The following is a 101,662-nucleotide window of genomic DNA, read 5'->3' as shown; positions in this document are numbered from 1 at the left end:
TAATAATAATAATAATAATAATGGCATTTATTAAGCGCTCAAGAGAAGTGAAGTGACTTGCCCAAAGTCACACAGCTGACAAGTGGCAGAGCTGGGATTCGAACCCATGACCCCTGACTCCAAAGCCCGTGCTCTTTCCACTGAGCCACGCTGCTTCTCTGTTATTAATCATTATAATATTATTATAATAAATTATCATATTATATAATATATTATTAACATTATATTATAATAACGATTAACAACAATGATGATGGCATTAGTTAAGCGCTTACCATGTGCGAAGCACTGTTCTAAGCGCTGGGGGGGATGCGAGGTGATCAGGTTGTCCCATGGGGGGCTCACAGTCTTCATCCTCATTTTATAGTTGAGGGAACTGAGGCTCAGAGAAGTGACGTGACTTGCCCAAGGTCACACAGCAAACGTGTGGCAGAGTCGGGATTAGAACCCAGGACCTCTGACTCCTAAACCCGGGCTCTTGCCACTGAGCCACGCTACTTCTATTATAATACTGTATTGTTCATTCAATCGTATTTATTGAGCGCTTACTGTGTGCAGAGCACTGTACTAAGCGCTTGGGAAGTACAAATTGGCAACATATAGAGACGGTTCCTACCCAAAAGCGGGCTCGCAGTCTCTATTATAATATATATACTATATTATATACTACAATTATATATTATATTTTGTTGTATATTAACATTAATTATATTGTAATGTTATACTATGTGCAAAGCACTGATCTAAGCTCTGGGGGTTACAAGGTGATCAGGTTGTCTCGCGCGGGGCTCACAGTCATCATCCCCATTTTACAGATGAGGGAACTGAGGCTCAGAGAAGTGAAGTGACTTGCCCAAGGTCACACACCAGACGTGTGGCGGAGCCGGGATTAGAACCCATGACCTCTGACTCCTAAACCCGGACTCTTGCCACTGAGTCACGCTGCTTCTATTATAATACTATATTATTCATTCATTCAATCGTATTGAGCACTTACTGTGTGTAGAGCACTGTACTAAGCGCTTGGGAAGTACAAATTGGCAACATATAGAGACGATTCCTACCCAACAGCGGGCTCACAGTCTATATCATATATACTATAATATATACTATATATCACAATATTATATAATAATATATTATATTGTTATATATTAATATTAATTATATAATAATGCTATATGCAATATTATCATACTCTACCTCATTATACAACTATTATACAATTATCATGTATTACTATAATGCATATTATATTGTCAATATAATAATGATGATGATGATGATATTCGTTAAACATTTACTTTGTGCCAAGCACTGTTCTAAGCGTTGGGGTAGACACAACGTTCTCAGGTTGGCCCCCGTGGGGCTCACAGTCTTCATCCCCATTTTACAGATGAGGGAACTGAGGCACGGAGAAGTGAAGCGACTTGCCCCAGGTCACACAGTAGACAAGTAGCGGAGTCGGGATTAAAACCCACGACCTCCGACTCCCAAGCCCGCGCTCTTTCCACTAAGCCACGCTGCTTCTATAAGCTCTCACTGTGTGCAGACCACTGTACTAAGCGCTCGGGAGAGTACAACACAACAGAGTTAGCGGACACTTTCTCTGCAATCAAGCATTCATATTTATTGAGGGCTTACTGTGCACAGAGCACTGTACTAAGCGCTCGGGAGAGTATAATAGAATAGAATTAGCAGACATTTCCTGCAACCAAGCATTTGTACTTAGAGTGCTTAGTGTGTGCAGAGCACTGTACTAAGCGCTTGAGAGAGAAGCAGCGTGGCTCCGTGGAAAGAGCACAGGCTTTGGAGTTAGAGGTCATGGGTTCGAATCCCAGCTCCACCACATGTCTGCTGTGTGACCTTGGGCAAGTCACTTAACTTCTCTGAGCCTCGGTTACCTCATCTGTAAAATGGGGATTAAGACTGTGAGCCTCACGGGGGACAACCTGATCACTTTGTATCCCCCCAGCCCTTAGAACAGTGCTTTGCACATAGTAAGCGCTTAACAAAAAAAAAAAAAAGAAGAAGAAAAAGAAGACGAGAGTACAATAAAACAGAATTAACAGACACTTTCCCTGCACAAGCATTTGGACTTACTGAGGGCTTATTGTGCATAGAGCACTGTACTAAACGCTTAGGCGACTACAACACGAGTCGGTAGACCTGTTACCTGCCCACAACAAATCCACCCAAAAACCCCAAGTGACCCCAGGATCCCCCTCCCAGATGCAGAAACCCATGCAGCCCCCTCCCCAAGCTGTCCTGGTGATGATGATGATGATATTTGTTAAGCGCTTACTATGTGCTAAGCACTCCAGTGGATATAGGGTAATCAGATTGTCCCATGTGAACTCAAACTTTCAATCCCCATTTTACAGATGAGGTAACTGAGGCACAGAGAAGTTAAGTGCCTTGGATCTATCTTTCTGCTGACTGTCAGCTCGTGGTGGGCAGGGAACGTGCCTACCAAATAATAATAATAATAATGGCATTTATTAAGCGCTTATTATGTACAAAGCACTGTTCTGAGCGCTGAAAGCACTGTCCTAAGCACTGGGGGGATACAAGGTGATCAGATTGTGAGCCCCACGTGGAACAGTCAATCCCCATTTTACAGATGAGGTAACTGAGGCACAGAGAAGTTAAGTGTCTTGGATCTATCTTGCTGCTGACTGTCAGCTCATGGTGGGCAGGGAACATGCCTACCAAATAATAATAATAATGGCATTTATTAAGCACTTACTATGTGCAAAGCACTGTTCTGAGCGCTGAGCACTGTTCTAAGCACTGGGGGGATACAAGGTGATCAGATTGTGAGCCCCACGTGGAACAGTCTTAATCCCCATTTTACAGATGAGGGAACTGGCCCAGAGGAGTTAAGCGACTTGCCCAAAGTCACACAGCTGACAGTTGGTGGAGCGGGATTTGAACCCATGACCTCTGACTCCAAAGCCTGGGACTCTTATATGCGCTCAGTACAGTCCTCAGTGAAAACCTTTGGGGTCCCAGGTTACCCTTATGTCCCTCCTCCTCCTCCCTGGGTCCTTCCAATCTGCCCAAACCCAACCCGGTGATTTGGGGAAGAAAAGAAGCACCGCTTCCCCTCCCTTCCTCCCTCCTAACCCCCTTCCCCACATCCTGGTCCAGTAATCATGATTGGGGTATTTGTTAAGCGCTTACTATATGCCAGACACTGTACTAAGCACTGGAAAATACAAGCAAATCAGGTTGGGCACAGCCCCTGCCCCACATGAGCCTCCCAGTCTTAATCCCCATTTTACAGATGAGGTAACTGAGGCACAGAGAAGTGGAACGACTTGTCCAGGGTCACACATTTCCCCCCATCCTCAAAAACCTCCAGTGGGAAGGTAACTGCAGATAGGAGCAGATGCTACTTGATTTGCCTCCTGCGAGAATAACAACAATAATAATTACAATTCTTGTTAAGTGCTTACTATGTGCTAGACAATGTACTAAGCACTGGAGTTAAGCACTTACTATGTGCTAGACGCTGTACTAAGCACTGGAGTGCTTGATTTATCTCCTGTGAGAATAACAACAATAATAATTACAATTCTTGTTAAGTGCTTACTATGTGCTAGACACTGTACTAAGCACTGGAGTTAAGCACTTACTATGTGCTAGACACTGTACTAAGCACTGGAGTGCTTGATTTATCTCCTGTGAGAATAACAACAATAATAATTACAATTCTTGTTAAGCGCTTACTATGTGCCAGGCACTGTACTAAGCACTGGGGTGGATACAAGCAAATTGGGTCGGACACAGTCCCTGTCTCACAGTCTCAACCCCCATTTTAGAGATGAGGGAACTGAGGCACAGAGAAGGGACTTACCTAAGGTCACCCAACCTGCAAGGAAGAGCCGAGTCACGATTAGAACCCATGACCTTCTGACTCCCAAGCCTGTGCTCTATCCACAAGCCATGCAACAGTGAGTCTCTACTCACTCTTCTCCTCTTGAGGAGGAGAAGCAGGGTGGGCTTGTGAGTCAGAGGACCTGGGTTCTAATCATTCATTCGATCGTATTTATTGAGCGCTTACTGTGTGCAGAGCACTGTACTAAGCGCTTGGGAAGTACAAGTTGGCAACATATATTGGCATCAACAAATTGATGCCAATTTGTACTTCCCAAGCGCTTAGTACAGTGCTCTGCACATAGTAAGCGCTCAATAAATACGATTGATTGATTGATATAGAGACGGTCCCTACCCAACAGTGGGCTCACAGTCTGAAAGGGGGAGACAGAGAACAAAACCAAACATACTAACAAAATAAAATAGAATAAATATGTACAGGTAAAATAAATAAAGTAATAAATATGTACAAACCTATATACATATATACAGGTGCTGTGGGGAAGGGAAGGAGATAAGATGGGGGGATGGAGAGGGGGACGAGGGGGAGAGGTGCTCATTTATTGAGCACTTACTGTGTGCAGAACACTGTACTAAGCACTTAATCCCAGCCCCGCCCTTTGTCTGCTGTGTGGCAAGCCCCTTCACTTCTCTGTGCCTCAGTTCCCTCATCTGTAAAATGGGGATGAAGACTGTGAGCCCCAGCGGGATAACCTGATGACCTTGTATCTACCCCAGCGCTTAGAACAGTGCTCGGCACATAGTAAGCACTTCTTAACAAATATCGCAATAATAATTATTATTATTCTCTATGCTTTAAAGGCTCCCAACGGCCATTCATTCATATTTATTGAGCACTTACCGTGTACAGAGCACTGTACCAAGGCTCCCCAGGATATAGGCGGCTTCCAAATAGCTGGCAGCTGACGGGAATGACTCAAATAGCCAGCACACCTGAGCCCTGGAAGCAGGCAATTCCCACAAGGGAGGGTTCACCCAGAAGAGGAGGTGGGTCAGAAAAAGATTTCACAACCCTATTCCATCTGACAATCAATCAATCAATCAATCAATCACATTTATTGAGCACTTACTATGTGCAGAGCACTGTGCTAAGCACTTGGGAAGTACAAGTTGGCAACATATTGCCACCTGGCCACCCCTTAATAATAATCATTATTATTAGAGAAGCAGCGTGACTCAGTGGAAAGAGCCCAGGCTTTGGAGTCAGAGGTCATGGGTTCGAATCCCGACTCTGCCACATGTCTGCTGTGTGACCTTGGGCAAGTCACTTCACTTCTCTGAGCCTCAGTTACCTCATCTGTAAAATGGGGATCAAGACTGTGAGCCCCACGTGGGACAACTTGATCACCTTGTATCCCCCCCCAGCGCTTAGAACAGTGCTCTGCACATAGTAAGCGCTTAACAAATGCCATTATTATTATTATTATTATTTGGAGTCAGAGGTCATGCGTTCAAATTCCCGCTCTGCCAGCTGTGTGACTTTGGGCAAGTCACTTAACTTCTCTGGGCCTCAGTTCCCTCATCTGAAATGGGGATGAAGACTGTGAGCCCCCCGTGGGGCAACCTGATCGCCCTATAACCTCCCCAGCGCTTAGAACAGTGCCTTTGCACATAGTAAGCGCTTAATAAATGCTATCATTATTATTATTAATAATTACGGTATTTGTTAAGCGCTTACTGTGTGCCAGGCACTGGATTACCTCCTTCCCTTCCCCACAGCACCTGTATATATGTTATATATGTTTGTACATATTTATTACTCTATTTATTTTACTTGTACATATCTATTCTATTTATTTTATTTAGTTAGTATGTTTGGTTTTGTTCTCTGTCTCCCCCTTCTAGACTGTGAGCCCACTGTTGGGTAGGGACTGTCTCAATATGTTGCCAATTTGTACTTCCCAAGCGCTTAGTACAGTGCTCTGCACATAGTAAGCGCTCAATAAATACGATTGATGATGATGATGATGATTAACAGGACCAGGCCAAGGGTGGGGCAGGTTGGAAGGAGGGAGAGGGAGCTGGGGTCACTTTCTGGATTTGCTGAGAATGTGCCCCCCACATGGAAAAAAAAGATTCTGTCTAAATAGGAGTCACTTGGAGAAGCAGTGTGGCTCAGTGGAAAGAGCCTGGGCTTGGGAGTCAATCAATTAATCGATCAATCGTATTTATTGAGCGCTTACTGTGTTCAGAGCACTGTACTAAGCTCTTGGGAAGAACAAGTTGGCAACAGATAGAGACAGTCCCTACTCAACAGCGGGCTCACAGTCTAAAAGGGGGAGACAGAGAACAAAACCAAACATACTAACAAAATAAAATAAATAGAATTGATATGTACAAGTTAAATAAATAAATAAATAGAGTAATAAATATGTACAAACACATATACATATATACAGGAGTCAGAGATTGGGAATCCTGGCTCTGCCACTTAATAGTAATAATAATGGCATTTGTAAAGCGCTTACTATGTGCAAAGCACTGTTCTAAGCGCTGGGGAGATACAAGATGATCAGGTTGTCCCATGCGGGGCTCATAGTCTTAATCTCCATTTTACAGATGAGGTCACTGAGGTGCAGAGAAGTGAAATGACTTGCCCAAGGTCACACAGCAGGCATGTGGCGGAGCCGGGATTTGAACCTACGACCTCCGACTCCAAAGCCCGGGCTCTTTCCACTGAGCCACGCTGCTTCTCGTCAGCTGTGTGACTTTGGGCAAGTCCCTTAGCTTCTCTGTGCCTGAGTTACCTCATCTGGAAAATGGGAATTAAGACCGGGAGCCCCCCGTGGGACAACCTGATCACCTTGGATCTCCTCCAGCGCCTAGAACAGTGCTTGGCACAGAGTAAGCACTTAATAAATACTATTATTATAGAGAAGCAGCTTGGCTCAGTAGAAAGAGCATGGGTTTTAGAGTCAGAGGTCATGGGTTCAAATTCCGGCTCTGCCAAATGTCTGCTGTGTGACCTTGGGCAAGTCACTTAACTTCTCTGAGCCTCAGTTCCCTCATCTGTAAAATGGGGATTAAGACTGTGAGCCCCACGTGGGACAACCTGATCACCTAGTAACCTCCCCAGCGCTTAGAACAGTGCTTTGCACATAGTAAGCGCTTAACAAATGCCATCATCATCATTATTTTTATTACTATTTTTATATTATATTAAATATATTATATATCATATTATATTACATATCATATTATATATTATATTATATACTATATTATATTATACATTATATTATATAATATATTATACATTATATATCATATCATATTATTATTAAAATTATTATTTTATTTTATTTTATTATTTTATTATTTTTATTTACCAAAGTACGTAAAACTCCACCGCCAGGCCTTCCTACTGAGGAAGACTTTCTCAGCAACACTGTTGTGGGGAAATCTATTTTCCTCAATGGTTGAAATTCAGTTCCATCAATTCCAAAATGGGGATGTACTACCTGTCCTCCCTCCTTTTTAGATTGTAAGCCTGGCGTGGGGCAGGGACTGCATCCGACCCGTTGCTCGACCCAACAGAAATGCTTAATCCGTATCGCTACTATTATTGTTAATTCAGCAACGTGGAGGAACTCTCCACGATCCCAGGTAGGGCTTCTATCTCCGACTTTGCCTAATCAGACATTTAGTCCAGATTGCTGTATTTTCTAGTGGAAAATTCCTATTTTGGACTGAATCCGCAGATCACCCGAGGGCTCCAAATGCCAATCTAGCGGACCGCTACTCTCGTCTTGGCGGTCCCTGGGGACGCCGACATGCTTCTTTGATGGGCTGAACTCTCCAACAACCCAGCCTGTTCCTTACCGGAAAACAAATCTCTTCAACAGGATTAGAAATGCCATGAGGAGAAGAACCGGGGCGGGAATATTCAGCACCCAACTCTTTTTTTTCATGCTACTTAAGTTAAGCACATACTATGTGCCAGACACCGTACTGAGCGCTGGAGTAGAAACAAGATAATCAGGTTGGCCACCGTCCCTGTCCCACTGTTGGGTAGGGACCGTCTCTGTATGTTGCCAGCTTGTACTTCCCAAGCGCTTAGTACAGTGCTCTGCACACAGTAAGTGCTCAATAAATTGATTGATTGATTGATTTCCCCCAGGTGAATGTAAGATCCCTGCGGGCAAGGATAGCGTCCACCAACTCTGTTGTATCGTACTTTCCCAAGCGCTTAGTACAGTGCTGTGCGCACAGTGAGCGCTCAGTAAAGATCACTGATTGATTGCTTCCAGGGTGGTCTCACCCCAGCCCCTCTCCAGTGTTTGTAAAGTCGCACGAACCAGGAGGGGACACCCTTCTTAAAAGAATCACCGATACTTAATAAAAATGATGATGACGGTATTTTTTAAGCGCTTACTATGTGCCAAGCACCGTTCTAAGCGCTCATACCTCTGCTCCACAGACAGAGCACTGAGGAGATTTTCACAGGACGCCAATCTCACCACCACCTTCACAAAAAAAGGTGAAAGATCAGACCGCACCGGTCATTGAGAAGCAACGTGGCTTAGGGGATAGGGCCTGGGCGTCTGAAGGTCCTGGGTTCTAATCCCGTACCTGCCACTTGTCTGCTGTGTGACCTTGGACAAGTCGCTTCTCTTCTCTGAGCCTCAGTTACCTCACGCGGATTAAGATTATGAGCCCTATGTGGACAGGGACTGTGTCCAACCCAATTTGCTTGTATCCAACCCAGGACACTGAATTAAGCCCTTAATACCAAAGCCTAAGTACTTAACAAATACCATAATTATAATTATTATTATTATGCCCTTGAGGAACTTAATCTTGAACTCTGAAATCACATATTTCCAGTCCTTCCAGTCCTCGAGACTCGTAAGCCTTCGAGACTGTAGGCTCACTGTGGGCAGGGAATGTGTCTTTTATATTGTTGTACTCTCCCATGTGCTTAGTACAGTGCTCTGCATGCAGTAAGAGCTCAATAAATACAATTGATTAATTGATTCCAGAGACAAACAATGCCCTCCCTCTGCCCATCCGCCAAGCTAGCTCTCTTCCTCCCTTCAAAGCCCTACTGAGAGCTCACCTCCTCCAGGAGGCCTTCCCAGACTGAATCCCTCCTTCCTCTCCCCCTCGTCCCCCTCCCCATCCCCCCGCCCTACCTCCTTCTCCCCCCCACAGCTCCTGTATATATGTATATATGTTTGTACATATTTATTACTCTATTTATTTCACTTGTACATATTTATTCTATTTATTTTATTCGGTTTATATGTTTTGTTTTGTTCTCTGTCTTCCCCTTCTAGACTGTGAGCCCACTGTTGGGTAGGGACCGTCTCTATATGTTGCCAACTTGTACTTCCCAAGCGCTTAGTACAGTGCTCCGCACACAGTAAGCGCTCAATAAATACGATTGAATGAATGAATGAATTGACAAGTTGACAATCTAGTTAGGAAGCCAGGCCAGAAAGAATTAATCCACAATGGCGAGCGATGAGATAATAAATAATAACTGCGGTATTCGTTAAGCACTTACTGCGCGCCAGACACTGTACTAAGCGCTGGGGTGGATACAAGCAAATCATGCTGGACACAGGGCCTGTCCCACATGGAGCTCAAGGTCTCAATCCACATTATACAGATGAGGAAAAACTTCTCTGTGCCTCAGTGAAGTGACTTACCCAAGGTCACACACTGTTGACAAGCGGTAGAGCCGGGATTAGAACCCCTGAACTTCCGACTCTACACCGCGGCACGGATTCTGTCTACCAACTCTGTACTTCCCAAGCGCTTAGTACAATGTTCTGTCCATAGTGAGTGCTCAATAAATACGATTTTACTTGTACATCTCTATTCTATTTATTTTATTTTGTTAGTATGTTTGGTTTTGTTCTCTGTCTCCCCCTTCTAGACTGGGAGCCCACTGTTGGGTAGGGACTGTCTCTAGATGTTGCCAACTTGGACTTCCCAAGCGCTTAGTACAGTGCTCTGCACGCAGTAAGCGCTCAATAAATACGATTGATTGATTGATTGATTGAATGAATGTTGCACTGTATTCTCCCAAGCTCTTAGCAATAATAATAAGTATGGTATTTGTTAAGCGCTTATTTATTCACTCATTCAATCGTATTTATTGAGCGCTTACCGTGTGCAGAGCACAGTACTAAGCGCTTGGGAAGTCCAAGTTGGCAACATAGAGAGACGGTCCCTACCCAACAGTGGGCTCACAGTCTAGAAGGGGGAAACAGAGAACAAAACAAAACATCATCATCAATCGCATTTATTGAGCGCTTACTATGTGCAGAGCACTGTACTAAGCGCTTGGGAAGTACAAATTGGCAACATATAGAGACAGTCCCTACCCAACAGTGGGCTCACAGTCTAAAACATATTAACAAAATAAAATAAATAGAACATGTACAAGTAATCAGGTCAGACACAGTCCCTGTCCCACCTGGGGCCCATAGTATAAATTCCCATTTTTGTGCCAAGCACTGTTCTAAATGCTAGTACGGTGCACTGCCCACAGCAAGCGCTCAATAAATACCACTGATGGATCGATGGATGAAATGGAGGAGAATACAGAAATAGGCATTTCCACTTTTCAGAGACTTCAGTTGGGTCCTTGATTCTCTCTCTCTCTAAAACATGCCACCTTGACCTCTGACCTCGTCTTCCATCCGCAGCCCAAACATTCCCAGGCCCCAGAACCAGGTGCGAGTGACTTAATCCTTATCTTAATTTGAATCCCGAGGTTTTCGCTCCCACCGTCTCCGGAGTCTCAGATTAAATGCAGGGACGAGGCCGAAGGGGACCGTGACAGGGGTCTGGGAGAGGATGAAAAGGAAGAAAAACGGAATTATAATAATACTAATGATGGTATTTGTTAAGCGCTTACTATGTGCAAAGCACTGTTCTAAGCGCTGGGGAGGTTACAAGGTGATCAGGTTGTCACGGTTTTAATCCCCGTTTTCCAGATGAGGTAACTGAGGCCCAGAGAAGTGAAGTGACTTGCCCAAAGTCACACAGCTGACTGTTGGCGGAGTGGGATTTGAACCCGTGACCTTTACTGTTCCTGCAAGTAGGGCAGGGAGCGGGCTACAAAAGGCTGGCATTTGCAGAACCTGGTCAATGCAGAATAATAATAATAATAACAATAATAATAACAACAACAATAATAATAATAATATTTTCAAGCACATACTATGTACCATTCATTCATTCATTCATTCAGTCGTATTTATTGAGCTCTTACTGTGTGCAGAGCACTGTACTAAGCGCTTGGGAAGTACAAGTTCGTACCAAGCTCTGTTCTAAGCGCTGTGGTAGATACAAGGTAAGCAGGTTGTCCTAAGTGGGGCTCACAGTCTTAATCCCCATTTTACAGATGAGGTGACTGAAGAACAGAGAAGTTAGTGACTTGCCTAACGTCACACAGCAAATATGTGGTGGAACCAGGATTAGAACCCACAACCTCCAACTCCCAAACCTGGGCTCTTCCCACTAAGCCACGCTGGGTCTCCCCGCCCTTTCTCCCACCCCAAAATGGGAGATTCCCTGTGGATTCCTCCTTCCCGATCCTTCGGCAGGTGAGCCCGGGGGAGCGTATTTATTCACGGCTGTTGATTTTAGGCGAGGAGGACATTCCGAAGTGCAAGTTAAACAATTTTTCATTTTGAAGTGACCCCGAAACCCACGGCTGACCGGGGATCCCAGAGCAACAGGAAAGGAAAGAGGAAGGCGAGGTTGTGCGGTGGAAGAGGTTTGGGGGCAGGGAGGGGGGAAGAAGAGGGAGAAGGAGAGTTTGGCGAAGGGAAGGGGGAAGAGAAAGAGGGCCGGAATAAGCAGGAGAGGGAGAAATGGGGAGGAGAAAAGGGAAGATAAACAGAAGGGAGGAGAAGGAATCCCAAAGACCAAAGAAGGAAATCATCTGGGAGGCCAAAACTCCGAAAACATTTTTTTCCTCCGTCTCATTAGAGGATTTTTTCGAGCAACACCCTCGGCGAAGGACAACTCCGCGACTGATGTTGCGTTGTGTTTGTTGCTTCCGGGCAGGGCCACCCACACTTCGGTGCTATTCCAGATAATAATAATAGTAAGAAGGATAATTGGGACGCTTGTTAAGGGCTCATGGATGTGCCAAGCACTGTACTAAGTGTTGGGAGGGGCGGGCAGGAAATACAAGACAACCAAGTGTCACAAGGGGCTCACATTCTAAGTAGAATTAATTATTAGTATTATGGTATTTGTTAGAATTAATTATTATTATTATTATGGTATTTGTTAAGTGCTGACTGTGTGCCAAGCACTGTTCCAAGCACTGGGGTAGATATAGGGTAATAATAATAATGATGGTATTTGTTAAGCGCTTACTATGCGCCGAGTACTGTTCTAAACGCTGGGAGAGATACAAGGTAATCAGGTTGTCCCACGTGGGGCTCACAGTCTTCATCCCCATTTTACAGATGAGGTCACTGAGGCACAGAGAAGTTAAGTGACTTGCCCAAAGTCACACAGCTGATAAGTGCAGTGCTCTGCACACAGTAAGCGCTCAGTAAATATGATTGAATGAATCTTTTAGACTGTGAGCCCACTGTTGGGTAGGGACTGTCCCTATATGTTGCCAACTTGTACTTCCCAAGCGCTTAGTACAGTGCTCTGCACACAGTAAGCGCTCAATAAATACGATTGATTGATTGAATGAATGAATAAGTGGCAAATCCGGGATTAGAACCCACAACGTCTGACTCCGGGCTCTTTCCACTAAGCCACGCTGCTTCTCTAATCAAGTTGTCCCGCTTGCGTCTCACACTTTTGAACCCCATTTACAGATGAGGTAACCAAGGCACAGAGAAGTGAAGTGACTTGCCCAAGGTCACACAGCAGACAAGTGGCGGAGGAGGGATTAGAACCCACGTCCCCTGACTCCCGAGCCCAGGCTCTTTCCACTGAGCCACGCTGGGACCACAAGTATTGAGTCCCCATTTTAGAGATGAGGGAACTGAGGCGCAGAGAAGTGAAAGTGACTTGCCCAAGATCACACAGCAGGCAAGTGGTTTCTAATCCCAGCTCTGCCCCATGTCTGCTGTGTGAGCTGGGGCAAGTCACTTCACTTCTCTAGGCCTCCGTTACCTCAACTGTAAAATGGGGATTAATAATAATAATAATAATAATAATAATAATAATAATGATGGCATTTGTTAAGTGCTTACTATGTGCAGAGCACTGTTCTAAGCGCTGGGGGGGGATACAAGGTAATGAGGTTGTCCCATGTGGGGTTCACAGTCTTCATCCCCATTTTCCAGATGAGGGAATTGAGGCCCAGAGAAGTGACTTGCCCAAGGTCACACAGCAGACAAGTGGTGGAGCCGGGATTTGAACCCATGACCTCTGGCTCCAAAGCCTGGGCTCTTTCCACTGAGCCACGCTGCTTCTCAAGACTGTAAGCCCCATGGTGGACAAGGACCGCATCCAATCCAATCCAATCAAGTGCTTAGAACAGCGCTTGGCACATAGTAAGTGCCTAACAAATACCACAATCATTATTATTATTATTATTATTATTATGTGGCAGAGCCAGGATTAGAACCCAGGTCCTCTGATTCCAAGACATGCACTTTCCCCTTGACCACACTACTTCCCTACACTTACCCTCTTCTGAGCTCCTGGCCCCCCATTAAATCAATTAATAGATGGTATTTATTGAGCTCTTACTGTGCGCCGAGCACTGTATTAAGTGCTTGGGAGAGTACAATATCTCGGGAGAGAAGCAGCATGGCTCAGTGGGAAAGAGCCCGGGCTTTGGAGTCGGAGGTCATGGGTTCAAATCCCGGCTCCGCCAGTTAGCTGGGTGACTTTGGGCAAGTCACTTCACTTCTCTGGGCCTCAGTTCCCTCATCTGTAAAATGGGGATGAAGACTGTGAGCCCCCGGGGAACAACCTCATCATCTTGTAACCTCTCCAGGGCTTAGAACAGTGCTCCGCACATAGTAAGCGCTTAATAAATGCCGTCATTATTATTACAATATAAGAGTTGGTAGACATTTCCTCGACACAACAAATTTACAGTCTAGAGGTGGAGGTGGACATGACTATAAATAAATGATGGAGACTGTGAGCCCACTGTTGGGTAGGGACTGTCTCCATATGTTGCCAATTTGTACTTCCCAAGCGCTTAGTACAGTGCTCTGCACATAGTAAGCACTCAATAAATACGATATTGATTTGATCTTTTAGACTGTGAGCCCACTGTTGGGTAGGGACTGTCTCTAGATGTCGCCAATTTGTACTTCCCAAGCGCTTAGTACAGTGCTCTGCACATAGTAAGCACTCAATAAATACGATTGATGATGATATGGAGAGAAGGGCTGTGGGGATGAGGGAAGGGTGAACAAAAGGAGCAAATCCAAGTGTTTTTTTAAATTGGTTCCTTTCCTCTTCCCATGCTGGCACTGCTTACTGGATTTTGGAGATGAAGAAAGGGTGGAATGGGCTTATATAACCCTGGATTCCCTCCTCTCTGGCTGACTGGGATGAGACAGTGTCAAGCCCCCAGGATGATGATGATAATAATAATAATAATAATAGTAATAATAATAATGGCATTTATCATCATCATCATCATCAATCGTATTTATTGAGCGCTTACTATGTGCAGAGCACCGTACTAAGCGCTTGGGAAGTACAGATTGGCAACATATAGAGACAGTCCCTACCCAACAATTTACTAAGCGCTTACTATGTGCAAAGCACTGTTCTAAGTGCTGGGGAGGTTACAAGGTGATCAGGTTGTCCCACGTGGGGCTCACAGTCTTAATCCCCATTTGACAGATGAGATAACTGAGGCCCAGAGAAGTTAAATGACTTGCCCAAAGTCACACAGCTAAGTGGCAGAGCCGGGATTTGAACCCATGACCTCTGACTCCAAAGCCCGGGCTCTTTCCCCTGAGCCATGCTGCTTCCCCTGATACTACTACTACTAATAATTGTTTTTTTTTAAGGGCCTACTATGTGCCAGGCACTATCATCATCATCATCATCAATCGTATTTATTGAGCGCTTACTGTGTGCAGAGCACTGTACTAAGCGCTTGGGAAGTACGGGGTAGACACAAACAAATCAGTCTGGACACGGTCCCTGTCCAACATGGGGCTCACCGTCTTCATCCCCATTTTACAGGTGAGGGAAACAGAGGCCCGGAGAAACGAAGTGCCTTGCCCAAGGTCACTCAGAAGACCAGTGGTGGAGCCGGGATTCGAACCCAGGATTCGGACCTAGGATTAGAACTCTATCAACCAGGCCACCTTTTTAGAACAGTGCTTGGCGCATAGCAAGCGCTTAACAAATACCAATATTATTATTATTTTTCGGGCAGGGGACGTGTCCGTTTACTGTTGTCTTGTACTCTCCCAAGTGTTTATTACTCTCCATCCCCCCCATCTTACCTCCTTCCCTTCCCCACAGCACCTGTATATATGTATATATGTTTGTACATATTTATTACTATAATTATTTATTTTATTTGTACATATCTATTCTATTTTATTTTGTTAGTATGTTTGGTTTTGTTCTCCGTCTCCCCCTTTTAGACTGTGAGCCCACCGTTGGGTAGGGACCGTCTCTATATGTTGCCAACTTGGACTTCCCAAGCGCTTAGCACGGTGCTCTGCACATAGTAAGCGCTCAATAAATATGATTGATTGATTGATTGATTGATGCAGAGGTGGATGGGCAATTACTGGAGTGATGATGATGATGATGATTACAGTGCTCCGCACACGGTAAGCGCTCAATAAAAGCGAACGAACGGAGGGGCCGGGATCAAAATCCCACCATGGTCCTGATTTATTTGCTCTTTCCCCCTTCTCCCGGGCCTCGGGATGAGCCTGCCCATCCTGAAGGGACGACGACAACAGGTTGGCGACTGTTCCCTCTCCGCTCTCCGCTCTCTCCCGAGTCCCAGCTGGGTGGAAGGCACATGATCTCACGCCACCCGTGACATAATTAAAGCTGTTCTTGGCTGCAGGCCTGTGACGGTTTGAGAGAGGAGATTTCCAGGGGGCAGGAGGAGGGTGGCGGAGAGGGAGAGCACGGGAAGGGAAGCCGATCCCTCTGGTCGCGGGCCCTTGGGGTGACTCTGCTCCTCTGGTCTCTCCAGAAAGGCCGAGCTCGCCTTCGGAGGAAGCCCCCGATTAATAATGATGGTATTTATCAAGCGCTTGTAATAATAATAATGATGATGATGGCATTTGTTAAGCGCTTACTATGTGCCAAGCGGTGGGATAATAATAATAATGCTGATGGCATTCATATCAATAATATAAATGTAGTATAAAATAAATAAAATAAAAAAAAAATAATGAGGCATTTAGAGCGCTGCGCTACGCACTTGGAAGCCCACAGTACAACAGATGGCGGAGCCGGGATCCTTCTGAATCCCAAGCCCGGGCTCTATCCACCGGGCCACGCTGCTTCTATCGATCGATCAATCAATCGACAGTATCGACGGAAAAGTCAGTGGGCGCAGAGCGCTGCGCTACGCACTGCTTACTATGCGCCGGGCACTGTAATAATAATGATGATGATGATGATGGCATTTGTTAAGCGCTTACTATGTGCCAAGCGCTGGGATAATAATAATAATACTGATGGCATTTATATCAATAATATAAATGTAGTATAAAATAAATAATATAAAAATAGTAATAATGATGGCATTTAGAGCGCTGCGCTACGCACTTGGAAGCCCACCATACAACTGATGGCGGAGCTGGGATCCTTCTGAATCCCAAGCCCGGGCTCTATCCACTGGGCCGCACTGCTTCTATCGATCAATCAATCAATCGACAGTATCAACGGAAAACTCAGTGGGTGCAGAGCGCTGCGCTACGCACTGCTTACTATGCGCCGGGCACTGTAATAATAATAATGGTGATGATGATGGCATTTGTTAAGCGCTTACTATGTGCCAAGCGCTGGGATAATAATAATAATACTGATGGCATTTGTATCAATAATATAAATGTAGTATAAAATAAATAATATAAAAATAATAATAATGATGGCATTTAGAGCGCTGCGCTACACACTTGGAAGCCCACGATACAACAGATGGCGGAGCCGGGATCCTTCTGAATCCCAAGCCCGGGCTCTATCCACCGGGCAACGCTGCTTCTATCGATCGATCAATCAATCGACAGTATCGACGGAAAAGTCAGTGGGTGCAGAGCGCTGCGCTACGCACTGCTTACTATGCGCCGGGCACTGTAATAATAATGATGATGATGATGATGACATTTGTTAAGCTCTTACTATGTGCCAAGCACTGGGATAATAATAATAATACTGATGGCATTCATATCAATAATATAAATGTAGTATAAAATAAATAATATAAAAATAATAATAATGATGGCATTTAGAGCGCTGCGCTACGCACTTGGAAGCCCACCATACAACTGATGGCGGAGCTGGGATCCTTCTGAATCCCAAGCCCGGGCTCTATCCACCGGGCCACGCTGCTTCTATCGATCGATCAATCAATCGACAGTATTGACGGAAAAGTCAGTGGGTGCAGAGCGCTGCGCTACGCACTGCTTACTATGCGCCGGGCACCGTAATAATAATAATGATGATGATGATGGCATTTGTTAAGCGCTTACTATGTGCCAAGCGCTGTGATAATAATAATAATGCTGATGGCATTTATATCAATAATATAAATGTAGTATAAAATAAATAATATAAAAATAATAATAATGATGGCATTTAGAGCGCTGCGCTACGCACTTGGAAGCCCACGATACAACAGATGGCGGAGCCGGGATCCTTCTGATTCCCAAGCCCTGGCTGTATCCACCGGGCCACGCTGCTTCTATCGATCAATCAATCAATCGACAGTATCGACGGAAAAGTCAGTGGGTGCAGAGCGCTGCGCTACGCACTGCTTACTATGCGCCGGGCACTGTAATAATAATGATGATGATGATGATGGCATTTGTTAAGCGCTTACTATGTGCCAAGCGCTGGGATAATAATAATAATACTGATGGCATTCATATCAATAATATAAATGTAGTATAAAATAAATAATATAAAAATAATAATAATGATGGCATTTAGAGCGCTGTGCTACGCACTTGGAAGCCCACGATACAACAGATGGCGGAGCCGGGATCCTTCTGAATCCCAAGCCCGGGCTCTATCCACCGGGCCACGCTGCTTCTATCGATCAATCAATCAATCGACAGTATCGACGGAAAACTCAGTGGGTGCAGAGCGCTGCGCTACGCACTGCTTACTATGCGCCGGGCACTGTAATAATAATAATGATGATGATGATGATGGCATTTGTTAAGCGCTTACTATGTGCCAAGCGGTGGGATAATAATAATAATACTGATGGCATTCATATCAATAATATAAATGTAGTATAAAATAAATAATATAAAAATAATGATAATGATGGCATTTAGAGCGCTGCGCTACGCACTTGGAAGCCCACAGTACAACAGATGGCGGAGCCGGGATCCTTCTGAATCCCAAGCCCGGGCTCTATCCACTGGGCCACGCTGCTTCTATCGATCAATCAATCAATCGACAGTATCGACGGAAAAGTCAGTGGGTGCAGAGCGCTGCGCTACGCACAGCTTACTATGCGCCGGGCACTGTAATAATAATAATGATGATGATGATGATGGCATTTGTTAAACGCTTACTATGTGCCAAGCGCTGGGATAATAATAATAATGCTGATGGCATTTATATCAATAATATAAATGTAGTATAAAATAAATAATATAAAAATAATAATAATGATGGCATTTAGAGCGCTGCACTACGCACTTGGAAGCCCACAATACAACTGATGGCGGAGCCGGGATCCTTCTGAATCCCAAGCCCGGGCTCTATCCACCGGGCCACGCTGTTTCTATCGATCAATCAATCGATCGACAGTATCGACGGAAAACTCAGTGGGTGCAGAGCGCTGCGCTACGCACTGCTTACTATGCGCCGGGCACTGTAATAATAATGATGATGATGATGATGGCATTTGTTAAGCGCTTACTATGTGCCAAGCGGTGGGATAATAATAATAATACTGATGGCATTTATATCAATAATATAAATCTAGTATAAAATAAATAATAAAAATAATAATAATGATGGCATTTAGAGCGCTGTGCTACGCACTTGGAAGCCCACGATACAACAGATGGCGGAGCCGGGATCCTTCTGAATCCCAAGCCCGGGCTCTATCCACCGGGCCACGCTGCTTCTATCGATCAATCAATCAATCGACAGTATCGACGGAAAACTCAGTGGGTGCAGAGCGCTGCGCTACGCACAGCTTACTATGCGCCGGGCACTGTAATAATAATAATGATGATGATGATGATGGCATTTGTTAAACGCTTACTATGTGCCAAGCGCTGGGATAATAATAATAATGCTGATGGCATTTATATCAATAATATAAATGTAGTATAAAATAAATAATATAAAAATAATAATAATGATGGCATTTAGAGCGCTGCGCTACACACTTGGAAGCCCACGATACAACTGATGGCGGAGCCGGGATCCTTCTGAATCCCAAGCCCGGGCTGTATCCACTGGGCCACGCTGCTTCTATCGATCAATCAATCGACAGTATCGACGGAAAACTCAGTGGGTGCAGAGCGCTGCGCTACGCACTGCTTACTATGCGCCGGGCACTGTAATAATAATGATGATGATGATGATGGCATTTGTTAAGCGCTTACTATGTGCCAAGCGGTGGGATAATAATAATAATACTGATGGCATTTATATCAATAATATAAATCTAGTATAAAATAAATAATAAAAATAATAATAATGATGGCATTTAGAGCGCTGTGCTACGCACTTGGAAGCCCACGATACAACAGATGGCGGAGCCGGGATCCTTCTGAATCCCAAGCCCGGGCTCTATCCACCGGGCCGCACTGCTTCTATCGATCAATCAATCAATCGACAGTATCGACGGAAAACTCAGTGGGTGCAGAGCGCTGCGCTACGCACTGCTTACTATGCGCCGGGCACTGTAATAATAATAATGATGATGATGATGGCATTTGTTAAGCGCTTACTATGTGCCAAGCGCTGGGATAATAATAATAATGCTGATGGCATTTATATCAATAATATAAATGTAGTATAAAATAAATAATATAAAAATAATAATAATGATGGCATTTAGAGCGCTGCGCTACGCACTTGGAAGCCCACGATACAACAGATGGCGGAGCCGGGATCCTTCTGAATCCCAAGCCCGGGCTCTATCCACCGGGCCACGCTGCTTCTATCGATCAATCAATCAATCGACAGTATCGACGGAAAACTCAGTGGGTGCAGAGCGCTGCGCTACGCACTGCTTACTATGCGCCGGGCACTGTAATAATAATAATGATGATGATGATGGCATTTGTTAAGCGCTTACTATGTGCCAAGCACTGTGATAATAATAATAATGCTGATGGCATTCATATCAATAATATAAATGTAGTATAAAATAAATAATATAAAAATAATAATAATGATGGCATTTAGAGCGCTGCGCTACGCACTTGGAAGCCCACAGTACAACAGATGGCGGAGCCGGGATCCTTCTGAATCCCAAGCCCGGGCTCTATCCACTGGGCCACGCTGTTTCTATCGATCAATCAATCAATCGACAGTATCGACGGAAAACTCAGTGGGTGCAGAGCGCTGCGCTACGCACTTGGAAGCCCACAATACAACAGAGCTGGTCGACATTCCCTGCCCGCCAGGAGATTACAGTCTTCAATCAAGTGGACCGTCTCTATACGTTGCCAACTTGGACTTCCCAAGTCCAGCGCTCCGCACACAGTAGGCGCTCAATAAATACGACTGAATGAATGAATGAATCAATCAATCAATCAATCAATCATTCAATCATATTTATTGAGCGCTTACTATGTGCAGAGCACTGTACTAAGCGCTTGGGAAGTACAAATTGGCAACACGTAGAGACAGTCCCTACCCAACAGTGGGCTCACAGTCTAAAAGGGGGAGACAGAGAACAGAACCAACCATACCAACAAAATAAAATAAATAGGATAGAAATGTTAGTATCAACTAGGCCACCTTTTTAGAGTACAGTACAGTACTGTACCATAAGTGCTTAATACTCCTCCTCCTACTTAGAATTAGAGCCCCATGGGGGACTTTATTATCTTGAATCTTGCCCAGCGCTTAGTACAGTGCTCTGCACACAGTAAGTAAGATAAATAAATAAATAAATAAATAGAGTAATATGAATGAATGAATTTCTTCGACCAGTTTCCCGAACCCCGGGCTCATCCCAGAATAAAAGAGCCCAACACACCCTCCCACTGGCCTGCTGAATAAACAAGCCTCATTAGAAAACTCCTTTCAGCAGACTTTTCAGATTTCCAAAGGGAGTTTGACCCTGGAGGCTTGGCCCCTGCAGATGTCGCAGAATACACGGGCCTTCTCTCCCTCTCCACAGTGGATAAAGAATGAGGTCAGTTGTGCGAACAAAGAGGTCAGTGCTGGCCAGACAACATTACCTCAACAACTGAATCCCGCAACTGTGGAGCGGCCGGGGTGTGAGGAGAGAGTGTGGCGGAGACGCTGAATTACTGAGGAGAAGGTTAACCGTTCCGTGAAATGCTTTTCTTTCTGTTCTCTGTCTCCCCCTTTTAGACTGTGAGCCCACTGTTGGGTAGGGACTGTCTCTATGTGTTGCCAATTTGTACTTCCCAAGCACTTAGTACAGTGCTCTGCACATAGTAAGCACTCAATAAATACGATCGATTGATTTTCTTCTTGGAAGACGCCATCGATTCTGAACACCCCAGGGACCACGTTTATTCTCTCCCACCACTTAATAATAATAATGGTGGCATTTATTAAGCGCTTACTATGTGCTGGGGGGGTTACAAGGTGATCAGATTGTCCCACGGGGGGCTCACAGTCTTAATCCCCATTTTCCAGATGAGGTAACTGAGGCCCAGAGAAGTGAAGTGACTTGCCCAAAGTCACACAGCTGACAATTGGTGGAGCCAGGATTTGAACCCATGACCTCTGACTCCAAAGCCCGGGCTCTTTCCACTTACTTCAGTGCTCTGCACACACTCTGCACACAGTAAGCGCTTAATACTCCTCCTCCTACTTAGAATGAGAGCCTCATGTGGGGCTTGATTATCTTGGATCGAGCCCAGTGCTTAGTACAGTGCTCTGCACACAGTAAGTGCTTAATACTCCTCCTCCTACTTAGAAATAGAGCCCCACGTGGGACTTATCTTGAATCTTGCCCAGCACTTAGTACAGTGCTCTGCACACAGTAAGCGCTTAATACTCCTCCTCCAACTCAGAATGAGAGCCCCATGGGGGACTTGATTATCTTGAATCTAGCCCAGCGCTTAGTACAGTGCTCTGCACACAGTAAGCGCTTAATACTCCTCCTCCTACTTAGAATGAGAGCCCCACGGGGGACTTGATTATCTTGAATCTTGCCCAGCGCTTAGTACAGTGCTCTGCACACAGTACGTGCTTAATACTCCTCCTCCTACTTAGAATGAGAGCCCCACGGGGGACTTGATTATCTTGAATCTAGCCCAGCGCTTAGTACAGTGCTCTGCACACAGTACGTGCTTAATACTCCTCCTCCTACTTAGAATGAGAGCCCCATGTGGGGCTTGACTATCTTGGATCTAGCCCAGCGCTTAGTACAGTGCTGGGCACACAGTAAGCACTTAATACTCCTCCTCCTACTTAGAATGAGAGCCCCACGGGGGACTTGATTCTCTTGAATCTAGCCCAGCGCTTAGTACAGTGCTCTGCACACAGTAAGCGCTTAATACTCCTCCTCCAACTCAGAATGAGAGCCCCATGGGGGACTTGATTATCTTGAACCTTGCCCAGCGCTTAGTACAGTGCTCTGCACACAGTAAGTGCTTAATACTCCTCCTCCTACTTAGAATGAGAGCCCCAAGGGGGACTTGATTATCTTGAATCTAGCCCAGAGCTTAGTACAGTGCTCTGCACAAAGTAAGTGCTTAATACTCCTCCTCCTACTTAGAATGAGAGCCCCACGGGGGACTTGATTATCTTGAATCTAGCCCAGCGCTTAGTACAGTGCTCTGCACAAAGTAAGTGCTTAATACTCCTCCTCCAACTCAGAATGAGAGCCCCATGGGGGACTTGATTATCTTGAATCTTGCCCAGCGCTTAGTACAGTGCTCTGCACACAGTAAGCGCTTAATACTCCTCCTCCAATTCAGAATGAGAGCCCCATGGGGGACTTGATTATCTTGAATCTTGCCTAGCGCTTAGTACAGTGCTCTGCACATAGTAAGCGCTTAATACTCCTCCTCCAACTCAGAATGAGAGCCCCATGGGGGACTTGATTATCTTGAATCGAGCCCAGAGCTTAGTACAGTGCTCTGCACACAGTAAGTGCTTAATACTCCTCCTCCTACTTAGAATGAGAGCCCCATGGGGGACTTGATTATCTTGAATCTAGCCCAGAGCTTAGTACAGTGCTCTGCACACAGTAAGCGCTTAATACTCCTCCTCCTACTTAGAATGAGAGCCCCACGGGGGACTTGATTATCTTGAATCTAGCCCAGCGCTTAGTACAGTGCTCTGCACACAGTAAGCACTTAATACTCCTCCTCCTATTTAGAATTAGAGCCCCATGGGGGACTTGATTATCTTGAATCTAGCCCAGCGCTTAGTACAGTGCTCTGCACACAGTAAGCGCTTAATACTCCTCCTCCTACTTAGAATGAGAGCCCAACGGGGGACTTGATTATCTTGAATCTAGCCCAGCGCTTAGTACAGTGCTCTGCACACCGTACATGCTTAATACTCCTCCTCCTACTTAGAATAAGAGCCCCACGGGGGACTTGATTATCTTGAATCTAGCCCAGCGCTTAGTACAGTGCTCTGCACACAGTAAGTGCTTAATACTCCTCCTCCTACTTAGAATGAGAGCCCCACGGGGGACTTGATTATCTTGAATCGAGCCCAGCGCTTAGTACAGTGCTCTGCACACAGTAAGCGCTTAATACTCCTCCTCCAACTCGGAATGAGAGCCCCATGGGGGACTTGATTATCTTGAATCTTGCCCAGCGCTTAGTACAGTGCTCTGCACACAGTAAGCGCTTAATACTCCTCCTCCTACTTAGAATGAGAGCCCCAAGGGGGACTTGATTATCTTGAATCTAGCCCAGCGCTTAGTACAGTGCTCTGCACACAGTAAGCGCTTAGTACTACCCCTCGTACTTAGAATAAAAGCCCCACGGGGGACTTATCTTGGATCTAGCCCAGAGCTTAGTACAGTGCTCTGCACACAGTAAGCGCTTAATACTCCTCCTCCTACTTAGAATGAGAGCCCCATGGGGGACTTGATTATCTTGAATCTAGCCCAGCGCTTAGTACAGTGCTCTGCACACAGTAAGTGCTTAATACTCCTCCTTCTACTTAGAATGAGAGCCCCACGGGGAACTTGATTATCTTGGATCTAGCCCAGCGCTTAGTACAGTGCTCTGCACACAGTTAGTGCTTAATACTCCTCCTCCTACTTAGAATAAGAACCCCATGGGGGACTTGATTATCTTGGATCGAGCCCAGCGCTTAGTACAGTGCTCTGCACACAGTAAGTGCTTAATACTCCTCCTACTACTTAGAATGAGAGCCCCACGGGGGACTTGATTATCTTAAATCTAGCCCAGCGCTTAGTACAGTGCTCTGCACAAAGTAAGCCCTTAGTACTACCCCTCCTACTTAGAAAATGAGCCCCATGCCGGATGGTGTCAGGATTCAGAGTGAGGGGCCTCGGGGGTCGGTGGAGCTGCAGGGAGAGAAGTATTCCAGTATTTCTGGAAGGCCAGGGGGAATTTGTCTTCAGGGATCTGCCAAATCCTGGTCTTGATCCAAGCTTGGATTTCTCCAGGATCCAGTCAGTAACTTGCCTGCAGCCCTGGAGCAGTTTAACTTGGCCTGATCTAAATAATAATTATGGCATTTGTCAAGCGCTTACTATGTGCCAGGCATGGTACTAAGCACTGGGATGGATACGAGCGAATCGGGCTGGACGCAATCCCTGTCCCACTTGGGGCTCACGGTCTCAATCCCCATTTTGCAGATGAGGTCAACTGAGGCACAGAGAAATGAAGTGACTTGCTCAAGGGCACACAGCGGACATGGAGAAGCAGTGTGGCTCAGTGGAAAGAGCCCGGGCTTTGGAGTCAGAGGTCATGGGTTCCAATCCCCCTCCTCCCCATCCCCAACCCCCCCCCCGCCCTACCTCCTTCCCCTCCCCACAGCATCTGTATATATGGTTGTACAGATTTATTACTCTATTTATTTTACTTGTATATATTTACTATTCTATTTATTTTATTTTGTTAATATGTTTTGTTTTGTTGTCTGTCTCCCCTTTGTAGACTGTGAGCCCACTGTTGGGTAGGGACCACCTCTATACATTGCCAACTTGAACTTCCCAAGCGCTTAGTACAGTGCTCTGCACACAGTAAGCGCTTAATAAACACAATTGAATGAATGAATGAATGAATCCCGGCTCCGCCAATTGTCAGCCGTGTGATTTTGGGCAAGTCACTTCACTTCTCCGGGCCCCAGTTCCCTCATCTGTAAAATGGGGATGAAGCCTGTGAGCCCCCCGTGGGACAACTTGATTACCTTGTACCTCCCCAGCGCTTAGAACAGTGCTTGGCACATAGTAAGCGCTTAATAAATGCCATCATTATTAATTATGTGGTGGAGCTGGGATTAGAACCCAGGTCCTTCTGACTCCCAGAACCACTCTCCACTGGACCAGGCTGCTTCTCTGCTTCCTAAGAACTTGCTATGTGCCAAGCACTGGTTTAGATCCAGGATCAGATCCAATCCCTTTCCTACTGTCTAGGTAATAATAATAATAGTAATAATAATAATAACAATAATAATAATAATAATGTTGGTATTTGTTAAGCGCTTACTATGTGCAAAGCACTGTTCTAAGCGCTGGGGTAGTTACAAGGCAATTAGATTGTCCCACGTGGGGCTCACAGTCCTCATAGGTAGGAGGGAGAAAAGGCAGTTCCTATTTTGCAGCTGACAAAACCGAGGCCCAGAGAAGTTAAATGACTGGGCCAAGATCACAAATCACGTAAGTGGCAGAGCAGGGTTTAGAACCCAGGTCCTCTGATGCCCAGGCCCATGCTCTTTCCATTAGGCCCCGCTGTTTCCTTTTCTGTTTGCAGGAAGGAGAATCGGGCTCGTTAAATACAAGGGGCCTGAAATTATGAGAGCATTTCAATTATCCCTTTGTTCCAAAGCAAATTCACCCCCCCCCCCCCCCAATCGTATTCACGGAGATCTTGGATTCCTGAACAGCTGCAATTTTAGCAATTCTTTTTTTCCATCGCAGGAAATTACTTCATTTATTGTTTCAGAAACATTGCAGAGTCATGATAGCAACGGACAAACCTTACTGGAACCAAGGCTTATGGTGCTCCCAAACCGAAGCTGGGATTTTGTTATGCCCTCCAAACAAAGTTGCTATGAATGCACCCACATCTTTCGCCTTCGTTATCTTCCCTAATTGCTACAACATAAGTTGTTTAGGAAGGATATAGCTTGGAGAGGTCATAGCTTCCCCTTTTTCTCGAGCTCAAACTTTTTTTTTTTCTTCCTTATCACTGATGGGAAAAACACCCTTGAACAGAATTGAAAAGCTTCTGGGGGTGTCAGAAAACTCAAGTCCTGGAAAGTCAAGTCCTCTAGACAGTAAGCTCGTTGCGGGCAGGGAATGTTTATTGTTGCATTGCACTCTTCCAAGCGTTTGGTACGGTGCTCTGCTTGGGAAAGTACAACAGAACAATGAAGCAGACACATTCCCTGCCCACAACGAGCTTACAGTCAGACCAATGGATGTACTTACTAGTATAATGGGATATTCAGTAAATGTTTTCCCCAATTTCTGATGCTCCTTTAAAAATCTGAAACCTGCTGCATATGGTATTTGTGAACTTCATCAAGAAAATACGACTCCTATCTAGTTGTTGGGTCCTTCATCCACAAGAAAGCCGGTTACAGTTTTGTATGTAAAGCCATTAAAAACCCCCCAAAACAAATGCTATAGGTCGTTTTACTCCCTTTTTAAATGAGAAGTCATTTCTTTTCATTGCCAATTTATTTTTTAAATTTGTGTTTGAAGAAGAATAAAAATTCATCAAGGATTGCCCTCCTTCGAAGGATTACTTTCACTTTAACAAACAGCAACCAATAACCAACCCCGTTGATCGTATAAATACAATTTTAATGCCCTTAAAATGTTTTTCCCCGGTATAAAATATAATTGGGACTTTAGAAAACTATGATCAATTTAAAATGAGGAAATTGTCAGTGCAACAAATCATGGTCTGAACTTCAGAGGCATTGAATTATTTCTACACAATACCAAAAAAAAAAAGCTAAAAAGAGAAAAAAAGTTCACTCCATTTTTCTTGTATTCCTTTCTTTACAAGAAAGTGAAATCCAGACTGGGCTGAGGATAAAGAGGGAAACGTCCAAAATTCAAGTTTAAGGGCTACATCTTACCCCACCGTTTCCCCCAAATTCTGCTAACTTTTGGGGGGTGGTGAAGTGGTTTGCCTCATTCTGTTTGGGAAGAAGAGGCCGGGCCAAAGTCAATCATCTTGCAGTTGATTGGAGATAGAATTTTTCTTTAAACGATTTGGTTTTTTTCTGGTGTGCATCCTGAAATTCCCCATCTCAGGCCTCGGAAGAAATTCCCATAACCGGCACTCGGAGTTGGCTTCGGGTCCGGACTGGGTTACTTAACTAAGGCTCCTCAAAAAACCCCGGCGTTCCCCACACCGATCTCAAATCCTAGGGATGCCCGTTCTGGCCATATCTTGCAGAGAATCTGTGCTGGCACATGGAAGGATAAAGAGGTAACCGTTTTGTTTCTCAGAGGGGAAGGGTGGAAATCTTTTCTGTCTGGGAAAACTGGGTCTCTTCCTGGGGTGGTCTCTCTGAGACGGGCAAAGACGCGTCGGCCAGATACGTTTGCCGAACCATTTCAACCGCCTCTTTGGAGTCAGTCAGCGTGCAGTTCAGTTCTGAAGGCTCTTCCTGGCTTTCCCAGATCCTGCCGTTTTCCACGGTGCGCATGATTTGTTCGTGAAGGTCTGATCGGCTGTTCGCGTGTGCGGAATACAGAAGCATTAGGCTGTCCATAGTCCCAGCTGGGATTTCCACAGATGAGAAGGAATCGGAATTGGAAGACACTTCCAAAGGAGAATCATTATCTACGGAGCAAGAAAAACTACAACTCGTGAGGGGCCTGAAGTTAATGACAGCTGTGTAATTGCTAATTAAATTTACTGCCCCCCAAGCAGACGCGTCCATGGAGTCGCTATGGGTCGGAGACGACTCGACGGCCTAAAAGGACAATAAAGCCTGGGCTCTTGGCTTAACAACACAGTCTAATCCCGGCTCCACCACTCTGCTGTGTGACCTTGGGCAAGTCTCTTAACTTCTCTGCACCTCAGTTGCCTTATCTGGAAAATGGGGACTAAGTCTGGGAGTCCCATTGTGGACATTCCCCAACGCTTAGTACAGTGTCTGGCACAGAGTAAGCACTTATTTTATTTTGTTAATACGTTGGGTTTTGTTCTCCGTCTCCCCCTTCTAGACTGTGAGCCCACTGTTGGGTAGGGACTGTCTCTATATGTTGCCAACTTGTACTTCCCAAGCGCTTAGTACAGTGCTCTGCACACAGTAAGCGCTCAATAAATATGATTGATTGATTAATAACTAATAACAACAAAAACGAACATAGACCTATCACTGATGTCACTTCAGGTTCTGTCCGCATCCAGTCCGGAGTTCTGTCTCTGATGGTGACGCTGGATGATTGGAGAAAACAAGCAACCACTGCTCTTCTGACATCCACCCTCATCATTATTCATTCAATCGTATTTATTGAGTGCTTACTGTGTGCAGAGCACTGTACTAAGTGCTTAGGAAGTACAAGTTGGCAACATATAGAGACGGTTCCTACCCAACAGTGGGCTCACAGTCTAGAAGGGGGAGACAGACAACAAAACAAAACAAATTAACAAAATAAAATAGAGTAGATATGTACAAGTAAAATAAATAAATAAATAATTTATAATTTATAAATGATAAATTTATAATTTATAAATAAATTTCCTGAGAAATCGTTAGGAATGGATCACCTCTTAGCGCCTAGTACAGTGCTCTGCACACAGAAAGCACCCAATAGATATGATTGGCTTTTCTTCTATATCCCTGCCTCTCCCCCTAGTAACCCACTGTGGATCGCTGATCTCTGTGAATTGATCTAAATCCCTCTAAACCTACTGATATTTTTGGTCTCCTCAGCTTGCCGAGGGAAACAATTCCCTCAGCTTCCCATGGGATAGTGTAAATTCTCCACCAAAGAAAATCAGTTCTTAAACAGGTCTAGGGATAATAATTAACAATCAGTTCTTAAACCGGTCTCGTATAGTCATCATCATCATCATCATCAGTCGTATTTATTGAGCACTTACTATGTGCAGAGCACTGTACTAAGCGCTTGGGAAGTACAAATTGGCAACATATATATAGTCATTATGTATATGCATAGTGTATATATGTATAATCATTATGTATAGTCATTATGAATACCTTGCAGGTTAGAAAATACGTATCAGCCCACCAAAAATATTTACTCGTCTTTTCCATCCATTCATTCAGTCATATTTATTGAGCGCTTACTGTGTGCAGAGCACCGTACTAAGTGCTTGGAAAGTACAGTTCGGCAACACGTACTAAACAGTCTACTTCACCATTGTTGCCATCAGCGAAAGATTTGTTGAGAGCCTGTAGGCAATTTTCATTGTTTTCTGGGACTTCCCACACTGGGAAATCTATTAACTCGAAATTTTCTATGACCAGATGACCTGAGTTGGTTTCTGGGTGATTGGAGTAAATTTACTTCCTAAATATAGCATCATTCCTTGCTGGGGGTAGAGAACGTATCTACCAACTCTGTGAAAATTGTCCTCTCCCAAGCGCTTAATACCATGCTCTGCACATAGTAAGCACTCAATAAATACAACCGATTGATTGATTGATTGATTTCAGGAACAGCCGACCCAAGAGAACGTCACGGGGACCCAAATGTAAGTGGTGAAATGACGCTCCACAGATTTTTACCTTTCTCAGGGGTGAAGTCTCTCTCTTTGATGTTCTGATTCCCAGCACTGGATTTTGGGGAACTCTGGCCTTTGCTTGTTTTTCTCTACAAAAAGTCAGATGTTTGCAAATTAGCAATGGGGAACCCGCCGGATTGTCGGATAGCAATATGTCTTAACACCTCGCAGATTTTTTCAGTTGGGACCAAACTTTAATTCTGGATACTTCACGGCCAAAAGAGGGCAATTTTGATTTCCGTTTTTCATGTGGGCAATTTAGCAGGACACGATTATTTTAACAGTGGAGTCGGTTTTTGACACCCTACCCTAAATGATGCCTCTAAGCAGCAATAATAATAGTAATAATAATACTGGTGTTTGTTAATGATGGCATTTATTAAGCGCTTACTATGTGCCCAGCACTATTCTAAGCGCTGGGGTAGATACAAGGTAATTAGGTTGTCCCATATGGGACTCACAGTCTTAATCCCCATTTTACAGATGAGGGAACTGTGGCACAGAGAAGTTAAGTAACTTGCCCAAAGTCACACAGCTGACAAGTGGCAGAGCCGGGATTAGAACCCACGACCTCTGACTCCCAAACCCGGGCTCTTTCTGCTAAACCACGCTGCTTCTCGCTAAAAGCCATGTGGCTTAGCGGAAAGAGCTTGTCTGCTGTCTGCTGTGTGACTTCTGGGCATCACTTTGCTTCTCTGTGCCCCCCCTTCTAGACTGTGAGGCCGTTGTTGGATAGGGACCGTCTCTATATGCTGCCGACTTGTACTTCCCAAGCGCTTAGTACAGTGCTCTGCACACAGTAAGCACTCAATAAATACGATTGAATGAATGAATGCGTTCAACCTGATTAGCTTGCCGTGGCTCAGTGGAAAGAGCCCGGGCTTTGGAGTCCGAGGTCAGGGGTTCAAATCCCGGCTCTGCCAATTGCCAGCCGTGTGACTTGGGGCAAGTCACTTCACTTCTCTGGGCCTCAGTTCCCTCATCTGGAAAACGGGGATGAAGACTGTGAGCCCCCCGTGGGACAACCTGATCCTCCTCCTCCTCCTCATCATTCGTATTTATTGAGCGCTTACTGTGTGCAGAGCACTGTACTAAGCGCTTGGGAAGTACAAATTGGCAACATACAGAGACAGTCCCTGCCCAACAGTGGGCTCACAGTCTAAAAGGGGGAGACAGAGAACAAAACCAAACATACTAACAAAATAAAATAAATAGAATAGATATGTACAAGTAAAATAAATAGAGTAATAAATATGTACAAACACATATACATATATACAAGTGCTGTGGGGAAGGGAAGGAGGTAAGATGGGGGGATGGAGAGGGGGACGAGGGGGAGAGGAGGGAAGGGGCTCAGTCTGGGAAGGCCTCCTGGAGGAGGTGAGCTCTCAGTAGGGCCTTATCACCTGATCACCTTGTAACCTCCCCAGCGCTTAGAACAGTGCTTTGCACACAGTAAGTGCTTAATAAATGCTGTCATTATTATTATTATTCCTACCCCAGCGATCAGTCTGCCTGGCAAGTAGTAAGTGCTTAACAAATACCATAAAAAAAACCCCAAAACAAAACAAAACAAAAATCCACCCCATTCATGATTGATATCCTCCGATGAGTTTGTTTGTTTGCCGCTTCTGGCTCCCAGCTGTTCTGGTTATACAGAATCTGTGTCCTTGGAATGTTTTTTCTCTCTTATCCCTCTCCCCCAGCAAACCAGTAGCTACATGGGGTTTTCAGGAGTCCTCCCCGACACCCTCCCATCTTCCCGGGAATACGATAGGGGCCGTCGCTATTCCAAGGAAAGTTCCTTATCCAGTCCAGTGTTTGTGAGGACCTAGACTCGATCCTCAAAGAAAACAATGGTTCTCTTAAAAATGGACTTTGCAGGCTCTCTGTCCTGCCGGGTGATTCCTTGTGACAATGAGTGCCATTCATCAGGCTCAACTTCGAGTTAAGAAGCCGCATGGCTCAGTGGAACGAGTGCGGGCTCGGGAGTCAGAGGTCATGGGTTCTAATTCCGACTCTGCCACTTGGCCTCTGTGTGACTTCGGGCAAGTCGCACAAGTTACCTCATCTGGAAAATGGGTATTAAGACTGTGAACCCCACGTGGGACAACCTGATTACCTTGTATCTCCCCCAGCGCTTAGAACAGTGCTTGGCCCGTAATAAGCACTTAACAAATACCAAAATTGTTATTATTATAACGGCGTCGCCTCTCGCAGTGGCCCAAAATAGAACGGGATTTTACTGCGCAACCCCCATTCTGGCTGGACGCTGACACGGAAGGATATTTGTGCTCGGGCTTGTAACCAAATGCCAGTGACTCCAGCTTTAACGACTTTGTATGTATAAATAAAGTGGGGATAAATAAATAAATACAATAAATAAAATAAATATAAAATGAGGATGAGTGTGAGCCCTATATGGGACAGGGACTGTACCCAACCTGATTAACTTAAGCGCTTAGAACAGTGCCTGGCACATAGTAAAAGCTTAATAGATACCACTTTTTTTTTTTTTAATAAAAAAGGGTCGCCTGGAGGTGCTATCCTGACTTGATAGAGTTGGATTTATTTTTAAGCACAAATTCAGAAAACCGATTCAAGTCGTTCCCAAATGGAATCCCCTTCCTTCCTCTCCCCCTCGTCCCCCTCTCCATCCGCCCATCTTACCTCCTTCCCTTCCCCACAGCACCCGTATATATGTATATATGTTTGTACATATTTATTACTCTATTTATTTGTTTTACTTGTACATATCTATTCTATTTATTTTATTTTGTTAGTATGTTTGGTTTTGTCTCCCCCTTTCAGACTGTGAGCCCACTGTTGGGTAGGGACTGTCTCTATATGTTGCCAATTTGTACTTCCCAAGCACTTAGTACAGTGCTCTGCACACAGTAAGCGCTCAATAAATACGATTGATGATGAAATGGAATTGATGAGCATCCTATGACCATCTGTCTCCAGTTGGCCTTGGGCCACTGCATTCTCAGCACTCGTGTAACGTTGCTTGCCGCTATCAATGAAACTAAAGAAGAATTTTATAAGACCCTTGGCCAAGCGCTCTTTGATGTCCTTAAGAGAGATGCGCTCATTCTGTGTGGAAACTATTACGCTAACCCTGGAAGGGGCTCAACTTTGGAAAATGGAGTCATTGGTGGGGAACGTGTGGGAATAGTTGGTCGGATCCTTTATTGCGTTTTTCTCTCTCTTTTCTTTAATCGTATTTGTTAAGCACTTGCTATGTTCCAGGCACTGTAATAATAATAATAATAATAATAATGATGGCATTTGTTAAGCGCTTACTATGTGCAGAGCACTGTTCTAAGCGCTGGGGGGATACAAGGTGATCAAGGTGTCCCACGTGGGGCTCACAGTCTTAATTCCCATTTTACTGAAGAGGGAACGGAGGCTCAGAGAAGTTAAGTGACTTGCCCAAGGTCACACAGCACACATGTGGCGGAGCCGGGATTCGAACCCATGACCTCTGACTCCAAAGCCCGTGCTCTTTCCAATGAACCACGCTGCTTCTCTTACTGTACTAAGAGCTGGGGTAAGTACAAGTTAATCAGGTTGGACGGTCAGTCCTGTTCCGCATAACCTTCATCCCCCGCTTTACAGGTGAGGCCCAGAGAAGTGAAGTGACTCGCCCAAGGTCACACAAAAGATACGTGGGATTGGAATCCAAGTCCTTCTGACTCCCAAGCCCAGCGTATCCGTGGGGCCACGCCGCTTCTCAGGGGACGGTTGCAGTGAGACCGACATTAAAGTCAGCGGGGTTTGGGAACCCTTTGAGAAGCAGCGGGGCTCAGTGGAAAGAGCATAGGCTTTGGAGTCAGAGGTCACGGGTTCGAATCCCGGCTCCGCCACGTGTCTACTGTGTGACCTTGGGCAAGTCACTTAACTTCTCAGAGCCTCAGTTACCTCATCTGTAAAACGGGGATGATGACTGGGAGCCCCGCGCGGGACAACCTGATCACCTTGTATCCCCCAGCGCTTGGAACAGTGCTTTGCACATAGTAAGCGCTTAACAAATGCCATTCTTAGTATTATTATTATTTGGGCAGCTTTGAGCCTATCATCATCAATCGTATTTATTGAGCGCTTACTATGTGCAGAGCACTGTACTAAGCGCTTGGGAAGTACAAATCGGCAACATCTAGAGACAGTCCCTACCCAACAGTGGGCTCACAGTCTAAAAGGGGGAGACCGAGAACAAAACCAAACATACTAACAAAATAAAATAAATAGAATAGATATGGACAAATAAAATAAATAAATAAATTATCTTTAGACCCTTGGCATCTTCAAGAGTCCAAAGATAGAGAAGCAGCGTGGCTCAGTGGAAAGAGCCCGGGCTTTGGAGTCAGAGGTCACGGGTTCAAATCCCGGCTCTGCCCATTGTCAGCTGTGTGACTTTGGGCAAGTCACTTTGTCTCTCTGTGCCTCAGTTACCTCATCGGTAAAATGGGGATTAAGACTGTGAACCCCCCCGTGGGACAACCTGATAATAATAATAATAATAATGGCATTTATTAAGCGCTTACTATGTGCAAAGCACTGTTCTAAGTGCTGGGGCAGTTACAAGGCAATCAGGTTGTCCCCCGTGGGGCTCACAGTCTTCACCCCCATTTTACAGATGAGGGAACTGAGGCACAGAGACCAATAATGATGGCATTTGCTAAGCATTTACTATGTGCCAAGCACTGTTCTAAGCGCTGGGGAGGTTACAAGGTGATCAGGTTGTCCCACGGGGGGCTCACAGTCTTCACCCTCATTTTCCAGATGAGGGAAGTGAAGCCCAGAGAAGTGAAGTGACTTGCCCAGGGTCACACAGCAGACAAATGGTGGAATCGGGATTAGAACTTGTGACCTTCTCAGGCCTGTGCTCTTTCCATTAGACCATTCTGCTTCTCACTGCTTACTATGGGTAGAACAGTGTACTAAGCGCTTGGGAGAGTATAGTACAACAGAGATATCATTGAGAGTTCATGGGGTTCTAAGCCAATAGGAAAATAGCTGGATCTACCCATTCCGCCTCCTCTTCCAAAAGGAGTCAAGCTCTGGGAACCAAGCTTTGAATCGCAGCCAGCGGATAATACCTTTATCTTTTAGGCTGTGAGCCCACTGTTGGGGAGGGACCGTCTCTATATGTTGCCAACTTGTACTTCCCAAGCGCTTAGTACAGTGCTCTGCACACAGTAAGCGCTCAATAAATACGGTTGATTGATTTATCTGACAGACGACGACTCCCTCCGACTTCAAAGCCTTATGGAAGTGAAGGCCCATCTCCTCCAAGAAGCCTTCCCTGACTGAGCCCTCCTTTCCTCTTCTCCCGCTCCCATCAATCAATCAATAAATCAATCAATCGTATTTATTGAGCACTTACTGTGTGCAGAGCACTGTACTAAGCGCTTGGGAATCCAAGTTGGCAACATATAGAGACAGTCCCTACCCAACAGTGGGCTCACAGTCCGACTTGCTCCCTTTATTCATCCCCGCTTCCCAGCCCCGCACCACTGATATCCATATCTGTCATTTATTTATTGATATTCGTGCCTGTTTCCCCCTCTAGACTGTAAGCTCGCAGTGGGCAGGGATTGGGTCTGTTTGTTGTTATATCATACTCTTACTGTGTTCAGTAAGTACTCAATAAATACGATTAAATGAAAGAATGGATTACCTGACAGTGCAAATGCCACGGTGGGCACTCTTTTCTCAGTTTGGTCTGTTGAAAGGAGGCCAGCGAGACATGGGGATCCTCGGATGTCCTAGAGTGGAGATGAAAGAAAAAGAGATGAATTTCCCCCAAAAGAGTTCCCTTGTCCCGATGCATCTTGTGCCTGGTGAAATCGAGAGAGAAGTCTGGCCTTTCTGACCTCCCGGCTCTGCCACCGGTCTGTCGTGTGACCCTGGAGTCAGAGGTAATAATAATAATAATAATAATAACAATAATAATAATAATGGCATTTGTTAACGCTTACTGTGTGCAAAGCACTGTTCTAAGCACTGGGGGGGATACAATGTGATCAAGTTGTCCCACGTAGGGCTCACAGTCTTAATCCCCATTTTTACAGATGAGGTCACTGAGGCTCAGAGAAGTTAAGTGACTTGCCCAAGGTCACACAGCAGACTTGTGGCGGAGCCGGGATTCGAACCCACGACGTCTGACTCCAAAGTCCGGGCTCTTTCCACTGAGCCACGCTGCTTCCCCGAGTCATTAGTTCAAATCCCAGCTTTGCCACTTCATCATCAATCATATTTATTGAGCGCTTACTATGTGCAGAGCACTGCACTAAGCGCTTGGGAAGTACAAATTGGCAACATCTAGAGACAGTCCCTACCCAACAGTGGGCTCACAGTCTAAAAGGGCTCACAGTCTAAAAGTTGCCACTTGTCAGCTGTGTGACTTTGGGCAAGTCACTTAACTTCTCTGTGCCTCAGTTCCCTCATCTGGAAAATGGGGATTAAGACTGTGAGCCCCACGTGGGACAACCTTAATAAATAAATAAATAATACATTAATAAATATGTATAAGCGCTTAGTGCAGTGCTCTGCACACAGTAAGCGCTCAATAAATACGATTGATTGTTACCTCACCTGTAAAATAGGGATAGGGACTGTGAGCCCTAGGCGGGACAGGGACTGTGTCAAACCTGATTTCATTGTATTTACCTCAGTGCCTGGCACATTGTCAGCGCCTAACTGCGCTCAGTAAATATGATTGAGGGAATGAATGAACTGATACCTTAAAAAAGAGCATAAAGGACCAAGTGGGTGTGGTGGGATGGGGCAAAGAGAAAAAATTCTTCTACGTACGTCGGCCATAATTAATGAATAATTATTCATTATATTGAATTCATTATAATTTCTATATATATAATTCAATATATATTTCAATATATTGAATTCATTATAATGAATATTCATTATTCATGAAGCGTATTTATTGAGCACTTACTATATGCAGAGCACTGTACTACTACTACTACTAATGATGGCATTTAAGCGCTTACTCTGTGCAAAGCACTGTTCTAAGCGCTGGGGGGGGGGGATACAAGGTGATCAGGTTGTCCCACGGGGGGCTCACAGTCGTAATCCCCATTTTACAGATGAGGTCACTGAGGCTCAGAGAAGTTAAGCGACTGGCCCAAAGCCGGGAGCTGGGATTTGAACCCGTGACCACTGACTCCAAAGCCCGGGCTCTTCTAGACTGTGAGCCCACTGTTGGGTAGGGACCGTCTCTATCTGTTGCCAACTTGTACTTCCCAAGCGCTTAGTCCAGTGCTCTGCACACAGTAAGCGCTCAATAAATACGATTGATTGATTGATTGAATAAATATGATTGATTGATTGATGGATTTCCACTGAGCCACGCTACTAAGCACTTGGGAGAGCACGATAGAATTAGCAGTACTGCTCTCCTGTGTCATGCCAAGCAGCTTCTTGACCCAGATGCTCTGTAGGAAACGGTGTGGCCCAGTGGAAAGAGCATGTGCCTGATAGCCCAAGGATCTGGGTTCTAAATCCCCACTCTACCAGTTTCTTGCTGCGTGACCGTGGGCAAGTCATTTAACTTGCCTAGGCCTCAGTTTCCTCAACTCTGAAATGGGGATCTAATACCTTTCCTCCCTTCTAGTTATACTGTGAGCTCCATATAATAATAATAATAATAATTGGCATTTGTTAAGCGCTTACAATGTGCAAAGCACTGTTCTAAGCGCTGGGGAGGATACAGGCTGATCAGGTTGTCCCACGGGGGGCTCACAGTCTTAATCCCCATTTTACAGATGAGGTAACTGAGGCCCAGAGACGTTAAGTGACTCGCCCAAGATCACACAGCAGATATGTGGTGGAGTCAGCATTCGAACCCATGACCTCTGACTCCAAAGCCCGTGCTCTTTCCACTGAGCCACGCTGCTTCACGCTGTCCCATATGGGACAAGGACTGTGTCCGACATGATTAACTTGTATCTACCCATTCATTCATTCATTCAGTCGTATTTATTGAGCGTCTACTGTGCGCAAAGCACCGTACGAAGCGCTTGGCGTGGCTCAGTGGAAAGAGCCCGGGCTTTGGAGTCAGAGGTCATGAGTTCAAATCCCGGCTCCGCCACTTGTCAGCTGTGTGATTTTGGGCAAGTCACTTCAATCAATCAATCAATCAATCGTATTTATTGAGCGCTTACTGTGTGCAGAGCACTGTACTAAGCGCTTGGGAAGTACAAGTCGGCAACATATAGAGACGGTCCCTCTTCTGTAAAATGGGGATGAAGACTGTGAGCCCCCCGTGGGACAACCTGATCACCTTGCAACCTCCCCAGCGCTTAGAACAGTGCTTTGCACATAGTAAGCGCTTAATAAATGCCATCATTATTAATAAACAGACTTCTTCCCTACCTACAGCGTGTTTACTGGGGAGAGACAGACATTAATATGAAAAAGTAAATAAGTAAATTATAGATGTAATGTATTCATTCAACCGTATTTACCGAGCGCTTACTATGTGCAGAGCACTGTACTAAGCGCTTGGGAAGTACAATTCTACAGAACTCCAAGCAGGGACTGTTGTTTTCCTCTATCCCCACGTCTTTCACGAGCCCTGATCTCTGATGCCTTGGAAAACTTCCCCTGAGGCTCCTCATCAGGTTCCCTGCTCTTTCCACCCAAAGCTGTTGTAAACATTAATTATATTAGGGCGGTTTGCCTGGGAGTAGCAGCTGTTCCTGAGGAAACCTGTGCTGATCTGATTGGGAATCAGGCAGGTAAAATGGAAACAGCAAGGGAATTTTCAGTCCTGGGCACATTAATAATTTCACTCCATTCATCATCATCATCAATCGTATTTATTGAGCGCTTACTATGTGCAGAGCACTGTACTAAGCGCTTGGGAAGTACAAATTGGCAACACATAGAGACAGTCCCTACCCAACAGTGGGCTCACAGTCTAAAAGGGGGAGACAGAGAACAAAACCAAACATACCAACAAAATAAAATAAATAGGATAGATATGTACAAGTAAAATAAATAGATAAATAAATAGAGTAATAAATATGTACAACCATATATACATATATACAGGTGCTGTGGGGAAGGGAAGGATGTAAGATGGGTGGGATAGAAAGGGGGAAGAGGGGGAGAGGAAGGAAGGGGCTCAGTCTGGGAGAGACTGATTCATTCATGCAGAGAAACCTCGTGGAAAATTCCATCGAAATCACACAAATTAAGGCGGCAGGAGGAAAACGCAGTTGGAGCTGAAAAACACGTGGTCAGATCAAGAAGCTCAGTGGAAAGAGCACGGTCTTTGGAGTCAGAGGTCACGGGTTCAAATCCCGGCTCTGCCGCTTGTCAGTGACTTTGGGCAAGTCAGTTCACTTCTCTGTACCTCAGTGACCTCATCTGTCAAATGGGGATGAAGACTGTGAGCCCCCCGTGGGACCCCCTTTTAGACCATGAGCCCACTGTTGGGTAGGGACTGTCTCTGTATGTTGCCAACTTGTACTTCCCAAGCGCTTAGTACAGTGCTCTGCACACTGTAAGCGCTCAATAAATACGATTGATGATGACAACCTGATCACCTTGTAACCTCCCCAGCGCTTTAGAACAGTGCTTTGTACATAGTAAGCGCTTAATAAATGCCATCATTATTATTATTATCAACAAAAGGGCCTGACCAAAACCTCAAAGAAATTAATTATGAAGACTAAAGATAGACAGAGCCCGGGCTTGGAAGTCAGGAGACCTGCGTTCTAATCTTGGCTTTACCACTTGCCTGCTGTGTGACGTTGAGAAGCCACTTAACTTCTCTGGGCCCAGTTTCCTCGACAATCAATCAATCGTATTTATTGAGCGCTTACTACGTGCAGAGCACTGTACTAAGCGTTTGGGAAGTACAAATTGGCAACATATAGAGACGGTCCCTACCCAACAGTGGGCTCACAGTCTAAAAGGGGGATGAGATACCTGTTCTCCCTTTTTCCCTTACCCTGCGAGCCCCAGGAGGGACGGGGAAACTGTGTGTCTGATCTGATTGTATTGTACCTCTGCCCCTGCTCTCCATTCAATCATATTTATTGAGTGCCTACTGCATTCATTCATTCAATCATATTTATTGAGCGCTTACTGTGTGCAGAGCACTGTACTAAGCGCTTGGGGAGTACAAATTGGCAACATATAGAGACGGTCCCTACCCAACAACGGGCTCACAGTCATGCAGAGCACTGTCCCACGTGGGGCTCACAGTCTCCATCTTCTAGACTGGGAGCCCGTTGTCGGGTAGGGACCGTCTCTGTATGTGGCCGACTTGTACTTCCCAAGCGCTTACTACAGTGCGCTGCACACAGTAAGCGCTCGATAAATACGATTGAATGAATGAATAAACCCCACATGGGTCAGGGACTGTTTCCAACCCGATTTGCTGGTAATAATAATGGTATTTAAGCGCTTACTGTGTGCCCAGCACTATACACCCCAGAGCTTAGAACAGTGCCTGGCACATAGTAAGTGCTTAGCAAATACCATAATTATTATTATTATTGCTTTTGAAGGCCCCACTCAAGCTGGAAATAGGCAGGAAGAAAGCGCAGGGATGGCAGCTTTTCTATTTCAGAAGCAGCACAGCCTAATGGATAGAGCGTCTCTATATGTTGCCAACTTGCACTTCCCAAGCGCTTAGTCCAGTGCTCTGCACACAGTAAGCGCTCAATAAATACGACCGAATGAATGGATAGAGCACTTGTGGTGGGTTGTGGGTGGAGCACGAGACTGCGAGGCAGAAGGACCCAGGTTCTAATTCCGCCTCCGCCACTTGTCTGGTGTGTGACCTTGGGCCAGTCACTTCACTTCTCTGGGCCTCAGTTATCTCATCTGTCAAATGGGGATCAAGGCTGTGAGCCCTCTGTGGGACAGGGACCGTGTCCAACCCGATGACTTTATATCTACCCCAGCGCCTGGTACGGTGCCTGGCACATAGTAAGCGCTTACCAAATACCATTATTATTATTGTTGTTATTATCATCATCATCATTATCATTTCACAAAACAAATTCCCTTTCGGGACCAAGGCGTACCTGCTTGGAGATGACATGTTTCTGTTCTTATTCAGGAAGCATCTGGAAGACCAATCCTTCAAATAAAACAAAAGATTGGTTAATATTTCCCTCTCTCAGTCCATGCCTTTCAGGGCTTGGCACCGGGGAGCGACGGGAGGGAACAGGAGGCCCCACACTTTGCCCTCCAACGGGAAAGATGAGACCTGCTCCTTCACATTTCTCCGTTCTCCTACATCAGTCCACCATTCATTCATTCAATCGTATTTATTGAGCGCCTACTGTGTGCAGAGCACTGTGATAAGCGCTTGGGAAGTCCAAGTCGGCAACATATAGAGACGGTCCCTACCCAACAGTGGGCTCACAGTCTAGAAGGGGGAGACAGGCAACAAAACATAATACCGTGATGGCTGAGAGTTTAATGCGTTGGACTTGAAATCCAATGGGGTTTTCCCACACAGGTTCGAATCATCATCACCAATCGTATTTATTGAGCGCTTACTGTGTGCAGAGCACTGTGCTAAGCGCTTGGGAAGTACAAGTTGGCAACATATACAGTCCCTACCCAACCTGCTCACAGCGAATTTCTTTCAACTATGGAAGGGTCAGTATTTTCCCCCTTCTAGACTGTGAGCCCGCTGTTGGGAAGGGACCGTCTCTATATGTTGCCCACTTGGACTTCCCAAGCGCTTAGTACAGTGCTCTGCACACAGTAAGCCCTCAATAAATACGATTGAATGAATGAATGTTGGGTAGGGACCATCTCTATATGTTGCCCACTTGGACTTCCCAAGCGCTTAGTACAGTGCTCTCTACACAGTAAGCGCTCAATAAATATGATTGAGTGAATGAATGAATGAATGTTGGGTAGGGACCATCTCTATATGTTGCCGACTTGGACTTCCCAAGCGCTTAGTACAGTGCTCTGTACACAGTAAGCGCTCAATAAATATGATCGAATGAATGAATGAATGAATGTTGGGTAGGGACCGTCTCTATATCTTGCCCACTTGGACTTCCCAAGCGCTTAGTACAGTGCTCTGCACACAGTGAGTGCTCAATAAATACGATTGAATGAATGAATGTTGGGTAGGAACCGTCTCTATATGTTGCCGACTTGGACTTCCCAAGTGCTTAGCACCGTGCTCTGCGCACAGTGAGTGCTCAATAAATATGATTGAATGAATGAATGTTGGGTAGGAACCGTCTCTATATGTTGCCGACTTGGACTTCCCAAGTGCTTAGCACCGTGCTCTGCGCACAGTAAGCGCTCAATAAATACGATTGAATGAATGAATGAATGAATGTTGGGTAGGGTCCGTCTCTATATGTTGCCAACTTGGACTTCCCAAGCGCTTAGTACAGTGCTCTGCACACAGTAAGCGCTCAATAAATACGATTGAATGAATGAATGAATGAATGTTGGGTAGGGACCATCTCTATATGTTGCCAACTTGTACTTCCCAAGTGCTTAGCACAGTGCTCTGCACACAGTAAGCGCTCAGTAAATACGATTGAATGAGTGAATGAAAACAAAACATGGAGACAGGTGTCAAAATCGTCAGAACAGATAAAATTTCATAGCTACATGCTCATCATGAACAAAATAAAGAGAATAGTAAATATGTGCAGCATAGTGACTTAGTGGGAAGAGCACAGGCTTGGGAGATAGAGGATATGGGTTCTAGTCCCAGCTCTGGACTATTGAGCGCTTATTAATCAATCAATCAATCGTATTTATTGAGCGCTTATTATGTGCAGAGCACTGTACTAAGCACTTGGCAAGTACAATTCAGCAACAAAGAGTGACAATCCCTGCCCATAACGGGCTCACAGTCTAGAAAGGGGACTGCTGCTCTGATCCGCTCCTCTTCTAGGTACCGATACGGGCAGCTGATTGAAATCAACAGTCATAGTCTCTTCTCTAAGTGGTTTTCTGAGGTAAGTATTTCAGCATCGGTCCTGACTGGGTGAGGTGGAGGCCACTCTCCGGAAGACAAGGAACGATGAACTTGTGAACGGATCGGCGCAATATAATAATGCACAGAAAGGATGAATTAAGGCCCAAGAAATAGCGTGGCCTAATAGAAAGACCACCGGCCTGGGAGTCCGGAGATCTGGGTCCTAATCCCAGCTCCACCCCTTCCGTGCTGTGGGCGTTCCAACTCTTACCCCATCTTGGAATATTTCATTTATACTCATGCCAATCGTTCCTCACTCCCCTGAGATGAGGGTAACAGTGAACTTTAAACACTTACTATCAATGCCTGTATATATGTATATGTGTTTGTACGTATTTATTCCTCTGTGTATTTTACTTGTACATATTTATTCTACTTATTTTTTGTTAATATGTTTTGTTTTGTTGTCTGTCTCCCCCCTTCTAGACTGTGAGCCCGCTGTTGGGTAGGGACTGTCCGTATATGTTGCCAATTTGTACTTCCCAAGCGCTTAGTACAGTGCTCTGCACACAGTAAGCGCTCAATAAATATGATTGAATGAATCCGCACAGATACTGTTTCTGGGAAGTTTCGTTCACAAACCGTGTGAGTTACGCAAGCAATGTCTTGTCTCTCGGAAAGACTTTTAATAAAAATTTCTAGACAAGGGAGTGGGCAGGAGGACTCCACCCCTAAACACCTGCATTCACACTTTCCCTAAGGATACTGTTGAATGAGCACTGAGGATGAACCCCCCTCCCACCCCCATCCACTTTACATTCGGAAAAATGCCCCTCTCCCACACAATTCCTTAATTAGAGCCGGCAGCAAATGCAAATGATTGCTTATTTTCAACAGGACTCTCTGTAGAAATTGTTTACCTTGCGTGCTTAAGGGAGACCAGAACAGTCATTTCCTGGACTAGCTACTTGTGTTTATCAAAGGCATTTGGTTGTTTTCAGGGTAGATTCCTCAACCTGGGAAAGGTCGGAAATTTTTCAAATGACCGTCAGTCACGGAGAAGGCGACTCGTGCTTTCAGAGGCGGAAGCGATCCGTGGGGATTGGGAAGGGGATGAGGATGGGTGATTGTGAGCCCACTGTTGAGTAGGGACTGTCTCTATATGTTGCCAACTTGTACTTCCCAAGCGCTTAGTACAGTGCTCTGCACACAGTAAGCACTCAATAAGTACGATTGATTGATTGATAGATTGATTGTGAGGGTGGAGCCGAAGAGGGTGGGAGCGGAGAAGGATGGGAGAGGCGATGTTCCGCTAAAAGTTGAGGCCCGTTTTCAACAACAGACAATCCGCGGAAGACTGTCCGGTGACCACATTTGGAGAGCCGGTTCATCTCCGATTTCTAGGTTATTTCTCCTATTTCATTCATTCCATCGTATTTATTGAGCGCTTACTGTGTGCACAGCACTGTACTAAGCGCTTGGGAAAAGTCGGTAACATATAGAGATCGTCCCTACCCAACAACGGGCTTACAGTCGAGAACGGGGAGACAGACAACAAAACAAAACATGGAGACGTGTGTCAAAATCGTCAGAACAAATAGAATTAAAGCTATAATAGAATTAAAGGGGTTGAAGCTGCCAACCACCTCTTGGACACTTTTCATCCCGGTATAACCTGCTTAAAGAGAATCTCCTAAAAATCCAGAGAGCTTCTCCGGGCAAGGTAGACGCAGTGGAAAGTCATTTAAATCTCCCAGGTTTATAGTCTTGTAGGGAGTTATTTGATTTACGACACTCCCAAGCAGAAGGACTGGGGAATAAAATTAGGGAGATGAGTCAGAGACTGGATAGGGAACGGTCCAACGGGAGAGGGAGAAATGTCTTTGTTTCTTCTGGAGCTGGAAGGTGGGACGGGAAGGGCCCAGGATCGGGATTTGGGAGATTGCGTTGGACTTTGTCCTACCTTTAAGTGATCAGCCTTGGGGCTGCTCTCTTCCATCTTGTTTCTTTTCTTTCTGGCCCGCCGGCCTTGTGTCATGTAATCGAAGGTGCTCAGCTGTTTTCCCACTGGAAAATAGAAATAAAGAAGGAGGAGGAATCGCTGCTTCACCCCGACTTCGCTCCTGAACCTCAAGATTTCTAGTTCCCCTTTCCAGAGACCTTAGAGACCAGGAGAGACCACCTCATTATTTATTTGTATGTGTATTAACGTCTGTCTCCCCCTCTAATAATAATAATGATGATGATGATGGCATTTATTAAGCAGTTACTATGCGCAAAGCACTGTTCTAGGAGCTGGGGAGGAGGTTACAAGGTGATCAGGTTGTCCCGTGGGGGGGCTCACAGTCTTAATCCCCATTTTACAGATGAGGTAACTGAGGCATAGAGAAGTTAAGTGACTTGCCCAGAGTCACACAGCTGACATGTGGCGGAGCTGGGATTTTATCACTCTATTTATTTATTTATTTACTTTGCTACTCTATTTATTTATTTATTTTGTTACTCTACTTATTTATTTATTTTTATTACTTTATTTTATTTGTGCATACTTATTCTATTTATTTTATTTTGTTAATATTCATTCATTCATTCATTCAATCGCATTTATTGAGCGTTCACTGTGTGCAGAGCACTGGACTAAGCGCTTGGGAAGTACAAGTTGGCAACATATGGAGACGGTCCCTACCCAACAGTGGGCTCACAGTTAATCAATCAATCAATCGTATTTATTGAGCGCTTACTGTGTGCAGAACACTGTACTAAGCACTTGGGAAGTACAAGTTGGCAACATATAGAGACGGTCCCTACCTCACAGTGGGCTCACAGTTAATATGTTTTGTTTTGTTCTCTGACTCCCCCTTCTAGACGCTTATAACAGTGCCTGGCACATAGTAAGTGCTTAACAAATACCATTATTACTATTATTAACAAATACCGTCATCATCATTACCTCCGTCTTCAGGCTGTCGGTCTGTTAAGCCACTGGCTGCTCTCCAAGTAGTTTTAAATTAGTCGCTAAAAACCCAGTTCGTTGCTAAAAACCCTTTTTTATTGCGCGGTCATCAGAGTGAGGTGCAGAGCTTTATCTGACGCTCTTCTCTCCTATGGCAACTAATCAAGGCGGGTAAATATTATTCCCATCTAACCACCACCAGCGAATCACCTGCCACACCCAAAGCAATAACCCCAAAAATTGTGTCAGAGCCAAGATGGAGAGGGCTGATTCATAAAGAAATTCATGACCCCATGTACCTTGGTATAATTGCAGAAAAAAAAGCTCTAGGAAAAAAAGCGGAGAGGGGGTTTTGAGAGCCGCAGGTTGGGGACAAACGTCTCTCCCGCTTTCCTGCTGTGTGACCTTGGGCAAGTTACCCAACTTCTCTGTTCCTTAGTTCCTCCTCCAGGAGGCCTTCCCAGACTGAGCCCCTTCCTTCCTCCCCCCCTTGCCCCCCTCTCCATCCCCCATCTTACCTCCTTCCCTTCCCCACAGCACCTGTATATATGTATATATCTTTGTATATATTTATTACTCTATTTATTTTACTTGTACATATCTATTCTATTTATTTTATTTTGTTAATATGTTTGGTTTTGTTCTCTGTCTCCCCCTTTTAGACTGTGAGCCCACTGTCGGGTACGGACTGTCTCTATATGTTGCCAACTTGGACTTCCCAAGCGCTTAGTACAGTGCTCTGCACACAGTAAGTGCTCAATAAATACGATTGATTGATTGATCCACAAAACTAAAAGTCCCATTCTCCCTCCTTCTTAGGCTGCGCGCCCATGTGGGAGAGGGACTGTGTCATCGTCACCACCGGTGGTATTTATTGAGTTCTTATTATTATTAGGCGCTCAATAAATACAATTGATTGATTGATTGAGTTCTTATTGTGTGCAGAGCACTGTACTAAGTGCTTGGGAGAACACAGTACAGCAGAGGTGGTAGACATATTCCCTGCCCACAGTGAGCTTACAGTCTAGAGGGGGATGCAGATAAGAATAATAATAATAATAATGGTATTTGTTAAGTGCTTACTATGTGCCAGGCACTGTACTAAGCACTGATACTACTACTACTACTACTACTACTACTACTACTAATCATTGTACAGATTTATTTCTAGACTGTGAGCCCACTGTTAAGTAGGGACCGTCTCTATATGTTGCCAACTTGTACTTCCCAAGCACTTAGTACGGTGCTCTGCACACAGTAAGCACTCAATAAATATGATTGATTGATTGATTGATTACTCTATTTTACTTGTACATATTTACTATTTTATTTATTTTATTTTGTTAATATGCTTTGTTTTGTTCTCTGTCTCCCCCTTCTAGACTGTGAGCCCGCGGTTGGGTAGGGACCATCTCTATAAGTTGCCAACTTGTACTACCCAAGCGCTTAGTCCAGTGCTCTGCACACAGTAAGCGCTCAATAAATACGATTGATTGATTGATTGATTACTCTATTTTACTTGTCCATATTTACTAATCTATTTATTTTATTTTGTTAATATGCTTTGTTTTGTTGTCTGTCTCCCCCTTCTAGACTGTGAGCCCGCTATTAGGTAGGGACCATCTCTATATGTTGCCAACTTGTATTTCCCAAGCGCTTAGTACAGTGCTCTGCACACAGTAAGCACTCAATAAATACGATTGATTGATTGATTGATTACTCTATTTATTTTACTTGTCCATATTTACTAATCTACTTATTTTATTTTGTTAATATGCTTTGTTTTATTGTCTGTCTCCCCCTTCTAGACTGTGAGCCCACTGTTGGGTAGGGACCATCTCTATATGTTACCAACTTGGACTTCCCAAGCGCTTAGTCCAGTGCTCTGCACACAGTAAGCACTCAATAAATACGATTGATTGATTTATTACTCTATTTTACTTGTCCATATTTACTATTCTATTTATTTCATTTTGTTAATATGCTTTGTTTTGTTGTCTGTCTCCCCCTTCTAGACTGTGAGCCCGCTGTTGGGTAGGGACCGTCTGTACATGCTGCCAACTTGGACTTCCCAAGCGCTGAGTCCAGTGCTGTGCACACAGTAAGCGCTCAATAAATACGAATGAATGAATACCCCAGCGCTCAGTGCAGCGCCATAATAACCACTTGATAATTACGGGGGTTGTTGCTGTTTTAAAGAGACTACGTACGGAGGTAGAGGTGAAAGAGCAGAAGGTGTCCGAGGAGGAAGAGGCTTGTGATGGCCAGGCACAGTGTGATGGCGGCCACCAGCAGGATCCAGGCCGCCGGGCTCTCCACGGGAGCCAAAGGAAGGAACATCAGCCACGTGTTGTTCTGAAAAATTCCTGGAACGGAGAACGAAGGAGCTTTTCCAGGGGGACGACTTTTAATAATAATAATAATAATAGTAATAATAATGGTATTTGTTAAGCGCTTACTATGTGCAAAGCACTGTTCTATGCACTGGGGGAGATACCTCTCTTATTCGCGGGCGGGCGGGGAAGGAGTCAGAATGGGAGCTAATTCCTCCAGATCAGTCAGTCCTATTTATTGAGCGCTTACTGTCGGCAGAACACTGTAGAAAGAGCTTGCGGGAGTACAATATACCAATAAACAGGCACACGCCCTGCCCACAGCGAGCTTACAGTCTAGAGGGGGAGACAGATATTAATATAAGTAAATTATAGATGTGTACGAAGCTGGTGGGAGGGCGTATAAGGGTAGATCAGGCCTACCTTTGTGGGACTGAGCTTCTTGTTGCTCGTCCCTATATGTTGCCAACTTGCACTTTCCAAGTGCTTAGTACAGTGCTCTGCGCACTGTAAGCGCTCAATAAATATGATTGATTGATTGAGAAAGAGGGTGCCCCCCTCTCCTTCCCTGAGGAGCTCTGAGGAGAGGAAGAGTAGGTGGTGTTTCTTGCCCAAGGCCAGAGGCTGGACTGTAATAGAACAGGTTTTCTGTCCTGGCACTCAGACTTTCATTCATTCATTCAATTGTATTTATTGAGCGCTTACTGTGCGCAGAGCACTGTACTGGGCGCTTGGGAAGTCCAAGTTGGCACTTGTACGACTTCTCACTGGAAGGGAGAGGACAATAACTGTAGGCTACTCAGGTGTCCCAACGGCTCCCGATCCAGTTGAGAATTGTCCAGGCGTTTAGATTTAGCTGGATCCCAGACTGAGCCCCCTTTTTCCTCTCCTCCTTCCCCTCCCCACAGCACTTGTATCTATATTTGTACAGATTTATTACTCTATTTTACTTGTACATATTTACTATTCTATTTATTTTGTTAAGGATGGGCATAGAGCTATAATTATTTGTTCTGACGACTTGACTCCTGTCCACCTGTTTTGTTGTCTGTCTCCCCCTTCTAGAGTGTGAGCCCGTTGTTGGGTAGGGACCGCCTCTATGCGTTGCCAACTTGTACTTCCCAAGCACTTAGTACAGTGCTCTGCACACGGTGAGCGCTCAATAAATACGATTGAATGAATGAATCAGGTTGTCCCACCACGTGGGGCTCACAGTCTTCATCCCCATTTTACAGATGAGGGAACTGAGGCCCAGAGAAGTGAAGTGACTTGCCCGAAGTCACACAGCTGACAAGTGGCGGAGCCGGGATTTGAACCCATGACCTCTGACTCCAAAGCCCGGGCTCTTTCCACTGAGCCACGCTGCTTCTCTATCATCATTTAAATCCCAGTTTTACTTGGAAGAAGACTCGTTCCTCCCTCATTCATTCAGTCGTATTTATTGAGCGCTTACTGTGTGCAGAGCACTGTACTAAGCGCTTGGGAAGTCCAAGTCGGCAACATATAGAGACGGTCCCTACCCAACAACGGGCCCACAGTCCTCCCACCTGACACAGATCGCGTGGCTTATGTAGAAATGTTAAGTTGAGAGAGCTTGTGTTTCCTGCGTAGCGTTCTAAGAATAATAACAATAATAATGATGACACTTGTTAAGCGTATACTATGTGATGATGATGATGATGATGGCATTTATTAAGCGCTTACTATGTGCAAAGCACTGTTCTAAGCGCTGGGGAGTTTACAAGGTGATCAGGCTGTCCCAAGTGGGGCTCACAGTCTTCATCCCCATTTTACAGATGAGGGAACTGAGGCCCAGAGAAGTGAAGCGACTTGCCCAAAGTCACCCAGCTGACAAGTGGCGGAGCCGGGATTTGAACCCGTGACCTCCGACTCCGAAGCCCGGGCTCTTTCCACTGAGCCACGCTGCTTCCCGCCAAGTATTGTTCTTAGTGCGGAGGTAGATACAAGTTAATCGGGTTGTACACAGTCCCTGTCCCGCATTGGGTTCACGCTCTTAATCCCCATTTTCCCGATGGGGTCACTGAGGCCCAGAGAATAATAATAATAATGATGGTATTTCTTCAACGCTTACTATGTGGCCGGTGCTGAACTAAGCGCTGGGGTGGATACAAGAGAATTGTGAGAAGCAGCGTGGCTCGGTGGAAAGAGCCCGGACTTTGGAGTCAGAGGTCATGGGTTCAAATCCCGGCTCCGCCACTTGTCAGCTGTGTGACTTTGGGCCAGTCACTTCACTTCTCTGGGCCTCAGTGACCTCATCTGTAAAATGGGGATGAAGACTGTGAGCCCCTTGTGGGACAACCTGATCACCTTGTAACCTCCCCAGCGCTTAGAACAGTGCTTGGCACATAGTAAGCGCTTAATAAATGCCATTAAAAAAAAAATCCTGGCTCTGCCACATGTTGGTTGTGCGACTTGCTGTGGGCGAGTCACTTCACGTCCCCGGGCCTCAATCACCTCATCTGTAAAATCATCAATCGTATTTATTGAGCGCTTACTGTGTGCAGAGCACTGTACTAAGCGCTTAAAATGAGGGTGAAGACCGTGAGCCCCACGTGGGAGTGGGAATGTGTCCAACCGAATTAATTTGTATTCTAGAACAGCGCCTGGCACATAGCGCTTAGCAAATACCATAGTTATCATTATAATAATGTTGGTATTTTTGAAGCGCTTATTATGTGCCAAGAACTGTTCCAAGCATTGGGTGGAGGAGGCTGGGTATCGCTCTGGAAAACCCTCCCTCAGTGGAAAGAGCCCGGGCTTTGGAGTCCGAGGTCATGGGTTCGAATCCCGACTCCACCAGATGTCTGCTGTGTGACCTTGGGCAACTCACTTCACTTCTCTGGGCCTCAGTTCCCTCATCTGTAAAATGGGGATTAAGACTGTGAGACAGTTGGATCACCTTGTATCCCCCCCAGCGCTTAGAACAGTGCTCTGCACATAGTAAGCGCTTAATAAATGCCATTATCATTATTAAGGCCTCCTCCAGGAGGCCTTCCCAGACTGAGCCCCTTCCTTCCTCTCCCCCTCGTCCCCCTCTCCATCCCCCCCATCTTACCTCCTTCCCTTCCCCACAGCACCTGGATATATGTATATATGTTTGTACATATTTATTTATTTATTTTATTTGTACATATCTATTCTATTTATTTTATTTTGTTAGTATGCTTGGTTTTGTTCTCCGTCTCCCCCTTTTAGACTGTGAGCCCACTGCTGGGTAGGGACTGTCTCTATATGTTGCCAATTTGTACTTCCCAAGCGCTTAGTACAGTGCTCTGCACATAGTAAGCGCTCAATAAATATGATTGATTGATTGATTGATTACTCTATTTATTTATTTATTTTATTTGTACATATCTATTCTATTCATTTTATTTTGTTAGTATGCTTGGTTTTGTTCTCCGTCTCCCCCTTTTAGACTGTGAGCCCAATGCTGGGTGGGGACTGTCTCTATATGTTGCCAATTTGTACTTCCCAAGCGCTTAGTCCAGTGCTCTGCACATAGTAAGCGCTCAATAAATATGATTGATTGATTGATTGATTGATTACTCTATTTATTTTATTTGTACATATTTATTCTATTTATTTTATTTTGTTACTATGCTTGGTTTTGTTCTCCGTCTCCCCCTTTTAGACTGTGAGCCCGCTGTTGGGTAGGGACTGTCTCTATATGTTGCCAATTTGTACTTCCCAAGCGCTTAGTCCAGTGCTCTGCACATAGTAAGCGCTCAATAAATATGATTGATTGATTGATTCATTACTCTATTTATTTATTTATTTTATTTGTACATATCTATTCTATTTATTTTATTTTGTTAGTATGCTTGGTTTTGTTCTCCGTCTCCCCCTTTTAGACCGTGAGCCCACTGCTGGGTAGGGACCGTCTCTATATGTTGCCAATTTGTACTTCCCAAGCGCTTAGTCCAGTGCTCTGCACACAGTAAGCGCTCAATAAATACGATTGATGATGATGATGGTGATGATTAAGGTTAGGGGCTGCGGTCGGCTGCCCTGATTTTTGGTGATATTTTTGTAGAGAAGGGTTAATCCTGTAGCCCGCCTTCAACTCCGCAACTTTTTTTTATCCGCTGGATTTCTTGGGAAGCCTTTCGGAAAACAGTCACAGGCACGCGGAACTTCCTGGAAAGATATCCTAAACACTTCTGTCAAAAGTTCACAACTTGTTCACAACTTGTAAGCGCTCCCCTTGTAGACTGTGAGCCCAATGTTGGGTAGGGACTGTCTCTATATGTTGCCAATTTGTACTTCCCAAGCGCTTAGTACAGTGCTCTGCACACAGTAAGCGCTCAATAAATATGATTGATTGGTTGTTGAGATAGAAACATTTCCCAGAAGCCGAGAGGCGCTCGCCCCATCTTCAAAGGGGGGCCGGGAAAAGCGGGTTGAATGAAACCGAACCTATTCACTATTTACTAAACCGAACCTATTTGAGAAGCAGCGTGGCTCAATGGAAAGAGCCCGGGCTTCGGAGTCAGAGGTCATGGGTTCGAATCCCGGCTCCGCCAACTGTCAGCTGTGTGACTTTGGGGCAAGTCACTTCCCTTCTCGGTGTCTCAGTTCCCTCATCTGTAAAATGGGGATGAAGGCTGTGAGCCCCACGGGGGACAATCTGATCACCCTGTATCCTCCCCAGCGCTTAGAACAGTGCTTGGCACATAGTAAGCGCTTAACAAATGCCATCATCATCATCATTTACGGAGTCGCCTGCCATCTTCTAGATGGTGGGCCCACAGTAAGTGCTCAATAAATACGATTGATTGATCTTTTAGACTGTGAGCCCACTGTTGGGTAGGGACCGTCTCTATATGTTGCCAGCTTGTACTTCCCAAGCGCTTAGTACAGTGCTCCGCACACAGTAAGCGCTCAATAAATACAATTGAATGAATGAATGAATCTGAAGAGCGGTAGAGTAGACTGTAAGATCATTGTGGGCGGGTAAGGTGCCTGTTTATTATTCCATTGTACTATCCCAAGTGCTTAGTACAGTGCTCCGCGCACAGTAAGTGCTCAGTAAATACGATTGAATGAATGAATGAATGAATCTCAAGAGCGGTAGAGTAGACTGTAAGATCATTGTGGGCAGGTAAGGTGCCTGTTTATTATTCCATTGTACTATTCCAAGCGCTTAGTACAGTGCTCCGCACACAGTAAGCGCTCAATAAATACCATTGAATGAATGAATGAATGAATCTCAAGAGCGGTAGAGTGCCCCTCTAGACTGTAAGCTCGTTGTGGGCAGGTAAGGTGTCTGTTTATTATTCCATTGTACTATCCCAAGCGCTTAGTACAGTGCTCCGCACACAGTAAGTGCTCAATAAATACCATTGAATGAATGAATGAATGAATCTCAAGAGCGGTAGAGTGCCCCTCTAGACTGTAAGATCGTTGTGGGCGGGTAAGGTGCCTGTTTATTATTCCATTGTACTATCCCAAGCGCTTAGTACAGTGCTCCGCACACAGTAAGTGCTCAATAAATACCATTGAATGAATGAATGAATGAATCTCAAGAGCGGTAGAGTGCCCCTCTAGACTGTAAGCTCGTGTGGGAGGGTAAGGTGCTTGTTTATTATTCCATTGTACTATCCCAAGCGTTTAGTACAGTGCTCCGCACACAGTAAGCGCTCAATAAATACCATTGAATAAATGAATGAATGAATCTCAAGAGCGGTAGAGTGCCCCTCTAGACTGTAAGCTCGTTGTGGGCGGGTAAGGTGCCTGTTTATTATTCCGTTGTACTATCCCAAGCGCTTAGTACAGCGCTCCGCACACAGTAAGCGCTCAATAAATACCATTGAATGAATGAATGAATGAATCTCAAGAGCGGTAGAGTGCCCCTCTAGAGTGTAAGCTCGTTGTGGGCGGGTAAGGTGTCTGTTTATTATTCCATTGTACTATCCCAAGCGCTTAGTACAGTGCTCTGCCCTCAGTAAGCGCTCAATACATACGACTGACTGATTGACCGACCAGAGCGAAGAGCCAGAGAGAAGCTGTTAACGAATCACTTCTCTTTGGGGTTCATTCATTCAATCGTATTTATTGGGTGCCTACTGTGTGCAGAGCACTGTACTAAGCGCTTGGGAAGTCCAAGTCGGCAACATATAGAGACGGTCCCTACCCAACAACGGGCTCACTGGCTAGAAGGGGGAATGGTATTTCTCCAAACACGCTTGTAAGCTCTTTGGGGTGAGGGGATGTGTTTGCTAATTCTGTTGTATTGTACTCTGCCCAGCGCTCAGTACAGTACTCTGCCTGTAGTAAGCTCTCAGTAAATACCAGTGATTGATTAGTAGACTGACAGGAGATATCGAGTGATTTGGCTCCTAAGATCAGAACTTGTTTGTGTAGGGGGAGGGAGGGTTACCCAGGAGATTCATTCATTCATTCAATCGTATTTATTGGGCACTTACTGTGTGCAGAGCACTGTACTAAACGCTTGGGAAGTACAAGTTGGCAACATATAGAGACGGTCCCTACCCAACAACAGGCTCACTGTCTAGAAGGGGAAATGGTATTTCTCCAAACACGACTGTAAGCTCTTTGGGGCGAGGGGATGTGTCTGCTAATTCTGTTGTATTGTACTCTGCCCAGCGCTCAGTACAGTACTCTGCCTGTAGTAAGCTCTCAGTAAATACCAGTGACTGATTAGTAGACTGACAGGAGTTACCCAGTGATTTGACTTCTAAGACAAGAACTCGTTTGTGTAGGGGGAGGGAGGGTTACCCAGGAGTTTCATTCATTCATTCAATCGTATTTATTGGGCGCTTACTGTGTGCAGAGAACTGTATTAAGCGCTTGGGAAGTACAAGTTGGCAACATATAGAGACGGTCCCTACCCAACAACGGGCTCACTGGCTAGAAGCGGGAATGGTATTTCTCCAAACACGCTTGTAAGCTCTTTGGGGCGAGGGGATGTGTTTGCTAATTCTGTTGTATTGTACTCTGCCCAGCGCTCAGTACAGTACTCTGCCTGTAGTAAGCTCTCAGTAAATACCAGTGATTGATTAGTAGACTGACAGGAGATACCGAGTGATTTGGCTCCTAAGATCAGAACTTCTTTGTGTAGGGGGAGGGAGGGTTACCCAGGAGATTCATTCATTCATTCAATCGTATTTATTGGGCGCTTACTGTGTGCAGAGCACTGTACTAAGCGCTTGGGAAGTACAAGTCGGCAACATATAGAGACGGTCCCTACTCAACAGCGGGCTCACTGTCTAGAAGGGGAAATGGTATTTCTCCAAACACGACTGTAAGCTCTTTGGGGCGAGGGGATGTGTCTGCTAATTCTGTTGTATTGTACTCTGCCCAGCGCTCAGTACAGTACTCTGCCTGTAGTAAGCTCTCAGTAAATACCAGTGATTGAGTAGTAGACTGACAGGAGTTACCGAGGGATTTGGCTCCTAAAATCAGAACTTCTTTGTGTAGGGGGAGGGAGGGTTACCCAGGAGATTCACTCATTCATTCATGATGATTGACTTAAATCATCTCATTGATCTTGAGATTCATTCAATTGTATTTATTGGGCGCTTACTGTGTGCAGAGCACTGTACTAAACGCTTGGGAAGTACAATTCGGCAACATATAGAGACGGTCCCTACCCAACAACGGGCTCACCATCTAGAAGGGGGAGACAGACAGCAAAACCAAACATGTGGACAGGTGTCAAGGCGATGGGGGCTATCTCTTCAAAGCAGGTCAAAGGCTCTTTTTTAAAAAAATGGTATTTGTTAAAGCGCTTAGTATGTACCAGGCACATAGTACTACGTGCTGGGGCAGATATACAAGCTAATCAGGTTGGACACAGCCCGTGTCCCACGGTTTTAATCTCCATTTTACAGATGAGGCAATCAAGGCCCACAGAAGTGAAATGACTTGCCTAAGGTCACACAGCAGTCACGTGGCAGAGCTGGGATTAATCAATCAATCATCATCATCATCATCAATCGTATTTATTGGGCGCTTACTGTGTGCGGAGCACTGTACTAAGCGCTTGGGAAGTACAAGTTGGCAACGTATAGAGACCGTCCCTACCCAACAGTGGGCTCACAGTCTAAAGGATCAATCAATCGTATTTATTGAGCGCTTACTGTGTGCAGAGCACTGTACTAAGCGCTTAATTAACAGCCAGGTCCTCTGATTCCCGGGCCTGGGCTCCATTCACTAGGGCACGCTACTTCTCTGAGCCATCATGCTAGACTATAAGCTCCCTGTGGGCAGTAATCATGCTTATTCTCCTAAACTCTCAGTACAGAGCGTTCAGTAAATACCGCTGACTGATAAGCGGTTGAGAAGCAGCGTGGCTTAATGGAAAGAGCCCGGGCTTGGGAGTCGGAGGTCATGGCTTCTAATCATCATCAATCGTATTTATTGAGCACTTACTGTGTGCAGAGCACTGTACTAAGTGCTTGGGAAGTACAAGTTGGCAACATATAGAGACAGTCCCTACCCAACAGTGGGCTCACAGTCTAAAAAATCAATCATATTTATTGAGCGCTTACTGTGTGCAGAGCACTGTACTAGGCGCTTAATTAACAATCAGGTCCTCTGATTCCCGGGCCTGGGCTCCATTCACTAGGCCACGCTACTTCTCTGAGCCATCATGCTGGACCCCAAGCTAGCTCTCTTCCTCCCTTCAAGGCCCTACTGAGAGCTCACCTCCTCCAGGAGGCCTTCCCACACTGAGCCCCTTCCTTCCTCTCCCCCTCGTCCCCATCTCCATCCCCCCCATCTTACCTCCTTCCCTTCCCCATAGCACCTGTATATATGGATATATATTTGTACAGATTTATTACTCTATTTATTTATTTATGTTACTTGTACATATCTATTCTATTCATTTTATTTTGTTAGTATGTTTGGTTTTGTTCTCTGTCTCCCCCTTATAGACTGTGAGCCCAATGTTGGGTAGGGACTGTCTCTATGTGTTGCCAATTTGTACTTCCCAAGCGCTTAGTACAGTGCTCTGCACATAGTAAGCGCTCAATAAATATGATTGATTGATTGATTGATTACTCTATTTATTTATTTTACTTGTACCTATCTATTCTATTTATTTTATTTTGTTAGTATGTTTGGTTCTGTTCTCTGTCTCCCCCTTTTAGACCGTGAGCCCACTGTTGGGTAGGGACTGTCTCTATATGTTGCCAATTTGTACTTCCCAAGCGCTTAGTCCAGTGCTCTGCACATAGTAAGCGCTCAATAAATACGATTGATGATGCTGATGATGATGATAAGCTCCCTGTGGGCAGTAATCATGCTTATTCTCCTAAACTCTCAGTACAGAGCGCTCAATAAATACCGCTGACTGGTAAGTGGTTGAGAAGCATCGTGGCTTAATGGAAAGAGCCCAGGCTTGGGAGTCAGAGGTCATGGGTTCTAATCATCATCAATCGTATTTATTAAGCGCTTACTGTGTGCACAGCACTGTACTAAGCGCTTGGGAAGCACAAGTTGGCAACATATAGAGACAGTCCCTACCCAACAGTGGGCTCACAGTCTAATCCTGACTCCGCCACTTATCATCATCATCAATCGTATTTATTGAGCGCTTACTATGTGCAGCTGCGTGGCTTTAGGCGAGTCACTTCACCTCTCTGGGCCTCAGTTCCCCCATCCAGAAAAGGGGGATGAAGACCGTGAGCCCCACGGGGGACACCCTGACGACCCTGGATCTATGCCAGCGCTTAGAACAGCGCACGGCACATAGTAAGCGCTTATCAAATACCATCATCTTCATCATATTATATTGTTACTCTCCCAAGCACTCTGTACAGTGCTCTGTCCGCAGTAGGCACTTAGTAAATAGCGCTGATGGGTGGATGGGTTCAAGGAAAACAGTTCAGAAGCAAGGAGGGGCCACGTACCTTCAAACTGGGGGGCTGTACGCAACTCCATGGGATTCACAAAGTGCTGGATAAAGACATATAGGATCACAATCGTCAGGAAGACCACCCCGATCACTGCTGAAGCCACGGAGCTGAAGAAATACCTAAGAGAGGGAATCAATCGACCCGTCGATTAGTGGCCTTTACTGAGCGCTTACTACGCGCAGAGCACTAAGTTCTTGGGCGAGCACAATACAAGAGAATTAACGGACGGAATTAGAGAGAGCGGCGTGGCATAGTGGCGGATAGACTAAGGGCTTGGCAGACTGTGAGCCCGCTGTTGGGTAGGGACTGTCTCTAGATGTTGCCAACTTGGACTTCCCAAGCGCTTAGTACAGGGCTCTGCACACAGTAAGCGCTCAATAAATACGATTGATGATGATTATGATTTATTTATTTATTTATTTTACTTGTACATATCTATCCTATTTATTTTATTTTGTTAGTATGTTTGGTTTTGTTCTCTGTCTCCCCCTTCTAGACCGTGAGCCCACTGTTGGGTAGGGACTGTCTCTATATGTTGCCAACTTGGACTTCCCAAGCGCTTAGTACAGTGCTCTGCACATAGTAAGCGCTCAATAAATATGATTGATGATGATGATGATGATTTATTTATTATTTATTTTACTTGTACATATCTATCCTATTTATTTTATTTTGTTAGTATGTTTGGTTTTGTTCTCTGTTTCCCCCTTTTAGACTGTGAGCCCCCTGTTGGGTAGGGACTGTCTCTATATGTTGCCAACTTAGACTTCCCAAGCGCTTAGTACAGTGCTCTGCACATAGTAAGCACTCAATAAGTACGATTGATGATGATTTATTTATTTATTTATTTATTTTACGTGTACATATCTATCCTATTTATTTCATTTTGTTAGTGTGTTTGGTTTTGTTCTCTGTCTCCCCCTTTTAGACTGTGAGCCCGCTGCTGGGTAGGGACCGTCTCTATATGTTGCCAACTTGGACTTCCCAAGCGCTTAGTACAGTGCTCTGCACATAGTAAGCGCTCAATAAATATGCTTGATGATGATGATGATGATTTATTTATTTATTTATTTATTTTACTTGTACGTATCTATTCTATTTATTTTATTTTGTTAGTATGTTTGGTTTTGTTCTCTGTCTCCCCCTTTTAGACTGTGAGCCCACTGTTGGGTAGGGACTGTCTCTATATGTTGCCAACTTGGACTTCCCAAGCGCTTAGTACAGTGCTCTGCACACAGTAAGCGCTCAATAAATACGATTGATGATGATGCTCTGCACACGGTAAGCGCTCAGTAAATATGATTGAATGAATGAATCCCGGGCTCCACCGTTTGTCTGCTGTGTGAACTTGGGCAAGTCACTTCACTTCTCTGGGCCTCAGTTCCCTCATCTGTAAAATGGGGATTAAGACTGGGAGCCCCACGTGGGACCGGGTTTCCACCTGATTAGCTTGTATCATCTTTTAGACTGTGAGCCCACTGTTGGGTAGGGACTGTCTCTAGATGTTGCCAACTTGGACTTCCCAAGCGCTTAGTACAGTGCTCTGCACACAGTAAGCGCTCAATAAATACGACTGATTTGATCCTTTAGACTGTGAGCCCACTGTTGGGTAGGGACTGTCTCTATATGTTGCCAATTTGTACTTCCCAAGCGCTTAGCACAGTGCTCTGCACATAGTAAGCGCTCAATAAATACGATTGATGATGATGATGATGATGATGATGGAAGACTGTGAGCCCACTGTTGGGTAGGGACTGTCTCTATATGTTGCCAACTTGGACTTCCCAAGCGCTTAGTACAGTGCTCTGCACATAGTAAGCGCTCAATAAAGACGAATGATGATGATGATGATGATGATGATGGAAGACTGTGAGCCCACTGTTGGGTAGGGACTGTCTCTCTATGTTGCCAACTTGGACTTCCCAAGTGCTTAGTACAGTGCTCTGCACATAGTAAGCGCTCAATAAATACGATTGATGATGATGATGATGATGATGGAAGACTGTGAGCCCACTGTTGGGTAGGGACTGTCTCTCTATGTTGCCAACTTGGACTTCCCAAGCGCTCAGTATAGCGCTCTGCACACCGTAAGCGCTCAATAAATACGATTGATTGATTGATTGATTGATTGATTGGAAGAAAATCCGGGCAGCAGAGTGAAGTTTGGACTCACCAATAGTTTCGACTTCCCACGCAGTTGTTGAGCCACTTGCAATGGTGGTCAAATTCGGCGATGCATTTATTGCAGGTGCTGCAGTGTTTAGCTCTGGGTCCCCTGCCCAGATAAAGAGAGGAAACGGGAGTCGGTCAGTCTATCACTCGGGCCCGGGGCACTAGGCTGGACGCCTCGGGTGGGAGTTGGGGCAGACCCTCTCAGGGAAGCTTCGCAGGCCTGCCGGCTGCGTTCGGCCACGGTCCATCGTATTTCTTGAGAGATTACTGCGTGCACTTAACTGCACTAAGCGCTGGGGAGAGGACAACATAGCCATCTAATCCAGAGAAGCAGCGCGGCTCAGTGGAAAGAGCCCAGGCTTGAGGGCGTGGGTTCAAATCTGACCTCCACCAATTCATTCAATCGCATTTATTGAGCGCTTACTGTGTGCAGAGCACTGTACTGAGCGCTTGGGAAGTACAAGCCGGCAACATAGAGGGACGGTCCCTGCCCAACAGTGGGCTCCAGCTGTCAGCTGTGGGACTTTGGGCAAGTCGCTTCACTTCTCCGGGCCTCAGTTCCCTCATCTGGAAAATGGGGGTGAAGACTGTGAGCCCCCCACCGGGGGGCCACCTGATCACCTTGTAACTTCCCCAGCGCTTAGAACAGTGCTTTGCACAGAGTAAGCGCTTAGTAAATGTCATTATTAATCTAACAATAATAATAATGGTGGTATTTGTTAAGCACTTACTATGTGCTAAGCACTGCTCTAAACGCTGGGGAGGATACTAGGTGATCAGTTTGTCCCACATGGGGCTCACAGTCGTAATCCCCATTTTACATATAAAATTTTACATATACATTTTACATATACACATACATTTTAAATACGATTGATGACATATGAGGTCACTGAGGCCTAGAGAAGCTAAGTAACTTGCCCAAAGTCACACAGCTGACGAGTGACAGTGCCTGGCACAGAGTAAGCACTTAATACCATCATTATTATTATTATTATTATTATTATTATGCCTGTCCACTCTGCCAACAGCCTATACTTCCTTGCCCCAGGCTAAAGTGGATGCTGCTTCTACGGACTGGAGACTATTCACTGGGATTTACATGTTGCCGATTTGTACTTCCCAAGTGCTTAGTACAGTGCTCTGCACACAGTAGGTGCTTAATAAATACGATTAAATGAATGAATGAATGAATGAATCAATCAATCAATCAATCAATCGTATTTATTGAGCGCTTACTGTGCTCAATGAGTGAATGAATGAATGAATGAGTGGAGGAAGCGGGATTTGAACCCACGACCTCTGACTCCAAAGCCCGGGCTCTTTCCACTGAGCCACGTTGCTTCTCTAATGAAAACGCTACCTGCCTGCAAGGAGCTGACAGTCGGAGGGATGGCCGATGGATCGGGCCCACGGGTGAGACGTCCAAGGATGGAATAATTGGGGCATTTGTCCCTCGGGGCACTGGGATGGTTGTTGGGATGAGAAGCAGCGTGGCTCAGTGGAAAAAGCCCGGGCTTTGGAGTCAGAGGTCATGGGTTCAAATCCTGGCTCTGCCAATTGTCAGCTGTGTGACTTTGGGCAAGTCACTTAACTTCTCTGTGCCTCAGTTACCTCATCTGTAAAATGGGGATTAAGACTGTGAGCCCCCTAAGTCACTTAACTTCTCTGTGCCTCAGTTACCTCATCTGTAAAATGGGGATTAAGACTGGGAGCCCCCCGAGGGACAACCTGATCGCCTTGTAACTTCCCCGGCGCTTAGAACAGTGCTTTGCACATAGTAAGCGCTTAATAAATGCCATCATTATTAGAAGCAGCATGGCGGAGTGGATAGAGCATCGCCCTGGGAGTCAGAAGGTCATGGGTTCTAATCCCGGCTCTGCTCTGGGACCTTGGGCGAGTCTCTCTGGGCCTCAGTTCCCTCACCTGGAAAATGGGGATCGAGAATGTGTCCAACCCCATTTGCTGCTCTCCACCCCAGCGCTTAGTACAGTGCCTGACACACAGTAAGTGCTTAACATTTGCCGAGAAGCAGCTGGCTCAGTGGAAAGAGCCCGGGCTTGGTAGTCAGAGGTCATGGGTTCTAATCCCGGCTCCGCCAATTGTCAGCTGTGTGACTTTGGGCAAGTCGCTTGACTTTTCTGTGCCTCAGTTCCCTCATCTGTAAAATGGCGATTAAGAGTGTGAGCCCCACGGGGGACAACCCCGTGGGAAACAGCGTGGCTCAGTGGAAAGAGTCCGGGCTTGGGAGTCAGAGGTCATGGGTTCGAATCCTGGCTAGGCCACTTGTCAGCTGTGTGACTTTGGGCAAGCCGCTTGACTTTTCTGTGCCTCAGTTCCCTCATCTGTAAGATGGGGATTAAGAGTGTGAGCCCCACGGGGGACAATCCCGTGGGAAGCAGCGTGGCTCAGTGGAAAGAGCCCAAGCTTGGGAGTCAGAGGTCATGGATTCTAATCCCAGCTCCACCAATTGTCAGCTGTGTGACTTTGGGCAAGCCGCTTGACTTTTCTGTGCCTCAGTTACCTCATCTGTAAGATGGGGATTAAGAGTGTGAGCCCCACAGGGGACAATCCTATTTATTTTATTTTGTTAGTATGTTTGGTTTTGTTCTCTGTCTCCCCCTTCCACTGTTGGGTAGAGACTGTCTCTATATGTTGCCAATTTGTACTTCCCAAGCGCTTAGTACAGTGCTCTGCACACAGTAAGTGCTCAATAAATACAACTGATTGATTGATTGATTGGAAAGAGCCCGGGCTTTGGAGTCAGAGGTCATCGGTTCAAATCCCGGCTCTGCCACTTGTCAGCTGTGTGACTTTGGGCAAGTCGCTTCACTTCTCTGGGCCTCAGTTCCCTCATCTGTAAAACGGGGATGAAGACTGTGAGCCCCCCGTGGGACAACCTGATCACCCTGTAAACTCCCCAGCGCTTAGAACTGCGCTTTGCACATAGTAAGCGCTTAATAGATGCCATAAAAAAAAATAAAAACCTGACAAGGTGTTATTACTCTCCAGCACTTAGAACAGTGCCTTGCACATAGTAAGTGCTTAATAGATGCCATCAAAAAATAAAAAATAAAAACCTGACAAGGTGTTATTACTCTCCAGCACTTAGAACAGTGCCTTGCACATAGTAAGCGCTTAATAGATGCCATCAAAAAAAAAAATAAAAACCTGACAAGGTGTTATTACTCTCCAGCACTTAGAACAGTGCCTTGCACATAGTAAGCGCTTAATAGATGCCATCAAAAAAAATAAAAACCTGACAAGGTGTTATTTCCCCCCAGCACTTAGGACAGTGCTTTGCACACTAAGCGCTTAACAAATCAATCAATCCATTGTATTTATTGAGCGCTTACTGTGGGCAGAGCACTGGACTGAGCGCTTGGGAAGTACAAGTTGGCAACATATACCATCATCATTATTATAGACCGTCATTATCATTATTATTACAACGTCATCCCCCTCGTCCCCCTCTCCATTCCCCCCATCTTACCTCCTTCCCTTCCCCACAGCACCTGTCTATATGGATATATCTTTGTACATATTTATTACTCTATTTATTGATTTTACTTGTACATATCTATTCTATTTATTTTACTTTGTTAGTACCTTTGGTTTCGTTCTCCGTCTCCCCCTTTTAGACTGTGAGCCCACTGCTGGGTAGGGACTGTCTCTATATGTTGCCAACTTGGACTTCCCAAGCGCTTAGTCCAGTGCTCTGCACATAGTAAGCGCTCAATAAATACGATCGATTGATTGATTGATTGATTGATTGAGATGCGCTTCCTGTCCCGTGTAGGGCTCGTGGGGCCTTGAGGGGAACTGGGAGCCACTGAGGTGAGGGTGACGGGAGAAGGCCTAAGTTTTGGAGATATCCTCCCGTCGGGGTCTGCCAACTTACACGGAGACTTGGCACAGATGGCAGTATTGGTTTTGGATGGCATGCTTGTGCTTGCTCCTGTCCAAGGCGGGCATGGGATGACCGTAATCCTTCTTGCTGCGGACGTTCGGGTCGGCGGGGTCGATGGTCACGGCGGCGAGGTGGATGATCAAGTGAAAAGCAAACACCGCACCCACGACCTGAGGAGGGGCTGGTCAAGGAGATGTGGAGCCAGGGAGCGGCCAAATAATAACAATAATAATAATAATAATAATAATAATGATGATGATGATGATGATGATGATGTTAAGCACTTATTTTAATATAATACTAATAATATTTTTTATTCTAGATAATAGACGCCTGCCTACTTGGTTTGTTTCATCGCCTGTCTCTCCGCTTCTAATAATAATGATTATAATAATGGCATTTGTTAAGCGCTTAGTATGGCAAAGCACTGTTCTAAGCGCTGGGGGGGGATACAAGGTGATCAGGTTGTACAGTGCTCTGCACATAGTAAGCGCTCAATAAATACGACTGACGGTGATCAGGTTGTAGACTGTGAGCCCGTTGTTGAGTAGGGACCGTCTCCATCTGTTGCCAGTTTGTACTTCCCGAGCGCTTAGTCCAGTGCTCTGCACACAGTAAGCGCTCACTAAATACGATTGAATGAATGAATGAATGAATAATAATGATGGCATTTATTAAGCCATTACTATGTGCAAAGCACTGTTCTAAGCGCTGGGGTGGTTACAAGGTGATCAGGTGGGGCGGGGGGGGGGGGTCACAGTCTTAATCCCCAGTTTACAGATGAGGTAACTGAGGCACAGAGAAGTGAAGGGACTTGCCCAAAGTCCCACAGCAGACAATTGGTGGAGCCGGGATTTGAACCCATGACCTCGGACTCCAGAGCCTGGGCTCTTTCCGCTGAACTTCTCTACCGAGCTGTTTCTCTACTGATGGACTGAGGAGGGCTGCGGGCATTTCTCCCCACTCATTAAGGGAGGACAGAAATTGATTTCCTTGCTCTTTTACAGGAAAAATAAGGTTAACTGCAGGCTAAATGTCCAACGCTTTGGCTCTCGCCACCCGAGAAGGGGTGGAGAGTCATTTTCTGCAAACCTGGACACACACAACTACAACATCGACACTTTTCAAGCCGGACCTTCGCAAACGTGAGCTTCGAACGCCTCGTCTCTCAGGAGAGAAAGCCGCTTGGAACAGGCATTCATTTTTTGCGTGAGTGAGTTTGAAATAAATACCGTTTTAATACTCTCATGTATTTTCCTGGCAGGAATACCAGATCTTCTGGCGATTCAGCCAGGATTGTGGCAGCTCTTCGAACGCTCAGTTAGAGCCTATCATCATCATCATCATCATCATCATCAATCGTATTTATTGAGCGCTTACTATGTGCAGAGCACTGTACTAAGCGCTTGGGCAAATTGGCAACATGTAGAGACAGTCCCTACCCAACAGTGGGCTCACAGTCTAAAAGGGGGAGGCAGAGAACAAAACCAAACATACTAACAAAATAAAATAAATAGAATAGATATGTACAAATAAATTAAGTAAATAGAGTAAAAAAAAATATGTACAAACATATATACATATATACAGGATAAGATAAGGACATTAGGACATTTAATGTCCCATCAGATAAGGACATTAAATCGAAATGGAAAAGCTATAACTATCCGAGTTCGCAGCCTACCGGATAAAGGCCTTAGCAGCAAAGGAGTTAAGGCCTGAAATAGTCGTCGCCTGCGATTTTTCTCTACGGAAGGAAAGGTAGTTTCAAGAACTCAGAGTCTCAGCCATCAGGGAGCTTGGGAGAATAGTGGACAGACCCCCCCTTCCTACTTCCTAGCAACAATCCCATTTTGGGTAAATAAATAGTGAATAAATTACTCCCCGATTGACACACTCCCTTTTCATAACTCTGTTAACCACCTTTTCTCCTGTCGTCTTTCAGAGGGAGCAAATGTTCCTGTTGAAATAGAGAGAAAAAAAAGAAACTAATGCCTTATAATAATAATAATAATAATGGCATTTATTAAGCGCTTACTATGTGCAAAGCGCTGTTCTAACTGCTGTAATAGCGCTGTTATTACTCTATTTATTTATTACTCTATTTATTTATTTATTACTCTATTTATTTATTTATTTATTTTACTTGTACATTTCTATCCTATTTATTTTATTTTGTTGGTATGTATGGTTCTGTTCTCTTTCTCCCCCTTTTAGACTGTGAGCCCAATGTTGGGTAGGGACTGTCTCTATGTGTTGCCAATTTGTACTTCCCAAGCGCTTAGTACAGTGCTCTGCACATAGTAAGCGCTCAATAAATACGATTGATTGATTGATTCTAAGCACCGGGGGGATACAAGGTGATGAGGTCGTCCCACGTGGGGCTCCCAGTCTTCATCCCCATTTTCCAGATGAGGGAACTGAGGCCCAGGGAAGTGAAGTGACTTGCCCAAAGTCACCCAGCTGACAAGTGGCGGAGCCGGGATTTGAACCCATGACCTCTCACTCCAAAGCCCGGGCTCTTTCCCACTGAGCCATGCTGCTTCTCTAAGGATCAAACTGAAGGGCAGATTTCTCCTCAGCCCCAAAGCTGAGAATGCAATCGGTATTTTATTCATTCATTCATTCACTCATTCAATCGTATTTATCATCATCATCATCATCAATCATATTTATTGAGCGCTTACTATGTGCAGAGCACTGTACTAAGCGCTTGGGAAGTACAACTTGGCAACATATAGAGACAGTCCCTACCCAACAGCGGGCTCACAGTCTAAAAGGGGGAGACAGAGAACAAAACCAAACATACTAACAAAATAAAATAAATAGAACAGATATGTACAAGTAAAATAAATAAATAGAGTAATAAATATGGACAAACATATATACATATATACAGGTGAATTCATTTTGTTTCTCTCATTGGACTGTGGACTCCTAGGCTGGCACGGCCTGTACTCTTTTAAACACTTAATACTTCTGTTCTAGCCATATTCACTCATTCATTCATTCATTCAGTCGTATTTATTGAGCGCTTACTGTGTGCAGAGCACTGTACTAAGCGCTTGGGAAGTCCAAATTGGCAACATATGGAGACAGTCCCTACCCAACAGTGGGCTCCCAGTCTAAAAGGGGGAGCCAGAGAACCAAACCAAACACACTAACAAAATAAATCGAGCGCTTACTGTGTGCAGAGCACTGTACTAAGCGCTTGGGTATTTTATGCTTCAGCTCAGCTCCTCTCCACCAGGCCTCTTCTCAACCTCATCACCTTGTAAACTCCCCAGCGCTTAGAACAGTGCTTTGCCCATAGTAAGCGCTTAATAAATGCCATTATTATTATTATTATTATTATTATTTACCTAAGGCTAAGACCACAGACCCTGCAGAGAGGTGATTCATTCATTCATTCATTCAACCGTATTTATTGAGCGCTTACTGCGTGCAGAGCACTGTACTAAGCGCTTGGGAAGTCCAAGTCGGCAACATCTAGAGACGGTCCCTACCCAACAACGGGCTCACAGTCTAGAAGTATTTATTGAGCACTTACCGTGTGCAGAGCACTGTACTAAGCGCTTGGGAAGTCCAAGTTGGCAACCTCTAGAGACGGTCCCTAGTGGGCTGCCCAGCTCAGTGGGCCGACAGAAGAAGAAGCGAGCCCGGGCTTTGGCGTCAGTGGTCATGGGTTCCAATCCCGGCTCCTCCCCCTGCCTGCTGTGTGACCTTGGGTAAGTCACTTCACTTCTCTGAGCCTCAGTGACCTCATCTGGAAAATGGGGATTAATAACTATAATGATGATGGCATTTGTTAAGCGCTTACTATGTGCAAAGCACTGTTCTAAGCCCTGGGGGGAGTCTTTTAGACTGTGAGCCCACTGTTGGGTAGGGACTGTCTCTATATGTTGCCAACTTGGACTTCCCAAGTGCTTAGTACAGTGCTCTGCACACAGTAAGCGCTCAATAAATACGATTGACTGATTGATTGATTGATTGATTGGGGGGATACAAGACGATCAGGTTGGCCCACGCAGGGCTCACTTAGAGAAGCAGCGTGGCTCAGTGGAAAGAGCCCGGGCTTTGGAGTCAGAGGTCATGGGTTCAAATCCCGGCTCCGCCAATTGTCACCTGGGTGACTTTGGGCAAGTCACTTCACTTCTCTCTGTTCCCTCATCTGGAAAATGGGGATGAAGACTGTGAGCCCCAAGTGGGACAACCTGATCACCTTGTATCCTCCCCAGTGCTTAGAACAGTGCTTTGCATGTAGTAAGCACTTAATAAATGCCATTATTGTTATTAGAACAGTGCTTTGCACATAGTAAGCACTTAATAAATTCCATTATTATTATTAGAACACTGCTTTGCACATAGTAAGCACTTAATAAATGCCATTATTATTATTATTAGAACAGTGCTTTGCACATAGTAAGCACTTAATAAATGCCATTATTATTATTATTACTATTAGAACAGTGCTTTGCACATAGTAAGAACTTAATAAATGCCATTAGTATTATTATTATTAGAACAGTGCTTTGCACATAGTAAGCACTTAATAAATGCCATTATTATTATTATTACTATTAGAACAGTGCTTTGTGCATAGTAAGCACTTAATAAATGCCATTATTATTATTATTAGAACAGTGCTTTGCACATAGTAAGCACTTAATAAATGCCCTTATTATTATTATTAGAACAGTGCTTTGCACATAGTAAGCACTTAATAAATGTCATTATTATTATTATTATTACTATTAGAACAGTGCTTTGCACATAGTAAGAACTTAATAAATGCCATTAGTATTATTATTATTAGAACAGTGCTTTGCACATAGCAAGCACTTAATAAATGCCATTATTATTATTATTATTATTATTATTAGAACAGTGCTTTGCACATAGTAAGAACTTAATAAATGCCGTTATTATTATTATTACTATTAGAACAGTGCTTCGTGCATAGTAAGCACTTAATAAATGCCATTATTATTATTATTAGAACAGTGCTTTGCACATAGTAAGCACTTAATAAATGCCATTATTATTATTATTAGAACAGTGCTTTGCACATAGTAAGCACTTAATAAATGCCATTATTATTATTATTATTTGAACAGTGCTTTGCACATAGTAAGCACTTAATAAATGCCATTATTATTATTATTATTTGAACAGTGCTTTGCACATAGTAAGCACTTACGCTTACTATAAATGCCTATAAATGCCTATAATGCCTTATGCTTACTATAAATAAATGCCATTATAATTATTATTAATAAAATGGAGATTAAGACTGTGAGCCCTACATGGGACAGGGACTGTGTCCAACCTGTTTACTTTGTATCTACTCCAGCGCTTAGAACAGTACCTGACACATAGTAAGTGCTTAACAATATGTACACTGTCCTGTACATATCTATTCTATTTATTTTATTTTGTTAGTATGTTGGGTTTTGTTCTATGTCTCCCCCTTTTAGACTGTGAGCCCGCTGTTGGGTAGGGACCGTCTCTAGATGTTGCCAACTTGGACTTCCCAAGCGCTTAGCACAGTGCTCTGCACACAGTACGCGCTCAATAAATACGATTGATGATGATGATGATGATGAAATAGCATTCAACAAAAAAAACCCGCCCAAAACTCCCTGATTTTTTAGAATGATCTGGGCAACGAGTGCGGTGTGGATCGGAGGGGGAGAGGATGGAGGCAGGGAAACCAGTGAGGAGCCATGATATAATAATAACAATAATAATAGTAATAATGATGATGGTAGTTGTTAAGCTCTGGGTTCTAATCTTGGCTCTGCCATTTACCTGCTGTGTGACCTTGGGCAAGTCACTTAACGTCTCTGTGCCTCAGTTCCTTCACCTGCAAAATGGGATTAAGACTGTGAGCCCTACTGTGGGACAGAGACTGGGTCCAGTCAGATTATCTTGTCTGTACCCCAGTGCTTAGAACAGCGCTTGACACCTAGTAAGCACTTAACAAATACCATCTTCATTATTATAATTACTACTTCGCTGTGCCTCAGTTACTACCTCGTGCTTTAATTCTATTTGTTCTGGCGATTTTGACACCTGTCTCCATGTTTTGTTTTGTTGTCTGTCCCCCCCTTCTAGACTGTGAGCCCGTTGTCGGGTAGGGACCGTCTCTATAGTTGCCGACTTGTACTTCCCAAGCGCTTAGTACAGTGCTCTGCACACAGGAAGCGCTCAATAAATACGATTGAGTGAATGAATGAATGAACCTCGTCTGGAGACTGTGAACCCAACATGAGAAAGGGACCATGTCCAACAGCGTGGCTCAGTGGAAAGAGCCCGGGGTTTGGAGTCAGAGGCCATGGGTTCGAATCCCGGCTCGGCCAATTGTCAGCTGTGTGACTTTGGGCAAGTCACTTCACTTCTCTGTGCCTCAGTTCCCTCATCTGTAAAATGGGGATTAAGACTGTGAGCCCCACGTGGGACAACCTGATCACCTTGCATCCCCCCAGCGCTTAGAACAGTGCTTTGCACATAGTAAGCGCTTAACAAATACCATCATTATTATTATTATTATTATTACCCCAGTGCTTAGTACAGTCCCTGACACATAGTAAGCACTTAACAAAGACCATTGAAAAAGTCACTTCACTTCGCTGTGCCTCAGTTCCCTCATCTGTAAAATGGGGATTAAGACTGTGAGCCCCACGTGGGACAACCTGATCACCTTGTATCCCCCCAGCGCTTAGAACAGTGCTTTGCACATAGTAAGCGCTTAACAAATGCCATCATTATTATTATTATTATTATTACCCCAGTGCTTAGTACAGTCCCTGGCACATAGCAAGCACTTAACAAAGACCATTGAAAAAGTCACTTCACTTCGCTGTGCCTCAGTTCCCTCATGATGATGATGGCATTTATTAAGTGCTTACTATGTGCAAAGCACTGTTCAGGTTACAAGATGATCAGGTTGTCCCAGGGGGGCTCACAGTCTTAATCCCCATTTTACAGATGAGGGAACTGAGGCCCAGAGAAGCGAAGTCACTTGCCCAAAGTCACCCAGCTGACGAGTGGCGGAGCCGGGATTTGAACCCATGACCTCTGACTCCAAAGCCCGGGCTCTTTCCACTGAGCCACGCTGCTTCTCTAAGTCATCTCTAAAGTGGGGACTGAGACTGTGACAGGGACCGCGTCCAACCCGATTTGTTTGTATCCACTCCATCGCTCAGTCCAGTAGCTGGCACAGAGCTTAACAGATACCACAAATATTATTATTATTATTCCTAGCACTCGGGAGAGTACAGTAGAGCAACGAAAAGACACGTTCCCCTCCCGCATTAAGCTTCTAGTCTAGAGGAGAATCCGTCCGTGGGGCCGCTTGCAAAGGATACAGTGTAGGCCCCGTGTTTCCAGGCGTAAGGCAACAGAGGGATGTAGATGCCGAATCCGACCACGGCCATGTACGAATAAACGGCCCACGCGATGCCCTGGAAGGAATGCAGGGGTAGAGACCACCCGTTCACTCGCGAGCCCTGGGGTGGGCAGACCACGTCGCTTTTGCCCGGCTCCTCTTCCGGCCCAACCCGTCTTAAGCTTCGGTCAAAGCACTTCATCTGTAAGAAACGAAACAGGATTTTATTCATTCATCCGGTCGTATTTATTGAGCCCTTACGCTGCGCAGGGCACTGTACCAAGCGCTTGGGAGAGGAAGACGCAACAGTAAAAAGACGTGTTTCCCACCCACGACATGCTCAGAGTCTACCGGGGGGTGGGAGACAGACATTAATATAAAATAATAAAGGACGGATGTGGACGTAAGCGCAGCGGGGCTGGGAGGGGGATCATCATCATCAATCTGTGTGCAGAGCACTGTACTAAGCGCTTGGGAAGGACAAGTTGGCAACATATAGAGACGGTCCCTACCCAACAGTGGGCTCACCCTCTAAAAGGGGGAGAAGGGATAGAACAGAGGGGATAAAATCAGGGTGATGCAGACGGGAGTGGGAGAAGAGGAAAGGAGGGAAGGCCTCTTGGAGGAGATGTGCTCTCAATAAGGGTTTGAAGCCGGGAAGTGTCATTATCATCATCATCATCATCATCATCAATTGCATTTATTGAGCGCTCACTGTGTGCAGAGCACTGTACTAAGTGCTTGGGAAGTACAAGTTGGCAACATATAGAGACAGTCCCTACCCAACAGTGGGCTCACAGTCTAAAAGGGCGAGAAGGGATAGAACAGAGGGGATAAAATCAGGGTGATGCAGACGGGAGTGGGAGAAGAGGAAAGGAGGGAAGGCCTCTTGGAGGAGATGTGCTCTCAATAAGGGTTTGAAGCCGGGAAGTGTCATTATCATCATCATCATCATCATCAATTGCATTTATTGAGCGCTCACTGTGTGCAGAGCACTGTACTAAGCGCTTGGGAAGGACAAGTTGGCAACATATAGGGACAGTCCCTACCCAACAGTGGGCTCACAGTCTAAAACGGGGAGAAGGGATAGAACGGAGGGGATAAAATCAGGGTGATGCAGACGGGAGTGGGAGAAGAGGAAAGGAGGGAAGGCCTCTTGGAGGAGATGTGCTCTCAATACGGGTTTGAAGCCGGGAAGTGTCATTATCATCATCATCATCATCATCATCAATTGCATTTATTGAGCGCTTACTGTGTGCAGAGCACTGTACTAAGCGCTTGGGAAGGACAAGTTGGCAACATATAGGGACAGTCCCTACCCAACAGTGGGCTCACAGTCTAAAAGGGGGAGAACGGATAGAACAGAGGGGATAAAATCAGGGTGATGCAGACGGGAGTGGGAGAAGAGGAAAGGAGGGAAGGCCTCTTGGAGGAGATGTGCTCTCAGTAAGGGTTTGAAGCCGGGAAGTGTCATTATCATCATCATCATCATCATCAATTGCATTTATTGAGCGCTTACTGTGTGCAGAGCACTGTACTAAGCGCTTGGGAAGGACAAGTTGGCAACATAGAGAGACGGTCCCTACCCAACAGTGGGCTCACAGTCTAAAAGGGGGAGAAGGGATAGAACAGAGGGGATAAAATCAGGGTGATGCAGAAGGGAGTGGGAGAAGAGGAAAGGAGGGAAGGCCTCTTGGAGGAGATGTGCTCTCAATACGGGTTTGAAGCCGGGAAGTGTCATTATCATCATCATCATCATCATCATCAATTGCATTTATTGAGCGCTTACTGTGTGCAGAGCACTGTACTAAGCGCTTGGGAAGGACAAGTTGGCAACATATAGGGACAGTCCCTACCCAACAGTGGGCTCACAGTCTAAAAGGGGGAGAACGGATAGAACAGAGGGGATAAAATCAGGGTGATGCAGACGGGAGTGGGAGAAGAGGAAAGGAGGGAAGGCCTCTTGGAGGAGATGTGCTCTCAATAAGGGTTTGAAGCCGGGGAGTGTCATTGTCTGTGGGATTTGAGGAGGGAGGGCATTCCAGGCCGGAGGCAGAAAGCGGGAAAGGGGCGAAATAGGAGAGATGGAGGCCCAGTGAGACACAATCAATCAATCAGTCAATCAATCAATTGTATTTATTGAGCGCTTACTGTGTGCAGAGAACTTGGGAAGCACAAGTTGGCAACATATAGAGACGGTCCCTACCCAACAGTGGGCTCACAGAAGGGAGCCCACATCTCTTCTCTCCCCCACCACTCCCGTCTCCTCCCCCGGAGGCGACGGCCTTCTAGACTGTGAGCCCACTGTTGGGTAGGGACCGTCTCTATATGTTGCCAACTTGGACTTCCCAAGCGCTTAGTACAGTGCTCTGCACACAGTAAGCGCTCCATAAATACGACTGAATGAATGAATGAATGAATGAATGGAAGAAGGCGGGCTTGACGGGAGTGAAGTGTCCCGGCTGGGCTGTAGTCGGAGAGTAGCGAGGTGATGGGCTGCTTCAGAGGTAGCCGTGAAATGGTGAGGAGTTTTTGTTTGCGGTTGCATTGGTTGTTTCTCGAATTTTAAAGAACCTACAAAACCCAGAATACCTTCTGGGTATTATCTGCTGGCAGGGTCAGAGTGGCAAGTGAAAGGAGGAAGTGGTACATTTAGAGAAAGAACAATTTCAACCCTTTCTATCTACATTTGACTAGGCTCTCCTTAATCTCCCATGCTGAGAAATGCGAGGGCATTCAGTCCCCAAGAAGCATTCTTTGCCCACATCCTCGCGGAAAATAGCGCAAGAAGCAGCGTGGTCTAGCGCCTTGAGCCCGGGCCTGGAAATCCCGAGGACCTGGGTTCTATTCCCGGCTCTGCCACGTGTCTGCTGCGTGACCTTGGGCGAGTGGCTTCACTTCTCGGTGCCTCAGTTCCCCCCTCTGTAAAATGGGGCTTAAGATTGTGAGTTCCATACGGGACGAGGACTGTGTCCAACTTGACCAGCTTGTATCCACCCCAGGGCTTAGTACCATGCCTGGCATATAGTAAGGGCCTAACAAGTACCATAAAAAAATAGTTGTCTAGAAAAGAGAAAGATACTTATTTCAGTATCTCTCCTAGACTAAGGATCTCTACCTCCAAATAAAAAATACTACGCTCTGGATACAAGATAATCAGGCCCCACATGGGGCTCACAGTCAAAGCAGGTAGGAAAACAGGTACTGAATTCCCATTTTGCAGATTCATTCATTCAGTCGTATTTATTGAGCGCTTACTGCGTGCAGAGCACTGTACTAAGTGCTTGGGAAGGACAAGTCGGCAACATCTAGAGACGGTCCCTCCCCAACAGCGGGCTCACGGTCTAGAAGGGGGAGACAGAGAACAAAACCAGACATGTGGACAGGTGTCAAGTCGTCAGAACAAATAGAATTAAAGCTAAAAGCACAGGTGATGGAACGGAGGCACAGAGAAGTGAAGTGACTTGTCCAAGGTCACACGGCAGGCACGTAGGGAAGCCGGGATTAGAACCCAGGTCCCCTGACTCCCAGGACCGTGCTTTCCCCACTAGGCCACGCTGCTTGCTTCTGATTGATAGAGTAGGGAGGAAAAATAGGGTGAGGAGACGTGAGGTTAGTCAGGGAAGCCTTCCTGGAGGAGATGTGATTTCAGAAGGGCTGTGAAGGGGGAGAGAGTGGGACTGTGTCAGATAATAATAATAATAATGGCATTTATTAAGCGCTTACTATGTACAAAGCACTGTTCTAAACGCTGGGGAGGTTACAAGGTGATCAGGTTGTCCCACGCGGGGCTCACAGCCTTCATCCCCATTTTCCAGATGAGGGAACTGAGGCACAGAGAAGTGAAGTGACTTGCCCAAAGTCCCACAGTGTAATGGTTAGCACTGTGGACTTTGAATCCAGTGATCCGATTTCAAATCTCGGTAGAACCTATTTTCCCCTTCTCCATCCCCCCATCTTACCTCCTTCCCTTCCCCACAGCACCTGTATATATGTATATATATATGTTTGTACATATTTATTACTCTATTTATTTATTTATTTATTTTACTTGTACATATCTATTCTATTTATTTTATTTTGTTAGTATGTTTGGTTTTGTTCTCCGTCTCCCCCTTTTAGACTGTGAGCCCGCTGTTGGGTAGGGACTGTCTCTATATGTTGCCAACTTGGACTTCCCAAGCGCTTAGTCCAGTGCTCTGCACACAGTAAGCGCTCAATAAATACGATTGATTGATTGATTGATTGATTGAAAAGTGGTGGAGTCTGGATTTGAACCCGTGACCTCTGACTCCAAAGCCCGGGCTCTTTCCTCTGAGCCACTGAGCTGCTTCTCTTGAGAAGAGGAGGCTCCAAGCAGCACGAGGGAGGGGGAGAGGAAAGGGCTGACCCTGACAGAGACGAGAATAATAATAATAATAATAATAATAATAATAACAACAACAATAATAATAATAATAATAATAATAATAATAATAATGGCATTTGTTAAGCGCTTACTATGTGCCAAGCACTGAGGCACGGTGAGTAGGATGGCATTAGAGGAGTGAAGTGGGCAGTCGTGGTAGAAGAGTGAGGATGAGATCGATGCAGATGGGATTGATGAGGAGCAGTGTGGCTCAGTGGAAAGAGCCCGGGCTTGGAATTCAGAGGACGTGGGTTCTAATCCCGCCTCCGCTACTTGTCTGCTGGATGACCTTGGGCAAGTCACTTCACTTCTCTGTGCCTCAATTACCTCATCTGTAAAATGGGGATTAAAAGTGTAAACCCCACGTGGGACCACCTGATTACTCTGTATCTACCCCAGCACTTAGAACAATGCTTGGCACATAGTAAGAGCTTAAAAAATACCATAATTATAATGATCATTATTAGTAATCAAGTGATGATAGAGGAAGAATTAGACTGGTCTGCTGTGAAGGTTGAGAAGCAGCATTCATTCATTCGTACTTATTGAGTGCTTACTGTTTGTAGAGCACTTGGAGAGTACAATAATGCTTAGAACAGTTCTTGGCACATAGTAAGCGCTAAATAAATGCCATTATTATTATTATTATTATTTCCTGCCCAGAACGAGCTTACAGTGGAAAGAATATGGGCTTGGGAGTTCAGAGGTCATGGGTTCTAATCCCAGCTCCACCACTTGTCTGCTGTGTGACTTTGGGCAAGTCATTTAACTTCTCTGGGCCTCAGTTCCCTCATCTGTAAAATGGGGATTAAGACTGCGAGCCCCCCGTGGGACAGCCTGATCGTCTTGTGACCTTCCCAGCGCTTAGAACAGTGCTTTGCACATAGTAAGCACTTAATAAATGCCATCATTATTATTATTCTGGGAAACCAGCAGGCTGAACTGAAGCCCTGAAATCAGGACCACAGATTCCGATCCCAGCTCCGCCACTTATCTGCTCTGTGTCCTTGGGAGAGTTACTTCATTTTCTGTGCCTCGCTTTCCTCATCCATGAAATGAGGATTAAGACCGTAAGCCCCATGGTAAGGTGGCTGGCACATAGTAGGAGTTTAACAAATACCATTAAAAAAAAAGAGATGGGGGCTTAGGTCATGTCGGGTCAATTTAGTAGAGTGATTTGGGGTTGGGATTTGGAATTGCCACCGAAAAAGCAATTCATCCAACCAGTTTCAATACTATAACTAGAACAATTTTCTAGTACAGAAAATGAAACCCTTGAAGCAGGGGAATTTTTGTGACATTGGGTAATTCCCGCCTTCAAAATTCAGAAGTTATTAACATAGAAGATTGCCTTTTGGGGACTAAAGCTTTAATGGTCCTGTTGGTCATTTTGGGGCCATTGAGAAGCAGCGTGGCTCAGTGGAAAGAGCCCGGGCTTGGGAGCCAGAGGTCGTGGGTTCTAATCCTGACTCCGCCACTTGCCAGCTGGGTGACTTTGGGCAAGTTACTTCACTTCTCTGGGCCTCAGTTCCCTCATCTGGAAAATGGGGATTAAGACTGTGAGCCCCACGTGGGACAACCTGATCACCTTGTATCCCCCCCAGCACTTAACAAATAATAAAACATTATTATTAGTAGTCGTAGTAATGTAGGAGACTTTGAATTATCTATCCCCTAACCAATTAATTGCTAATGAATCAGTGGCTACGGTAATCTGGCTTTCCCATCGTAGCAGGTTCTCGAAGAATCAACATATCCAGAGCATTCATTCAACACTTACTCCGTGCAGAGCCCTGTTCTAAGCACTCGGGAAAGTACGATAGACTTGGAAGACCACAACTTCCTTGTTACAGGAAAACACCCTAAATTTCCAAACAATGACTTATGCTTCCTCTTGCCCCCAAATATAGTAGAATGAGCATGAAAACGCAGCTCCTCTCTTCTGGACCCTAAAATTTGCCCACTGTTGGGTAGGGACTGCCTCTATATGTTGCCAATTTGTACTTCCCAAGTGCTTAGTACAGTGCTCTGCACACAGTAAGCGCTCAGTAAATATGATTGATGATGAGGATGATTTGGGGTTGTTAGATTGTGAGCTCCTTGTGGCCAGGAAATGCTTCTGATGTTTCTACCACACTTTCCCAAATCCTTGATACAGAGCGAGCGGCGAAACTTGGAAGAAAGAGCACGGACTAGGGAGCCAGAGGACCTGGGTTCTAATCCGGTTCCGCCACTCGCTGCTGTGTGCCCTTGGTCCAGTCACTTCCCTTCTCTGGGCCCCGGTGACCTCATCTGTAAAATGGGAATTAAGATTGTGAGCCCCTTGTGGGACAGGGACTGTGTCCAACCGGATTATTTTGTATCCACCCCAGCACATACTGCAGTGCCTGGTACATTTTTTTTTAACTGTATTTATTGAGCGCTTACTATGTGCAGAGCACTGTACTAAGCGCTTGGGAAGTACAAATTGGCAACATCTAGAGACAGTCCCTACCCAACAGTGGGCTCACAGTCTAAAAGGGGGAGACAGAGAACAAAATTTAGTAAGTGTTTAACAAATACCATAAAACAAAACCCCCCCAAACCCCACAACTTCTCTGTGTCGCAGTTTCCTCATTTGAAAAATGGAGATTAAATCCTACCCCTTCCCACTTAGACTGTGTCTTTATGGACAGGGACTGTGTCCAACCCGATTATCTTGCATCTGCCTCCAGCATTTAGTGCAGTGTTTGACACATATTAAGTGCTAAATAAACACCATTATCATTATTTTTGTGGATTTATCGCTTAGTCAATATCATCATTTTAGACTGTGAGCCCACTGTTGGGTAGGGACTGTCTATATACGTTGCCAACTTGTACTTCCCAAGCGCTTAGTACAGTGCTCTGCACACAGTAAGCACTCAATAAATATGATTGATTGACTGATTGATTGATTGATCATTTCTCCTTCCCCAATCCTGAGGCAATAGGCCAGGAGACAGTTCACTCAGTGAAGAGTGGGAGAACGAAATGGAGTCATAATAGACAGGCAGATCTCCTCCGAGCTTTGGTTTGGGGAACTGGTCTCAATCTCACCTTTCGAGCCTAGAAATAGGAAGGGAAATACATGGAGGGATTTCTGCCTCAGTCGAAAGGACAATCAGCAGACACGTGGCGGAGCTGGGATTAGAACCCAGATCAGTGCTTTGCACATAGTAAGTGCTTTAACAAATACCATCATCATCATGATTATTATCCTTTGTACTCCCAGGCCCCCACTCCATTAGGCCACTCTGCTTGGTTCCAGTAAACATTTTTTCCTTTATTGCTGCACCAAAATTAGAGTATAAACTATTTCCCTTCTCTTCACGTTGGTGATGCTTCATCTTAGGTTCGTCCGTTTGACGTGCCACTTGTTTCCACATCAGGAAATTGAGGAGAGGTTCAGTATTTGTCTTATTTCACTTCTAGACTGTGAGCCCACTGTTGGGTAGGGACTGTCTCTATATGTTGCCAACTTGTACTTCCCAAGCGCTTAGTACAGTGCTCTGCACACAGTAAGCGCTCAATAAATATGATTGATTGATTGATTGATTGACAATCAGAATAACTCCTTTGGCCACTGCCCGACACTTCTGCCTCGAGCTCCGGAGTGATATACGGAAATCGCACTCGTGGGGAAGGTCTGTGAAAGCGGGGCGGATGGAATAAAGTGGAGGAGAAGGACAGATTGGCCAATATAATAATAATAATAATAATAATAATAATAATAATAATAATAATAATAATGGCATTTATTAAGCGCTTACTATGTGCAAAGCACTGCTCTAAGCGCTGGGGAGGTTACAAGGTGATCAGGTTGTCCCACGGGGGGTTCACAGTCTTAATCCCCATTTTACAGAGGAGGTAACTGAGGTCCAGAGAAGTGAAGTGACTTTCCCAAAGTCACCCAGCTGACAAGTGGCGGAACCGGGATTTGAACCCATGACCTCTGACTCCAAAGCCCGGGCTCTTTCCATTGAGCCACGTTGCTTCTCACGGTGTGAGCATATTATTCTCAATATGAAAATAAAGGCACTCTCTAGTATAAATCGACAACACTACCGAGAAGCAGTGTGGCCTAGAAGAAAGAGCTTGGATCAGGGAGTCGGAAGGTCATGGGTTCTAATCCTGCCTCCAGCACTTGTCTGCTGCGTGACCTTGGGCAAGTCACTTCACTTCTCTGTGCCTCAGTTCCCTCATCTGCATAATGGGGATTAAGACTGTGAGCCTCGCGTGGGACACGGACTGTGTCCAACCTGATTATTCACTCATTCATTCTATCGTATTTATTGAGCGCTTACTGTGTGCAGAGCACTGTACTAAGCGCTTGGTAAGTCCAAGTGGCAACATATAGAGCCGGTCCCTACCCAACAGCGGGCTCACAGTCTAGAAGGGGGAGACAGAGAACAAAACATATTAACAAAATAAAATAAATAGAATAAATATGTACAAATAAAATAAATAGAGTAATAAATACGTACAAACATATATAATATATACAGGTGCTGTGGGGAGGGGAAGGAGGTAAGGTGGGGGGGGATTAGTGCCTATCTACCTTCCTAGTAATGATAACAATAATAATGATGGCATTTGTTAAGCGCTTACTATGTGCAAAGCACTGTTCTAAGCATGGGGGAGGATTCAAGGTGATCAGGCTGTCCCACATGGGGCTCACCGTCTTAATCCCCATTTTACGGGTGAGGGAACTGAGGCCCGGAGAAATTAAGTGACTTGTCCAAAGTCAAACAGCTGACAAGTGGTGAAGCCGGGATTTGAACCCATGACCAGTACGGTGGCTGGCATATAATAAGCACTTCACGGACACCACAAAAAAACGGAAAACTGATCATTAGCAAAGTCTGTCCTAGAATATGCCCAAGTAACAACTAGCAGGGTTCCTTGGCTCAGCATGGAGAGACAGATTTACACTGGGAATTCAGCTTCTAATCATCATCATCATCAATCGTATTTATTGAGCGCTTACTGTGTGCAGAGCACTGTACTAAGCGCTTGGGAAGTACAAGTTGGCAACATTTAGAGACAGTCCCTACCCAACAGTGGGCTCACAGTCTAAAAGACTGTGGGCTCCTAATTCCCACTGACCCGCTGTTTCACAGGCTCCTGTTGAAGAATCAATCAATCAATCAATCAATCAATCAATCATATTTATTGAGCGCATACTATGTGCAGAGCACTGTACTAAGCGCTTGGGAAGTACAAGTTGGCAACATATAGAGACAGTCCCTACCCAACAGTGGGCTCACCGTCTAAAAGACTGTGGGCTCCTAATTCCCACTGGCCCGCTGTTTCACAGGCTCCTGTTGAAGAATCAATCAATCAATCAATCAATCATATTTATTGAGCGCATACTATGTGCAGAGCACTGTACTAAGCGCTTGGGAAGTACAAATTGGCAACATATAGAGACAGTCCCTACCCAACAGTGGGCTCACCGTCTAAAAGACTGTGGGCTCCTAATTCCCACAGGCCTGCTGTTTCACAGGCTCCTGTTGAAGAATCAATCAATCAATCAATCAATCATATTTATTGAGCGCATACTATGTGCAGAGCACTGTACTAAGCGCTTGGGAAGTACAAATTGGCAACATATAGAGACAGTCCCTACCCAACAGTGGGCTTACAGTCTAAAAGACTGTGGGCTCCTAATTCCCACTGACCTGCTGTTTCACAGGCTCCTGTTGAAGAATCAATCAATCAATCAATCATATTTATTGAGCGCATACTATGTGCAGAGCACTGTACTAAGCGCTTGGGAAGTACAAATTGGCAACATATAGAGACAGTCCCTACCCAACATTGGGCTCACAGTCTAAAAGGGGGAAAAAAGAATGAATTTACTGTTCTATTTATTTTGTTAATGATGTGCATAGAGCTCACAGTCTAAAAGAATGAAAGAAAAACCAGTCCCTCTGGTTCCAGAGCCTGCTTGTCCTCCGAATTCCTTGGCGATTATTCCTCATTTATGATTATTTCTCATTTACCTAATTCAGAGCCTTGAGAGAGGATTATTTTCTCTCGACCTCCTTGCCCGTGTTGACTTTCCCGTTCCAAAAAAATTGGAAACCGTTTTCTCGTCTTACACGCTGCCGTGTCCTGAACGCCAGAGGTAGATCCTGAGGGTGGGGGAATAAAATCATCCTTAAAAACCATTTATCCCATTCCGCAGTTGGGTCGCTTACCCCAAACAACGTCCTACCAGACAGGTCCCGGACAGGTCGGTGTAAGACGGAATGCTTTGGCGGTTGCTATAAACACACGGGTTCTTTGGGAATGAATTTCGCCCACAACCCACACTAAATAAATAAGCAGCGTGGCTCAGTGGAAAGAGCCCGGGCTTTGGAGTCACAGGTTCAAATCCCGGCTCCGCCAATTGTCAGCTGTGTGACTTTGGGCACTTCTCTGGGCCTCAGTTCCCTCATCTGTCAATCAATCAATCAATCAATCGTATTTATTGAGCACTTACTATGTGCAGAGCACTGTACTAAGCGCTTGGGAAGTACAAATTGGCAACACATAGAGACAGTCCCTACCCAACAGTGGGCTCACAGTCTAAAAGGGGGAGACAGAGAACAGAACCAAACATACCAACAAAATAAAATAAATAGGATAGAAATGTACAAGCAAAATAAATAAATAAATAAATAAATAAATAGAGTAATAAATATGTACAACCATATATCCATATATCCAGGTGCTGTGGGGAAGGGAAGGAGGTAAGATGGGGGGATGGAGAGGGGGACGAGGAGGAGAGGAAGGAAGGGGCTCAGTCTGGGAAGGCCTGAATACGATTGATTGATCTGTCAAATGGGGATTAAGACTGTGAGCTCCCGGTGGGACAATCTGATCACCTTGTAACCTCCCCAGCGCTTAGAACAGCGCTTTGCACATAGTAAGTGCTTAATAAATGCCATCATTATTATTATTATTATTTCCCACTCCCGCCAACTTTTGTATCACTAGCGAACGAACGAGAATGTCAATCGACTGTATTTATTGAGTGCTTACTGTGTGCTGAGCAATGTACTAAGCACTTGGGAGAGGAATAATAATAACGCTGGGGTAGATAGACTGTGAGCCCACTGTTGGGTAGGGACTGTCTCTATATGTTGCCAATTTGTACTTCCCAAGCACTTAGTACAGTGCTCCGCACACAGTAAGCGCTCAATAAATACGATTGATGATGATGATGATGATAGAAGCAAATGGGGTTGGACGCAGTCCCTGTCCCACATGGGGCTCCCAGTCTCAATCCCCCTTTTACAGACGAGGTAACTGAGGCACAGAGAAGAGAAGTGACTTCCCCAAGGTCACACAGCAGGCACGAAGAGGAGCCAGGATTATCGTCAGGACAAATAGAATTAAAGCTCTATGCACATCTTTAACAAAATAAATAGAACAGTAAATATGTAGAAGTAAAATAAATAGGGTAATAAATTCATTCATTCATTCAATTGTATTTATTGAGTGCTTACTGTGTGCAGAGCACTGTACTAAGCGCTTGGGAAGTACAAGTTGGCAACGTATAGAGACGGTCCCTACCCAACAGTGGGCTCACAGTCTAGAAATCTGTGCAAATATATATACAAGTGCAGTGGGGAGGGGAAGGAGGTAATAATAATAATAATGATGATGGCATTTATTAAGCGTTTACTATGTGCAAAGCACTGTTCTAAGCGCTGGGGAGGTTACAAGGTGATCAGGTTTTCCCACGGGGGGCTCACAGTCTTAATCCTGTACTTAATCCTTACTACAGTGCTCTGCACACAGTAAGTGCTCGATAAATACGATTGATTGATTGATTGATTAATCCCCATTTTCCAGATGAGGGAACTGAGGCCCAGAGAAGTGCCCAAAGTCACACAGCTGACAATTGGTGGAGCCGGGATTTGAACCCATGAACTCTGACTCCAAAGCCCGGGCTCTTTCCACTGAGCCACGTAGGGCGGAGGGGATGGGGAGGAGGAGAGGAAAAAGGGGGGCTCGGTCTGGGAAGGCCTCCTGGAGGAGGTGAGCTCTCAATCAATCAATCAATCAATCGTATTTATTGAGCGCTTACTGTGTGCAGAGCACTGTACTAAGCGCTTGGGAAGTCCAAGTTGGCAACAGATAGAGACGGTCCCAACCCAACAGTGAGCTCACGGTCTAGAAATTTCAGTAGGGCTATCTCTCCCAGAACATCCCATCCCAAGCGCTTAGTACAGTGCTCTGCACACAGTAAGCACTCAATAAATACTATTGATAGATTGACTCCTTCCCTTACCCACAGCACCTGTATATATGTATATATATATATATATATATGTTTGTACATATTTATAACTCTATTTATTTTACTTGTACATATCTATTCTATTTATTTTATTTTGTTAGTATGTTTGGTTCTGTTCTTCGTCTCCCCCTTTTAGACTGTGAGCCCACTGTTGGGTAGGGACTGTCTAGATGTTGCCAACTGGTACTTCCCAAGCGCTTAGTACAGTGCTGTGCACACAGTAAGCGCTCAATAGATACGATTGATTGATTGATTGATTGATTGATTCCTCTCCCCCTCATCCCCCTCTCTGAAATGCCCCAGACAAGCACACCTCAATCCCATCTGTAACCTGGAAATTCTCCCTGAGGGGCTCTCACAGCTCAATAATGAGAAGCAGCGGGGTTCAGTGGAAAGAGCCCGGGCTTTGGAGTCAGAGGTCTCTATATGTTGCCAATTTGTACTTCCCAAGCGCTTAGTACAGTGCTCTGCACACAGTAAGCGCTCAATAAATACGATTAATGATGATGATGATGATGGGTTCAAATCCTGGCTCCGGCACTTCACTTCTCTGGGCCTCAGTTCCCTCGTCTGTAAAATGGGGATTAAGACTGTGAGCCCCCCGTGGGACAACCTGATCACCTTGTAACCTCTCCAGCGCTTAGAACGGTGCTTTGCACATAGTAAGCGCTTAATAAATGCCATTATTATTATTATTATTATTATTATTATTATTATTATTATTATTATTATTAATCCAGAGCAGGAATGGGTTGCAGGAAGAGTGGGACACCGTTACCCAAACTGAGCCCCCCTTTTTCCTCTCCTCCTCCCCATCCCCCCCACCCTACCTCCTTCCCTTCCCCACAGCACCTGTATATATGTTTGTACAGATTTATTACTCTATTTATTTCACTCGTACATATTTACCATTCTATTTATTTTCTTAATGATGTACATCTGGCTTTATTTCTATTTATTCTGACGACTTGACACCTGTCCACATGTTTCGTTTTGTTGTCTGTCTCCCCCTTCTAGACCGTGAGCCCGTTGTTGGGTAGGGACCGTCTCTAAATGTTGCCGACTTGGACTTCCCAAGCGCTTAGTACAGTGCTCTGCACACAGTAAGCGCTCAATAAATACGATTGAATGAATGTTCCTGCCTCTTTCCTAAGCAAGTGTTCTCCATTCTCTTCCCCACAGGTTCTTCCCAGGGGCAGAATGGCCCAGTAGCCAGGCCGGCAGTTCTATAGACCCGATGAGAATGGGCCACATTTACCAGCAAAATGGGTTTGTTTGGGCCAATTAATCCAGAAAATCTTGGCCTGAGAGTCCCATCTTCTTCTGGATCACATGGCTTAAGGAAGCAGCATGGCGTAGTGGACAGAGCACAGGCCTGCTGTGCCACTTGTCTGCTGTGTGACCTTGAGCAAGTCATTTCACTTCTCTGGGCCTCAGTTACCTCCCCTATAAAATAATAATAATAATAATAATGGCATTTATTAAGTGCTTACTATGTGCAAAGCACTGGTCTAAGAGCTGGGGAGGTTACAAGGTGATCAGGTTGTCCCTTGTGGGGCTCACAGTCTTAATCCCCATTTTACAGATGAGGGAACTGAGGCACAGAGAAGTTAAGTGGCTTGCCCAAAGTCACACAGCTGACGAGTGGCGGAGCCAGGATTTGAACCCATGACCTCGGATTACAAAGCCCAGGCTCTTTCCGCTGAGCCACGCTGCTTCTCTGGGGATTGAGATGGTGAGCTTCATGTGGGACAGGGACTGCCTCCAACTGGATTTGCCTGTATTCATTCCTTCAATCGTATTTATTGAGCGCTTACGGTGTGCAAAGCACTGTACTAAGCGCTTAGGAAGTACAAGTCGGCAACATATGGAGACGGTCCCTACCCGACAACGGGCTCACAGTCTTGAAGGGGGAGACAGACAACGAAACAAAACCTGTAGCCTGTATCCACTCCAGCGCTTAGTACAGTGCCTGGCACATAGTAAGTACTTAACAAATGCCATAGTTATTAATTATTATTATTATTATATCTTGTAGCTCCTTGGAATGTTAAGACCTGCAAGGAATTTCTCCCTCTTTGCTATATCCTCCCTACACCACATCCCTCCTCTCTTCAAAGCCCTTCTAGAAGCCTCCTCCTCCGGGAGGTATTCCCCAATTAGTCAGTCATATTTATTGAGTTCTTACTGTGTGCAGAGCACTGCACTAAGCACTCGGGAGAGGACGACACGACAGTAAACAGACACATTCCTTGCCCACAATGAGCCTACAGTCTAGAGGGGGGGATAGTCGTTAATATAAATAAATAAATCACAAATATGGACAGCAGTGCAGTAGTAACTCCCCCATCCCAGCCACCAATTTCTATGTTTCTTATTTATCTTCTCTCTCACAACTCCTTTAACTATTGTCAATCAATCAATCGTATTTATTGAGCGCTTACTGTGCGCAGAGCACTGTACTAAACGCTTGGGAAGTACAAGTTAACTGTCAATTCCATCTTTTGCCTTTATCGATTTCCTTATTTCTTTGCGAGTCCTTTAACCAAACTATGATTCTTATTTATCTTCCCCCTCACAACTCCTTTAACTGTCGTCAACTCCCTCTTCTGCCTTTACCCACCTCCTTATTTCTTTGTGAGCTCTTTAACCAGCTATGATTCTTATTTACACCCTCTCACATTCCTTTAATTATGGTCAGTTCACTAATTGTCACTTGGCCCTCCCCATTAAAACCCTAAACTCCTCAAAGGGAAGGCCCCACATCTTTTCCTTTTTCTGGGTATCTCCCCCCAGCCAAGTTTTCAGTTTTCTACAGGCGACAAGCGCTCAATCAGTGCAGTGGAAGATGATGTTGACATTTTCAAAATATTGAAGAGCAGGAAGTGGGGTGGATGTTTGTGTGCAACTACGTTTTAAGGAACCAATTTACTCCGCCACAGGGACGATAATGGCGGTATTTGTTGAGCGCCTACTATGAGCCACGTATTACATTCTGGGGTAGATCTGAGATACCGTGGGTCGGACACAATCTCTTTCCCTCTTTGATTTTGGTCTAAGGAGGAGGAAGAACAGGTTTCTCGCCTCTCTTTTACGGAGAAAGAAATTGAGACACGGAGAAGGTCACGCAGTGGGCGAAAGGCAGAACCAGGATTAGAACCCAGATCCTCAGGCTTCCAGGTTTGTGCTCTTTCCATCAGGCTACGCTGCTTCACAGTGACAATACAACTTCTATCAACTCCCTCTTTTCAGAGCTCTTCCTTCTTCATCTATAAAATGGGAATTAAATACGTGTTCTCATAATAATAGCGATGGTATTTGTTAAGCGCTCTATGCGCCAAGCACTGTTCTAAGTTCCGGGGGAGATACACGGTAATCAGGTTGTCCCACGTGGGGCTCACAGTCTTCCCATTTTACAGATGAGGTGACTGAGGCACAGAAAAGTTAAGCGACTTGCTCGAGGTCACCTGGTAGACGTGGCGGGGCGGGATTAGAACCCAGGTCCTTCTGTTTCCCCCGGGGCACACGCTTTATTCACTAGGCCACACTGCTTCGCTAGGAACTGCGTTTTTTAGAAAAGATCCCTCACTGGAAAACCAAGCCTACATGGGCCTCAGTGGGCCCTGATTTAAATGGGCCAACCCCTGTTGCTTTACTTTAATCCACTGATCAAAACAGTCTTAAATAATAGCTAAAAAATATCCAAATTATTCAGTGGATGAAATCAGGCTACTCTTCAGAGGGAAGGAAGACTATTTCGACAGTCAAGGTGACGAATGATTGTCCACTGTTGGGTAGGGACTGTCTCTGTATGTTGCCAATTTGTACTTCCCAAGCGCTTAGTACACTGCACACAGTAAGCGCTCAATAAATACGACTGATGATGATGATTTTGAATGAGAGGAACGGGCTACCCAGGGCGGTTGGCAAGTCTCTCTCTAATCCTGGAGTTATTTCAGGAAAGAATTGATACCTCTTGGCCTGGAAGGGTTAATCATGCATTCATTCATTCATTCAATCATTTATTGAGCGCTTACTGTGCGCAGAGCACTGTACTAAGCGATTGGAAAATACACTTCGGCAACAGATAGAGACGGTCCCTACCCAACAAGGGGCTCACAGTCTAGAAGGGGAGACAGAGAACGAAACAAAACAAGTAGGTGAAAAGTTTGGGCTCGTCTGGGATTTGAACCCGGGACCTATCACACCCTAAACATCACACCCTACACCAACCGGCCAAGTCCCTGCCTGCTGTGGGTTGGAAAACAACTTATTCCTCCTTATATCCAGTGAGATCAATCGATAGCATTTAATGACCTCACGGCTCAGTGGAAAGAGCCCGGGCTTTGGAGTCAGAGGTCATGGGTTCAAATCCCGGCTCCGCCACTTGTCAGTTGTGTTACTCTGGGCAAGTCACTTCACTTCTCTGGGCCTCAGTGACCTCATCTGGAAAACGGGGATGAAGACTGTGAGCCCCCCTTGGGATAACCTGATCACCTTGTAACCTCCCCAGCGCTTAGAACAGTGCTTTGCACCTAGTAAGCGCTTAATAAATGCCATTATTATTATTATTGTTGCCTCATCAATAGCATTTAGTGAGCTCCCATTTTTTTGTTTTTAGGGTATTTGTTAAGTGCTTACTATGTGCCAGGCACTGTGTTATTCATTCATACGATTGACTGATTGATTGATTCATTCATTCATTCATTCAATCGTATTTACTGAGCGCTTACTGTGTGCACAGCACTGTACTAAGCGCTTGGATTCATTCATTCATTCATTCATTCATTCAATCGTATTTATTGAGCGCTTACTGTGTGCACAGCACTGTACTAAGCGCTTGGGAAGTACAAGTTGGCAACATCTAGAGATGGTCTCTAAGCACTGGGGTAGTTATAAGCTCATCAGGCTGGATGCAGTCCCTGTCCCACATGGGGCTTACAGTCTTAATCCCCATTTTACAGATGAGGGAACTGAGGAACGGAGAAGAGAAGTGATTTGCCCAAGTTCACGCAACGGGCAAGCGGCGGAGCGGGGATTAGAACCCATGGCCTTCTGACTCTCAGGCTCGTGGTCTAACCACTAGGCCATGCGACTGCATGCCGTGCACTGTATTGAGCACTCGGGAGAGGAAAATAGTGGTAAAAGCCACAAGTCCCGTGCTTTCGAGCTCTCTGGTCCTGGGTGATTTGATCCCACCCAACGGTTCCTCCTTCTTTTTTGCCACCTTGGAGTTTCCAGACCCTTATAATAACAATGGCATTTATTAAGCGCTTACTATGTGCAAAGCCCTGTTCTAAGTGCTGGGGAGGTTCCAAGGTGATCAGGTTGTCCTCCGGGGGCTCCCAGTCTTCATCCCCATTTTACAGATGAGGGAACTGAAGCACAGAGAAGTGAAGTGACTTGCCCAAAGCCACACAGCTGATAATTGGCGGGGCCAGGATTTGAACCCACGACTCTTCTGTAAGCAAGGCCAACAATTCCTCCAGGAGCCACCCGGCGAAGAGCCGTCAAACGCAGAAACGAGAAGCAGCGTGGCTCAGTGGAAAGAGCCCGGGCTTGGGAGTCAGAGGTCGTGGGTTCTAATCCCGGCCCCGCCGCTCATCAGCTGTGACCTTGGGCAGGTCGCTTCACTTCTCTGGGCCTCAGTGACCTCATCTGTAAAGTGGGGGTGAAGGTTGTGAGCCCTACGTGGGACAACCTGATTACCTTGGATCTTCCCCAGTGCTTAGAAAAGTGCTTGGCACATAGTAAGCGCTTTACAAATACCAACATTATTATTAATAAAAGTTAAAGATTGCCTCTTGATTACCTTGAATCTCCCCCAGCGCTTAGAAAAGTGCTTGGCACATTGTAAGCGCTTTACAAATACCAACATTATTAACATTATTATTAATAAAAGTTAAAGATCGCCTCTTGATTACCTTGAATCTCCCCCAGTGCTTAGAAAAGTGCTTGGCACATAGTAAGTGCTTTACAAATACCAACATCATTAAAATTATTATTAATAAAAGTTAAAGATCGCCTCCTGATTACCTTGGACCTCCCCCAGTGCTTAGAAAAGTGCTTGGCACATAGTAAGCGCTTTACAAATACCAACATTATTAACATTATTATTAATAAAAGTTAAAGATCGCCTCTTGATTACCTTGAATCTCCCCCAGTGCTTAGAAAAGTGCTTGGCACATAGTAAGCGCTTTACAAATACCAACATTATTAACATTATTATTAATAAAAGTTAAAGATCGCCTCCTGATTACCTTGGACCTCCCCCAGCGCTTAGAAAAGTGCTTGGCACATAGTAAGCGCTTTACAAATACCAACATTATTAACATTATTATTAATAAAAGTTAAAGATCGCCTCCTGATTACCTTGGATCTCCCCCAGCGCTTAGAAACGTGCTCAGCACATAGTAAGCGCTTTACAAATACCAACATCATTAACATTATTATTAATAAAAGTTAAAGATCGCCTCCTGATTACCTTGGACCTCCCCCAGCGCTTAGAAAAGTGCTTGGCACATCGTAAGCGCTTTACAAATACCAACATTATTAACATTATTATTAATAAAAGTTAAAGATCGCCTCCTGATTACCTTGGATCTCCCCCAGCGCTTAGAAACGTGCTTGGCACATAGTAAGCGCTTTACAAATACCAACATCGTTAACATTATTATTAATAAAAGTTAAAGATCGCCTCCTGATTACCTTGGACCTCCCCCAGTGCTTAGAAAAGTGCTTGGCACATAGTAAGTGCTTTACAAATACCAACATTATTAAAATTATTATTAATAAAAGTTAAAGATCGCCTCCTGATTACCTTGGACCTCCCCCAGGGCTTAGAAAAGTGCTTGGCACATAGTAAGCGCTTTACAAATACCAACATCATTAACATTATTATTAATAAAAGTTAAAGATCGCCTCCTGATTACCTTGAATCTCCCCCAGTGCTTAGAAAAGTGCTTGGCACATCGTAAGCGCTTTACAAATACCAACATTATTAAAATTATTATTAATAAAAGTTAAAGATCGCCTCCTGATTACCTTGGACCTCCCCCAGGGCTTAGAAAAGTGCTTGGCACATAGTAAGCACTTTACAAATACCAACATTATTAACATTATTATTAATACAAGTTAAAGATCGCCTCCTGATTACCTTGGACCTCCTCCAGCGCTTAGAAACGTGCTTGGCACATTGTAAGCGCTTTACAAATACCAACATTATTAACATTATTATTAATAAAAGTTAAAGATCGCCTCCTGATTACCTTGGATCTCCCCCAGCGCTTAGAAAAGTGCTTGGCACATTGTAAGCGCTTTACAAATACCAACATTATTAACATTATTATTAATAAAAGTTAAAGATCGCCTCTTGATTACCTTGAATCTCCCCCAGTGCTTAGAAAAGTGCTTGGCACATAGTAAGCGCTTTACAAATACCAACATTATTAACATTATTATTAATAAAAGTTAAAGATCGCCTCTTGATTACCTTGAATCTCCCCCAGTGCTTAGAAAAGTGCTTGGCACATCGTAAGCGCTTTACAAATACCAACATTATTAACATTATTATTAATAAAAGTTAAAGATCGCCTCCTGATTACCTTGGACCTCCCCCAGCGCTTAGAAAAGTGCTTGGCACAGAGTAAGCGCTTTACAAATACCAACATTATTAACATTATTATTAATAAAAGTTAAAGATCGCCTCCTGAACAGCTCTTTGGAGGCCAGGGTGTTTTCAATCAATCATTCCATCTGTGGTGTTTATTGAGCGCCTACTGAGCACTTACTAATTCCCTCATCTGGAAAATGAGGATGAACTCTGAAAGCCCTCTGTGGGACATGGACCGTCTCCAACCTGATTAGCTTGTACTTACCTCAGCGCTTAGTACAGTGTCCGGCACATGGTAAACGCTTAACAAATACAATTTAGTAAGGGCTTGGGAGAGCCCTGATTAACTTGTAATCTACCCCAGTGCTTAGAACCACAACAATAATAATAATAATGGCACTTGTTAAGCGTTTACTACGGGCCAAGCACTGTTCTAAGCGCTGGGGGCGGATACAAGGTAATCAGGTTGTCCCACGTGGGGCTCACAGTCTTCATCCCCATTTAACAGGGGAGGTAACTGAGGCACAGAGAAATTAAGTGACTTGCCCAAAGTCACACAGCTGATAAGGGGCAGAGCCGGGATTAGAACCCACGACCTCTGACTTGATGGTATTTGTTAAGCGCTTACTATGTACCGAGTACTGTTCTAAGTGCTGAACAGTGCTTGGCACACAGTATGCGCTTAGCAAGCATCGTAATTATTAATTATTATTACAACAGAGTTGGTAGACATGTTCTCTACCCACGACGAGTTTACAGTCTACAAGGGGAGGCAGACATTAATATATATATATATGTATATATATATATATATATATATTATATATATACACAAACATCATTGTAAACAGAGAATGCATTCTCCCAAACGCTTAGTACAGTGCTCTGCAGGCAGTAAGTGCTCAATAAACACAATTAAACTGACAGATATATAATTTATAATATATCATTCCAATTGAAAGATGATCCGGAGAAAATTCTAGGCCCCCCAAAGGAGCAGAGCTCCCATGGAACAATGCGGGAAGTCAATTAACTGACTGATGTATCACTTATATTATTCATCAATCGTATTTATTGAGCGCTTACTGTGTGCAGAGCACTGTACTAAGCGCTTATGTTAGTCCAACTGAAAGATGATCCATAGAAAATTCACGGCCCCCAAAAGTAGCAGAGCTCTCATGGAACAATGTGGGAAGCCAGTTAACTGACTGATGTTTCACTTATAATATATTATTCCAACTGAAAGATGATCCGGAGAAAATTCAAGGCCCCCAAAAGTAGCAGAGCTCTCATGGAACAATGGGGGAAGCCAATTAACTGACTGATATATAACATAATATATTAGTCCAACTGGAAGATGATCTGGAGAAAATTCTAGGCCCCCAAAAGGAGCAGAGCTCCTATGGAACAATAGGGGAAGCCAATTAACTGACTGACGTATCACTTATAATATATTATTCCAACTGAAAGATGATCCGGAGAAAATTCTAGGCCCCCAAAGGGAGCAGAGCTCCCATGGAACAATGGGGGAAGCCAATTAACTGACTGATATATAACTTATAATATATTAGTCCAACTGGAAGATGATCTGGAGAAAATTCTAGGCCCCCAAAAGGAGCAGAGCTCCTATGGAACAATAGGGGAAGCCAATTAACTGACTGATATATCACTTATAATATATTATTCCAACTGAAAGATGATCCGGAGAAAATTCTAAGCCCCCCAAAGGAGCAGAGCTCCTATGGAACAATGGGGGAAGCCAATTAACTGACTGATGTATCACTTATAATATATTATTCCAACTGAAAAATGATCTGGAGAAAATTCAAGGCCCCCAAAAGGAGCAGAGCTCCTATGGAACAATGGGGGAAGCCAATTAACCGACTGATGTATAACTGATAATATATTAGTCCAACTGAAAGATGATCTGGAGAAAATTCAAGGCCCCCAAAAGGAGCAGAGCTCCTATGGAACAATGGGGGAAGCCAATTAACTGACTGATGTATCACTTATAATATATTATTCCAACCAAAAGATGATCTGGAGAAAATTCTAGGCCCCCAAAAGGAGCAGAGCTCCTATGAAACAATGTGGGAAGCCAATTAACTGACTGCCGTATCACTTATAATATATTATTCCAACTGAAAGATGATCTGGAGAAAATTCTAGGCCCCCAAAGGGAGCAGAGCTCTCATGGAACAATGGGGGAAGCCAATTAACTGACTGATATATAACTTATAATATATTAGTCCAACTGGAAGATGATCTGGAGAAAATTCTAGGCCCCCAAAAGGAGCAGAGCTCCTATGGAACAATGGGGGAAGCCAATTAACTGACTGATATATAACTGATAATATATTAGTCCAACTGAAAGATGATCTGGAGAAAATTCTAGGCCCCCCAAAAGGAGCAGAGCTCCTATGGAACAATAGGGGAAGCCAATTAACTGACTGATGTATAACATATTAGTCTAAATGCAAGCTGAGCCGGAGAAAATTCACATTTCAAAGAATTCAAAGAATTTCAAAATTCGAAAAAAATTCACTGTGAGCCCCACATGGGACAACCCGATTACCTTGCAACCTCTCCAGCGCTTAGAACAGTGCTTAGGAGCAGAGCTCCCACGGAACAATGGAGGAAGCCAATTAACTGACTGATGTATAACATATTAGTCTAAATGCAAGATGAGCTGGAGAAAATTCACATTTCAAAGAATTCAGAGAATTTCAAAGTTCGAAGAAAATTTACTGTGAGCCCCACATGGGACAACCCGATTACCTTGTAACCTTTCCAGCGCTTAGAACAGTGCTTAGGAGCAGAGCTCCCATGGAACAGTGGGGGAAGCCAATTAACTGACTGATGTATAACATATTAGTCTAAATGCAAGCTGAGCCGGAGAAAATTCACATTTCAAAGAATTCAGAGAATTTCAAAGTTCGAAGAAAATTCACTGTGAGCCCCACATGGGACAACCCGATTACCTTGTAACCTCTCCAGCGCTCAGAACAGTGCTTAGGAGCAGAGCTCCCATGGAACAATGGGGGAAGCCAATTAACTGACTGATGTATAACATATTAGTCTAAATGCAAGATGAGCCGGAGAAAATTCACATTTCAAAGAATTCAGAGAATTTCAAAGTTCGAAGAAAATTCACTGTGAGCCCCACATGGGACAACCTGATTACCTCTCCAGCGCTTAGAACAGTGCTTTGCACATCTTAAGCGCTTAATAAATGCCATCATCATCATTATTATCATTATTATTAAAATTCAAAGCCCCCCTAAGGGGCAATGGGGGAAACTGTCGCTTACCTGGTCCCAAAAAGCACAGCAGCACTGAAAGTAGCGGTGGAAAATACCCAGGGGTTTGGAGTAATCGAGCGGCCTGCCGAAGTAGCAGCTCGAGGACCGACTCCTCGGAGAACAGCAGACGTCCAAACAGTAGCTGTCGGCCGAGCCCATCCCCCTACGCGCCCATCCGCGTCCCCGGAGACGGCCACCTTTATCGGAGACGCGGACACCCCCTCTCCCCCGACCCCCGTTGCCGGACGGCCCGGCCGGAGAGCCCTCGCCCACGGGGTCTCGTTTCGGGGGAGGCTTTGAAAAGCGCGTCCGCTCAGGCAACGCGAATAATTGTTTCCTCTGGTTCCTCTTGCAGGCTCGAAATGAAAAGTTCTCAGTTCAGAAGTTGAAAGGAGAGGAAACCACAAAGGGGAAGGAGACATTTTTATCAACTGCCTCGCGGGCAGGAGGAACCCGATGGTCCTAAGAGGGGGAGTTGTTGATGTTAGCTGACTAGGCCGAGAGGAATCAGGCCTGAAAAATGGTTCATCGGGTGCGCAAGAACCTTTTCGCCCGACAACGGCACGGCCGCATTTCGCCCCGACCTCCGGCGCTTCCCTCCGCACCTCGTTTTCCAACAGAGCTCTTCCCGAAATGTATTTCCTTTCTCTTTTTCCTTCCTTTTCAAGCGGTGAACCGTACCGGGGAAATAAGCCTTGATCTATAAAACCCGGGCAGCGGGCCCCACGAGAGTTAGGCGCCGGGCTTCACGGAAGCCAAATAGGCCCTGCCTCTCTTTTGGGTTGCTTGCGGTCTTGATTTCCTCCGGGATCATCATCATCATCATCAATCGTATCTATTGAGCGCTTACTATGTGCAGAGCACTGTGCTAAGCGCTTGGGAAGTACAGATTGGCAACACGTAGAGACAGTCCCTACCCAACAGTGGGCTCACAGGCTAAAAGGGGGAGACGGAGAACAAAACCAAACATACCGACAAAATAAAATAAATAGGATAGATATGTACAAGTAAAATAAATAAATAGAGTAATAAATATGTACATACATACATACATACATACATACATGATGAAATACAGAGACCTATTTCTTGCCGCGGATTTGAGGAGCGTGTCTCCTTTTTTCCCAGACCGGAGCGGCCGGGAGGAACCGGAATTTATTTCCCCCGGGCCACCTTTTCTCAAAAACGTGGGCCCGACTGGACTCCTTCCAGGCGGGAACGACACTTCTAGGAGGGGCTGATTGCTTCCGTGCAGCCGCCCAAAAAGCGGCCTGTCACTCAATCGAACAGTGGTATTTATTGAGCGCCTACCGTGCGCTTGGAACTCGAGTTCAGTGCAGTTGAGTAGGTAGACATGATTCCCGCCCGCCGTAGAGTTAGTAGGGCATGATCCCTGCCCTCCGAGAGCTCAGAGCAAAGGCCCGGGAGCCGGAAGGTCCTGGGTTCTAATCCCGCCTAGGCCACTTATCTGCTGTGTGACTTCGGGCTAGTCATGAGAAGCAGCGTGGCTCAGTGGAAAAGAGCCCGGAGTCAGAGGTCATGGGTTCAAATCCCGGCTCCTCCAATTGTCAGCTGCGTGACTTTGGGCAAGTCACTTTCTCTGGGCCTCAGTTACCTCATCTGTAAAATGGGGGTGAAGACTGTGAGCCCCCTGTGGGATCACCTGATCACCTTGTAACCTCCCCAGCGCTTGGAACAGTGCTTTGCACTTAATAAATGCCATTATCATTATTATTATTATTATTCTCTGTGCCTCAGTTGCCTCATCTGTAAAATGGGGATTGAGATAGTAAGCCCCATGTGGGACAGGGACTGTGTCCAACCCACGTTGCTTGTGTCCAGCGCTTAGAACAGGCTTTGCACATAGTAAGTGCTTAATAAATGCCATCATCATCATCATTATTATTATTATTCTCTGTGCCTCAGTTACCTCATCTGTAAAATGGGGATTGAGATAGTAAGCCCCACATGGGACAGGGACTGCGTCCAACCCAAGTTGCTTGTGTCCACCCCAGCGCTTAGAACAGGCTTTGCACAGAGTAAGTGCTTAATAAATGCCATCATCATTATTTTATTCTCTGTGCCTCAGTTACCTCATCTGTAAAATGGGGATTGAGATAGTAAGCCCCACGTGGGACAGGGACTGTGTCCAACCCACGTTGCTTGTGTCCAGCGCTTAGAACAGGCTTTGCATATAGTAAGCGCTTAATAAATGCCATCATCATTATTATTAGTCTCTGTGCCTCAGTCACCTCATCTGTAAAATGGGGATTGAGATAGTAAGCCCCACGTGGGACAGGGACTGCATCCAACCCAGGTTGCTTGTGTCCACCCCAGCGCTTAGAACAGGCTTTGCATATAGTAAGCGCTTAATAAATGCCATCATCATTATTATTAGTCTCTGTGCCTCAGTCACCTCATCTGTAAAATGGGGATTGAGATAGTAAGCCCCACGTGGGACAAGGACTGCGTCCAACCCAAGTTGCGTGTGTCCACCCCAGCGCTTAGAACAGGCTTTGCGCAGAGTAAGCGCTTAATAAATGCCATCATCATCATTATTATTATTCTCTGTGCCTCAGTTGCCTCATCTGTAAAATGGGGATTGAGATAGTAAGCCCCACGTGGGACAAGGACTGCGTCCAACCCAAGTTGCGTGTGTCCACCCCAGCGCTTAGAACAGGCTTTGCGCAGAGTAAGCGCTTAATAAATGCCATCATCATCATTATTATTATTCTCTGTGCCTCAGTTGCCTCATCTGTAAAATGGGGATTGAGATAGTAAGCCCCACGTGGGACAAGGACTGCGTCCAACCCAAGTTGCGTGTGTCCACCCCAGCGCTTAGAACAGGCTTTGCGCAGAGTAAGCGCTTAATAAATGCCATCATCATCATTATTATTATTCTCTGTGCCTCAGTTGCCTCATCTGTAAAATGGGGATTGAGATAGCAAGCCCCACGTGGGACAACCCAAGTTGCTTGTATCCACCCCAGCGCTCAGTACAGTGCCTGGAACATAGCAAACGCTTAACACATTCCACAATTATTATTATTATTATTATTATTATTATTATTATTATTATTATTATTTATTATTATTATTACTGTGAACAGAGCATTCGGTAGAAGACTATTATATAGTAGACACAATCCCTGCTCTCAAGATGCTTGAGAGGGAGCCAGTCATTAATATCAACCAAAGGTATTTATTGAGCGCTTACGGTGTGCAGAACACTGGAGTAAGCACTTGGGAGAGTAGGAGAGAAGCAGCGTGGCTTAGTGGAAAGACCACGGATTTGGGAGTCAGAAATCATGGGTTCTAATTCCGGTTCTGCTACTGATCAGCTGTGTGGCTTTAGGCAAGTCACTTGACTTCTCTGGGCCTCATTTACCTCATCTGTAAAATGGGGATTAATCAATCAATCGTATTTATTGAGCGCTTACGGGGTGCAGAACACTGGAGTAAGCACTTGGGAGAGTAGGAGAGAAGCAGCGTGGCTTAGTGGAAAGACCATGGATTTGGGAGTCAGAAGTCGTGGGTTCTAATCCAGGTTCTGCTACTGATCAGCTGTGTGGCTTTAGGCAAGTCACTTGACTTCTCTGGGCCTCATTTACCTCATCTGTACAATGGGGATTAATCAATCAGTCGTATTTATTGAGCGCTTACGGGGTGCAGAACACTGGAGTAAGCACTTGGGAGAGTAGAAGAGAAGCAGCGTGACTTAGTGGAAAGACCACGGATTTGGGAGTCAGAAGTCGTGGGTTCTAATCCCCGTTCTGCTACTGATCAGCTGTGTGGCTTTAGGAAAGTCACTTGACTTCTCTGTGCCTCATTTACCTCATCTGTAAAATGGGGATTAATCAATCAATCATATTTATTGAGCGCTAACAGTGTGCAGAACACTGGAGTAAGCACTTGGGAGAGTAGGAGAGAAGCAGCGTGGCTTAGTGGAAAGAGCGCGGCCTTGGGAGTCAGAAGTCGTGGGTTCTAATCCTGGTTCTGCTACTGATCAGCTGTGTGGCTTTAGGCAAGTCACTTGACTTCTCTGGGCCTCATTTACCTCATCTGTAAAATGGGGATTAATCAATCAGTCATATTTATTGAGCGCCTACTGTGTGCAGAGCACTGTACTAAGCGCTTGGGAAGTACAAGTTGGCAACATATAGAGACGGTCCCTACCCTACAGTGGGCTCACAGTCTAGAAACCTGTCTTCTGTTTGACCTTGGGCAAACCCACTTAGCTTCCCCGTGCCTCAACTTCTCTGAGCCTCAGTTTCTTCAACCCTAAAACGGGGATCAAATCCTACTCCCTCTTACCTAGACTGTGAGCCCCACGTAGGAAAGGAACCTATATGTTGCCAACTTGGACTTCCCAAGCGCTTAGTACAGTGCTCTGCACACAGTAAGCGCTCAATAAATACGATTGATGATGATGATGAAAGGAACCAGGTCCAAACTGATAACCTTGTAGCTACCTCAATGCTTAGAAAAGTGGACGCTGTGGGCCGGGAATTTGTCTGCTTACTGTTATATCGTGCTTTCCCAAGCGCTTAGTACAGTTCCCTGCATTCAGTAAGCGCTCAGTAAATTTTCAGCGGCGGAAATTCCAAGAGCCGATAACCTTGTAGCTACCTCAATGCTTAGAAAAGTGGACGTTGTGGGCAGGGAATGTGTCTGCTTACTGTTATATCGTGCTCTCCCAAGCGCTTAGTACAGTTCTCTGCACTCAGTAAGCGCTCAGCAGATTTTCAGTGGCGGAAACTCCAAGAGCCGATAACCCTGTAGCTACCTCAATGCTTAGAAAAGTGTACGTTGTGGGCAGGGAATGTGTCTGCTTACTGTTATATCATGCTCTCACAAGCGCTTAGTACAGTTCTCTGCATTCAGTAAGCACTCAGAAGATTTTCCGCGGTGGAAATTCCAAGAGCCGATAACCTTGTAGCTACCTCAATGCTTAGAAAAGTGGACGCTGTGGGCAGGGAATGTGTCTGTTTACTGTTATATCGTGCTCTCCCAAGCGCTTAGTACAGTTCTCTGCATTCAGTAAGCGCTCAGCTGATTTTCAGCGGCGGAAATTCCAAGAGCCGATAACCCTGTAGCTACCTCAATGCTTAGAAAAGTGGACGCTGTGGGCAGGGAATGTGTCTGCTTACTGTTATATCGTGTTCTCCCAAGCGCTTAGTACAGTTCTCTGCATTCAGTAAGTGCTCAGCTGATTTTCAGCGGCGGAAATTCCAAGAGCCGATAACCCTGTAGCTACCTCAATGCTTAGAAAAGTGTACGTTGTGGGCAGGGAATGTGTCTGCTTACTGTTATATCATGCTCTCACAAGCGCTTAGTACAGTTCTCTGCATTCAGTAAGCACTCAGAAGATTTTCCGCGGTGGAAATTCCAAGAGCCGATAACCTTGTAGCTACCTCAATGCTTAGAAAAGTGGACGCTGTGGGCAGGGAATGTGTCTGTTTACTGTTATATCGTGCTCTCCCAAGCGCTTAGTACAGTTCTCTGCATTCAGTAAGCGCTCAGCTGATTTTCAGCGGCGGAAATTCCAAGAGCCGATAACCCTGTAGCTACCTCAATGCTTAGAAAAGTGGACGTTGTGGGCAGGGAATGTGTCTGCTTACTGTTATATCGTGCTCTCCCAAGCGCTTAGTACAGTTCTCTGCACTCAGTAAGCGCTCAGCAGATTTTCAGTGGCGGAAACTCCAAGAGCCGATAACCCTGTAGCTACCTCAATGCTTAGAAAAGTGTACGTTGTGGGCAGGGAATGTGTCTGCTTACTGTTATATCGTGCTCTCCCAAGCGCTTAGTACAGTTCTCTGCATTCAGTAAGCACTCAGTAAATTTTCAGCGGCGGAAACTCCAAGAGCCGATAACCCTGTAGCTACCTCAATGCTTAGAAAAGTGGACGCTGTGAGCAGGGAATGTGTCTGCTTACTGTTATATCATGTTCTCCCAAGCGCTTAGTACAGTTCTCTGCATTCAGCAAGCGCTCAGCAAATGCAACCGAAGGAATGCTTGGCACAAAGTAAATGATTAATACGATGATGATGATGATGATAATAACGAATACTACTACTACTAGAGACGTGTAATACTACTAGAAGATGTCAACTCTGTACTGGCCTTCAAATCTTGCCCCGGATCAGGTCAGCTTTCCTCTTCGGCCGTGTGTGCGCACCATCGAAGGGTTTTCAGTGGCGGAAATTCCAAGAGTTCAGCCCCACCTGTTCTCGGGCAAAAGGAAGACACCGGGAGTTATGATTATGATGATGATGACGGCATTTATTAAGCGCTTA

At 45.1% G+C, this 101,662-nt stretch overlaps 1 protein-coding gene across 1 annotated transcript; it reads right to left on the bottom strand.

The window, feature by feature from the left end:
- Nucleotides 1-27,821: 27,821 nt before the first annotated feature.
- LOC119948895 (palmitoyltransferase ZDHHC1-like) lies at nucleotides 27,822-95,789 on the bottom strand. Its single transcript, XM_038770430.1, is given in 13 exon segments — nucleotides 27,822-28,205; nucleotides 28,619-28,621; nucleotides 30,124-30,208; nucleotides 35,803-35,890; nucleotides 41,189-41,244; nucleotides 45,032-45,135; nucleotides 48,232-48,387; nucleotides 58,254-58,378; nucleotides 60,433-60,534; nucleotides 64,333-64,511; nucleotides 71,712-71,933; nucleotides 95,377-95,667; nucleotides 95,670-95,789. Coding segments are annotated over 13 exon segments (1,872 nt in total). The 3' UTR covers nucleotides 27,822-27,864.
- Between the last annotated feature and the right edge of the window lie 5,873 nt (nucleotides 95,790-101,662).

This window comes from Tachyglossus aculeatus, chromosome X3 (assembly GCF_015852505.1).
Source record: "Tachyglossus aculeatus isolate mTacAcu1 chromosome X3, mTacAcu1.pri, whole genome shotgun sequence".
NCBI lineage: Eukaryota > Metazoa > Chordata > Mammalia > Monotremata > Tachyglossidae > Tachyglossus > Tachyglossus aculeatus.
This window is presented reverse-complemented; position numbering and strand designations above follow the sequence as displayed.